Genomic DNA, 106,412 nt, shown 5'->3' with positions numbered 1-106,412 from the left:
TTAGGTGTGGTAATAATACTCTGGGGTTTTTTTGTTCTGTTTTGTTTTTCTACTCCTTCTTCTTTAGGAATAGTTCCTCGGTATTGCAGGTTCGGTTCCAGATCACTGCAATAAAGCAAATATTGCAATAAAGTGAGTCACACGAATTTTTTCGGTTTCCTAATGCATATAAATGTTATGTTGACACTGTACTGTAGTCTATTAAGTGTGCAATACCATTATGTCTAAACAATGTACATATCTTAATTTTAAAAGACTTTATTGCTAAAAAATGCTAAAGATCATCTGACAAAGCAAGGTGGCCACAAGCCTCCAATTTATAATAAAAAAGAAACACGATACCTGCAAAGCACAATAAAACGACGTATGCCTGTACTACAATTTTTACAGATGAAGTGATATGAGGTCTGAAGGAGGGAAGTGTGTGGGAGGAGAGATGACTCCAGGTTAGCCAAGAGCTGGAAACCGTGGCATCTAGGGGATGAGTATGTGGGGGTGGACATGCTATTCTGTCTTCCTTTGTGGGTGTTTAATTTTTCCATAATGGAATGTTGAAACACTGTCACTGTAAGAGCTCTGGCATCTGTTGTCTCATTTGAGTCTCACTTGGTGAAGGCGACATGTTCAGCCCCTTCCTACAGATGAGGAATGCCCCCCACCCTGCCCCGAGGGAGTCTCAGAGCCAGTAACACAGAATCAGCCTCAGCCCTGCTCCCGACTGGGAGGGGTGGATGCACTCTCAGCCTGAACCCTGAGCAGGGCAGAGACACCCCCAGGCCCCTCTGCGGAAGCACCGGAGGCTGCAGGGCTGCAGGCTCCACCGTCATGTACTAGCCTGGAGCAGCGGCCACCTCTCCTTTGCCTCCACCTCCACCCAACTCCCGCACAGGAGCTTAAAGGCTTCCAGTACCAGCCTGGACGGCGGCATCTTAACCCCTCTTCTGGCAAAGCCCTCCGGTGGGAGCCCCTCTCCGTCGCATCCTCTGACCGCAAAGCAGTTTACCGGGGGAGTGGGGCGCCCAGGACCTCCACGCCTGCAGACACGGCCCAACCACAAACCTGCATCCAGTCTGCAGTGCCACAAACCCTACAGAAAATAATCCCCAGTGTGTACAAAGACTTAACTTACGGGCTACTTAGCGCAGTGAGCTAACTGCAAAAATACTGGAAAAAACCCTAAATGTCCAGCAATAGGGTACAGAGAAAATCAACCAGGGTTCCTAGTATACCAAACGTTGGAGAGAGCCTGATATGTGTCTGAGAACTCCAGCAACCCCACTCCCAAAGCCTGGGGGCAAGCAGGACAGACACAGTAAGAAATGTTGTAATGCTTTTTTTTTTTTCTTGTCACATGTTGAAAAAAAAAACAACCCCAAAACAAGAAATCGTCTGGAAAGACATACACCAATACACTAATAGGTTACATTAATGGGTACAGATTCTGGCTTTTCTCCCCACTTTTTTTTTTTTTTTGCAGTACGCGAGCCTCTCACTGTTGTGGCCTCTCCCGTTGCGGAGCGCAGGCTCCAGACGCGCAGGCTCAGAGGTCATGGCTCACGGGCCTAGCCGCTCCGCGGCATGTGGGATCTTCCCGGACCGGGGCACGAACCCGTGTCCCCTGCATCGGCAGGCGGACTCCCAAGCACTGCGCCACCAGGGAAGCCCATCCCCACTTTACTGCTTAGGTTTTATGCTTTTTTAGTAATAAGTGTGAATTATTTGGGTAATTAACACAAAATTCAAGCCATTTGAAAATAAAAAATGAGCTGACCTTCTCCTCCTCCCCAGGAATGCTGCTCAGTCTTGGCCCAGGAGGCAGAAACTGCCTGGCTGTGGGACTTCTCAAGGCCACACGGCCTCTCTGAGCCTCAGCTTCCCCATCTGTCAGACACCAAATCCACCAAGTGAGCTCTTCCCACCTCCTCACAGAGGCTGTTCCCTCCTCTGTGAGATGGGTACAGTAAGGCACACCCACAAGGCCACATAAACACCACCTGCCTAGCCTCCCCTCCCCCACTGCCCATGGACTGGTGCCCTCATTTCCAGCCTTTGCTCATTCCTCTGCCTCTTGGGCACCTGGTGACTCTACACCCAGCGTGGTGGAGAACCAGGGGCATCAGAGGCCAAACGTGGAATGAAACAATCCCCACGACCACATCCCCAGATCTCCAGCTGCTCGAGGCTGACAGGCTAGCCCCTCCAGCCCTCTGACCACCCTTCAGGAAGGCGGTATAGCCCCGATTTACAGAGAAAGAACCAGAAACTCAGAGAAAAGAAATAACCACCCATCTACATATACCAAACCAAGATGAAGACTGCAGCCTGGGGGCCCTTCTGTGAGCTCCTCCTACACCCTCCTCGTGGGGTATCAGCAAACCACCTTGTACCCTTTCTGAAGAGCCAGGCGCACTGCTTAGGGCCACGGGCAGGACCGAGGGAAGACGAGGAACGTCGTAGGACACACCAGGCTGGAGGCACAAAACTTCCAGCACCTCCTCATCAAAGCGGCTGCAGCCCCCCAGCCCCTCTCCATACAGCTGGTAGGCGCTCAAGTGCAGGTTGAACAAAGGACGTGCGATGCTGCCCCCTCTGGCTGGAGGAGCAGGTGGGCGGAGGGGAGAACCCAAGGTGGGGCATCAGGAGGGAAGGGAAGCACCCAAGCCTTGGCCTGGCGCCCTGGGATCAGGTGTACAATGGCACTCTCCCAGAGGCGCAAACTCAGAGCCCCCGGAGATCAGACGGGACATCAACCAGTGATGCCGGCTGGCCGGCTGGCTGGCTGGGGACTAGGGTAAACTGGAGGCCCAAGCTCCGTGTAAAGAGAGGCTGCCACCGAGCTTCAGCCAGTAGCTGCCACAAAGGAATGTGGCCAGTGTTGCAAGCCTTCTGAGTTATCAAAGGAAATCAGAAATCTGGGTTTTTACAGAAACAGACTCACAGACATAGAAAACAAACTCAGGGTTACCAAAGAGGAAAGGGTGGGGTGGGGGGGTAGATAAACTAGGGGTATGCAACTAACAGATACACACTACTGCACATAAAATAAACAACGAGGATCTACTGCATAGCACAGGGAACTATATTCAATACTTTATAATCATCTATAATGAAAATAATCTGAAAAATATGTATTTTTAAAAATCATATATATATAATTACATATATATAACAATATATATACATTACATATATATAACTGAAAAAAAAGAAACTGGGTTTTTTTTTACATAAAATCTCATGGTTGCAGATGCTGGCAATGAATCCAAAATAAATTTCAAGCAGTTCTCCTATCAGTGCTCTGGACTCACTGCTGTGTGGCCCTGAGCAAAACACTTAACCTCTTTGGGCTTCAACTGTCATCTGTAAAGTGGAAAAATAACACAGGGTATTGTGACAATGAAGTAAGACAAAGACAAAGATGTATACTTTGTCCATATTAATGAGAACAAAAAGCAACACTAACAATAACAGCTAATGCTCAGGGAGTGCAAGGCACTGCTCTACGTAACATCAGTTAATGTCATTTCATTCATACTGTTAGGCATTTTTTTGAACTGTGCATTTGGAAACACTTTCAAACTTTCAGAAAAGTTAGATGAAAACTACAAAGAACTCTCCTATACTTTAATTCATATTTGCCTATTTGTACCATTTTGTCTCACTTTCTTTATTATCTGTCTATACATACGTTTCTCTTTAATATTTGAGAGCGGTTTGCTTATACCGTGAGCCTCTACCCCTAAATACTTCAGTGCACGTTTCTTAAGAACAAGGACCAATATAGTTATCAGGTCATTTAATATTGACACACTACTTTAATCTATAGTCCATATCCAGTTTCATCAGCTGTCCTAATAATGTCCTTTATGTAATTCTTTTCAGCCCAGGTTCACATAACTGCATTTGGTTGTCACGTCACTTTGGTCTCTTTTAATCTGGAACTGTTCCTGGCTTTTGAGATAAGCAGTCTTATTCTGTCTCCATTTTATAGATAAGAAACTGAAGCTCAGAGAGGTTGAAGCCCCTGCCCAAAGTCACACAGCTAGGAAATGTTGAGCTTGGACTCAAGCCCAAGAGGTTCCCTCCAGAGCCTGTGTTCTTGTCCTCCAGGCATAAAAGCTTGCAAATAGTAGCCTTTGTTGTTAATAACTGAAAACAGTGGTTCCCTCTGCAAACAGGTGGATGGCTGATCACAGCCACCTCACTCAGCAGGTGGTCATTAACTGAAGGGGTGGCCTCCTGTGCACACACTGGCTGGACCTCCTGCTGCCAGCTCCCCATACTTGGCAATGGCCCTGGCCCAAGGCCCACCACCCCACCCTGTGGGGCCCCGTTTAGCTCCCTCTATACAAGCTGGGCGGTGGAGAGCTGGAGGGGCCCACAGCTCCTACCTTGCTTTTTCCCCCCTCTTAAAGTGACAGTCCAGGTACAAATGCCCATGTGCCAAAATCAGAGCAAGGCAAATACCCCAGGGACAGAGCCTGAAGTCAAAAGGGCCCTCAGGCCATGTTCCTGACCCACAGAGCACCAGACTGAAGGGGACCCCTGAGGTCAGTTGTCCAAGAGGGGGCTGAGCACATCCTAAGACACATGACAGAGTTGCACTGGAGAGGAGGGTTTATAGGAAGAAGGAATAGCAAGAGGAAGGGCTGGAGGTGGGAGCGGAGCTCTCGCAGCAAGGACTCAGGACTCCAGGGCATCACGCAGCCTGTGTTGCGTGCAAAGAGGACCAGGAGGCTGTGGGCTGATCCCACAAACTCAGCTTCCTCAGGGAGGACCCACGTGGATGTGGACTTGTCCACTCTTCTCTGGCCAAAGTCCCTACCCCCAATTCCAACCTAGGCCGGGCAGCATCAGCGTAAAAAACCACTCTCTTTGGTTCCCAGATGGGTATGGCTCAGGGCCTGGAAGCTGCCACCAACCTTGCCTCCATCACCTCTAGCTCTTGCCCACCCACCAGCTAGGCCCCATCAGATAGCTCTCCAACAGCTGGTCGTGAGCCACAAATACCAGCAGACTCGCAGTGGGAGAGGCAACACTGTCAACAAGAAGTTTGCAACTTCTGCCTGAGCTCCAGGCCATTCTGTAGACTAATTTGTGCTGAAATATCTCATCCTGGGACCTTCCCTTTGGATGCCCTATTAAATTCGGAAGTTACGACCTCACCTGCAAACCCAATTCCAAGTTTCAGAAGCAGAACAGCTCTTGAAAATTTTCCAGAACAAACAAAAAACGGAATAGTTTTGCTTTTCTTCTTCATTGTAGACAATTTTGAAAATACAGAAGGCATGAAGAAATAAGAAAATGACCTATCGACAAACTCTCCCAAAGATATCACAATGAAGACCCCTCTGTCCATCCTTCTAGTGCACAGACCAGCCTGCCTACTCTGTGAGCCTCTCTCTACAGAGGTGTTTGGGGTCAAGGTGCAACCACTCTGTCGCCCCTATTGGCAGGGGGCAGGGACCACGCCTAACTCGCTTTTCTGCCTCCTACGAGGGCAGGCCAGTCGAAGCTCCCTTGCTGGAGTTAGCCACAGAGGCAATATAAGCCGTTATCCCCCCATTAGCAGTCCCTTTGAGCCCAGCTGCAGAGGAAGGGGATCCAAGAGGTGAGGTCAGCAGCAAAGTCCAGAGCATCTCCTGGTAAGCAGTAGGAACAGGAGGAAGAGAGGTGGGCAGGTAGGTGGGCAGGCAATGTGCTCTACCCTTGCGGGGGATTTAATGGGCTCACTTAAGACTGCCTGCTGGGATGGGATCAGGCTCCCAATGGGTACTTAGTCAGACTCCACCAGAACCAGGCCAAAACAGGAGGGGAAGACCAGAAGGCCAGGCCCTAGTCCCCACTCCAGGCCTAACTTGCTACAAGACCTTCAAGGACTTCAGCTTTCCCACCCATAAATGGTGCTCGTCATTCTGTTCCTAACAGGATCAAACGGTACAAGGGACATGCCATGGCTTTGTAAGCCATCTGGCCTCAGAAATTGGAACTCCCCCACCTCTTTCAGCCTTCCTCCATAAAAGGCCCAAGAGCAAGCAACGGCTCTCAAAAGCCCAAGGGCATCAAGGGCTGAGGAAGAAGACCCAGCCTCTGAGGATCCCGAACATTCAGCACTGGGGGAGGCAGCTCCAAAGGTCACCCTGTGGACCCAACTCCATGCCCCAGACCCAGCTGGCCACCCCTGTGGGGCTTCCTCACTACACTGGGGATCTGCCCCTATAGCTCCAGGTCCACAGCGGGACACGCTCACCTCTCCTAGGAGGGCACCTGCCCACGTGTGAGAGTGGTGATTGATTGAATGCCAGAGACCCTCATCTCTGAGCCCAAAGCCCCAGCCTGCCAAGTGCCCTCAGCCTCACGCCCTTGAGACCATTGCAGTCCTGCTGGTCATTCGTTTCGTTCATTCATTCATTCATGCTTCTGTTGACCATCATCCTGGACCAGGTCTGAGGAGGCTTCAGCAAGCAATGAGGGCCCTGAACCTAAGGCCAGTCCAGATCTGGCCATTCCAGGTACAGCCTAACCACCAAGGGCACCAGTGGTCCTCACCTTAAAGGCTCCACTTCTAGTGAAAGGGCCCAAACTCTCATTTTCCAGCTCTGGCTCTGGGACTCAGAAAGAACACGAATTCTTCGGCTTTGAGGAAGGGGACCCGAGATATACACCAGGAGAGAGAACAACTCCAGCCCACACTGAGAAAGGCTCCATCATCTCACCCCCAACCAGGGATGGTTACCATGCCGTTCGCGTAAAAGGGTAGGTTTCGGGAGTGTCCCAGTGGGGACGCAAGCCAGAGCAAATGCCTCACCAGCTCTCCCATCTACACACCGTCCCCCTTAACTGGTGAGGCGTCCTGCTCACTGTGGCTGTGACTGGACTGCTTCCAACCCCAGGCCGTAGTCTTGCCCTTACCTGAGCCTTCTCCCTTTGAGTTATTTTTTACTTTAAACAGACCATATTGACCCTCCTGGGGCCCCTGCCTTGCCTGAGCCTGAGAAACCTGAAAAACCAGCCCCTCTTTTTACCATCATAAGCCAATGGGCGTTCCAACAGAGTGGTCGGAGCGTGCCAGACCCAGGGGGGACGCAGAGCCACGTCCCTCAGTGAGGTCTCAGTCTTGTCATCCGGAAAGTGGGGTTGGGCCCCAGTTCCTGCGCTGAGGTCCTATGTGGGAAACGTCTCCCCGCAATGCCTGAGCGAGGGGGCATCTGAGAAGACCCACCCCAAGCTTGGGCCAGAGAAAGCGCAAGGCCGGGAAACGGGGCGGGAAGGGTTCCGCGGGGCGGGAGAAAGGTGGCAGTCGGCCGACCCCCGCGCCTCTCCCCGGCTCCCGAGGCCCGGGAAGGCAGGCCGAGCGAGGGACCCGGCTGCAGCCGCCCACGCCCACCCCGCCGCTCGGGTGCTGCCTGGCGGGCGAAGCAACGAAGAAGCCGCAGACGCCCCCCCACGCCGAACGCCCTGCCACGCGGGGGTCCAAGGACCTGGCCGGCGGGCGCGTCCCCAGGCCCCGAGTCGCGGCGCGCGCCCCCTCGGTCCGGCCCGCCCGCCGGCCTTTCCCCGTCAGGGCCGTCCGGACCGCGCTCACCTGCCGCCCGCCGTCGTCGCCGACGCCGACGCCGCCGCCGCCGCCGCCGCCGCCGCCCCGCTCCTGAGCCGGCCGTCACCGCCGCCGCCGCCGCCGCCGCCGCCGCCGCCGCCGCCCGAGTGGGCGCGCCGCCGCGGGCGGGATCGGGCTGTGCGGGCGGGGGCGGCGGAGAGGCCGCAGGCGCCCCCCGCTGGCCGCCCGGCCCAGCCCGGAGCTCCGGGCCCCGGGCCCCGCGGCCGGGAGGGAGGGTGGCCCCAACGCCCCAGCCCCCATTCGGACGCCGCGTGCCGTCACCCTGCTCGGTTTTCACCAGAAACGCGGAAAACGCACAAGCATCCCACAGCCGCCACCCGCCTTCCCACGCGGGTGTGGGAGCGAGCGGCCAGGCACCCTCGGAACGTGAGCAGGAAACAAAACCTTTTCAAAACACATTCTCTTCCTCAAGGCCACGCACGTGTTTGGACGCGCCAGGTGCAGCCCCAACCCCAGAGGAAAACACTTTCTAGCAAATTCTTTCAGCTGTTTCTGCTCCAGATTCCCATCCCACCCCCACCAGTAACGCCGTTTCTAGACGGACCCATGGACTGTGGTCTAGTGCCCTCCTGCCAAGATGAGGGAAACTAGTCGAAACCTACTGTCTCACTCAGGCCTTAAACTCCTAGGGGTCCGGAGGCGGGAGCTGCCCCAGCACCCGCGAGATTCAGCCCTTTATTGACCTTCTTCTCGGGCACCAGGAAGACCAAGCTCGCTTCAGAAAGTAGTTGTCCTCAGGAAGCAGGTGCCGAACCTCGTCGTGATCCCACTCACCACTGCCTACAACCCGGGTGAGGCCCCAGAGCTGGCAGCAAAAAAATCTGTCCTGTTTCCGAGGAACCCAGGCTGGGAGAACAAGAAATCCCTCCTCTGAGTCACCACTGGGAGGGACAAAGGAGGAATACTGAAGGGGTAATCAAGAGGAGGAGGCGTTTAACTCATACACCTGCATGAGTTTCTCCCTTCCCACTTGTCCAGAGCGCCCTTATGCCCACCGTGGAATCCCGAGGCTCCCACTTTGCTGAGAGGAATCACGTGAGCATCTGTTGTACCCATTTCTCAGGTCCAACCTCAGAGGCCAGAGCCCCACAGGAAAGATTCCTGGGAATCTGCAGTTTAACGAGCCCCCAGGTGATCCTATGAGAAGCAGGTTCATGAACTCTGGTCTACTTGGGACCCTGTGGTGGAATCCTGGAGCAAGGTACCACAGCTTACTCCAGGGGGAAGAGACCCTGGATGTGTCACAACCTTGACCCTGCAGTAGGCCTAGAGCCCAGCCCAGAGCCCACCTACTTTGGAACTGTTATGAGGAATCAGATGGTGGGATGCTGGAAGGTGAACATCTGATTTCCATTCCAGATGGCAGGTGGGAAGATCCCAGCTGAAACGTCTGTCCTCAGCAGCAAGCCCTCCCTGGTTCCCTGGAGACTGGTCAGTCACCTCCTTGGGCTCCCACAGCCTCTGGGTGTCCAGACAGTGGCCCTTGGCCCTCTAGGCTGGAGTCCTGGTGCAGTCACTACTGCTCCCCGAGGGCTCAGAGGGGAGGGTCTTCCCAGCTGCTGGGACTTCCCCCCACAGGAAATGGGAAGCCCTGCAGTGCGCAAGATGGTGGGTACACCTCATGCTCAGCAGAGCTGACTTGGGAGCTGTGCCTGCCTACCTCCTGCAGCCCTTCCTCCTCAACCACCCAGGAAGTCAGGAAGCCCACCTGTTTAACCCCAAGGCCTCAAGAACAGTGCGTGTCTCAGCCCCGCAGCAGTGCGTTCTGCTGCGTGAGGTCAGCCCTGGAGAGTGAGGTGGAGCCCTGGGCACGGGATGGCCCAGTTGGGGCTTGCTCTCAGCTGTCTCCCTCCATTGGCCTCTCCACGCAGAGCGCTAGAAGCCTTCTGCCCTTCGTGATGTTGCGGGGCGGGGGCGGGGAGCTATGCTACGCTATGATTTCCCACCCTGTTGTGTGTGTCATCTTTATGCAACTCTGTGACCAACTCTCTTGACAGCGAACAGAAAAGCAGAGCCAGAGAAAGTGAGTTAAGCATGATGCCTGCAAAAGCGTTCGCCATGAACTGCCAGGGTAGCTCCATCACCCCATCAATGCTGTGGTCACCTCAGTGGCAGTCACCTCCTTGCATACTCAGTCCTCAGTCAGTGATTCTCAAACTATAGCCAGCATGAGAATCGCCCAGAGGCCTGGTGAAAACACACCCTGCCGGGCCCCACTTCGAGTTTCTGATGCAGCAGGTCTGGCAATGGCCACCAAGAGTTTAACGTTCTACCCAGCTCCCAGGTGATGCCAATGCTGCTGGCCCTCAGGCCAGCCTGTGTAGCAAGGCTCTGAGGCACTGGTCTCCAAATATGGTTGGATCCTATTCCCAGAGATTCTGATCCTGGGGTAGGTCTGCGAATATGCATTATTAAAAAGCCCATAGCGAGTTTAGTTCATGACAAAGATGGCACTTGAAATCAGAAAGGGAAGGAAGAGCTCCTTCAATCCATAGTGTTGAATTGGCTACCATTGAGGCAAAACTATTAGAAAGCACCTCAGTAACAACAACAGTCAACCAATAGAATCAGATCTTTGTGTATGAAAACAAACCTTATAAAAGAAGATATTTTAGTAATTTTGGAGTGGACAAGTCTGCATAGGATATCAAATCCACACTGAAGGGCTGCAGTTAAAAGTTGAACGTCTCTCTCCGGGTGAGGGGTCTCCAAATGTCCACATCGAGTATGTTTGTGATTTTAATTATCCACTGTGTTGAAAACCTCCAGAGCACGTTTGTCTGAAGAGTCCCTCATTAACTGCCCCAGGGACAAGAGTCCCCCATGGAGGGCCAGCATCTGCCGCTAGAAAACCGTCAGCATTTGTTGCCTGAATGAATTTCTGTGGTAGGCAACAGTTCAGGGGCCTTGATTCGCTTGTGTAGGGAGAAGATTCAAAAACCTAAAATAAATCACTACAATGCAAGCTATGATTTGCTTATCTCAGTAAACTCAACCCTTCTCTTTATCAGGCCAAGCAGGAGAGCATGCCAAGTTGGTGCTTTTGTCATTGCAGTCCTGGTACAACTTCTTCACTCGTCACTACGTGAAACCGCGTCAGCCTTCCCAGCCAGATGGTCCTTGTCACTTACCGCTAAGGAAGAAGGAGCTTTCTTCTTGCCCTCACTCCCCCGAGTAGCACTTGTCATGGACAGGTGTTCTGAGTACCTGTGGAATGGGCTATGCAGCTATCGATTTTTAATTAGAAAGGGGACGTGTACTTCACAGTAGAAAAACGAAACAGTCCAAAGGTAGGAAGGATTGGAAATCTGTCCTCTCCTTCATGCCACTCCCTGAGAGAATTGACTCTCAAGGCTTGGGTTATATTCTTTCTACACCCTTCTCCTTGGCAACCCAATTTTACGTTAGAAAACTCACCAGATTAAATCATTAGGCTGTATACCTTAAACTTATACAGTGCTGTAGGTCAGTTGTATCTCGATAAAATTGGGGGGGAACAATGGTCAGAAAAGATGGTGGACTGAACCCGTTATCTACTCCTGCTGCCTCCTTACATCCACTAAAACAGCAATGAAAGGATTTTTTAAGGCCCATAAAAATGAAGAGAATGAGAGGGGAAGTAAAGAGTACAAATTTGGAAGGTGGGAAGCAGATGGACCAGTGGTACTGACTTGGCAGACACAAGAAACTGAATCACCCACTGGCAGTTGGGAAAGACTCGATCCCAGTTATACTGGAGTAAGCTCCAAAGTCTCAGAAAGTGGAAGTGCTGGGTATCTCAGGAAGCAAGGCAGAGCTCAAGTAAAGAAGGTAGGTTGAAAACCTAAGAAGCAATTAAGAGTGCCAGTCTCTCCCCCACCCCTGACTACCACCACCCAGCTGAGTACCCCTCCCCAGGCAAGCAGAAATCTGCAGGGTTTTTCTCTAGAAAAGCTAAAATAGTCCCTGGCTTGGACCACACCAAGCCCAGCTGTGGGAAAAGAGAAATTTAAAGGGCATATTTATACAGGAAGCTGAGACATACCCCGCCCCAAGCCAGCCCTCTTCTCCACTCAGCTAGTCCCAGGGTGTTGGCAGCCAGACCACTACCCCCAGGCTGGAGGGATTCCCTGGGGAACCCCTGAAGATCCTCTCCTCACCCCCATCAAGCCTGATCACCCTGAGAGAAGCACATAGCTGGCTGCCACACTGAGTGCAGAGCTTCCCACGAGCTTGTTAGGCTCCATTCTTACACGTGTGCAGGCAAGCAGAAGACATCAGGAATCCGAGGAAAGCCTCAACCCGAGAAAACAGAGTCCAAGGCAGCAAGAGGGGGAAAAACGTTCACAGAGACTATACAGGCAAACAATAAGTGTATCATTAATATCTTCAGAGATTCAAAAAATACATTGTAACCATGAAAACAAATAGGGTACTATTTTTTGACAAGGAACGTCTGAGGAAAAAAAAAGAATCCTCAAATGAAAACATGACAGCAGAAATGAAAGGCCAACAGAAGCGTTGGAAGATAAGGTTGAATAAAAAGTCAGAGATGGAAAATAGGGAAGAAGAGATAAGAAAATGAGAGATCGATCCAGGAGACACAGTATCAGAATAACTGTGGAGTTCCTGAGAAAACAGAAGAAAGGAAGATAAGAATTCAAGATTTCCTAGTACTAAAGGTCACGCGGTGTCAGATCAGAAGGGCCCGTACTATCTAATGCCCCAGTACAAGTGACAAAAACAGAACCACCAAATCTCCATAGTAGTGAAATTTCAGACCACTGGGAACCAACGAGAAGTTCTTAAACGTTTCAAGAGAAAAAAACAAACAATAAAAGGTTACAACCAGCTTTTCTCACAACAACAGTGGGGAGTGATGAAGGAATGCTTTCAAATCCTGAGGGAAAAATGTTTTCTAACCTAGAATTCCATACCCAGCCAAACTATCAGTTGAGCATAAATGAAGAACAAAGACATTTTCAGATGTTTACTGTCTGTGCACCCTTTTCCAGGGTACTGGAATGTGTGCTAAGGAAAGGAGAGAGTTTATCAAAAAGAGGGAAATGGGATACAGAGAACAGGAGCTGCAACACAGGATACGTGATAGGCATGTCCAGGTGGAGGTTGGACAGACCAGGGTGACGTGTGCACAGGCACAGCAGGCCAGAAGCTCCAGGAAAGATGCACCTGAGCATTTAGAGAGGCTTAGAAAATTGGCAGAGTTTAGGGTGCATTAATGTGGAAAGCTGAGAACAAAAAAACTCCAGGAAAAACAAAACAACTGTGCAGAAAAGGGAGTCATATTATCATCCAGCTCAGTGGATAAGCACCAGCATCTACACAGTCACGATAATGCAACCACTGTATATTGTGCTAAGCAAAATTCAATATAACTGTGTTGGGAGGTTGGGGCACAGAAGTTTGGGGTTGGTGGGAAGTCAACACACAATTTCAAGAACAAAAAATCAAGAAGTGTATTAAAGGTATATTATTTAGAGACAAGGAGGTAAACACTCCACCCCCCAAAAAAGCGGGGAGGGAGAAAGCAGAGGGAGGGAATGGGAGACAACTTGTAACTATGGTTTTAAACTATAACACAACTCCTGCTCTGTCCCTATCCACCTGCTTTCACTTCCTTGGCAGGGCCCCCTCATGCCAGCCTGGCTGCCTTACGCACCCCTATCTCCATAGGCTGTTCTGTGTCACCTTTTCCCCTTCACTTGGGTCTTCCTGTGGAGATGTCTTGCCTCCTTATGTGAAAGCACTGTTTTCCTGAATTGGATTTTAGAAAACAAAGATGCATGATGTAATCACCTTTCGACTATTTGAGTGCTTGCACAAAACCACATTCCTAAAGATACCTGCCTGAGTGATTTAAGTACAAAAGTGGTTTGCAACCCACATGGGCAATAGCTCTTTTGAATATTGATTGACACACCATTTGATTGGGCCACTTGATACTTTTAACCCTCTCCTTTCCCCTTCATTTCATCTTGGCATTAAAACACTGACATTTTTATCTCTGATGGGTTTCTCTTCAACGTTTTAATCCTGTGTTTCAAATTGGAGTTAGTTACTCGCTTTAGAAACACACATATACACAAATTTATACTATTTACACCCAAATAGATTATTTCACATATTAATTTGGGTTGTTGATGAAAAAATTGAATAGTCAATCTAAGAAAGAAATGGTAAATTTACTTGGGCCAAACAGGATTATAACCCAGGAGACCAGGCCTCAGAGAGCTCTGAGAACTCTTCTGACGAGGTAAGTGGCGGAGTCCAGTAGAAGATTGGACTTTGGCAAAGGGCGTATGTGCAACCAAGCACACATCTTGGTAGACGGTCGCTGCTAGCCACAAGGAACAAACATCTTGGCTAACGGTTTTCTAAGTATGGGAAGATGCAAGAAACTGGGTTCGTAAAAACCTTCTCCTGAAAATAGCTATCTGAGGGCCAGTGTCTCAGTCTTCTCAGAGCACAAAGTGCTTCATCTGCTCTTCACGTTGAACTCCTTTCAGGGTGTCCTGGGGTCAGCAGCTGGATGGTAGGCAACATTCTTCATTTTACCATCCCTTGCCTTTTGGTGTTAATTTTGACCAAGTTTGGGGAGGCATTTCGTGACCAATTTGTCCCGTGATGCCAAGAATGTTCGTCCCCTGGTCAGGCAAGGATTTCGCTGATAGGCCCACTCAATTTGCTATTACTGGACTAGGCCCTGTTAACAGTAGCCCAAAAGCCTCTGGACCACCGGTCTTACTAGTCTGTTACGGTCCAGGAAAGTTCCCTCTTCCCACATCTAGAGTTACACTATTACAATCATTATCTTGCATATTTGATCAACTGTTTCAAGTTGCCTAACTAACCATCATTAATTTTCTCTGAGGCTAGTCACACATTGGTAATGCAAGAAACAGTAACCTTGTAAAATAGGCAGAATACAAGTAACGTTAGCTAGTAACATTAATAAGGTCGTAAGTAAGTATTTAAGAACTTCTATTAGGTGCAGCCCAGTATATCCCCAGGTCCTCTGAGCAGTCTGTTCTGCACCAATTGCTATCTTTCAGGGAAATGATATATTGGCATTGTACAGAAAGTTCACCAACGATGTCTGCATGTACAAGGTTATTATGACCCCTTACAGGATAGAGAAAGGAATGTTATCTTCTAAGGAGTTACATGGCTGGTACCAGAAGGAGAAAAATTGATCTTTACGGTTGAGTAGGTATCTCTGCCCTTGGGGAGGTCTCACTAATGCATAATGCAGACGCACAATGCACACCAGAGGGGAGGGAGGAGGCCCAAACAGGCAGAGAAAAATTTTATTTTTAAATTGTCTTGCCATAAAATATGAATTTTTATTGCATCGGCGTTTCTAAATGGTTTTCTTAGACAAGCAAGAAGTATACAGCATTCTCCTTATAAAGTGAAAAATGGTCGCAATTTAAAAGTCAAAGTTGTTGCGTTCCTAAGCTAACCTGGTAAATATAGAACATCTCATCACAGACTTAACTGAATGATAATGAACGCAGATTACAGCAAAAACTCTACAATTGGGCTTCCCTGGTGGCACAGTGGTTGAGTCCGCCTGCCGATGCAGAGGACGCGGGTTCGTGCCCAGGTCCGGAAAGATCCCACGTGCCGCGGAGCGGCTGGGCCCGTGAGCCACGGCTGCTGAGCCTGCGCGTCCGGAGCCTGTGCTCTGCAGCGGGAGAGGCCACAGCAGTGCGAGGCCCGCGTACCACAAAAAACAAAAACAAAATTCTACAATTGCAGCCTAAGAAAGTGATTTCAAGGAAAGCATCTCCTTAGAAAATGACAGCTCCTAAAGAGCAGGGAGACCACCATCTGGAATTTCCGACAGCTACTGTTCATCCATTTTCCAACCATTTTTTCCAGCAGATTTTCCCAATAAAATCCAAGGCAGTTTTCTGCCTACTCTTGACCCAAATAGCTGGATCCCTTTTCTTGCCAGAGTTCCCTCTCTTGGCTCACTGTATGACTCATTCTACTCTAAGACAGAGAACTTATTTTTAGAGAAAATTTTACGGTTGTTGCTGCTACAGTCACTGAATGGTCTTAAAAGATTAAGTTAGGGGACAGGTGGGGGGAAAATGATCAATAAAACTAATATTTTTTTATCAGCTTTGCCAAGGGCAATTTTTTATGTGGAAGTACAGAAAAAAAGTAGCAGGGTGTAGTTTCAGACGACCATGTTGCATTTATAACATTTAAATCCTAGTAAAGGGCTTCCCTGGTGGCGCAGTGGTTGAGAGTCCGCCTGCCCATGCAGGCGACACGGGTTCGTGCCCCGGTCCGGGAGGATCCCACGTGCCCAGGAGCGGCTGGGCCCGTGAGCCACAGCCGTTGAGCCTGCGCGTCCGGAGCCTGAGCTCTGCAGCGGGAGAGGCCACAACAGTGAGAGGCCCGTGTACCAAAAAAAAAAAAAAAAATCCTAGTAAAAATATCAAAAAGCAACTCATGAAAATTCACCTAAAACTAGGAGAATCTTTTTTTTTTTCTCAGTAAAAGTTCAGAAGAAAAAAGCCATCAAACAGCAACACTTTATAAAACCCCTATTCAAGTCAAGCTGAAAAGTACTGGACATTTCATAAGCGCTTATTAGCTTATAAGAGCCTTGGGGTATCTGACATGTGAATTTACCAAAGCTACTTGCAAGCAAACGTCAGCATATAAAAAGGAACCAAGTAGATCTGTATGTGCGCTGACACGGAAAGATCTCTCTATATGGTAGGAGATTTGCAGAATACTATAGAATGATACCACTTATGTAAAAGGGGAAATGACCCCTCTGAAATTATATTTGTGCAGATATGTCTATGTGTGAAAATGCATTTCTTTTTAAATCTTAAAAGTATACATCCCGAAATATTAAAGAAGCTGGCTCTAACATGAAGGGATTAAGAGGGTGAAGGGTAACTAACTCCTTTTATGTAGCTATTTACAAATTACATTTCTTCACAATGAACATACGTTCACGTATTTGTTGAGAAATTAAGTAAATTCACTGTGTCTGGGTGTCTGGACAAAAATCATCCTGTATATTCAATTTATTTTCTAATTTACTTTGAGAAATTTCTGGGGTGCTATTTCACAGGATTATACTTTATTGCTTTTTAAAAGAGAACATTTCCAGTAACTGGAGTGGGCAGTCTGGATTTACCAGCCAGTGGCCTACAGACTGCTGAGCTACTACTCTTCACCCAGAACCAAGCTTTGTAGTCATCCTGTAGCAAACTATTCAGGATTTTCCCCGCCACCACTCAGTTGCGTTCCAGGCAAGCACCACTGGTCCATGCCGTAGGACTGCCAGTTCTGCTCCCTGGGTGAGCATAATTCTGAACACATGCTTTAGTTGCACTTGATTATTAACCCTGCTTCTCTCTGTTCCTTGGAGAAACTAACATTTTCATTACTCTGTTGTAAGAGTCTGTGTAATGTGCTCCACTGAACAAATGGTATCTCAATGTCTTAGTACAGCAAGCGCAACCCCTTACGTTAAAGCAAAGAGTAAAACTGGGTTGGTGCTTGCAAATATCTAGATTTGAGGGAGTCCGTCCCCACAGTCTTGCAATGGCTATGGGGAGGCCAAAAGGATATCTTTGGCTAGGACATGGGCAAAAGAAAAAAAAAAAACAAAGCATCTTCGAGCATCTTCCTCTCCACTGCTGGCATTTACAAAAATGAAAACCCACAGAAATGCTATCTGTACAGATACAAGAAAACCTCTTACCAGTCTAAATTGGGCCGTCCTCAGAATTACAAGAGAATTTCTTTTTAAAGTAGCTATTCCAGTCTTACATAAAGGCTCATACCAGAGGTTATGAAGATAAATCAAAGTACAAAGCCTTTATTGAATTGCAGATCATGAATAATAAACCCGATGGTAAGCACTGGAGGCAGATGTGTGCAGAAATGCAGTTTATAAAATTTTTAAGGCAAACAGTTTGACATCTTTGAAGAAATCATTGGTAGCTTAAAAAAAAAAAAAAAAAAGCTTCCAGATGTACAATTCATTCAGAGCATTCAGGGTAACTGGTGCCCAGTGATATGACCTCAGGAAATGTCGAGATTTCATAAATCATTTGTATCAAATCTCTTTTTCTGGTAAATTCCTTTCTGCCTCTGCAGCGGTAACTAGACAAGATTGCAAAGCTTTCAAGATGATTCAAGCCTCCAGCACCTCACAGGAGTCCGCATTTCTTAGCACAGAAGGCAATGCTAATCAAAGAAGGAAATAAATAAAAGGTTATTAAAAACAAACACAGGTTCATCAAACTGCTAAATACATGTATCTATGTATATTCCACTCAAAAAAAAATGTTTATCTCAATAGTCCCTCACATTTCATATCCAGAAGCTACACTGGCTGCCACCTATCCTCTCGTCTTTTAACACCGTGCGATAAGACGGTGCTTTTTAGTAGTGTGTACAGTGTGAAGACTCTGATACTTGTAACAAGTCTTCGGATCTTTTAGGATTACAGGACTTTCAAAAGACTTCTTTAAAAAAAAAAGTGACTGGAAGTTTCAGTACGTAAAAATCAGAGGGAGGGGATCTTAAATTTCAGAGATTATGTTTAGGGACAAAGAGACATGCTGTGTGATAAGCCGCAACCAAATATAAAAGGTAATGTGAAATGATTTAGGGAGCAGCGATGGATTGCACAGAACCCAAGCGGAAAGCTGAAGATAAGTTTAAACTCAAAGAAAGTGGCTGATAACCAAAAATCTCATTCTCTTCGAAAAGTACGGCTGACTAATCCATAAGAGACAAGGACTAAATTCCACCAAGTTACTGGCTTTTACAGAATGCTTCTCCTGGGCCCCTTTCTTCTCCCCTCCCCACCCACCCCACCGGTGGGTAACGACCAGCTTGTTTTACTTCATAATCTCTCGTTACCACAGCATCTTTAAGATAAAACAACACTCCTAACAAATTCATCCAGACTGTTTCCTTAGTGGAGACCTTCCCTGTAATCAGGACACGTAGAAGCTGCTGCAACGAAAAGAAGCCATGGCTGTGTGGAACCAAGAGGACTTAAATTAAAATGCAAAATTAAGATGCTGTGCAAATACCAATCAACACGTTCGCTGAAATACACAAAATAAGAGAACACCTGACTTCCCTGTTAGCATCTGTTCTTATTGACATGGCTAACGTTGTCTCTCAGTAAATCCAGGAGATACCTCAAGTGTTTAGTCATCAAAGGGGATGCACCATCTATCTCCATCTCTCTGGTTCAGCCTCTTTCTAAAGTGTTACCTCCTTCAGGCTAGTAGACTATGGACTAGGCTAAACTTAAACTTAATAAGGCACATACTCAAGCAGAAAATATAAAGGCCAAATACTCAGAAAAAACAAACAAAAAAACCCCAACCTGACAGGAGGAAAACAAACATTAGCGCATTAGCGGTTTATGAGCTAAAAGCTGTCCTTAAGTAAATATTTAACTCTGGATATAAAACAGATCAGCAGACTTTATAAGCAATTCCTTTGGTTAATAATTTTGTCAGCATTCAATGTATACAGACGTTTAGTTCATTCTCTTTGAAGAAAAAAGGTTGCTTAAGGTGTAAAGTCAAGACAGCTCACGAGAAGATGGTCGAGAAAAAGGCTCCTGGGTGATGTAGGGTTTTCAAGTCATGCAAGTACTCTCCGGGGTAAAATCTGGCTTGTTTCTTAGTTATGGTAACTACCAAGTAGCATATTAAAATTCATTCTTTAACATTATTCCACCCATAAACGTCCTGACAAAACTGCAGGCAGTTAAGAGTCTTGAGGTTTAGAAACTGAGACAAGGTAAAGACACCACTTCCAAAGAATTACTTACACGTACCTTTGATCCCACTTCAATGCTACATCATCCTCTCTCTACACATTTCACTAGATGTCACTGATGAAAATTAGGATAAAGAGCAACTGTTAACTATAACTTTCCTACTCAGGTTTAATAGAGTCATTTATTGAATACTCCGCTCACAAAATACTTTACGAGAATGTTGCTTTCCACTAATTCAAACAGCTTAATGAGAGTAAGAACTGATGGATAAGCATAAACTCTTCTGATTATTAATTCTGACATTTTAATATTTATCACAGCAAAATTGGGAATAATTTTTATACTTTACCATTTAATGCCTGAAAAGTTAATTGAGAAGCAACCAACTTCCTAACAACATTCCAAGTTAGTGACTGAAACACTAAGAAATCAACAGCGTCTGATAACTGAGGGAACTGATTGGTTTCAAACTCTAGATGGATATTAAAGTTGAGAAGATACGTCATGAACAATAAAAATAGCAGCAAAACTTATCAATAATACCCATGGTGATTCCTAGGGATTTCTACAGAGCAACTTAAAAACCTACGTCCTAGTCATCGGGGAGGTCTTTGCAATGGATACACGTCACAGCCATAGGGTCCTGCAGCTCAGAGCAGCCATACTCTCTCGTGACCCACCTACAGTTCAGAACCCCCAAACACTAGGCCATAGCTTAAGGCAATGAAAAGAAAACACAAGGAGATTTAAGACTCCAGAGGAAAAAAGGCTATTAAAAATGCTCTCCCTGCCGCACGTGTTTTGCTCTGTGAAGACTGTATCCAGGAATGTCTGGAGGCAAAGCAAATGACCTAAATATTAAACCTAAATATTAATGAGAGGTTCAAAATGCAAGGAAATGTAAAACACTCAAAACAGGACAAAAATATAATATGATCAACTGGTGAAGACTGGAGGGCGACTACACGTAAAACCAGTGGATCCCACAGATCAAAGCTAGATTTGCAAGCCACGTGCAACATCTCCGAACAAATGAAAGACACTAAAAACTGGGCACCTTCACGGACACCTTAAAAATGGAGGAAAAAATGCATTTACCTTTATCATCAAAGCACAACCACTCAGGTTTTGTGCTGACACCTCTTTGACCCATCAGCATCTCTAAAAACCAGTATTTTGAAAAGTTTATTATGACTTTTTAAGGAGCTTCCACACCAGCCAGGTACACGTACGCCACTGCCAGAGAAATGTCACCACAGTGAGGCCGGATTTGTAAAAACCCCATTCTACAAGTACTAGCAAAGGAAGGTTATGACTCATGGATATGGATGGACTATAATATTTAAATGGCATGTTTCTGACATATTCACAAAATCTTTATAGGAACTATTTAAACTCAGAAAAGAAAAAAGACAGGAGTCAAATACAGAGATGAAATGTACAAAAACAAATGAGCAGGCAAACTAAAAGTTCTTGAAAGTATTTTACTTCAGGTTGAAAAATGAACAGCTTCCACACCGTTCATTGCAAGATACACAGTATTCACGAATACAATGCTGGTCATTTGAGGAAATGTACACACCTCAATTTCTCCTTCATGCTTTTCTTTTAGAAAGATACTGTTTACCAAAAAGAAACGTCAGCAGTACAGGAAAAACTATTTTCCCAATAAATTTACGAAAACCTAAGATTCCCAATGGAATCAAGATTATCTTCCCGCTACCACCACCTTAATATAATCACATGCTTATTGAAACACTAATATCTGCACCCTAAGAGTACATTTACTTTCAACAATGAGGGTGATTCTTTAAAAAAAAAAAACTTCAGTGTGGTAAATGTAACATGGATCTCTGCAAGTATTAAGTGTCTGAAATAGGCAGCTAATACTGGATTTAATATTATTTTATAAATAATTGTTCCCTTAGCAGTAAACATAAGTCTACACATTCACGATAGTCCTAGAAAATAAATACTGTGATTATGCACAACGTTATGACAAACTAGTTTCAAAAAACAGAAGCTCAACATCTTGATAAAAATTCTGACCAGAATAAAATGTGACTCTAAAATTTAAAACATTGTCAAAATAACATCACATTTAAAATCTTCCACGGTTTACACAAGTATTATGAACCTCCAGTTTTGGAACACACGTTTTTGTTGTGAATTAAAATACGAACTCATTGAAAACTGTTAATTTCAGTGATGACATCAGTTTTGGTCTTATTTTAGCATTATTTTCTTTATCAAAAGTTACACTAAATGTCCATCAATGGTCTGATTGGTCTTCAGTATTTCATAAACATATATAAAAGAAATTCCTAAAAGCCAATAGTACTTTATATGTATATATTTATAAAAGAATCTCATCTCAGAAATGGCTGTAATTACCAGAGCCAGACATAGTGATGCTGAACACAAAGAGTGTTCACCTTCAAAGAAAGCATTTTCAGAAATATCACTTACATTCTATTAAATACTTCCAACCGAGCTTCAAACTCAACGCGTGATGAATAACAGAATTATACATCTCATTTGCACTCAAAACTGACCATAACCAAAATTTACAGTATGACTGAAACAAGCCAATGTTTAAAAAAGTTTTAATTAAAGATAACAATTCCATGAAAGGAGAGGATAAAGAATGGGATGACAAGAAGTATTTGGTCTTAATAAGGCAATACAAAATAGATCCATTATCAAAGACCATTTAATTTTTAAAGATCAACAATACCAAAAGCATAAAGTGGAGTATAAGAAAATAGTTTTTTATCAGTATGATTTAATTAAAGCTGTTTACAGTTACTCTCTCCCACAGTAGTTAAGCATGAATTTAAAAAAGAATAAGAGATGAGAAAAACAAGCACACGCGGCACACGGGGTTAGAGGAGCCAGCATGCAACGCCTGTGGGACTCGAGGTCTCCTTGCAACAGGAATGGGACCAGACGTGGGTGGCCTTTTTTTTTTTTTCCTATTAGGAAGAAAAAAAAAAAAAAAAAAAAAAAGACTGCAAAGGAAACAAACACAAAGTCACGTAATTGCCCATTGCCCAAGACGACAGCACTATAGAAAACAGTTGCAAGTCAATTCTTAGAGATGACTAGAGATTTTTCAGTGTTTACACAAAAGTACATAGTACGTATTTTTTTTTTTTCTTTTTTTTTTTTACAAAATAAAGTAAACGTCATTTGCCACCATAACCTTTTCTTTAGAGAGGAAAATTTTTGCAGCAGGTCACAAGGGTTCTATTAAGTCATTTCAATGTTGAGGAAACAAATTGAGTAATAGAACTAATCACTTCCCTATAGATGGATGTTAAGATGACAATTCAGATTATTTTTCAAACTAATCCTGAGAAAAATCTGTTTACAATTTAAACAGTAATGTTATGTAAAAAGTATTAACAAATCCACTATTACAAATATCAATTTCCTATATGGTCATCTATATATACACACAATAAAATGGTAAATATATGCAAAAATATTAAAAAAAAAAAAACATGCACAGATCACTTTCCCCTTTGAAATCTGGACTTCCTATAAGATACCTGTGTTTTCCTTCCCCACCCTATCCTCTGAAATGGTTTCTTGTTTCTATCACCCTACCCACACTGAATACTATTCCCTATAACTCTGCATAAAGCCAATGAGAAATAGATTTATTTTACATTCAAGCTTTAAATCTTAAAATGACCCTGTTATAGCATATGACTTATCAAATGAGCAGCCTTTTTTTTCCCCCTTTTTTGCGTGCTTTTCGTTTTTGCAGTTGTCAGTCTTCATGATCCGTTCCGTGGCGAGCTGGGAAAAAACGCAGTTGCTAAATCAACGTCTGAACAGTGTAAGGCTCCCGAATGTTTCCCAGGAGTCCCTATCCAACTGTCCTGAGCATGAGATCATTGCACACAGAAGACAGTCCATCGTACAACGCCGACTATCTACAAAGGTCTGAGAGGGGGGCGTCCCTCTTGTGTTTCCTCTTTTTGCCATGGTAATACTGATTATTTGATTTGCCTTGATGTTGTTTGTTTGTCATCAAGGAACCATGGCTTGTTTGGGTTGTACCTTGGAAGCCTTTGCTGGAAGAACGAAAGAGCCTTGCTGATCCATGCTGCAGAGAAGGAAAGCGGTCAAAAAGACATCAGTATTGCAGATTCAACAGAGCACTGGCTAAGACCTACCTCGGGGAGCTTTCATAACTAGGAACACGCTGACTTATCTAGCAGGCAGAAAACGATGCTACAGGGGTTAACTCTCTTGGGCTCTAAAACTTTTAAATATCAAAAACCATAGACCACTTCTTCTGTTAAGAAGAAGCCCTGTCTTCTTAACAGAGTATATGCAATGTAAGGCTTTTCTTAAGGAGCCTATCGACCGATACACCACGTAACCAATGGCATTACTGGAAGAAGCTGTCAGACATGCAGGTGTGTTGCCAGGTCAGGGGTCATCACAGCTGGCCACTCCTTTCCTGCTATCACGTGTCACTTTAATTGCCATTTCTAAACGAGTCTGTGTTTGGTGCACATGACTACAGTAAAGTGGATTCTGTGAGTCAAGTCACACACGAGGTGACTGACATTAACAGTCAATCTGTACTGCCAAGGGGCCTTCCCCAGGGTCCCTGATGTACTGGGAGAGGGTGTGATGGCCTTAGGCCAGAGTCTAGTACGAAATGACTTCTTCCCCTCATTTTGATTCATTACTCACAAAGAATAAAATTTCAGGCAACTGAAAAACTTCCAACAGAGTGTCTCTGTGGCCTTTTTAAGTCAAAGCTAAAGCTAATCAGCTGGCCACGGCTGACTGCTGTCGATCATTTCAACACAGGCAACCAGGTATTGAACTTTAAAATAGAAAAGGATACATTATTCCCAGATGTGCGCAACACTGCAATGAGGTCACGCAAAAACTTCACGTGAGTTTACTTCAAGTACAGCTGAAACTTTTTATAACTTGAAGCAATTTTTTTTATGCTGAATCTGTAATCAGGTGGGTTGGCCGGGACATCTTATAAGGACCAGGTGCTAGATTCCCACAAAGGTTTATGTTACAATGGTGTCTCACAAAGATCCTCAGGACATCCTGTTACTAGAAGCACTGTCACGCTTTGGCACCTCTTAGAACAAAATATGTTTGCTTTTTAACCTAGAGCTTTCTTTAAACCCATAATGTGTATGAATACATATATATGTATATGCACGTACAAAACTCTAAATATTCTATACGGAATAGTAACAATCAAAAACACAAATTCCACACACCTGGGATTTGTTGGTGCTGTTGGATATGTTAGTGGTCTGGGTGCTCTGCATTTTCCCGCCTGCCTGAGAGGACTCCAAGGACACATCCTGCGACCCTACCCGGTTCCCAGCGGACGGGCGGCAGAGCAGCTGTTTCGGGGTTTTGCACGGTGTCGCGTCGGAATCCTAGCACAAGTCACATGAATTATAATGTGACACGGCAATGATTTAGACATTCAATATTAAGAAAGGAAAAGAACTTCAGCTAAGCACTCTCTGGACTAAGTCTAATAAATACTTGGGAGTTAAAGGAAGCACACTGAGGAATTTATAAAATTAACTGCTTAAGTTTTCTTCCAAACATTTAAAGTGGCTTATTCTATCAGAGGGTTTCTGTTCACTGTTAAATCCACTGCCCACGCCTGACCTTGTTAATCGGCCTTGAAGGAGCTCAGAGAGGTCCAAGTTTATTTGCATTTTTATTTACAGAAAATGAACCATGGTATAGTGGAAAGAGCAATGGTAAGGAGTGAGGACCTAGGTCCCGGTCCCTGATTCCATGTCTTCAACCAAATACAAAACAGTCACTTTACAAAGCTCAGTCTCTCAGAGTCTGCGATGACAAATCAGTGCTCCCTGCACCGAACACACCGAGTGGATCAGACTTCCCAGAGACACCAGTCTGAGCCCACCTGTTTCTGGGCTGCTGGGCCCATGACTGCTACTCTTTCCTCAGCTCTACCTTTCCCCTCACACTCTGCCCAGCATTTCAGAGACACATACTCTCAGTCCCTAAGGCGCCCTCTCGAGGCTTTATCTGCTTTTGCCCCTCTGTGTCTGTGACATCTAGCTCAGCATTCTGTCCTCCACAGCTCTGCTCTAGGAACCACAACTGCCCACAGGTAGATCCTGCATGTGAGCGTTTACGACTTCATTACGATAAACAGTCATCGTCGACAATGAAAAACTACGCCTCTTCCATATTTACAATTTTTTTTTTTTTTTTTGCAGTACGCGGGCCTCTCAGAGCGTTGTGGCCTCTCCCGTTGTGGAGCACAGGCTCCGGACGTGCAGGCTCAGCGGCCATGGCTCACGGGCCCAACCGCTCCGCGACATGTGGGATCTTCCGGGACCGGGGCACGAACCCGCATCCCCTGCATCGGCAGGCGGACTCTCAACCACTGCGCCACCAGAGAAGCCCTCCTCTTCCATATTTAGATTATTTTATGTTATACACTTAATGAAGCCAATAAAGCCCATTTTATTAATAGATCTTGATCTTAAGTAAACTCAGGATAAGACAGAAAGTAGGGCTTCCCTGGTGGCGCAGGGGTTGAGAGTCTGCCTGCCGATGCAGGGGACGTGGGTTCGTGCCCCGGTCCGGGAGGATCCCACATGCCGCGGAGTGGCTGGGCCTGTGAGCCATGGCCGCTGAGCCTGCGTGTCCGGAGCCTGTGCTCCCCAACGGGAGAGGCCACAACAGTGAGAGGCCCGCATAACGCCAAAAAAAAAAAAAAAAAAAAAAAAAAAAGACAAAGTAGATTAGGGATTTCCAGGGCACGGTGGGGGGGGAGAAGAAATTAGGGACTGCTAATAGGTTTGTTTTTGGGGTGATGGAAATGTCCTGGAATTAGATAGTGGTATAGCTGCACAATATCATAAATATGCTAAAAGAAAACCACTTAAGCTGTACATTTCTAAATGGTGAACAAGAGAGTATATATCCCATTTATATAAAATTTTGAAACAGACAAAACTAGTCTATGGTATTAGAAAATCGTAGTGGTGGTTACCTCTGAGGGTAAGATTGGGAATTTACTTGCAAACATCATGAGGGAACTCTTTGGGGTGATGGTAATAGTCTGTATCTTGCTAGGATTTGGGGTTACACATGTGTATGCATTTGTTAAAATTTAGTAAATGTATAATTAAGATTTCCTTATACGTTCATTTTATATCTAAAGAGAAAACTGGACAAACACTGAACTGTGGTTAATGACAAGCACACAACAGTACTTTGCGGGAAGTGTGCTAATGTCTGCAGTACTTTGAAATGTATCAAAGAATAAGATGAACTGGTGAATGAATGGCCAGCTCTGTGATAAACCAGTAAAATGTTAATGGTAGAATCTAGTGGTGGCGTATATGGATGTTCGCTAAAATCCTTTCACTTTTGGCTGTATGCTTGAAAATTTGAACACAATGTTGAGAGAAAGTATAATCATAGGGCTTCCCCGGTGGCGCAGTGGTTGAGAGTCTGCCTGCCGGTGCAGGGGACACGGGTTCGTGCCCCAGTCCAGGAGGATCCCACATGCCACGGAGCGGCTAGGCCCGTGAGCCATGGCCGCTGAGCCTGCGCGTCCGGAGCCTGTGCTCCGCAACGGGAGAGGGGACAACGGTGAGAGGCCCGCGTACCGCAAGAAAAAAAAAAAAAAAAAAAAGTACAATCATAAAGTTATTAAAATTTCCCAGGAACAAACAAGAAAATGAGCTAGCCTTGGCTCTCTAGATAGAGTTACCCCCAACAGAACTCCTAAGGGTCTAGGTTTAGAAAACAATGTCTTCATACTTACGACGTCACTAGAGCTGGACTGTGTAGCGGAAGAGGAAGACACTGGACCTGATGAAGAGTTTGAAGAGTGTTTACTAACAGATTCCGAAGTTTTACTTCTACATTTTCCAAGGGCTTCATTTTCTTCAGATAGATTATTATTACATTTATCTAACTGCTGAGTATCTACTATCAAGGTAACACCATTTCCTGAAAGAGTGGCAAAAGATTGGAAAACGTTTCTTCCCATTAAGCACACACAACACAGAAAAGCCTCTAATACTCAATCGATGAAAAACTCTTACCATTGCATGAAGGCTCAGGCCTATTCTGCAAGCCCCACTGCTTTGATATCCAGTCTCTATATGTGGCAACTTCATCTGTTACTCTAATTATTCTACCTAATATGCTGCAAGTGTTTAAAAAAAAAAAGAGGGGAGGTACATTAATTTGAAGATAAGAAGCCACAACCAATTTTGACCCAATGGGCTGATTTTAGTTAAACTTTTACCTCTCCGTTTCGTTGTTGGGATAGTACTTTGCTATTGGCGATACAGCATGACTCAGAACAACGTAGGCATAATCAAAGGCCTGTTTCACTTGCATGGCCCCATATGAACTCCTTCCAACATCATTACCTTTAAAAGAAATATATACATAAGATATTAAAACTTACCGTGGCTTAAAATGAACTAGATGTTTGTGAGCCCTCTTTTGGGAGAGGAAGGGCACTCACTGTCCTGCTAAGAGTGGCACTCAGAATCTGAGCTGCCAGTCGGTCCCACAGCTCCCCAGACTCTATAAACACGTGCATCACGCATAAATATGTTCTTATGTCATATAAATTGCCTAAATGTCTTCTGGCCCAACAGGACTATCCCATACACAGTCATGCAAGTAAAAGAAGTAACGGCCTGGTTTTCCCTAAGAGGGAAACCAAGCTAAATTATAAATACTTATTTTTTGCTTGGTAGGTATACAGACATCTCCTTCACTAAATTATGAGCTCCTAAAAAGCAAGGACCATCTTGCTGAAAAAAACCTTAGTGTCCTTTAGGTAGGGTAGGCTCCCAGTAAACATTTCCTCAATGAATAAACACAGAACTTTTTTTTTTATTGGCCGCACTGCACGGCATATGGAAATCCCAGTTCCCCGACCAGGGATCGAACCTGAGCCCCCTACATTGCAAGTGCAGAGTCTTAACCACTGGACCGCCGGGGGAGTCACCACACAGAACTATTAATGTTTATAAGATGGCTCATCAAGCCAGAAAAGGGCTCCTAGGTAACTACTCTATCTCTTAACTCCCTTTCCTTACTCATTTTCAAGGCCAATGCATTAAAAGCAAATGACTAAAAGCATTTCCATTGAAGTCTGATAACACGGAATCTAAATATTTTACAATTATATCAGGAAAAAATATTGCCCAGAAAAACTAGGATACAAGCAAGCAAACACAGCATCATGAAAGCACAGGAGGAATTCATTTTCTGCTCACTTTTAAGCCAACATAAAGCCGGAAAAAGCACAGGGAGACTATGCAAAATTAAAAAGAAGGGGTCCAAAGGGAAACTAAACTATCTCTTGGTACCCTTTCCCTCATGAATTCTGAGACATATGAGCGAGCTCACTCCCTCTAATGACCTCAAAATCCTCACTTAAAGCGCCGTTTGACAATTGGTTAGAATCAGGAGCAGTGAGGACGCAAGAAAGAAGAAAAATGGCACCAAACTGGAGATGCACAAACCCACCCGTATAGTTAATACCCATTCTCCTTTGCCTTTAAGAGTCGAATGGATTCCACTCCCAACTCAACTCATTTGGAAGTACGCAATGTGTTTTCCTGTTGTGTGTGTGTGTTTATGTTCATGTGTTTGCTTATAAAATATTTTGGGGGCTTCCCTGGTGGTGCAGTGGTTGAGAGTCCACCTGCCAATGCAGGGGACACAGGTTCATGCCCCGGCCCGGGAAGATCCCACATACCGCGGAGCGGCTGGGTCCGTGAGCCATGGCCGCTAAGCCTGCGGAGCCTGTGCTCCGCAACGGGAGAGACCACAACAGTGAGAGGCCCGCGTACCGCAAAATATATATATATATATTTTGAGGAAAAAAAAACGACTACAATTACAAGTTAATGCTTAATTTTTCATCTGAAGAGAGTTTAAAGTACAATATGATGACTGACAATGCCCTTTTCTTTCTTTTTCTTTTTTTTGCTGCACTGAGAGGCCTGCGGGATCTCAGTTCCCCCGACTAGGGATTGAACCCAGGCCCTCAGCAGTGAAAGCGTGGAGTGAGTCCTAACCACTGGACTGCCAGGGAATTCCCAATGCCTTTTTCTTTGAATGTCCGTAAATTTACCTAAATTCAATACCTGGTTGTAAAGGATCTTCAATATAAAGCATGGATGGCCTGTAGCCATCTAGCATATTTTTCTGTACTTCATCTTTGGCCACATAGGAACCACCATCCTTTATCCGGATGCCAGTCTTTAAATAATTGAAGTGTCGTCCATATAATTCAAAAAATTCTATTAAGAGAACACCATAGTTTGTATTGGGGATGCAAGCATCTTCCCTGGGATGTAACTAAAATGAGAAGAAAAAGAATTATATTGGACTTTCTCTAAATTCAAGGTGAGGATAATAAATTACATTCTAACTTCTATAAACAGTATTATTATAATTTTGCTTTAGCATAGCAGCCAATAGATCATGGAGTTGGAGCAGGCTAATCCTAATAGTACTTCTGTTATAGACAACCTAAATTAAAGCCCCATGGGCGGGGGGACCTGTGGTGGGGGGGGACAATTTATGAGGCTGAATTTTACAGCTGCCCCAGGATGCTGAGAGCGCGGGCTTGGCCCAGCATCAGGGAAGTCATTCTGACTCACCAGCGAGTCACGCAGTTGGCAACACTGCACCACATAAATACGCTCACTGACGAGAGTAAGACTTCCAACTCATCTTAACCAGACAGCAAATCTCAATTCCAGCTAAACTTACAAGAGTAGTTGCTTAGAAGGCATTCTTAATTTTGGCATTTGTGTTACTATTTACACCTATGGAAACCACACCATACTTTTGCATGCTAAAATTTGCAGTGAAAAGTCTCAAAAATACTAGAGCACACGGGATTAAAAATAAAAAAAAATTCTTCCCTAGGGATTTTAAAGTACTTATTTGCTAAATTATAAAAAGGTACCTAGTTTAAAGGGAGAAGTCGTAAGTAATCAAGGGAAACACTCTAATTAGAGCTTGATTTAAATTTTTTCCAAAATGATTCCCAACTGATTTATTTTAAAAAATGTTTAGTGTACACTAGTATGGTATAACTTACCTGAAGGAAACTCACTGCCATTAAAAAGAGACTATAAGAACCAATTCCACCTGTAAATACTTCATTAAGGTCCCTCTGTAATAAGAACTGTTTCAGTACTAAAACCAAGTATGGTAATACAGGATATTTCTGGAAAAGAAAATTGTATTTTCAGTGAATTCCTACATCAATAATAGCTCTAAGCATTAACAGCATATGTGGTCTCTAAGTATAAACTGGTCCTTACATTACAAACTTTGGTGGACATATGTAACATACTTAATTTTCTATCTTAAAAACAAGCTATAAAAAAGTAAGCTAAAAGCAATTAAGGATTGTCTCCTCACATCTAAAATCTAAAACATGTAGACGTAAATGACAGCACCCAAGCACTCACTACAGGACAGAAACGCTAGCAATACATATTTTGTGACACTCATTTATGACCATTACCGAATAATATTCAATTGTAAATAGGTAACAGAAACAGTACAGGACAATGTCTCAATTCTTTTTTTTGGCCACACCTCCCAGCTTGCAGGATCTTAGTTCCCCGACCAGGGATCGAATCCAGGCCCCATGTAGTGAAAGTGCAGAGTCCTAACCACAGGACCGCCAGGGAATTCCCACCTCTTAGAGCACTAAATCAGTGGGATTTTAAAGAATCACTTCTTGTAGGTGGCACTCCATAGGCAGACCAGGGTCCTTCAGATGATTCTGCAGAGCCCAGAAGCAGGAGCCATCCTGCCTGCTGTTCTCCATGCGGGCAGGTGAACACACAGACCCACCTTCTGTGCTTTACAAAGAAGGGTGAGAACATCCATGCTGGCAAATATGGACAGTGTGAGTCTGTCTTTCACTCGGGCACACACTCATTAAGTTCTCTCCACAAGCCAGGCCCTAGGCTAGGGACGCCGAGGGGAACAAAGCAAGCACAAACATCGAGAAAGAAGTCAACAGCCATTACCTAGGGGTGGTAGAATTACTAGTGATTTCCACTCTTTTCTTGACACTTACAATGAAAACAAACTGCTTCCATAAGAAAGAAAAATGTTTAAACTTTTGCAAATCATGTCAAAGTAAGCAAGCATGAGAAACAACAAAAATATGGAGAAATAATCATTTTTAAACACTACAGTTGAACTCAGAAATATAGTCTCTTTAAAGAACAACTAGGCAAATTTCCAACAGAATTTTTTCTGCATATATCCTCTGACCCAGAAATTCCACTTCCGGGAATCTTCCTACAATTTATTAGTGTAAAGAAAGATGTAGGCATGGAAGGATGTCCACCAAGCACTTTCTGTAACAGATAAAACCACTGGAAGCAACACCACGGAAGTGCTACACAAAGCACAATAATCCTGACAAGGGACAACCATGTAGTCAGTGAAAAGAATGAAGGAACCCTGAATGTGCTGATACAGAAAAACCCACCAAAATATTAAGTTAGAAAAAAAGTATTAGACATCTTGTATATAGCGTGCTATATTCCTTTCGTTAAAAATTTCAAGAAGAGGATAAAAAGCAAAGAAAAAAAGCTGATGAAGGCACATCCTATGAAGCTGGTCTAAGCATATAAGGTGTAAGGGTGACTCACTTTTCACTACCCTTTTATACTGGTAAGATTTTTTATCATACGTATTATTCTCAATTTTTTAAAAAGTTTCTTTCTGGTGAAAAGAAACTTTATACACACCCAATACCTCCAAAAGAGTGGGATTACAGATAATATTTCTTTTCTTTTTCTGCTTTTCTATACTCCGCTCATTTATATAAGAACATAATGTTTACCACAGGAGAGTTAAAATTTTTTCTGACATAAAAAGAAAAAGGTGAACCTGAAGAGCTGCTAAAAAACGAAAACATCGTGGGGGCTTCCCTCGTGGCACAGTGGTTAAGAATCCGCCTGCCAATGCAGGGGACACGGGTTTGAGCCCTGGTCCGGGAAGATCCCACATGCCACAGAGCAACTAAGCCCGTGCGCCACAACTACTGAGCCTGTGCTCTAGAGCCCGCGTGCTGCCACTACTGAGCCCATGTGACACCACTACTGAAGCCCGCGTGCTCTAGGGCCTGCACTCCGCAACAAGAGAAGCCACTGCAGTGAGAAGCCCGCGTACTGCAACGAAGAGTAGCCCCCGCTCTCAGCAGCTAGAGAAAACCGCGTGCAGCAGAGAAGACCCAATGCAGCCAAAAATTAAATAAATGAATAAAAGAAATAAAATTATTAAAAGAAAAACATTGTGAATGGAGAGAAATGATATTCTACATAAGCCAAAGCAGTTCACAGTTTTAGTTTTGGGAGAAAAAAGCTGATGGGTTTAAGCATGTGAAATGTTCTGAAGATGATGCTGACAAATTCTGCACTACCTGGGAAGAAAACAGAATAAGCAGAAGCAGACTTAAACCACTTCAAGATAAGATAAGGAAACCTGCAGGACCTATCTTACAGGTGACTTGGGGATTAAAATCTAGAAAAGGCTCCCTAGAGAGGGTCTTAATCTGAACTCTTGGAGAGAAGTTCTTCAAAAGCTTCCTCAACCCTTAATTCTTACTTGAGGTCACATTATAAATTACTGATTATTACAAGCAGATTCAAGGAAAGTAAAACCACTGCACAGAAAAGAAGCATTTGTCAGCGATACACATATAAAAATAGTTTAGCCAAGTATATCAGAACACCACCACAACAGAATCTCAAAACACAACTCCATTTCTAACACTTTCACTGAATAAACACTATAAATTCTCTGACCTTGGTAAAATCTTTGATGAGGTCAGCTGCTCTCACACCATTCTGTACATTAAAGCTGATATCAACTTTCACTTCGGTAAAAGAATCTGTTAATTTAATAATAGGTACCTAGAAAGAGAAGACAGGTAAAATTTAAATACTTTAACCAAATTAAATGACAAAATCAGGGGATGGAAGGTTATCAGACTTGAGGTCTTCACCTCCTCATGAGGACGTAAAAACACTGAGTATTCTGAACACTCCGTACCACAGTTGACTTGGCCTTCTAGATAGTTTACATTACACATTTAGCATTAACCTCATGCAATATATTTGTAGTTTCTACTAACTGAGAGTTTTGAAATCAGGTAACAAAAACTTTCTCAACATTAATATACTTTGGAGAACAGTTTCCAACTCAAGAAAATCAAGAATTATGAACGTCAGCCCAACAGCACCGAACCGTTTCCAATAAGAAAACTGCTAGATTCTTAAGTCACACACAGTAAGTCGCTGGCCTTTTTGGTCAGTTTTGCAAACAGCCCAAAAAACAACCTAACAAGAGAACTTAAAATGTAAGAATGATTCTCAAACGAAAAATGATAGGATGATTTATATGCGATATCAGGAATTCTTTAAAAAAAAAAAAAAAAAAGCTCTATTTCTACCATGTATTAGAAAACACAGGCCAGCAAACTTTGTGTACAGAACTGGATTTCCAAATTAACAGCTTTTAATAAAAAACAATACAAGTTGTTTTGCTCTAATAAAACCTAATATGCAAAAATCCAAACTTCTAAAATAGACATATTTATTTCTAAAATGAGCTTCTGTGAAAATTCTTTAACGTCCATTCCGTTAGTTAAAATATGACTTGATTTACAAAATTTCAATTAATACAATTCTTCAAGGATACAAAGTATGATAGAAAAGCAACAGCTGTGCAACTATAAACTGTATCAGATATCCACATTTTTACTTATGTTTTTTATATTAAAAAATCTCTACAGTATTATGCATGATAAATTGAATAATATTTTTTAAAGAAACGTACAACCAGAATAATTCATTTGTCTCACAAACACAACTTTTTATGTATAAGCACTGTGATCATGAACAAAAGGAAGGAATAACTCACTCACAATCCGACGGTGCTCACCCAAATTAAATTTTAATTTTACAAGTTTCATGCATAAGTAACCTCGAGGGTTTAAGAGGCAATGTTGAAGAACTTACAGTTGCTTTGTCTAGAACTTTCACTGAGTCCTCATCTGCAACCTTATGCTTCCGAAGAGCTTCTTCCAGGGTCCAGAGGGGTAGGTTCTCCCACTTCCCAAACACCACAAGGTCGATGTCACTGAACACAGAGCACACACAAGAGTTGTTTCAAGAAGTGAGAAACTGTACTTAATTTAACTCATTCAAGCTACAGACAGCAGGTTAGTACAATGGAACTCTATTTCTCACCCTGCCCAATGAAGACTAAATGTGTCGGTGAGGACTGTTTTTAGAGAGGAAGTGGAAACTGGTGGTTTTAACAACCTCCTCCTTCTCCTGGTCATTTCCCGGGGTGATTTTAAAAGAAGTAACACCTCAAAAACACCAGTTAACGTTTCCTGTTCATAAAGGCTTCTGGTACTAAAAAACTTAAGACTTTCCAAGTGAATGAGGTTAGCTGATTGTGACTTACATTATTAAGTATAAAAAGCAAGATGCAGGCAGTGTATCTAGTATGCTACCATTTGTGTACAAAAGGAAGAAACACACATTTCCTTTTGTATGCATAGAATATCTCTGGAAGGCTATGCAAAGAACTGGTAATAGCAGCTCCTCCAAGGAGAGAAACTGGGGGAGAGAGGTGGGATCCAGACTTTTCATTGTAATTATGTGTGTGCTCTTTTCAAATCTGAACTAGGTAAATGTAGTACTGTTCATAAAATTTAATTAAATTATTAGAAAGAGTGACTCAGGTTTTGCTGAGGCTCAGAACCTAAATAAGGAAAAATATGAATGGACTCAAAGTTGAATATTTTATGGCTTTTGTAGGCCTAAGACAGCAATGGGAAGAATGGAAATTGCTAGGATCCGTCCACTTTAACACATTTTAAGTTTGGGTAAAGTAGACTGAATCAAACTCAAATGAAAAACATGATGGATGCCTATAGTGCGCTCGAACGTTTGTTAAAAGGGTGAATCTCAGGTTGAGTGCTCTTACCACAATAAAAACAAAAACATCATAAATGTTTTTGCTTCGTAAAGACCACAGCATTTCAATTCTTAGAGGACGGGTACTCACTCCTCAAGGAAGTCTTACTCACCCCCAAAATCACCAACACACACACCCCACCCCCAGCTATATATGGGCCAAGACAGCCCTCATTTGAGAAGACCGAAACAAATAAGAGGCCTGAAAAGACCAAGACTTCCCTCAGAGAAGAGTCTGTACCCTGATTTTCTGAATCAGAACACTGGAACAGGAGCTAATAGTATGAGTTCTCAATAAAAAACGAGAGACCTGGCATTCCAGAGAATACAAAGTTCTAGAGCATAATCAGGTGTTTTACCACAATATGACATTAACATCTGTGTTAGTGGGTTAAGTTACAGGGTTGAACAGTTCTCTGCAGTGATATTCCACTTCAATATAATTCAAATAAAATACAGGTAAGTGAATTTTTGTTTCATAAACCTGCTTTGTTTCAACTCTTACACATTCAACAGTCAAAGCACATACACTCTAAAAATATGTACAATCTCTTATAAGTGCCATAAATGTACTAACCTAGTAGGTAAATACAGGCCAGTTTTAAAACTTCCAAATATCTGGACCTAAAAGAGAAAAAATTGTTATATTAAAATATCAGATGAAAAGCCACCAAGCTATGGAGAAATGCAGGGTTTTGCCACCCTCTACTGGTAATTTTTAGTACTACAAGAGCATTTTTTTTCTAACACCATGCTTTCATGGAGCGGGATCCCGTGGCTTACAGGCAGACATTCGGAATATAGCTTAAACTTATTAGGTTCAAATATCAAATATGTAGACTTAAATAGAATCCTCTCAAAAGTAATGTTCAGGTCACTAATGTTCCCTGATAATCTAGAGATATAATCACAAATCCTTAACTTCTGTTCTCTCAAAAGGAATCTTCGCATAGATTACTGCATTAGGGTCAGACTACTTCAGTTCCAGGACAAGTGCCAGCCTGTAGGCCATCTCCACAGAGAACACCAGGCACTGTCATTATAACGTCATGCTGTGGCATAAAATCAGGACATATCCTATCTCAAACCACAGAGGACAGTGGAAGACTCAGGCAAATATGTGCTTGCAAGTAATTGCAATAAAGGATGAACAATGAAAAAACTTCAACTTTTGAGGTGAGATGGACCCAGGAACCTAATCACAGCCTCGTGCGCCTCCTCTGCAAAAAAAATTGTGGATAAAATCCCCCACCTCAGAAGGAGGAGGACTGATTTAGATCAGGGTTTCTCAAATGCAGCACTGCTGGCATCCGGGGCAGATAATTCTTTGTGTTGAGGAGCTGTCCTGTGCAGCATGTGATGTTTAGCAACCTCCCTGGCCTCTGCTCACTAGATGCCAGGAGCACCTCACCAGTCACGATAATAAAAAGTGTCTCTGACATTGCCAGATGCCTCCTGGGGGAGAAACTTGTCCACGGTTGAAAGCTGTCAATCTAGATCGCATGGGAGGAACAACGTGGTATACAGTGGTTGCTCGATAAAATATTATTAGTGTCCTCCCCTCTTCCCTGTACCTACAGTATCTTATTTGAGGCTTCTTTGTTTTGCCAACTGGACCAGAAAAACTTCCCTGGCTTCACCTTTACCAGCCCATGACGGAGTCTAAAGAAAAGCTATACAACACAATGTACAACGGAATGGATTCTAATAAGTTACTTCTTCGAATGCACAAAATTGTACAACAGACCCTCAAAGGAGCCCTAAAAAGTGAGCGTCCACAATAAGAACCACAAATAAGCAGAGGAAATCTTGGGCAAAAGTTTTGTTCACTGGGTGGGAGCTATACTGGGAGGCAAGGAGTGATTAGAAAAAGAGAAGAAAACAGCAGTTTCAGGAAAGTAGAACACACGCCTGCATTAGCCTAGGAAAACGAATTTCAAATGACGTAAGAAATTCCTACTTGACATCTTCATTCAGCTGTACACAATTATGTAATGTTCATACTGACAGGCTGGAACAAAATAGTAACAGCGTTTTGATACATCACATCCAAATAACCCACTACTACAAGGAGGCTTTATTTGTCTTTCTTCTCTTTATAGTAATGATTCCTAAAAATAGTTTGCAGTTAGTAGCTGCTATTCAGTACTGCAAAGAAACAGTTTTAAGTAAGTCATCCAATTCAACGCAAATAATTAGGAAGCCCAAAATTCTAAAAGCTGAAGAAAATTCTTTGCTTTTAAAATTTCATTAGATCACAACTCTACAGATGCACATACACAGGGATATTACCACCTAAGCACCCTTCTACCCAGACAGGTACTCACGTCAGCACTGGGCCAGAGTTCCTTAATCACACTCTCGATCCTGTTTACCACCTCCATCCGCATCTTCTCCTCCTCTGGTCTTGGGGACATGTATTCATAAAAATCACTTATTTCTTCATGCAGACTGAAAAAAAAAAGCAGAAAAGTTAATATGAGCGGGGCCAGACTAATGAGAAATCACTAGCTTAAATAATCTTACCTAATTAAGTCTATAAGATAACTCAGCTGATGATTTTACATTCATAGATTTCTCACCTTAATTTTAAAGTTACAATTCATGCTAAAATGGGAACGTACAAAATTTAATCAAAATGCCAAAATAAATAAAACAAGAAATTCCGAGAAGCCTTAATAGAAGTGTACTAGCAGCTCTCACAGCACGTATTTATTTGCCTGTGCAGAATATTTGCTGGGTGCTGGTGATTTTTAAATTTCTTAAATTTCAAGTGTAAGGCCTGGCCTCTGCCTTTACACTTCTGATCCAGTAGGTATGAACACAAGAAGATACAGAATCTAGGTGACAAAGACAAGCTTCCTGGCAGTGCGGATGACCCTCTAACCCCTCTGTAATCCATTCCTCACAGGAGCAAAACAGCGTGTCTTTCATAATGTTTGCTTAGTGAATTAAGTGTCAAATGAATAGGTCAGCCAGTGAACATCAGCAAAGACCTGAAAAGAATGGCTGGCAGACAAGGCTCCACGAAGGAGCTAAGAAGACTTCCAGAGACCGAGAGGTACGAGGCACACTCAGGGAGCACCGAGCAAAGGGCACAGCCTGTGGCGGAGGGAGGAGTAAAGGGAGGAACAGCAGCTGAGAGGAAGGCAGCACCTGATGACAGCAGGCTTTGAACGAAAAGCTAAGAAGTTCAGACCTTCCCCGGTGGTAACGGGACTATTTAAATGCTTCTGAGAGGGACCCGGGAAAGACTGACTTAAAAAATGGAGCATTTTAAGAAGATTCATCTGGCAGTGGTGCAAACAATGGATTGGGAAAGAGACGAGACTGGAGGTGGAGGAATGGCTCATAAACTACTGCAACTGTAGAGGAACTAACTAGCTGAAGGCCTGGAGGATGGTGGAAGGAAAGAAATGGGCTCCAGAAGTGCCACACACACGGACACAATGGCTGGGCCGCAGGGCATGACCAGCAATGGAAAGACAGGAGTGAGGACACCTGCAAGGGCTGAGGCCTGAGCGGCTGGGGGCATCAATGAACAAGATGAAAGGAAAAACTAGGCTGGCGAAGGGGGCTGGGTGTAGTCAATTACTACTGCAGAAGAGAAGAAGACGAAAATAGCATTCCTTAACAAGCTGGCGCAACTGTGAAGAGCTACCTCTAGGAGGGAAAACTGAATATAAAACGCGAGGAAGTCTGCTGAACTTGTGTTGGACGCAGACAAGGTGGGAGGCCGGGCTCCAGGTAGCTGGAGGTAAGCCAGAGTGAGGTTGTGCTCGTGGGTCTCAGTCTAGCACCGCTGTGATGGACCAGGAAGCCAGGAGAAGGGCACTAGTTAAATCGCAACGGGTGTCAAGTGCCAGAGGGGAGCATGCTGGGGGGCAGTGGCAGGCAGTGCAGCCTCGAAGCAACAGAATCCAGAAGGAGGGGTGTGCCCGCAGCAGCAAGCCCATTCAGGTCCAGAGCGCGTACGGGATTCACAGGAAGCTAGAAACACCAGGAGATCCAAAACGGTTATAAAGAAAGGAAAGAAAAATGTCTAAGTCCCAACCTCCGCTGGCTATAACATTTAAAATGTGGCTGAGTAGGCAATCAACAGTTTCTGCCTCTTCTGATGTTTTATTTTTAGACAGAGTCAAAAACACTTGAGTTCCAGACTCAGGCTCGGCCTGAGGGCAGCTATGTTCTTTTTGAAAAGCAACTGGCACTTCCTGGCCTTGGTGTCCTCAGGCACGACCAAGGGGTTGGCCACAGGGAGCCTTTTCAGCCCCTTAGTTTCAAACCCTGGGCCATTTGGTAAGGAATGATTTATAGCAACGTTCTGCCTGTTCACTGTGCAATACCACAGAAAACTGGATTTGAAAACTCCAGGGAGTTCTGCAGGTGGAATCAAGTCTTCCTTGGTATGCTTCTAGGTACCCTAGGATCTTCTGATTTTTTTTAAGCTTCCCAGGTTTTAATATATTCTCTAAGGTTATCCCCTTTGGCTTCTTAAAGACAACAGCTAAAATGACTAGTCATTACAGAGTTTACAGCTTGCTTCACTCTTCTGCACTTTTGGCAGGGATGAGGGCCACAAATAAACAACAAAATAAACGGACTAAAAAAAAAATAAAAAAATAATAAACGGACTTCTTGTCTAACTGGATCATCTGCTATGTATCAGAGTTTATTTGTGGTTCGAAAGCATATCACTGTAGAATACTTCCATTTTAACCAATGGAAAAAACCTCCTAAATTTGACTGGTATCTATTCTACAAAGGCCCACTTACACATTTTCTAATTCAAATACAGGCAAAAAATATTTGGCCTGTCTTCCAGTTAATCTTCAAGTCATATGAAACTAAGTAAGAACACTACCGAGCGCCTATGTTCAGGGCATTACAAGGAAAAAGGCTAGTCACACATGATCCTTGCACTGGGTAGTTTCCATCTAATGACGAAAAGAAATACTCATTTGAAGTGGTTTTGTGATGTGTAATATATATATTCTGCACTGTTCCACCACAGGCAGGTTGCAGATAAACAGGAGTGCTTTCCAACGATGATAGCTTCGGGAAATGGAAAGGGGTTGCCTTGCAAGGTAGTAAGGTCCCCGTCACTACGAGTATAAATAAAAAAAACTAGATGACCATGAAGCAAACAAAGGTCTTATAAGAGATTTCTGAACTTGGTAAAAAGTGGAGAAGATTCTAAAATTCCTGTTTATCACTAGGCTTTTAGGTTTCTAACTAGCACATTAATTTGGAGACAAGATATTACAGTTTTACGTGACAAATCCTTAAATCAAGACTACCCTAAACTTTAAAAATCCATGGAACCATCTTCCCATTTAGGAAAATATGGTTCTACAGCTTATCTGTAGATTTGCATTTGCCATATTGGAAGGGGGAAAGAGGAATAAAGGAAAAAGGGAGGGCTATTAAAACAAAAATGTACTGGAACAGCAAGAACAAGAGAACCCATCTCAAGCCTGCCAGGGTCATCTCTTTACCCACACCAAACACAAACATCACTGCCTATATCTCGTCTATATTTAACTAGCTACCTGTAAAATGCTTAAAGAACTAAGTGAGAAATGTTGGTATATTTAGGAAATAAATTTCCAGTAAAGATTTTAAAATAATTCTGAGGGGCTCTATCCCTGTGGACTGCATAATTTTACTGGCATGGTGCCATGTATATCTAGGGGCTTCAAAAATCCTGAAGGAACTGAATCCCATTTTTGGAGTAACTACTGCATGCCTGGCACACTTCTGAGTGACATGATGACCTAATAAAGGCTGGAAACTAGAGAAACTTTGCAAGTTTGCTTTCACATATTAACGCAACTTTATGCCTCTGAAATCAATAACTCAGAGAAAACTTTAGTTTCTCCCACATCTGGGTCAAAACTCAATATGATTAATTAGTAAATATTGCTGTATGCTACATACGCAGCCTTATGGTTTCTCATCTTAAATTAATAAAATACAACTCTCCTGTGATCAAAATTCCTGAGTGATCAAAACACAGTGCCCTCTATCAGGATATCAATGTTTTCTTTTTATAAGATAAAGTGAGCATGAAAGCACATCCACTCCCTGTTTTTAAAGGAAAAGTACATAATATAAAAGCAATATGATAAAGTAGGTGCTAATATACAACTGGAGAGGATACCACCCCCCCAAAAAAACAGAATCAAAATTAATTTGCTGGGGTAAAATTTACATTAATCTCAAAATTAATGATAATACAAAAATTTAAAGTGACAAGGAAGAAATATCAACAAAAAATAGCCTCTGTATTTGAAAAAGTACAACCCCACAGATAATTTAGGTCAAAACAGAGACATGAAAAAAAAAAATTGCTTCTGCTCTGAGAAAAGTTCCACCAGGGAGAAATGTTAGCCTTTCAAAATGGCCCTCAAAGGCTCAGTTTCTCTGGCTATCGAAGGGAAGAACTGCTTCACACCCTTTCAGCTGGGTTGCCCAGGGTGGCGGTGTGAGTCTCTTAGGAGCTTCTGTACCCTCAAAACCAGAGGCAACATGGCAGTCTCCCTGATGCCTCTGGGCCAAGGCAGGCAGATCACCCACTGCTGGCCCTGCTGCTCAACACTGCCCCCTGCAGTTCAGCCAAAATCTGTTCAGGGGCTAACCCTGCTTCCGAGGGACACCTGCCCAGCTTGCAATGTGCCTGAGAACACTGCCACATCAAGGGCAAGCTTTCCAGTTTCCATAACTGAAGTCCTCATTAATTATAACTTCAGATTTACATGAAGGCATTGACAAAGTTCTATTCAATTACTCCCCCCCCAAATTTTAAGATTAATAATAACCAATTTTGACAAGGACATATGGAAAAGGCACTCACATGCTGTATGTAAAAATATAAATTACGACAACCTCTCCAGAGGTTGTTGTATTAATTAGTGATAAATAATGCTTATATAAATAATTTCTAAAATCCCATTATTTCATTAAAATCAGGATCTGGAAGAGTATCTTATCTGCAGTCCTATGTTTACTGCAGCATTATTCACAATAGCCAAGATATGGAAACAACCGAAATGTACATTGACAGATGAACAGATAAAGAAAACATGGTCTATATCTATAATGACATATTATTCAGCCTTAAAAAAGGAAATCTTGCCATTTGCAACATAGACAAACCTGAAGGACATTATGCTAAGTAAAATAAGCCACTCAGAGAAAGACACATACTGCATGATTCCACTTATAGGCAATATTTAAAACAAACTCACAGAAGCAGAGAACAGAATTGTGGATGCTAGGGGCTGGCATGGGGGTGTGGGTGGGGAGTTGTTCAATGGGTATAAAGTTTCAGTTAAACAAGATGAATAACTTCTACAGATATGCTGTACAACACAGTGTCTATAGTTAACAATACTGTGTTATGCACTTAAAAATTTGTTAAGAGGGTAGATCTCATGTTGCATTCTTACCACAAAACAAGTGAGGGGACACAAGGAAACTTTCGCAGGTGCTGGATATATCAATTACCTTGATTGCAGTAATGGTTTCATGGGGGGATGCATATGTCCAAACTCATCAAGTTGAATATCTGCGTGAAATATGTGCAGGTTTTTGTAAAGCTGTTTAAAAACAAATCCCCTTCTTTTCACCCTTCAGAAATATTTCCATGAGGGAACAAGGATATTCACCACAGCATGATTTAGGATACTAAATAACTGAGAAACAGCCTCGATGTCCATCAATGGGATCCAATTAAATAATCATAGGAGTACTCATTGACCTTCCCTTGAACTATAGCCAATAACCCATTAAAAAGAATGATGAAGAGCTAAATGAGCTGAGAGAGAAAGATCTAAGATTTGTTATGTTTAAAAGAAAGGATCCCTTTCATGTACATTAAAAAGACACACACAGGGACTTCCCCGGTGGTCCAGTGGGTAAGACGCCATGCTCCCAATGCAGGGGGCCCAGGTTCGATCCCTGGTCAGGGAAAGAGATCCCACATGCCGCAACGAAGATCCCGCGCGCCACAGCTAAGACCCGGCGCAGCCAAATAAATAAATAAAATAAATTTTAAAAAATAAAATAAAGTAATAAAAACACACACACAAAGAGAGAGAGTCACCATATGTTTCTATTTGCATTACAAGTTTTCTGGAAGGAGAACTGTTAACAGTGATGGCTGTGGGGACAGGGCATGGCAGGAGAAGTAGGGACACTTTAGTTTTTTATTTCATATCACTCTGTATAATCTTGTAATTTTTTTAAAACCACTAGTGCTTATTTGTTTGTCTGCTTTTCTAACAGGAATCATCATTATCTGTTGGGAGAGATTACAGGTCACTTGTCATCTTCTTTATATTTTCCATGTGAAAAATACACACGTGTGTGTATTTCCCCAAAGCTTCGCCCCCACAGAACACGGTCTATATACCATACTGTTTATGGTGACTAAACCTGGTGAGTGAATTTGGGGGTGGGAAGAGACTCACTTTTTTTAAAGTATACACTGATATATATATAGTCTATCATTTAAAATGCATACACGTTAATTACCATTGTATATTTTTATAACAAGGAAAAATATCATTAAAGAAAATTAACACTTAAAGGAAAAAGACTCAGCTTACTCTAATAATCGAGCTTTGCAGACCAAAAGGCTACACACCAGGCAGCTGGAAGACTTGAGCAGAGAGGGACCCCAAACCCGGGCACGCAGCAACTGACACATGACACAGTTGGGAAGTTACGGCATGCATGATGCAGTGAGTATAGTAGTAAGTTTCTGCTGCTGTCTGACTCACCCCTTCTAGGGACTTAAATGTGTGTGTATATGTAAGACAAATTTCTGGAAGAATACATAAAACTGCTCGCAGTGGTTTCCTCTGGGGGGAGGGGGTGGGACTGAGGTCTGAGGTATAGGGATTTATACAGCCTTTTGTACTGTTTGATTTTTTTCAAATGCAAGTAGGCACCAAGAGAAGTGAATAACAGCAAGCCCTGGGGCAATCCCTAGAGCAGTCTGAGTGACATCTTCAGGAGGCTCTAGAATTTGATTTTTACAAAGAAATTGTCACACACACACCCCCACACACCCACACACATGTCCTATATTTCCGGCTGCCGGCTAGACTCCTCTACCTATATGTCACCTCAAACTCATTCAAAATGAAATTCCTTGTCTTCTTCCAAAACCTAGCCTTCCTGCTTGCATTTTCTTCCCTGAGTTGTTTCCCCAAAATGGAAACCAAACTGGTCTCCCAGCCCCTAGCTTTTCCCTTCTCTGGGCCATCTTCCACGTGATCACCCTTCCTCAAGCTATCTGTGTCATTTCCTGATGCCTCTTCCCCCCCAGTACAGCCACAAAGAACTGTGCTGGTACACGCCAGGCCTCCTCAAGAGCCCCGCCCTTGTACAGGCAGGCCCTGTGCCTGGAACACCTTTTTACTCAGCCTTTGCGAGCTCCACTAGCACCTCCTCAGTCAAGTTCCCAGAAGCAGTGTCACTTCAGCTCCTCCGCAGCGCTCCTGCCCCTCTAGTCTTAGTCCTACCTCCGGCCCAGCAGTCAACCCAGCGAGTTCACAGCAGATGCCCTGCTCACAGGCCTCCCTGCTCCGACTCGACTCTCCGAGGCAGCTCTGTGTCCCCAGACCCAGGACACAGTACAGAAAAGCACTTCTTGAGGAAGGGACCCTCAGCTGACATATGTACATCTACCCACACCCACGTCCACATGTCATAAAACTTCATGTCAGGCATAGAAGATAAGAATTTTGATTTTAGGCGCTAAATATAGGAGTTCACACAAATAGGAAACACACTTACATACTAGAACACTTGAGAGAGAGTGCGAAAGGGATTTCCTGTCAGGAGACAGCGCAGGGCTTTAGGTCATGTCTCTTAGCCATTTGCCCCCAGACCTATCTGAAGAGGTGAGACATTCTTCCCTCAAAAAAGCATTAGGAAAAAGTTGTCTTCAAGTAGAAACAAATGCCAAAGGCATTTATAACCAGGGGAACATGAAGCTTCTTTCTTCACAGCTCTATCTCACCATAATTCACTTCCAATATTTTAAAATCAAATTGGCAGTCTTACACTCCAAATAGGGACAACTCAGTTGAGAATTTAACAGTGAGAAGACATGGTATTTGAGGGTCATGTTATCCACAAAAAACAAAACCAACGTAATAAAAACCAAATTTGACAGATTTTTGGCAGTAAAATTATATTTAAACACGGACATCAGGATCTGAGATTAAGAATACCAGCTTTTATTTTGGTTGTAATCAAGAGAAAAAACAATAATATATAAAAGCACTAAAGAGAAGCAATTTTTAAAACCCTGAAGTTATAATAAAAATAACTGAACCTGGGGCTTCCCTGGTGGTCCAGTGGTTAAGACTCCCCTGCCTCCAGTGCAGGGGACGCAGGTTTGATCCCTGGCTGGGGAACTAAGATCCCACGTGCCACGCACGTGGCGTGGGAAGGAAAGAAAGGAAAGAAAGGGAGGGAGGGAGGGAGAGGGAGAGGAAGAGGGAGGGAGGGAGAAAGAGAGAGAGAGAGAGAGAGAAAGGGAGAGAGAGAGAGAGAAAGGGAGAGAGAGAAAGAGAGAAAGAAAGAAAGAGAGAGAGAAAGAGGGAAAGAAAGAAAGAAAGGGAGAAAGAGAGAGAGAAAGAAAGAGAAAGAGAAAGAAAGAAAGAAAGGAAGGAAGAAAGGAGAAAGAGAGAAAGGAAGAAAGAAAGAAAGAAATGTGTCTCAAACTGGCCCTGTAGATACTTCTTCTAAGTCCATATGTTCTCTATAAGAATTTTTAAATTGTGTGTTTTCACTTCAATATTACTCTAATAAAATTAGCATGAGCTTGTTCTGGATCATCCAGATGCTTCTCTGGAAACAGAGAGCTGCCCAGGGATTCTCCAGCCCACATGTGCTGTTGTGTTTACCATCAAGCTAAGGCCAAAGAAGAGGATTTTAATTGGTCTGTACTAACAGTCAAGAACAGGGTAAGACCTGATACATGTATCACACATATATGCCAAGTAAAGGTCAAACGGCACCCCTGAACATTTCTACAGTTTTCAGAATCGAGAAAAATGATGAGAGAACTGAGTTGTCACATGGCAAGGTACCAAAGGCATTTCCAGTGCATTCCCAACACCACAGCAGGCAATATCATATTTACATTGAGAGTAGCAATATGATCTGCGTAAAACATCATCTGTCCCATAAATTAATTTTAATTTTATTGATTCTGTCATTTTATCTGTATTTACCTGGTTGTTTTGTTTTTGTAACCTTTTTTAAGCATAAGAAATTTATCTTTGTGTGCATTCTTACATTATAATAAAAATAACTCAAGCTAGGGTGCCAAGAGCAGTCGATGGAGAAAGGACAGTCTTTTCAAAAAATGGTGCTGGGGGGCTTCCCTGGTGGCGCAATGGTTGAGAGTCCGCCTGCCGATGCAGGGGACACGGGTTCGTGCCCCGGTCCGGGAAGATCCCACATGCCGCAGAGCGGCTAGGCCCATGAGCCATGGCCACTTAGCCTGTGCGTCTGGAGCCTGTGCTCCGCAACAGGAGAGGCCACAACAGTGAGAGGCCCGTGTACTGGAAAAAAAAAAAAAAAAAAAGAGAGTGAAAAGACAACCAACAGAATGGGAGAAAATATTTTCAAATCATCTATCTGATAAGGGATTAATATCCAAAATATACAAAGAACTCCTACAATTCAACAACAAAATCAAATCCCAATTCAAAAATGGACAAAGGACTTGAATGGACATTTCTCCAAAGAAGAACTATGGATAACCAATAAGCACATGAAAAGATACTCAACATCAATAGTCATTAGAGAAATGCAAATCAGTACCATCAGATTACTTCAACCCATTAGGATGGCTATTATCAAATAAACAGAAATTAACAAGTGTTGGTGAAATGTGGAAAAATCGGAACCCTCCTGCATTGCGGGTGGGAATATAAAATGATTAGCTCAGGTGGAAAACTGTGGCAGTTCCTTAAAAAGTAGAATTACCATATGATGCAGCAATTCCACTCCTAGGTATAAACCCAGAAGAACTGAAAGCAGAAACTCAAGATATTTATACACCAATGTTCATAGCATTATTCACAATAGCCAAAAGGTGGAAACAAACCAAATGTCCATCAACAGATGAGTGGATAAACAAAATGTGGAATATTAGTTGGCATTAAAAACGAAGGATAGGGCTTCCCTGGTGGCGCAGTGGTTGAGAGTCCGCCTGCCGATGCAGGGGACACAGGTTCGTGCCCCAGTCTGGGAAGATCCCACATGCCGCGGAGCGGCTGGGCCCGTGAGCCATGGCCGCTGAGCCTGCGCATCGGGAGCCTGTGCTCCACAAACGGGAGAGGCCACAAGAGTGAGAGGCCCGCGTACCGACAAAAATAAAATAAATAAATAAAAACGAAGGATATTTTGATATATGTCATAACGTGCATGTTAAGAACATTATGCTAAGTGAAACAATAAGTCAGACACAAAAGGACAAATATTGTATGTTTCCATTTATATGAAGTACCTAGAATAGGCAAATTCAGCGGGAAAGCAGAACAGAGGTTAGTTACCAGGGGCTGGAGGGGAGGGGGGAAAGGGGAGTGACAGTTTAATGGGTAGATAGTTTCTGCTTGGAATGACGAAAAATTCTGGAAACTGATAGTGGTGACGGTTGGACAGTGATGTGAATGTACTTAATGCCACTGAACTGTATACTTAACAATGGTAAATTTTATGTTATGTATATTTTATCACAATAAGAAAAACTTAAGCTAACACTGGATATCTGCCAAAAATATTTTATGAAGATCCTAATCTGAGAAACACTGCTACAGAGTTAGAATTAAAAATTAAACCATTTATGTAATGTTTAAAAATATAGACACCAATGGTATATATTGCTACGGATGTAAACACAGAAGCATAAAAACATCAGCGTTGCAAGAGCGGTTACCTCTGGGAAAGGAGGGAGGTAAATGGGAGGTATGCCAAACAGTGTTCAAGTGTACCTGAAAAGTTATATTCCTTATGTAAAGGAAAAAAAAGAAAAAAAAAATGGAAGAAAAGAAGGAAGGGAGGGAGAGAAAAAAGGGAAAAAGTCAAATTTGTTAAATCCAGATGGTGGGTACTCAGGGGTTCATTGCTATTCTGTATCCTCTACATATGTTTGAAATAATTAATCATAAAAATTTGAAATGACTAAGAATCAAAAGTTTACATAATAAGTAATTAAAACTTCCTTTAGCCATTCTACACAATGAATGAGCAGACAGCCCAGACACAGGCCACGTTCCCAATTTACCATCAAGAGCACCTTCTACTTCCCATCTTCCCCTCTCCCCATAGATCTAAGCTGCCATCAACAAGCAGTCAGAGTTGTCAATCAGCATTCACTAGCCAGACTTTTCTATCTCTCACTCCGAGACCATAATTGGTCTTACAATTTTTGCTTGCCTCCAAAATTGCAAGTTAAAAAAAACACTAATTCCCATTAGAATTAATGTAAAAACTGCAGCATTTCTACATACAATTAAATTCATACCAGGCTAGTAGTAATACAGTTACAATTGGTTCATAATTACTTACTGCAGGTAACTGAAAATTGTCAATAAAAGGCAAAAATTCCCAAATAAGCCAGAACTTGGAAGCAACTGCAACTTGGAGCTTTGCTACTTTGCCAGTTATATCAAAAGTGTACAAATAAGATCAGGGTAGAAATAACCCTAGAGCCATTCATAGTCATTCTTTCTCTCTCTCTCCCTCTCTCTCTCCCTCTCCCTCTCCCTCTCTCTCTCTCTCTCTCTCTCTCACACACACACACAACACACAATTAGATCTTTTTTTTTTCTTTTAGCCAAGACACTATTTCCATGTAAGTATGGGAGATGTAAAAGTACACCAGGCTCAAAATGACACTAAGAACCAAAAGAGGGAACACTCCTAGGTATCTATCCAAGGGAAATGAAAACGTATACCCACGCAAAAGCTGTTCATAACAGCATTATTCACAATAGCCAAAAAGTGGAAACAATCCAAGTGTCCATCAATTGATGAATGGATAAACAAAATGTGGACACAGTGAAATGTTATTCAGCCACATAAAGGCATGATACATACTACAACATGGATGAACCTTAAAAACACGCTAAGTGAAAGAAGGCACACACAAAAGGACACCTAAGCTATATAATTCCATTTACATGAAATGCCCAAAATAAGCAAATCCGTAGAGATAGAAAGTAACTGCTAGTGGATGTGAGGCTTGTTTTGGGGGTGATGAAAATATTCTAAAACTTATTCTGATGATAGCTGCACACCTCTGTGAATATACTAAAAGACATCTGAACTGTACATATCTCAGTGAGGCTATTATCAGGGAAAAGAGAAAAAACAAGGACAAGCTGCCATTACAGACCCCAAAAGATTCTGCCTCAACTTGTATGTTGCCACAAAGCAAAATAAGAGGAATAGGAGAGTCTATAAGTCAATAGAAAGAAGACTTGTATATCCAGGTGGTAAATGACTTAACACAAACCCAAAACAAAATAACTTGACATTTTACTTAGCACATGGACCAAGGTAACAGGCAAATTGTTAACGCTTTTTGAAATACTGAAAGACCCAAAAAGGACCTAGGGATCCCAGGGTCAACATGTATCTAAGGCATTCAGAACTTTTAACGCAACATCAATCTAATCCGAGAGTCCCAATAGCTTCTCTACATGTCATTAGAGAGTCCATGAATCTGCGCCTGCCCACCTCAGCTCCCTCCTGGGCACTGCTGGTTTCACAGGATAATCCTCAAGCATCCACAGAAGTCAAAAACGAAAAAACAAAAACAAAAACTCTTTTCACCATTAACTTCCCTAACAATGAGCATATATTATATGTCCTTAAGTTTACCATTACTTAGGGAGTCTTGTCTCATTTTATGGAAAGTTATATAAATCTGAATAAGTCTTTGACATTCTCCATTGGAAGACACAACCACCCATTTCTGGAACTGCTGAATCCCTCATGTAATTACCTCTTTCCTGGGCATATGATCTTCTGGTCAAGGACAAACTGCCAATGTTCTAATTCAGTGGTGCCAAGTTCATTATTACCTCACTTTCAGATAAGAAAGTGATACGCGTGAGAAAAATCAGAACATTAACACACTAGAAACTTCAAAGTAGAATAATAATACAGCCAACACATTTACACATACCTCAACAAACAAACACACACACCAACAAACCCATGAGGCAAAAATCTCACAACCACTATTCCATGACAAAAATAAGTAAACGGATAAAGCCCAAATCTACTTGGGGGTAGGGGGTGCAGGGTAGGAGCCTGGGAGCCTTCAGAAAAGCGGTAACAGTTTCCCTCATTCACCGTTAACCTTCACAGATGGAGAAACTGGCTCAAAAGTAAACAACACTTATAAGTATGTTTCTCATGCTTTATTCACAACAGAAAATGAAAAGCAACTTAGATGTCCAACAACAAGGGCGTGCTTTAGTAAACCCTGGTATATAGTTATGTAGGAAAATATGGTCTACCCTCTCCAAAAAACACTGCATCGTAGACTATATAAATACACGGAAAAGACCATGCAAAATGTAAACTAGGAGAAGCAATAAGATCTTTCAAGTAGAAGAAAATTGTATATTTTTAAATGGATCTTTTACAATGACACTTAAATAAGAGTTTATGGAGACTAATATTAGTTGATAATTTTTAATGAAGAGCTTCTTTGAAGTGGCACATTTGTTGTTATTGTACAGTCAAGTTGATCAAATATACAATACAAATTACTGAATATACAACGTAAAGTTTCTAACACTATTATGAAAGGCAAGCACCAAAGAAAATGCAGAACTCATCAAATTCTCTTGATATTTCTTGCTGTTTTGACACAATTATTCTGGCTACCATTATCTGTTAATCATCTTCACATCACTAACCTAATTCAGCGTTTTTTATAAACTATTTCCAAGTCAGCAGCCAGCACAATGGCACTGGGCATGAAGACATTCAGGGTCTGCGGAGCAAACCCAAAACACTCCTCAAATTTTTGACAATTATAAACAAAAAAATTGCTCTGCTACTTGTGTGTCTTCACTGAAATATTTGCAAATTCAATGAAGTCCAGAAAATTCTCCTGAGTTCCCCTCCTCAACACTTCTGCAGCATGACCTGGCTGGAGGACAATTTAGCATTTTGCCCCAGCAATCACAGCACATGTGCACACAGAGGCATCCACAAGAATGTTCACTGCAGCACTGGAATAGGAAACAGTGGAAACAACATTTGTGCTCACCAGGAGGAAAATGGCTTTAAAAATTATGGTACAACTACACAGTTGAATTCTACACAGCACGTGAACTGACACGAAAAAATTTCCAAGATACATTATTTGGAAAAAACCAAAATTTACAAAATAAAGTCCACCCAGTAGGAAAAGTTCTGGGAGGATCCACAGGACACTGGAAACAATCACTACCTCTGAAGAAGAGGCTGGAGCTAAGAATAAGAATGGTGGTCAAAGGAGACTCCTGACTTTTCTGTAACGTTTTGAGTTTTTACAAGGAGAATAAATTCATGCCTTATTTCCATAATTATAATTTAAGAAAAATCTCTGGATCATAACTTGCATGTGATTTATCTAATATTCCACTAAGGGAATTCAAATCTGTATGAACACAGGTGGTTTGGGTCTAACTGATAAAGGGCATTGAAGGTGCCCTGTCTTCACATTTAAATACAAAAACACACTTCCCTCTGTACCTCTCCAACAATGTAAATATGTTTCCTTCCTTAAAAACAACCCCAGACACCCTCCTCGCCAAAAAAAAAAAAAAAAAGGAAAAAAGCACTTTTAGTACGAGACCAAATTTTTAAAAAATCTTACACATAATCTCAAACTCCTTAATAAGCGTTTTTACTTTTCATCCAAAAAACGATAGTGTTACAAAGCCTTAGCCAAACTTCACCTCATTAAGATGACGTCTGCTGCCCACATAACTATTTTGAAGTTGTTTCATTCACTTGGTCTGGTTTCAATCAATACAGAAAAGTTAGTGGGAAGGCAAAGCTATTCCATTTTGAGCATAATTTCGGAGGACTTCCAGCATCTCATCTCCCGCCTCAACAAGGAACCCCTCTTATAGCAAGGGGGTCCAAGGGATTCTGATACTTAGCCGGATTTGGGAACCACGCTCTAAAAGTGGGTTTTAAGCAGTACCTCTCAACCCGTGCTGCATACGATTATTATTTTTTAAATATGACGTGAGAGCCACCACCCACTGCAGACCTATTAAATCAGAATCTCTGAGGAGTGGGTTCCCGTCATCAACTCTCTTTTTTAACTTCCTCAGATTGAGAACCCTGTGTTGAAGTAACTGGTTTAGGCGTTGCTCTTATCCAGCTCAGGAAGCAGAACACCATTATCTGCATGGGCCATAGGAAACGCAGTGGCAGCCAGCAGAGGAGCTGAAACACCAACCCCCAGTTTTATTTGAAATCACAGAGTTAGGCTAACAGGACCAGATTCTCTATAACTAAGATCCATTATAGACTAGGGCTAGTAAGAAGCCCTGGTTTCAACTAAAGATAAAGTCACTCCACTAACTTGAAACTTGGTAAAGTCATTTAACCTCTCTGAGGTTCAAATTATCAATTTTTTAAAGGACTGGAATAAATGACCTCCGAAGATCCTCTGATCTCAAACCCCATGATCATTCTACCATATGGCCACAAATCAATCAAGTCCATAAGCAGAGTGCCCTTAAATAAATGCATGAATATCTTCTGCGAGTATCAGATTCATCATACATATAATTTTATGCTAATCTACACAAAAATTCTATTCATCATCACACCATAAGAAATCCTAACTGAACCTAATTAGATTCTATCAGATCAATCACAAGTGAAAATTAAACTAGTCACATAAGTCTCAAAATAAATACAGGGACTTCCCTGGTGGCGCAGTGGATAAGACTCCACGCTCCCAATGCAGGGGGCCCAGGTTCAATCCCTGGTTGGGGAACTAGATCCCACATGCATGCTGCAACTAAGAGTTTGCATGCCACAACTAAGGAGCCCGTGAGCCACAACTAAGGAGCCCTGGAGCTGCAAGTAAGGAGCCTGCGAGCCACAACTAAGACCCAACGCAACCAAATAAATATTTCTTTAAAAATTAAACAAACAAATAAATAAATAAAACTATCAAAATAAACAATCTAATCCTACACCTAAAGCAACTAGAGAAAGAAGAACAAAAAAAAACCCAAGTCAGTAGAAGGAAAGAAATCATAAAGATCAGAGCAGAAATATATGAAATAGAAACGAAGAAAACAATAGCAAAGATCAATAAAACTAAAAGCTGGTTCTTTGAGAAGATAAACAAAAGTGATAAACCCTTAGCCAGACTCATCAAGAAAAAAGGGAGAGGACGCAAATAAGTAAAATTAGAAATGAAAAAAAAAAAGAAAAAAAGAAATGAAAAAGGTGAAATCACAACTGACGCTGCAGAATTACAAAGGAGTATAAGAGACTACTACAAACAACTATATGCCAATAAAATGGACAACCACGAAGAAATGGACAAATTCTTGGAACGGTACAGATTTCCAAGACTGAACCAGAAAGAAATAGAAAATATAAACAGACCCATCACAAACAATGAAATTGAAACTGTAATTAAAAATCTTCCAACAGCTTTTCGGCCGGAACCACCATCTTCCAGTAATTCGCCAAAATGATCAACACAAAGGGAAAGAGGAGGGGCACCCTCTACATGTTCTCCAGGCCCTTTAGAAAATATGGAGTTGTTCCGTTGGCCACATACATGCGAATCTACAAGAAAGGTGATACTGTAGATATCTGGACACTGTTCAAAAAGTTATACCCCAGGCTTCCCTGGTGGCACAGTGGTTGAGAGTCCACCTGCCGATGCAGGGACACGGGTTCGTGCCCCGGTTCGGGAGGATCCCACGTGCTTTGGAGCGGCTGGGCCCGTGATCCATGGCCGCTGAGCCTGCGTGTCCGGAGCCTGTGCTCTGCAACGGGAGAGGCCACAGAAGTGAGAGGCCCGCATACCGCAAAAAAAAAAAAAAAAAAAAAAAAAAAGGAATACCCCAGAAATGTTACCATGGCAAAACTGGGAGAGTCTACAATGTTACCCAGCATGCTGTTGGCATCATTGTAAACAAACAAGTTAAGGGCAAGATTCTTGCCAAGAGAATTAATGTGCGTATCGAGCATACTAAGCACTCTAAGAGCCGAGACAGCTTCCTGAAACGGGTGAAGGAAAATGATCAGAAAAAGAAGGAAGCCAAATAGAAAGGTACTTGGGGTCAACTGAAGCGCCAGCCTGCTCCACCCAGAGAAGCACACTTTGTGAGAACCAATGGAAAGGATCCTGAACTGTTAGAGCCCATTCCCTATGAATTCATGGCATGATGGGTGTAAAGAAAATTGAAGACCTGGACTGTATAAATGTTTCTCTTAATTGAGTAGAAGTGTGTGACCCCCCTCCTCCAAACAAATATTAAAGCACATTTTAACTGTGTCCAAATTCAGTGGGTGACATCTTTTTACGTTTCAAATTTAGGGGGTTTTCTTCCTGAAAGGTGTGAGGTAGTTTGTTGTGCAGTATACTCCACTAGTTAATAAACTGCTAGATATTACTTATAAAATATTTGTACTAGTTTGAAAATAGTCTCTAAATTCCTATGAACAAAGGATTTAAAATAAATGAATTAAAGGTTAAAAAAAAAAATCTTCCAACAAACAAAAGTCCAGGACCAGATGGCTTCACAGGTGAATTTTATCAAACATTTAGAGAAGAGCTAACACTGCTCCTTCTCAAACTCTTCCAAAAGATTGCTGAGGGGGGAACACTCCCAAATTCATTCTACGAAAACACCATCACCCTGATACCAAAACCAGAAAAAGATACCACAAAAAAAGAAAACTACAGGCCAATATCACTGATGAACATAGATGCAAAAATCCTCAACAAAATACTAGCAAACAGAATCCAACAGCACATTAAAAGGATCATATACCATGATCAAGTGGGATTTATCCCAGGGATGCAAAGGTTCTTCAATATACACAAATCAATCAATGTGATATACCATATTAATAAATTAAGAAATAAAAACCCTATGATCATCTCAATAGACACAGAAAAAGCTTTTGACAAAATTCAACACCCATTTATGATTAAAAACTCTCCAGAAAACGGGCATAGAGGGAACCTACCTCAACATAATAAAGGCCATATACGACAAACCCACAGCAAACATCATTCTCAATGGTGAAAAACTGAAAGCATTTCCTCTAAGATCAAGAACAAGACAAGGATGTCCACTCTCACCACTATTATTCAACATAGTTTTGGAAGTCCTAGACACGGCAATCAGAGAAGAAAAAGATATAAAAGGAATACAAATTGGAAAAGAAGAAGTAAAACTGTCACTGTTTGCAGATGACATGATACTATACATGGAGAATCCTAAAGATGCCACCAGAAAACTACTAGAGGTAATCAATGAATTTGGTAAAGTTGCAGGATACAAAATTAATGCACAGAAATCTCTGGCATTCCTATATACTAACAACACAAAATCAGAAAGAGAAATTAAGGAAACAATCCCATTTACCATCGCAACAAAAAGAATAAAATACCTAGGAATAAACCTATCTAAGGGGGCGAAAGACTTGTACTCAGAAAACTAAAACACTGATGAAAGAAATCAAAGATGACATAAACAGATGGAGAAATATACCATGTTCTTGGATTGGAAGAATCAACATTGTGAAAATGACTCTACTACCCAAAGAAATTTACAGATTCAATGCAATCCCTATCAAACTACCAATCACATTCTTCACAGAATTAGAACAAAAAATTTTACAATTCGTATGGAAACACAAAAGACCCTGAATACCCAAAGCAATCTTGAGAAAGAAAAACGGAGCTGGAGGAATCAGGCTCCCCGACTTCAAACTATACTACAAAGCTATAGTAATCAAGACAGTATGGTACTGGCACAAAAACAGAAATATAGATCAATGGAATAGGATAGAAAGCCCAGAGATAAACCCACACACATATGGTCACCTAATTTATGACAAAGAAGGCAAGAACATACAATGGAGAAAAGACAACCTCTTCAATATGTGGTGCTGGGAAAACTGGACAGCTACTTGTAAAAGAATGAAATTAGAACACTACCTAACACCATACACAAAAATAAACTCCAAATGGATTAAAGACCTAAGTGTAAGACCAGACACTATAAAACTCTTAGAGGAAAACATAGGAAAAACAATCTTTGACATAAATCACAGCAAGATTTTTTTTGACCCACCTCCTAGAGTAATGAAAATAAAAACAAACAAATGGGACCTAATTAAACTTAAAAGCTTTTGCACAGCAAAGGAAACCATAAACAAGACAAAAAGACAACCCTCAGAATGGGAGAAAATATTTGCAAAGGAAACAGACAAAGAATTAATCTCCAAAATATACAAACAGCTCATGGAGCTCAATATCTGTCATACAGAGTGAAGTCAGAAACAGAAAAACAAATACCATATGCTAATGCATATATATGGAATCTAAAGAAAAAAAAATGGTACTGGGCTTCCCTGGTGGCGCAGTGGTTGAGAATCCGCCTGCCGATGCAGGGGACACGAGTTTGTGCCCCGGTCCGGGAAGATCCCACATGCCGCGGAGCGGCTAGGCCCGTGAGCCATGGCCGCTGAGCCTGTGCGTCTGGAGCCTGTGCTCCGCAATGGGAGAGGCCACAACAGTGAGAGGCCCAAGTACCGTAAAAAAAAAAAAAAAAAAAAGGTACTGATGAACCTAGTGGCAGGGCAGGAATAAAGACACAGACATAAAGAATGGACTTGAGCACACGGGGCGGGGTGTGGGGGTAAGCTGGGGTGAAGTGAGAGTAGCATCGACGTATATATATACACTACCGAATGTAAAATAGTTAGCTAGTGGGAAGCAGCCGCATAGCACAGGGAGATCAGCTCGGTGCTTTGCAACAACCTAGAGGGGTGGGATAGGGAGGGTGGGGAGGAGGCTCAAGAGGGAGGGGATAGGGGGATATATGTATGCATATGGCTGATTCATTTTGTTGTACAACAGAAACTGACACAGTATTGTGAAGCAATTATACTCCAATAAAGATCTATTTAAAAAAATAATAAAAAGATATAAATAAATAAAACTATAAAAATAAATACATACATTTGGAATAAAGAAATTTTAAAAATAATTCAACCTTTTCTTTGTCAATGTTCTGATTAAAGGAAATTTTTTCCCATTTTTAAAAACTGTGGTTAAAACATGCATAAAATTTACCATTTTAACCATTTTTAAGTGTGCAGTTCTATGGCATTAAGACATACACATCTACTCAGCCATAAAAAGAAACGAAATTGATTTATTTGTAGTGAGGTGGATGGACCGAGAGACTGTCATACAGAGTGAAGTAAGTCAGAAAGAGAAAAACAAATACCGTATGCTAACACATATATATGGAATCTAAAAAAAAAAAAAAGGTCATGAAGAACCTAGAGGCAGGATGGGAATAAAGACGCAGACCTACTAGAAAATGGACTTGAGAACACGGGGAGGGGGAAGGGTAAGCTGGGACAAAGTGAGCGAGTGGCATGGACATATTTACACTACCGAACGTAAAATAGATAGCTAGTGGGAAGCAGCGGCATAGCAAAGGGAGATCAGCTCAGTGCTTTGTGACCACTTAGAGGGGCGGGATAGGGAGGGCGGGAGGGAGGGAGATGCAAGAGGGAAGAGTTATGGGGATATATGTATATGTATAGCTGATTCACTTTGTTATAAAGCAGAAACTAACACACCACTGTAAAGCAATTATACTCCAATAAAGACGCTAAAAAAACAAAAAAAGACATACACATCTTGTGAAACTATCACTACTATCCATCTATAGCACTTTTTTTTTTAAACCACTTTACTGAAGTATGACTGACACATAATATAACCATACTTGTAAAACTATCACCAACCATCAAGGCCAAAAACATATCCAGCACCTCCCAAAAGTTTCCTCCTGCCCCCTTTATTTACTTTTTTAATGTGTGTGGTAAGAATACGTAACAAAAGACATACCCTCTTAGCATATTATAGTATACAATATAGTACTATTAGTTATAGGCACCATGCTGTATAGATCTTCAAAACTTGTTTATGCATAACTGAAACTTTGCTTCAGAACTTGTTTTTTTTCTTTTTTTGTTTGCGTTCGGTCTTCATTGCTGTGTGCGGGCTTCCTCTAGTTGCGGTGAGCAGGGGCTACTCTTTGTTGCGGTGTGCAGGCTTCTCGTTGCGGTGGCTTCTCTTGTTGCAGAGCACGAACTCTAGGCGCACAGGCTTCAGTAGCTGTGGCTCACGGGCTCAGTAGTTGCAGCATGCAGGCCCTAAAGCACGCGGTCTTCCGTAGTTGCAGTGTGTGCTCCACAACTTTTTTTTTTTTTTTTTTTTTTTTGCGGTATGCGGGCCTCTCACTGCTGTGGCCTCTCCCGCTGCGGAGCACAGGCTCTGGACGCACAGGCTCAGCGACCATGGCTCACAGGCCAAGCCGCTCCGCGGCATGTGGGATCTTTCCGGACCGGGGCACGAACCCGTGTCCCCTGCATCGGCAGGCGGACTCTCAACCACTGCGCCGCCAGGGAAGCCCTCCACAACTTTTTAATCTTCCCCTAATGAAACTCTGTACCCATTAAACACTAACTCCCCATTCTCTTCTCCCCCGCCCCCAAACCCCTAGCAGTCACTGTTCTACTTTCTGTCTCTATGAATTTAACTACTCCCTAGGTATCTCATAGAAGTAGAATCTCATTCAATTCTGTCCTTTGTGACTGGCTTTTTTTTCACTTAGCACTTCCTTAAGTTTCACCCATGTCGTAGCATGTGTCAATTTCCTTCCCTTATAAAGCTGAATGATATTACATTGTGTGTATATTACAACATTTTGTTTACCCATTCATCCATCAATGAACACTTGGGTTGCTTCATTCTGATTTTTTTTTTTTAACTGTATGTTACTTTGAAGTCACATACAATAAAAATGAGAGAACCTTACATCATCACATTTCTTGGGGTGTGGGGGAAAGACCTGTAAGCAGATCACATTCTGGGCCATAAAACACACCTTAAAAAATTTTAAATCATACAAAGTATACTCTCAGACCTCAATGGAATTAAACGAGAAATCAGTAACTTAAAAATAGCTGGAAAATCCCAAATATAATATTTGAAGATTAAATATGCAATACTTGGAGACTAAATAATTGGGAAATTAAAACTTGGGTCAAAGAAGTTGTCTCAAGAGATAGTCCTAACTAAATGAAAGTGAAAATATAACTTATCAAAACTTGTAAAAAAAAAAAAAAAAAAAAAAAAACTTGTGACATGCAGGGAAAGCAGTACATAGAGTAAAATTTATACCACTGAATGCAAATATTAAAAAAGAAGAAAGGGATTCCCTGGTGGCGCAGTGATTGAGAGCCCCCCTGCCAATGCAGGGGACGTGGGTTCGAGCCCTGGTCCGGGAAGATCCCACATGCTGCGGAGCAGCTGGGCCCGTGCGCTACAACTGCTGAGCCTGCGCTCTGGAGCCTACAAGCCACAACTACTGAGCCCACATGCCACAACTACGGAAGCCTGCATGCCTAGAGCCTGTGCTCTGCAACAAGAGAAGCCACCACAATGAGAAGCCCGCGCACCACAACGAAGAGTAGCCCCTGCTTGCTGCAACCAGAGAAAGCCTGCGAGCACCAATGAAGACCCAGTGCAGCCAAAAATAAATAAAATTTATAAAAAAATAGAGAAAGAAAAGAAGAGAGATCTAAAATTCAATTATCTAAGTTTCTACCTTAGGAAACTAGAAGAAGGTGAACAAATTATGTTCAAAGTAAGGACGAGAAAAATAATTAAAATTTGAGCAGAAATCAGTGAAAAAAGAAATCTATAGAGAAAAATCAGTGAAACAAAAGCTGACTCTTTGGAAAGATCAATGAAATGGATAAACCTCTAGCCAAATTGAGAAAAAAGAAAGAAGACACTAATTACTAACATCAGAAATGAATGAAGGGCCATCACTACTGATCCTACGGATATCAACAGGAAGATAAAGAAATATTATGAACCCACAAATTGATAACCTAGATAAAATACACCAATTCCTTGAAAGAGACAATCTACCAGGATTTATACAAGAAGAAAAGAACAATCTGAATAGGCCTATGTCTATTAAGGAAACTGAATCAATAACTAATAACGCTCTTAAAATAAAAAGCAACAACCCCAGATGGGTTCACTAGGAAAATCTACCAAAGATCTAAGGAAGAAATTATCTTAATTTTCTACAATCTCTTCCAGAAAATAGAAGCAGAGGAAATCGTTTGTAATGTATTCTCTGAGACGATTACCCTAATCCCCAAACCAAAGACATTATAAGAAAAACTACAGACCAATCTCTCTGATGTATCTCTGAACACAGATGTAAAAATCTTGAACAAAATATTAGCAAACCAAAAAAAAAAAAAAAATTAGCAAACCAAATACAACAATGACAAAAAGAATTATACACCATGACCAAGTGGGATTTATTCCAGGTATGCAAGACTGAGTCAACATTCAAAAATAAATTTATGTAATCCATCACATCAACAGGCTAAAGAAGAAAAATCCTATAATCATATCAAATAGACAGAAAAAGCATTTGAAAAAAATCTAACACCCAATCAAAAACACTCAGGGGGCTTCCCTGGTGGCGCAGTGGTTGAGAGTCCACCTGCCGGTGCAGGGGACACGGGTTCGTGCCCCGGTCGGGGAAGATCCCACATGCTGCGGAGAGGCTGGGCCTGTGAGCCATGGCCACTGAGCCTGCACGTCCGGAGCCTGTGCTCCGCAGCGGGAGAGGCCCGCGTACTGCAAAAAAAAAAAAAAAGCACTCAGGAAGGGAATTTCATGGTGGTCCAATGGTTACGACTGCAGGGGGCACGGGTTCAATCCCTAGTTGGAGAACTAATGTTCCCCCATGCCTCGTGGTGCACCGCCCACCCCCCCAAAAAAAAAAAAAAAAAACCCTCAGGAAACCGGAAATAGAGGGGAAGTTACTCAACTTGATAAAGAACATATTACAAATATCTTACAGCTACTTAATGATGTAAATTAGATGCTTTCCCACTAAGATTAGGGACAAGGCAAGATGTCCACTCTCACCACTCCTAATCAGCATCATATTGGAAGTCCTAATGCAATAGAACAAAACAAGGAAATAAAAAGTGTACATATTGGAAAGGAAGAATAAAATTGCCTTTGTTTGCTACTGACATGATTATCTATGTAGAAAATCCCAAAGAAGTAACAAAAAAATTCCTGGAACTAATAAGCCATTATAGCCAGGTTACAGGATACAAAGTTAATAAACAAAAGTCAATTGCTTCCTTATATACCAGCAATAAACAAATGAAATATGAAATTTAAAATGCAATACCATTAAAAAAAGCCCAAAACAGAAATACTTAGGTATAAATGTAACAACATATGATCAAAATCTATATGAAGAAAACTACAAAACTACAAAGATCTTTGATGAAAGAAATCAAAGATCTATTCCATTTCTTTGCAACTTGATCTACAGATTCGATGAAATCCCAATCAAAATTCAGCAAGACATTTTGTACATATCAACAAACTGATTCTAAAATTTATATGGAAAGGCAAAAGATCCAGAATAGCCAAAATAATATAGAAGGAGAAGAACAAAGTCAGAGGAATGACAACACCTGACTTCAAGACTTACTATGATGCTAAAGTAATCAAGACAGTGTGGTACTGGCGAAAGGCTAGACATGGAACAGAATAGAAAGCCCAGGGCTTCCCTGGTGGCACAGTGGTTGGGAGTCTGCCTGCCGATGCAGGGGACAGGGGTTCGTGCCCCGGTCCGGGAGGATCCCACGTGCCACGGAGCGGCTGGGCCCGTGAGCCATGGCCGCTGAGCCTGCGTGTGCGGAGCCTGTGCTCTGCAACGAGAGAGGCTGCAACAGTGAGAGGCCCACGTACGGCAAAAGAAAAACAAACAAACAAACAAAAATAAAAACACAAAACTATAAAATTCCTAGAAGATAACTTGAGAAAAAATTTAGGTGACCTTGAGTTTGGCCATGACTTTTCAGACACAATACCAAAAGCACAGTCCATAAAAGAAAATTGCTAAATTGGACTTCACTAAAAGTAAAAACTTCTGCTCTGCAAAAGACACTGTCAAGAGAAGGAAAAGGCAAGCCATCGACTGGGAAAAATTTTTTTACAAAACACATATTTAAGGGACTTCCCTGGTGGTCCAGTGTTAAAGAATCCACCTTGCAATGCAGGGGATGCAGGTTCAATCCCTGGTCGAGGAACTAAGATCCCACATGCTGCAGGGCAACTAAGACTGCGCACCACAATTAATAAGCTCGCGCGCCTCAACTAGAGAGCCTGCGGGTCGCAAACTACAGAGTCCACGCGCCCTGGAGCCTGCCTGCGCACCACAACTAGAGAAGAGGAAACCCATACACCACAACTAGAGAGAAGCCCGAGTGTCACAACGAAGAGCCCGCGCGCCACAACGAAAGATCCCATATGCTTCAATGAAGATTCCACACGCCGCAACTAAGACCCGACGCAGCCAAAAATAAATAAAATAAATAAATAATTTTTTAAAAAATACATATTTAATAAAGGACTGGTATCCAAAATATTTAAAACTCAACAATAAGAAAATAACCTAACTGGGCTTCCCTGGTGTCGCAGTGGTTGAGATTCTGCCTGCCAATGCAGGGGACACGGGTTCGAGCCCTGGTCTGGGAAGATCCCACATGCCGCGGAGCAACTAAGCCCGTGCGCCACAACTACTGAGCCTGTGCGTCTGGAGCCCGTGCTCCGCAACAAGAGAAGTCGCGATAGTGAGAGGCCTGCGCACCACGATGAAGAGTGGCCCCCGCTTGCCCCAACTGGAGAAGGCCCTCGCGCAAAAATGAAGACCCAACACAGCAAAAATAAATTAATTAATTAATTTTAAAAAAAGAAGGAAATAACCTAACTTACAAATGAGCAAAACATGGAGTATCATCTATAAAAATATCAAATTCTATGCGGTACACCTGAAATTAATACAATACTGTAAGTCACCTATACTTCAGTTAGAAAAAAAAAAAAAGCAAAATACCTGAGGAGACACCTCACCAAAGAAAATACAGATGACAAGTATAAGAAAAGATACCTGACATCATATGTCATTAGGGAACTGCAAATTAAAACAATGATATACCACTATACACCTATTAGAATGGCCAAAATCCAAAACACTGACAACACCAAATGCTGGAGAGGATGTGGAGCAACAAGAACTCTCATTCATTGCTGGTGGGAATGCAAAATGGAACAGCCACTTTGGAAGACAGCTTGGTAGTTTCTTACAGAACTTAATATACTCTTACCATCCATCCAGGAATCTCACACTCCTTGGTATTAACCCAAAGGAGCTGAAAACTTATGTTCACACAAAAACCTGCGCACAGATGCTTATAACAGCTTTATTCAGAACTGCCCAAACCTGGAATGACCAAGATGTCCTTCAGCAGGTAATTGGATACATAAGCTGTGGTACATCCATACAATGGAGTACTATTCAGCAATAAAAATGAGCTATCAAGCCAGGAAAAGATACAGAGAAACCTTAAATGCATACTGCTAAGGGAAAGCGGACAATCTGAAATGGTCACATACTGTATGATTCCAACTATATAACATTCTGGAAAACACAAAACAATGGAGACAATAAAAAGATCAGTGGTTGCCAGGGGCTCAGGGGGAGAGAGAGATGAACAGGTAGAACACAGGATTTTTAGGGCAGTGAAACTATTCTGCGTGATATCATTCTGTATAATGATGGATACAAGTCATTATATACATTTGCCAAATCCACAGAATGTACAACACAAAGAGTGAAACCTAACAGTAAACTATGGACTTTAATTAGTCATAATGTATCAACATATGGCCCATCAATTGTAACAAATACAATAAATACAATATATTAATTATAGAGGAACTGGGGTGGGAGTGGGGAAGTGAGGGAGTATATGAGAACTCTGTACTTTCTGGTCAATTTTTCTGTAAACGTAAAACTGCTCAAGAAAAAATCATATACACACACATACACACATAAATATATACATAAAACACACACACACACACACACACACACGGCTCTTGGGGAAGGAAAGAGGAACCAGCTACTTCAGAACAGAAATGTCCATGAATATCTCCACTTTGCCCAGGTCTCACAGTTTTCCCTGCCTACTGACTCCCCAGAGGGGCGACCACAAACTCCTAAGGAAGCTGAAGCCAAACCATGATCTTGAGGCTCGATTCACGTCATCATCTTGGAGCCTTCCTTTACAGAGGTCATACTGCCCTTCCTTTACACACCTTGCTACATGGCTTTTATACGTAAATAGTAACCTTTAAAAAAAGTATTTGATTGGAGGTAAAGTGTTAAACATTTACTCCCGGTAGGAATCCTTCCTATAATGCTGTATGGGTTACAGCATTCTTTAGCCTAAGGTTAAAGAATATTAGCACAAGATGAAGAAACATAATCCAAGTTCAATTTAAAGGAAAAATAAATGTATTACTCTGGTTGTCAAGTTAAGGCTGTGAGAATTCTGTCTCCTGAGCAGAGGCTCACAGACCACTACATCCATCATGGTTTTCTTCAGCTACCACAAGCTGAAAGCAAAGGTCAGGTGTGCCTGTGGGCCAAGGGCTCCCCTGACAGTCCCAGCCACCGACCAAAGGTCACGTACAGTTCACTACTTCCTCTTCCACACACCAGGCACTAGTCGGCCCAAAGCCCACTTCAGCTTCCTGCAGCCCACCTTGCTTCTCTTTCCTGAGGGATGACAGCTCATTAACAGAGCTAGTTAAAAGTTATATCCCCTTTCTCACTCTTATCCTGTTTTCCCTATGGGAACCGTACCCTCAGGACAACCAAATGGTTGAGGAGGAAAAGTTTCTCCTTTTAGGAGTATTTCAGCTAATAAATGATAAAGGATCAAGAGAATAAGAAGATCCCACGTTTACAACTCTAATAATGAACTAATATTTATAGGCAATGATCATTAATGGCTACTAATATCACAAAAATAAAGACATTCAGATACTATATGTGTCCTGGGAAAAGTACACACCACCCTCTATGAAGTATTCTTGCAGAAAACAACAACAACAAATCTAAACAAGCCTCTAGATCTAATTACAAATTTATAGAAAATACAGGGGGACACAGAACATATTAAATTGACACCACAGGAATGCAATTAGCAAAACTCAGAAAGTAGAAAAATCTATAGGAAAAACACCCCAGCTTCTTCAACAAATAAATTAATGGGGGGAAAACAGACAGCAGACAAAGCTGTTGACTAAAAGATTAAAAAGGCATTTCAACCAACAGCAATGCAAGAAACTCATTTGGATTCTGATTTGAACAAACTGTTAAAAAAAAATTATGGCACAATTGGGGAAATATAAACATTGGGTATTTGAGGTAACTAAGGAATTATTGTTAACTTATTCAGGTGTAATAATAGTATCACGATTATGGTTTCTTTTTTTTTTTTTTTTTTTTGCGGTACGCGGGCCTCTCACTGTTGTGGCCTCTCCCGTTGCGGAGCACAGGCTCCGGACGCGCAGGCTCAGCGGCCACGGCTCACGGGCCCAGCCGCTCCGCGGCATGTGGGATCTTCCCAGACCGGGGCACGAACCCGCGTCCCCTGCATCGGCAGGCGGACACTCAACCACTGCGCCACCAGGGAAGCCCTATGGTTTCTTTTTAAGTCCTTATCTAGAGACGCATGCATACAGAAAGGTTTATATAAAATGATGCGACATCTGGAATTTGCTTCAAAATAATGTGGGGTGGAAATGGACTGGCATGCAAGTGAAATGAGTTTGGCCACGGGTTGATGATGACTGTTGAAGTTGTGTGATGAGTACATGGAAGTTCATTATCTATTCTGTGTACTTTCATACCGTTTGTGATTCTCCATAATAAAAATGTTTTAAAAAATGAAGTAGAGGGCTTCCCTGGTGGCGCAGTGGTTGAGAGTCCGTCTGCCGATGCAGGGGACACGGGTTCGTGCCCCGGTCCGGGAAGATCCCACATGCCGCGAAGCGGCTGGTCCCCTGAGCCACGGCTGCTGAGCCTGCGCGTCCGGAGCCTGTGGTCCGCAATGGGAGAGGCCACGGCAGTGAGAGGCCCGCGTACCGCAAAAAAAAAAAAATGAAGTACAGTAATTTCAGATCTCAAATTTCTCTAAGAAAGATAAACCATTATAGCCCATCATAGTAGATGCTGCTCCCCATCTATCTCGATTATGCTAAATACTACACAGTCAGCCCTCCGTACCCGTGGGTTTCACATCCAAACAATCAACCAACCACAGATCAAAATCTCAATCCGAGGTCGGTTGATTCCTCAGATGCAAACCCCACAGATACGGAGGGCCAACTGTATTCCTTGCACTGCACCATTTTATTTAAGGGATTTGAGCATCCCCGTGTTTTGGTATCCATCCTGGAACCAATCCCCTATGGATACCCAGGGACCACTGTATATCCAACCTATCCTTTTAGGGATTGTCATATGAAACCTGTATAACCAATTTTTCCTTTCCAACCCTCCACAACCTAACCAATCTTTCAAAACATTAGCAAAAAATCTCTACTCTTCTCAAAGTTTGCCCTTACCTCACTAGTCAAAAGCAACATCTCCACCTTATCCAGTTTATCCAACCAGACCATAATTTCTTAGAAGGCAGAGAATGTTTTACTGTCTTTACTTCCCACAAAAAGCCTAGTGCAGTGGCTTGCATACAGCAGTAGATTATCCAACCAAAAAACCGTGTGGATCATCCTGGTCTGTTTGGAGATGAGTCGCAAAATCAACAAGTAATAAAGAACGAAAAGCAGAGGACATGTTTACAAAATCTATATGTCATAAAGAATGGATGAACATATTGTGATAGATCCATACAATAAAAATGCTACTCGGCATTAAAAAGTAACAAAGAACACTATATTACACACAATATGCATGAATCTCCAAAACATCATGCTCAGAGAAGTCAGGCACAAAAGACTGCCCAGCATATAGAATTCCATTTATTCAAAACCCTAGAAAAGGCAAAAGTGGTTGCTCAGGGGAAGCGATGGGGTAAAGCAACTGACTGTAACGGGCATGAGGGTACTTTCTGAGTGATGGAAATGTTCTATATCTTCTTCCTACATTTTGATTGTTGTGGTCACACAACTGTATATATTTCCAAAAGTCACCTATCTGTACAATTTAAATGGGTGAATTTATTATATATAAATAATATCCTAATAAAAGCTATTTATAAATCATAAAATTAGAATTAAAAATTACATGTATTTGTAATAGGACAGAACAAGGGCTCTTATAAATAAGATCAACATCTCCAAGAAAAAGGAACGAAACTGGGTCATTTGCAGAGATGTGGATGGACCTAGAGTCTGTCATACAGAGTGAAGTAAGCCAGAAAGAGCAAAACAAAATCGTATATTAACACATATATGTGGAATCTAGAAAAATGGTACAAACACCCTATTTGTAGGGCAGGAATAGAGACGTAGACATAGAGAACGGATATGTGGACAGAGGGGAAAAGGGGTGGATGGAATGAATTGGGAGATTAGGTTTGACATAAAAACACTACCACATGTAAAACAGATAGCTAGTGGGAACCTGCTGTATAGCACAGGGAGCTCAGCTTGGTGCTCCATGACAACCTAGATGGGTGGGATGGAGCGGGGGGGGGGGGGGGGGGGGGCGGTGGCAGGGAGGTCCAAGAGGGAGAGGATATAGGCATACATATAGCTGATTCACTTCATTGTACAGCAGAAACTAACACAACATTGTAAAGCAATTATACTCCAATTAAAAAAAGACAGGCAAGGGAAATAAGAAATTGAAAAGAAAAATAGCCAATTAATGTGAAGGCATGTGCAAATGAAACCAGTAAAATACTATTTTTTACCTGTAAAATTGGCCAAAAATGTTTCCTTTTGTATTGGTATTTGCTTTTATTTGTAACATGTAGCATTGGTGAAGGTTTAGGGAAAATTCGGACTCTTGCACACTGCTAATGTAAGGGTAAACTGATCCAATCTTTCCACAGGAAAATTTGGCAAAAGCCTTAAAAGATATAAACATTCTCCAGTCTAAAACTTTATCCTCAAGAAATAACCATGTGGCAAGACAATTTATGGAGAAAGAATGATCTTTAATAAATGGTGCTGGAACAACCTCATATCCACAGGCAAAAGAATGAACTTAGACCTCTACCTCACACCATATTTTGAATTCAAAAGTGAATTCAAAATGGATCAAAGACCTAAATTTAAGAGCTAAAACTGTAAGACTCTTAAAAGGCAAAATAGGGGTCAATTTTTGTGATCTTGGCAATGGTTTCTTAGATATGACACCTAAAGCACAAGAAACAGAAAAAAAAATAATAGACAAATTGGAATTTATAAAATAGAACAAACAAATAAAACTTTGTGCCTCAAAGGACAATATCAAGATAATATAAAGACAATCCACAAAATGGGAGAAAATATCTGCAAAACATCTATCTGATAAGGGTCTACAATCCAGAATATATAAAGAACTCTTACCATAAACAATAAAAAGTCCACTAGAAAAAACTGGGCAAGCAACTTAAATAGACATTTCTCCAAAGAAGCTTTACACGCAGCCTACAAGCACATGAAAAGATGCTCAACACCCTTAGTCGTTAGGGAAATGCAATCAAAACCACAATGAAGGCTTCTTTGGTGGTGCAATGGTTGAGAATACGCCTGCCAGTGCAGGGGACATGGGTTCGAGCCCTGGTCGGAGAGGATCCTACATGCTGCGGAGCAACTAAGCCTGTGCGCCACAACTACTGAGCCTGTGCTCTGCAGCCCACGAGCCACAAGTACTGAGCCCGCGCGCCTAGAGACCGTGCTCCGCAACGAGAGGGCACTGCGATGAGAAGCCCACATGCACCACAACGAAGAGTAGCCCCCGCTTGCGCCAACTAGAGAAAGCTCGCGCACAGCAACAAATACCCAACGCAGCCAAAAATAAAATGAATTAAATAAATTTTAAAAAACATAGTGAGATACTACTTCACACTCCCTAGGATGGCTATAATCAAAAAGACAGATAATGAAAAGTATTGACAAGAACATGGAGAAACTGGAAACCTCAGACATTGCTGGTGGGAATGAAAAATATTATAGCCACTTTATATGACCCAGCAATTCCACTCCAAGTTATTTACCCAAGAAAAATGAAAACACATGTCCACAAAAAAATCTGTACATGAATGTTCTTATTTATAATAGCCAAAAAGTGGAAACAACCCAAATGTCCATCAACTAATAAATGGAAAAACAAAATGTGGTATATACATACACTGGAATATTTAGGCATAAAAAGGAATGAAGTACTGATACATGCTACAACACAAATGAACTCTGAAAACATGCTAAGTGAAAGAAGCCAGACACAAAAGGCCACATATTATATGATTCCATTCTTATGAAATTTCCAGAATCATAAATCCACAGAGACAAAAAGTCTGTATGAGGCTTCCGGGATCTGAAGGGGAAGGGGATAGTGGAGTGATAATGGGTACAGGGTTTCTTTCTGTGGTGATGAAAACGTTCTGGAATTAGATAGCTGTGATGGTTGCACAATCTTGTAATGGTCTAAAACCACTGAATTGTACACTTTAAAAGGGTGAATATGATAGCATATGAATTTTATCTCAGTAAAAATAAGTAGAAAAATAGAAGAAATAATCCTCACTGTGGCACCGGCTCAGCTAAAAACATGTCTTTTAAAAAACAAGACTGGGGGGCTTCCCTGGTGGCGCTGTGGTTGAGAGTCTGCCTGCCGATGCAGGGGACACGCGTTTGAGCCCTGGTCTGGGAGGATCCCACATGCCGCGGAGCAACTAAGCCCGTGCGCCACAACTACTGAGCCTGCGCGTCTGGAGCCTGTGCTCCGCAACAAGAGAAGCCGCGACAGTGAGAGGCCCGCGCACCGCGATGAAGAGTGGCCCCCGCTTGCCACAACTGGAGAAAGCCCTCGCACAGAAACGAGGACCCAACACAGCCATAAGTAAATAAATAAATAAAAATTAAAAAAAAAAAAAAAAAAAAAAACAAGACTGGGGCTTCCCTGGTGGCGCAGTGGTTGAAAGTCTGCCTGCCGATGCAGAAGACACGGGTTCGTGCCCTGGTCCGGGAAGATACTGGGAAGATCCCACATGCCACGGAGCAGCTGGGTCCATGAGCCATGGCCGCTGAGCCTGCACTCCGTAACGGGAGAGGCCACAACAGTGAGAGGCCTGCGTAACGCAAAAAAAAAAAAAAAAAAAAAAAAAAAAAAAAAAAAAAGATTGGAAACAAACTAAATGTTCAACTGGGGATTGGTGAAATAAATTAAGGTGCATTCAATCACTGGAATACCATGTCCACACACAGTAGGTACACAGAGTCATACTAAAGGTAGTGGGGTATTTTTAAATGCTGTAGAAATGTATTTCATATGCAAGATATTTGTCACATTAATACATTTTTTTAAGTCAAAAAAGTATGCCCACAATAGTCTGATACCCTTCTCCCAAAGTAGAAAACAATCTTAAGATAAAAACCAGTTCTAAGTTCTGGCCTCCAGATTGTGAGAGAATAAATTTCTATTATTCAAAAAAATTTTTTCTAGGGGCTTCCCTGGTGGCGCAGTGGTTGAGAGTCCGCCTGCCGATGCAGGGGACATGGGTTCGTGCCCCGGTCCGGGAAGATCCCACATGCCACCGAGCGGCTGGACCCGTGAGCCATGGCTGCTGAGCCTGCGCGTCCGGAGCCTGTGCTCCGCAACGGAAGAGGCCACAACACTGAGAGGCCTGTGTACTGCAAAAAAAAACAAACAAAAAAATTTTTCTTTAAATTGGAAAAAAATTTTAAGTATACCCATAGTGGAGTCCATATTGATAGACAGAAAAAATGAAATATAGTAAGTGTATATATTTAATAGTATATATTAAATATATATATTAATATTATAAATTCTATATTATAAAATTTATATTATATCATTATATTATTATATATTATATTATATTATTACACTATTATTTATTATATTATATTATTATTTTATATTATAAAATTATATTATAAAATTTTTTATTAAAATATATTATAAAATTATATTATAAAATTATATTATTAAAAGTATATTATAAAAATATATTATAAAATTTATATTATAAAATTTATATTGTAAAATTATAAATATTATAAATTAATATTATAAATAAAATTAATATTATAAAATTATAAAAAATATCTACACTAAAATATGCTAACAATAGTTATGTCCCGGTACTAGTATTATAGGGGCTATTTTTTCTTCCTTTGGTTTAGCTGTATTTTCTAATTTTTTGACAATTAGCACTTATTAGTAGTATATAAAACATATGTTGATTTTAAAAACAAGTATTCTGGGACTTCCCTGGTGGCGCAGTGGTTAAGAATCCACCTGCCAATGCAGGGGACACGGGATCAATCCCTGGTTGGGGAAGATCCCACATGCCACACAGAGCAACTGAGCCCACGTACCACAACTACTGAGCCTGTGTGCTGCAACTACTGAAGCCCGCGCACCTAGAGCCCAAGCTCCAGAACAAGAGAAGCCACTGCATTTCTCTAATGATTAATGATGTTGAGCATTCTTCATGTGTTTGTTGGCAATCTGTGTATCTTCTTTGGAGAAATGTCTATTTAGGTCTTCTGCCCATTTTTGGATTGGGTTGTTTGTTTTTTTTGTTATTGAGCTGCATGAGCTGCTTGTAAATTTTGGAGATTAATCCTTTGTCAGTTGCTTCATTTGCAAATATTTTCTCCCATTCTGAGGCTTGTCTTTTGGTCTTGTTTATGGTTTCCTTTGCTGTGCAAAAGCTTTGACGTTTCATTAGGTCCCATTTGTTTATTTTTGTTTTTATCTCCATTTCTCTAGGAGGTGGGTCAAAAAGGATCTTGCTGTGATTTATGTCATAGAGTGTTCTGCCTATGTTTTCCTCAAAGAGTTTGATAGTGCCTTGCCTTACATTTAGGTCTTTAATCCATTATTTTTGTGTATGGTGTTAGGGAGTGTTCTAATTTCATACTTTTACATGTACCTGTCCAGTTTTCCCAGCACCACTTATTGAGGAGGCTGTCTTTTCTCCACTGTATATTCTTGCCTCCTTTATCAAAGATAAGGAGACCATACGTGCGTGGGTTTACCCCTGGGCTCTCGATCCTGTTCCATTGATCTATATGTCTGTTTTTGTGCCACTACCATACTGTCTTGATTACTGTAGCTTTGTAGTATAGTCTGAAGTCAAGGAGCCTGATTCCTTCAGCTCCATTTTTCATTCTCAAGATTGCTTTGGCTATTCGGGGTCTTTTGTGTTTCCATACAAATTGTGAAATTTTTTGTACTAGTTCTGTGAAAAATGCCAGTGGTAGTTTGATAGGGATTGCATTGAATCTGTAGATTGCTTTGGGTGTAGAGTCATTTTCACAATGTTGATTCTTCCAATCCAAGAACATGGTATATCTCTCCATCTATCTGTATCATCTTTAATTTCTTTCATCAGTGTCTTATAATTTTCTGCATACAGGTCTTTTGTCTTCTTAGGTAGGCTTATTCCCAGATATTTTATTCTTTTTGTTGCAATGGTAAATGGGAACACTCTTGCACTGTTGGTGGGAATGTAAATTGATACAGCCACTATGGAGAACAGTGTGGAGATTCCTTAAAATACTAAAAATAGAACAACCATACGACCCAGCAATCCCACTACTGGGCATATACCCTGAGAAAACCATAATTCAAAAAGAGTCATGTACCAAAATGTTCATTGCAGCTCTATTTACAATCGCCAGGACATGGAAGCAACCTAAGTGTCCATCAACAGATGAATGGATAAAGAAGATGTGGCATGTATATACAATGGAATATTACTCAGCCATAGAAAGAAACGAAATTGAGTTATCTGTAGTGAGGTGGATGGACCTAGAGTCTGTCATACAGAGTGCAGTAAGTCAGAAAGAGAAAAACAAATACCGTATGCTAACACATATATATAGAATCTAAGAAAGAAAAAAAAAAAAGGTCATGAAGAACCTAGGGGTAAGATGGGAATAAAGACACAGACCTACTAGAGCATGGACTTGAGGATATGGGGAGGGGGAAGGGTAAGCTGTGACAAACTGAGAGAGTGGCATGGACATATATACACTACCAAACGTAAAATAGATAGCTAGTGGGAAGCAGCCGCATAGCACAGGGAGATCAGCTAGGTGGTTTGTGACCACCTAGAGGGGTGGGATAGGGAGGGTGGGAGGGAGGGAGATGCAAGAGAGAAGAGATATGGGAACATATGTATATGTATAACTGATTCACTTTGTTATAAAGCAGAAACTAACACGCCATTGTAATGCAATTATACTCCAATAAAGATGTTAAAAAAAAAACTGCAAAAAAAAAAAAAGAGAAGCCACCGTAATGAGAAGCCCTCGCACCGCGACGAAGAGTAGCCCCCCGCTCCCTGCAACTAGAGAAAGCCCGCGCACAGCAACGAAGACCCAACATGGCCAAAAAAAAAAAAAACACCAGAAAACAAGTATTCTAAGGAACAGTGGTATTAACACCTCAAACAAAGAAGAAAACCAAGGGTGAATAACTAAATTTAAGAATAAAGACATCAAATTTAAAACCTCATCACAGACCTAACACTTTATTAAATCCAAATTACTAGACGATAACTTTTAAAACTCCACAACTGGGCTTCCCGGGTGGCGCAGTGGTTGAGAGTCAGCCTGCCGATGCAGGTGACACAGGTTCGAGCCCTGGTCCGGGAAGAGCCCACATGTCGCGGAGCAACTAAGCCCGTGTGCCACAACTACTGAGCCTGCGTACTAGAGCCCACAAGCCACAACTACTGGGCCCACGTGCCACAACTACTGGAGCCCACGCGCCTAGAGCCCGTGCTCCGCAACAAGAGAAGCCACCGCAGTGAGAAGCCTGTGCACTGCAACGAAGAGTAGCCCCCGCTCGCCGCAACTAGAGAAAGCCCGCACACAACAACAAAGACCCAATGCAGCCAAAAATAAATTAATTAATTTAAAAAAAAAAAAAATACTCCACAACCACAATCCTAATGCATCCTTACTCTTGCTTTGGCAGAAATTTACAATACAATATATTTACAATTTATAGGGCTTCCCTGGTGGCGCAGTGGTTGAGAGTCCGCCTGCCGATGCAGGGGACACGGGTTCGTGCCCCGGTCCGGGAAGATCCCACATGCCGCCGAGCGGCTGGGCCCGTGAGCCATGGCCGCTGAGCCTGCGCGTCCGGAGCCTGTGCTCCGCAGCGGTAGAGGCCACAACAGTGAGAGACCCGCATACCGCAAAAAAAAAAAAAAAAAAAAAAAAGTACAATTTATAATACAAACTTGACAGTGCTAAAAGTTATGTTATTTTGACAAAATCAAAACAGTGACTAAAGGGGCTGGTAAGGGAAAGATAAGAGACCAGGTCCTAATTCTCAGTCCAGAAAATGGTTCCAATGAAACATGGTTTATTCTAGCATAGATATGAAGAAAATATATTTATTCTACACAGTCTGAAGGCACTGTTCAGATGTAAAAATACTGTAAAAAAAAACAAAAAAAACCTTACTACCACCAACAACAAAAAAAGTCACCACTAGGGACTTCCCTGGTGGCGCAGTAGTTAAGAATCCACCTGCCAATGCAGGGGACATGGGTTCGAGCCCTGGTCCAGGAAGATCCCACATGCCGCAGAGCAACTAACCCCGTGCACCACAACTACTGAGCTCGCGTGCCACAACTACCGAAGCCCTTGCGCCTAGAGCCCATGTCCTGCAACAAAGAGAAGCCACTGCAGTGAGGAGCCCGCACACTGCAACAGAGTAGCCCCTCTCACTGCTAGAGAAAGCCTGAGTGCAGCAACAAACACCCAAAACAGCCAAAAAATAAATTAATTAAAAAAAAAATCACCACTAACCATGGGGTTTACTCCCCAAAATATAACCAAGCCAACAGAAAATAAAGTTTATTCATAGCATATGAAAGGAAGGACTCTAAATTTTGAAATCAACTCTGAAGTTATCCTTTTATATGTTTTTAGAAAATGAAAATAAAGCTCTACTTCATACTAGTATCTAAGAAAAAGCAACATGTAAAGGAAACACTGTAAAGTAATTCAATGATAAAAGAGTTAAAATGATATTGCTAAGCATAAAATCAAAGCAAATCGAAAAGTAAGGCCCTTTTAAGTCAATTTTACTTACAGATTTTTAATTGCAGACATTCTCAATACTGCCAAGAAGTTTTTAAAATAAAACTTAAAATTAGGTGGAGTTATTTATGAGGTGGTTAATATGATAAAAGCATAATAAACTATTGCTATTCATATGAGAACAGCTAAAATAAAAAACAGTAATAATACCAAATGCTGGCGAGGATGCAGAGAAACCAGATCTCACATACGTTGCTGGTAGGAATGTAATGTGATACAGCGACTCTAGAAGAGAGTTTAGCAGTTTCATGTGCTTACCAAATGACTCAGCACTTTTGGGCATTTATTCCCCCCAAAGTGAAAACTTACATTCACATAAAAATGTGTACTACATGAATGTGTATAGCAGCTTTATTTGCAATAGCCAAAAACCATATAAACTCTTCCGGAATGTCCTTCGCCAGGTAAACTGTTAAACAAACTGTGGTACATGCAAATTTTGGAACACTACTCAGCACTAAAAAGGAAGGAACTATTAAACATGCAACAATTTGGAAAGAACTCAAAGGAGTTATGGTAAATGGAAAAAAGTCAAAGTAAAGTACTATATGATTCCATTTATATAACATTTTAGAAATGAAAAATTATTAACATGGAGAGCAGATCAGTGGTTGTTCGAGGTTAGAGATGAGGATGTGTGTGCGTGAAAATAAACGGATGGCATGAGGGATCTTTGAGGTGATGGTATAGTTCTGCATCTTAAAGACGGTGGCGGTGGTTACACAAATCTACACATGTAAAATTGCACAGAACTAAACACACACACACTACACAAATGAGTGCACGTAAGACTGGTGAAATCTGAATAAGGCTATGGATTATAACAGTGTTGATTGCCTGGTTTTGATATTAAACTATAGTTATGTAAGATGTTACCACTGCACGAAACTATGTGAAGGGAACATGGGATCTTTCTGTACTATTTTTTGCAACTTTCTGTGAATCTATATTTCAAAATAAAAAGTTTTAAAAAATTAGATGGGGCTATGCATGAGAAGGTTAATGTAAGAAATACAAAAGGTTTAACACAGCATATGGAACATGGTAAAAAGGCTCCATGAGCACTTTTATTTTATAGAGCACTTTTAATAAAGCAACTAATTTGAAAACACAGGTTTCTGTATACTATTCAAACTATTTCAGCAGAAAGCATGACTTGAGCTAGAATTCCAGAGTTCAGTTACCAGATGCTACATGAAATCTCTTATGCACATGGCAAGATTTTTTTCCATACTCTGAAACCCTTCAAGTGATTAAGGAGCCAGTACACAACAAAAACAGCTCCACATTCAGCTTTTTCCCAAAATCTTTAACTCAAATTTCTACATAACCCAAAGCCCTTAGTATTAAAAAAAAAGTCTCTAATATCATTAAGTAACTTACAGGATGGAAATAAATTAACACCTGCTGTTTGGGTTCAAATTAATGAAAAGCCTAGTTCAAGGGCATCCTCAACTTCGATAAATATTCTCTTAGAAAAAAATAATTTCCTGTCATGGTAAAAATGAATTTAAAGTCTTTTTGGTGTTCTGTAGCAGCTGAGTCCCTAACAAATATTCAGAGGGTTAGGCCATCCTCTGAATCCCTGAAGTAGGCTGAGCTGTCCAGCCAGTTCTGTAGGAAAGAGTCAAAATAGCAGTCTCAGACCAGCTGCTGGGAACTGGACCCTAATTCTTCAAATGAGCATCCTCTTAGGCCTACAGCCCCTTCAAGACTACTCCATACCTATGTGTGTATAAATGATTAACATATACAGTCTCCAGTGCAGTGGGTGTGATCCTGAAATAGTTTCCTCCACTAAATTTTACTCTAAAGGACAAAAAGAAAGCTGAGTAAAATCATACAACACCTTGCTTTTCTACTTTCCATAGAAAAGTGGCTTAAATTTTTCTCAGGTATAAGAATACCTAACCACAACTGTCTGACCAGTCCAATACCAGCAAGGGAGCCCTTGAAATTTTCTCCCCATGGACCCTTCTGGACTCCTAACACTAGGATTTACTGGTAGCGGTTTCACGGAAGAAGTTGTGATGTAAGGCCATCTACCACCCCAGGACCAGAACTGCTGTAACACACACTCCCTCCTCCTCCCTACCTTAGACTTTCCTAGTATCCCTTTCCCATGCTTCCTTTCCAGAAAAAAACTAAACCTTCTGTGTGACCCCACGGTAGATTCCTAAAAGCTCTAGTAATGGCTTCTCTCTGCCTTTCGGCACCTAAAAACTTAATGGGTGTTGAAGAAAATTCCACACGCTAAAATGCCAATGATTCTGACGGTGTGACAGTGTTCACTGTCACAGATTTTAGACAGAAGATGAGTTGTGGCATGGAAGCAGCTTAGTTGAACACAGTATACTAGATTTGAAATTCTCAAATATGAATTATGTTGTTAGTGTAGAATCTACACTGCAGAAAACCTAATGTCTTCTTGAAAGCACATTTAAGCACCCAAATGCAGTAAAATTCAATAACCTGAAGGTCCTAGTTCAGTGAAGAATTACTGCGGGCTACATTTGCAAATGCACAGAAATTATACTTAGAGCAAACCCTTGGAATAAGGCCTCTGAATTCTTTCATGTTAATCTTCCTGATCGCTTTGGAGCCCAGCACTAACACCAATCCCACTGATCAAATTGCATAGAAACAGTCAGAAAGAGGCCATAAGGCCAGGGCCAAAGAATAGCGTTAACATCTCGGACTTACTACGATACAGTGTACAACACACATAAGAAAGGACATTGCCCCACTGCAGTAAAGATGACTGTATCTCAGCCCCAAAATTTCATCTCCCTGCTAGACAGTTCTATCTAAACAGCACCATACCTTTTGCTCCAAACCAACAGTCATAACCCTTATTTTCAACAATAACACGAACATTACTCTAGTCACTCAAATTCAAAGCTGTTATTAAATCCATGAAGGGAGTCAGAATCTTTTCCATTCTTACCTTGTGGTACCTTTCACATTCACTCCTTCCCATTCTCATACGCATCATCCCAGTTCAAGAAATTATTCCTTCAACCCAAGTTTCCCACCAGGGACTTCTTGATGTCCCACAGTCAAATTCATACTCTAAAACGTTGTTTTGAACAAGTCATCCAAGCCTTGAAAAAATATCTACAGAGTTGGCAGTGCAGCCAACACAAGCCTATCCTCATGAGCTTGGACAAGCGCCAAGCACCTTCCACAAGAAGTTTCTGGACACCTGGACGCAAGACCAAGGACTCTGAATCTGCCAAAGTTTCCCATGTTTGCTACCTTTTGGCACCTCCTCTTTCTCCATTATGATCAACAATTAAATCTCTGAAAAGCAAAGGGCTTAAAGTTCATTTTCACGGACAACCAGAAGCGGCAGGCGGACTCGTCCTATATCATAGCCAGCGCTGAAAGGGGATGAATTCCAAGAAACAGAATAAGTGAAAGCAACTTTATAAAGAAAAAAAGAAGGCTTCCCTGGTGGCGCAGTGGTTGAGAGTCCGCCTGCCGATGCAGGGGACACGGGTTCGTGCCCCGGTCCGGGAGGATCCCACATGCCGCGGAGCGGCTGAGCCCGTGAGCCATGGCCGCTGAGCCTGCGCGTCCGGAGCCTGTGCTCCGCAACGGGAGAGGCCACAACAATGAGAGGCCTGCGTACCGCAAAAAAAAAAAAAAAAAAAGATTCTAACCTAAATAATCCAAACTATAGAGAAACTCATAGTCACAAAGAATATTGAACAATGTATTGAAATATAAAATGTTTAAAACAGGGACGAGTTTAAGTAAAATATGATGTAACCACTAGACAGAATAATACACAGCTATTAAAATCATTAAGTAAAAAAGAATAAGTCTATGGGCTTCGCTGGTGGCGCAGTGTGCGCCGAGAGTCCGCCTGCCGATGCAGGAGACGCGGGTTCGTGCCCCGGTCCGGGAAGATCCCACGTGCCGCGGAGCAGCTGGGCCCGTGAGCCATGGCCGCTGAGCCTGCGCGTCCGGAGCCTGTGCTCCACAACGGGAGAGGCCACAACAGTGAGAGGCCCGTGTACCGCAAAAAAAAAGAAAAGAAAAGCAAACAAACTCCCTGGATCTGGGGTACACAGAGAAGGCTGAGATGGTAAGCCGAGGTGAGTTTTAATTTTGAAAAAGGACCATGAAAACTTCGGGATGAAATTCAAACATCTTACTCTACATTTAAGAAATTTCCATCTTACCTCAATTTAAAAAAAAGAAAGAAATTTCATCTTAACTAGTGACCTAGTGGGTAAGAGAAAACATATACATAAAAGGAAAATCAAACATAAGCAAGCTATACCAAGAGCGTGAAACAAGTACTACAAGATTTCAGAGGAAGAACCAAAAAAATCATGAACCTGGGCAACAAAGTCAGGATTTTGAACTGGATCTTGGAGTGTTCAGGGAATAAGTCAACCAGTCTGGCCAAAACAAAGAACACAGAGAGATCAAACATGTGAGACAGAGTGTGTGTACAGCTGTCCCACAGTTCCAGTCCACTGTTCATGTGCTTTTTCTTCCTCTCCCTATCTGGACAGTCATGTCAGTTCAGAGGCCAGGGACCACCACGATTTGTTAATCTGTTAGCTAAATGTCAGTCATCCCAAGAACTCAGAATAGTTTTACCGTATTTAATCTCAGAATAGCGTAACATTGAGGTGCACTCTGAAATCAGATTTTTTAAAATACCTGTATTAAAAAAAGCAAAACTTTTGAAAAAGTCAAGAAACAAGGATCCATAAATCACAACAAGAATTTTTAAGCACCCAGACACTTTTACAAAAACACTCTTAGGAACCGCTTAATAATATTTTAAAAATTTAACTGCTGACATCCTCTAAAGAAGGAGGCAAAAGAATGGAAAGTCTGATGAAGCGATAAGCGGTTTTAAGACAGGTTTACAATCAGTTTTTAAACAGTAATCCCTCTGGGAAATGGAAATTCCTCTCCTTAATCCCTTTGAGGACAATATAATATTTGAATCAGGACCAAGAACATCTTGCTTCTACCTAAGTTCAAATGTGAGCCTTTTACAGTATCCTCAACATTAAATAGCAAGTGAAAGAGAGAATTTCTAATCTATCAAAAAGAGAGGCAGCCAGCATTTTGGATTTATAATGTATCATTGCTACATACATATGCAGAAGCTTCAGTAAAACGAAACTAGGGAACTTCAAGATTTTCGTTTACAGTGATTACTTAACTGGAGCTTATTCCTGTGAAATGAAACTACCAGAATCCCTCAGTATCAATTTGCTTGTCACTAAACCACAGGTTTATGCTTCATCTTGGAAATGCTAACAGGATGGAACCATGAGCCTTTTATTAAAACGAGATGACCATGGAGAGCGCCCTTGAAGCTTAGCAACAGAGGACTAAACCCAAAAAGGTTCCCCTCTGGAAAGTGAGGACAGGTTTGATATGTACCCCAATGCCAGTCCTAAAATGCTTGACTACATTTTCCATAAAAGGTGGGAGTTGTAATAGTAGCATACAGCAGACACCAGCCCACTAGAAGCAGATGGAACCCACCAACTCATTTTACCCAGACCTTCAAAAAGGTACACAGAACTCTCTCTGCTTGCCAAAGCAGGGCAGATCTGAATGGAAGAATCTAGGAAAAGGTTTCACAAGGGACTACTAATGGTGATTTCATTTGCCTACTGTAGCCCACAATGTAAAACAGGATCTGAAAAATGAAAAGCAATTTTAAAGTTCATTCTCCATACTCAAGCTAAACACACACACACACACACACACACACACACACACGGCCCAAAAGCTTTATTTTACAAAAATTTTTAAAAAGGACTGTATAATCAATTCCAGCACAGGGGCTCTTCCAGAAGGGAAATCTAGCTGGAAACAGTCCCTGTTTATGTACATAATTCACTAGGGGTCAGGTAAGATTCCATTTTGTAACAGCTGAACTTTAAACAGAAAGTCATTAGTGGTGCAACATTCATTCATTAGCATAAAGTTACCCCCTAGAATGAAAAGCACTGGCTGTCTCTGCCAGGATGACAACTTTACAGAGAGAAACTGGGGCCAAGGACCATGAACTCCTAGAAAGTTCTATCCGCCTGAGAAGAAGAGCTCACCATCTCCATCAGCCTAAACTTAACTGTCACCCCATTCCTCACTCCCCACAAAGCAAGGCATCGCTAATATAGGAAAGTTTTAAAAATAAAAAATAAAGAGATGGGCCAAGGGTCAATAGCAGGCAAAGCCTTTCAGGGCTGACACGGATTCCTGTTTGGGATTGGGGGAGGGGGAGGAGCTTTCTGGATGTTTCTATTCTTGGCAAGAAAAGCACCTCCAAGTCCTGTACCGTCAAAAGGCACTAACACAGGAACGTTCTCAGGGAATGAATGATTTGCCTGTGCTAAGCGACTTCATTTTGGGGTGTGATGATGGGGTGCAGGGTGGGGAGGGCTAGAGGGCTGGAGAGGGAATAGAGGGAAGGTGTCTTTGACTAGGGGGGATGGGAGGAAAGAGTGGATGGATAACGGGGGGGTCCAGGGAAGGTGTGGAGGGTTAAAAAGGAGGATGTGGATGACTAAGGGAGGTGAGGGGAGGGTGTGGATGGCTGAGGGGATGTCCAGAAAAGGCGTGGAGCTGAGGGGGAGGGGGGAAAGCTGTGGACCGCTAACCAAGGTTGGGAGAAGGTATGGATGGCGGAGGGATGGAGCGATGGCCATCAGCCCCCTGAGGACCAGTAACGAAGGTAGGCAGAGGGGGGTGGCCTCACCCAGGCTCCCCCACAATCCCCCTTCTGTGGTTGTGTGCCCGGCTGCGCGTGTGCAGGGCAGGCGCCAGCCGCAGGGCCACCACTCACCCACGACTCCCTGTTGTAGTTCCTCCGCTTCCACGGGGTCCCGCTGTACAAGCCCCCGCTTGCCGTCGGCCCCGGCCGCCCCCCGCGGCCCGCCCTCCGCTGGGCTGCAGCAGGCTGTAGTTGAGTCCGTAGGTGCTGGCCTTATTGTCGCGCTTCCTCTTGTTGCTGCTGCCCGAAGCTGGGTCGGCGGGTTCCGCGGCGGGGACGGCGGCCGAGGAGTGCGGGGACGAGGACGCCAAGGGGACGGGGACGCCGAGGGGCCCGGCGGCAGCCCGGCGGGCCCAGGCCGCGGGCTGGTGGTGGTGGTTGTTGTTGTTGGTCGTCTCCAGGGGCAGGAAGTCCCGCTGCTCTGCCGGCAGCGCGTGGCCGCCCAGCAGGCGCTCCCCGGAACGGTACATGCCGGCCGGGGCCGGGGCCGGGGCCGCGCCGCCCGGCTGCCGGTGCTGCTGCCGCTCCCGCCGGTGGCCGTGCTGCTGCCGCCGCCGCCGCCAGCCGCTCGCGCCGCCGCTGCTGTGACCAGTGGTGGTTGAAGTAGAGGTTCCTCAGTCCCTGGGTCGGTCTCCCAGATCTGCATCCACAGACTGTTGGACGGTCCGAGCTGGCTCTGGCTGGAAACCAGGCGATCCTCGGATCCATCAAACGGCGGCGGGCCGCTGCCCCCGCCCCTCCTGGCTGCCCGCAGGGCCGCCGCCGCCGCCGCCGCGCCTCAGGCGCAACGCCCGGCCTCGGCGGCTGCTGCTGCTGTTGCTGTTGCTGCTGCTGCTGCTGCTGCTGCTGCTGCTGCTGCTGCTGCTTCCCGGCCCGCCGCGGGCGGCGCGGTCGCGCTGTGAGCCCGGCCGGCGCCGGCGGCGTCGCTCCCGCCCTCCGGGGGCTCCGCGGGCCCTCCCCCCCTCCCTCCGCCCCTCTGCCGAGCCCCTGTCACCGGGGTCCCCGTGGCAAATGGCGGCTGCAGCGGCGGCTCTGGAGAAGGGTGATCGTCGGCGGCGGCAGCGGCAGCGACGGCGGCGGGACGCGCCTGCTCCGTAGCGTCCTTGCTCCTCCGGCCCCGGGGCGGGGCCTCTGCCGGGTCCGCCCCTCGCGCCCCGCCCCCGCCCCGCCCCCACAGCGCGCGCCCGCGCCGCCGGTCCAGCCCCAGAGGCCGCGCGGTGCGTCACAGAGGCCGCGGGAATGTGTGTCTGGGGCTGAAACCGCCCTGCCCAACCCGTCCCGGCGCCGGCTAGGGGAAAGGGTAGCACGTACCTGGGCGTCCAGGCGCCCCTGATGCGCGTGCCGCCTCCGATCCCAGTTTCCCGGTCCCTGAGGCTGGGTGGGGCCGGACGGAGGTCCGCCGCCCCCTCCGCAGGGAATGGATTGTGGGCGGTGCCGCCCCGCCCACTGTCCCCTCCCCCAGTCTGCAGCAACGGGACCCCCTGGGCTTCTCCGACCCCTCCGAGATCTCCGCTCTAAGCAGTGTTCCAGAGGGAGGAAAATGCGCCCCCTCGCCACCCGAGCATGTGTCCCGGACCCTGCCTGGACGCAGGCTGCCGGGCCATCCCACTACTCCCTGCGCCCGCTCTGCCGCGCCCTGGCTGGGGTTGGGAGCCGCAGGCCTTGGCGGAGGGTCCCCCCACACGACCCCGAGACTGGAGAAACCTGTGCCCACCTACAGGGCTGGACGCGCTTCTTCGTAGAGTGCGTAAACCATGGGCTCAAAACCACCGTCACACACCCCAAACCGACTTTATGCAGACTTGCACACAGAAACACGCGCAGACGCACCGGCAGGGAGACAGACACAAGGTGTTCAGCGTGTAAAGAAACTTCACTTGCCCTAAGGTGCACCAGCAACCATGAAAAACCCTTCTTAGTTCAGAATGAAAGAAAACCCAAAACCTTTTAAGCCTAATTTGAGGACCATATTGTTGGCATCAGCAGAGATTTTCCACAAAGTGGTTATTTGCATATCTTCCCAATTCCTGTGGGGAAAAGACAGGGATTTTAAGTGTTTTAAATCATCAAGAGAAAAACGGAAAATAAGTTAGTACGTTTCATGTGTGCCCTTTAAGTTTGGTCCAAAGTCCAGAATGAGCCCTAACGCCTGATTTTGGCCTATTTTGGAACTCAATTTCCTGGAAAGGTTTTTTTGGCAAAGATGAAAAATTAACAAATTACGAAGCATTGCTCTACCTTTTTTCTTGCTCAGAGAATAACATGGCATAAATATGGAAAACACACCGAAACCCTAAAGAATTTTGGTTCGTTCTATTTGTTTGTTGTTGCTTTACTATAAATCAGTATTAAAAGTTTTCTCAGAATGAAATTTGCTATGTCCTGAGAATTACATAGCCAGGAAAATGAGTAGTGATATTTTTATGCTCTTCACACTGGCAAATTAAAAATAAAGCATTGTATAGAAAAAAGTTTCTTTTCATGACTTCAAATTTGTTTTAACATTCAAGTGAGAAAATGCAAAGCCAAAAAAAAGTAAACATTACTAAGATCCCACCATGTAGAAATAACTACCATGAAGACTTTGATAAACACTCTTCGAAAAATCTCTCCATGCATATATATGTTTCAAGACAGTCTTTCTTATTTTTACTTATTTCCTTATTTATTTTAAATCTTATTCAGTCTTTTAAAATAGTTTTTCAGATGTCCAAGAACACATTAAATGATATTTAAACCAAAAAAAAAAAAAAAAATAGTATTCAGAATTAGCAATAGTACACTCCGGAAATTAACATTTGTTATTTTTGAATGCTTGTTTCTTCAGGCGAACCTTCAGAACTACTAAAGTATTACCAAAATGATCATATGAGTTAATATACATAAAAGTAGTTTGTAAAATGTGGGCTGTAAGGCAAGACATCACTGTTCTTGTTCACCTGCAGGTAACGCTGACTGGTTAGCCGTGTCACATGTCCATGTTTCAAGGCATTCATTCAGTAAATCTTGGTTGAATGTTTAGCATCCTTGCAGAGCTGAGCTAATTGTTTTAGAGAAGATAAATAAGCAACCAGGGCCTTTGGCTGCCTTCCATGAATTTACTGTCTGATTAGGGAGGCAAAAAAAGGTAAATATTTAAAGTCAAATTAAAATTCATTCAGTTAATTCAACAAACATGTCTTGAGGAATTATTATGTGCCAAAGTCTGGGGATATAGCAATGAACAATACTGGCGATGTCCCTGCCAAGCATATAAGGTCAGACAGTGGCTAAGTGCTGTGAAGAGAAAGAAAGCAAGCTAAAAGGATAGTGACGGTGTGCTATTTTTAGATGGGCTAATCAGGGAAGGCTGCTCTGAGGAAGTGATATTTGATCAGGGACTTAAGTGGGGGAATGGACCATGACCATCTAGGGAATGACACATCAGACAGAGGGAATAGCAAGTGCAAATCAGCAAGTGCAAAGGCCCTGAGGCAGGAATTTACTTTGTGTGCAGGATGATAAGGCAATGTAAATGAGTGTTGAATGTGTATAGAATCATAAAGTATCTCTTCTGGAAGTTTCCTCAAAACCCATCCAGTCTAAAACAATAGGGAATTTTAAATACACAAAAATATATTCACTTTCCACAACAAATCTCAATGTTTTGTCTCAAAGTAATCTACTACTGCGACCAAAGAGAAAGACTACACTAATTGCAATAATAAATTTTGATTACTCAACCTTTTCATTTTGCTATTTAGAACATTACATTCTTTAAAACCACCTTCATTAAACTGATGAGCCAAAAAACACAGCTATCAAAAACCCAGACATTGAGGACTTCCCCAGTGGCGCAGTGGTTGGAACTCCATGCTCCCTATGCAGGGGCCCCAGGTTTGATCCCCAGCCAGGGAACTAGATCCCACATGCATGCCACAACTAAGAGTCCACATGCCACAACTAAGGAGCCCACCTGCTGCAACGAAGACCCTATGTAACCAAATAAATTAATTAATTAAAAAAAAACTCACCAGACATTATCCTGCATAATATAACGTCCTATTCATTCTCAGCATTCTTACTCTTAGGGGGGAAAATACTGGGCTGATGGTCTCAACTTGCAAGATTTACAGAAACATCAAGATTCTGCAGAGTAAAAATTGAGTAGATAAATGAAAAGCAAGTTGCCCAAGAATCAGGCAAATTTAAGTACAATTTTGTTGATTTATTAACTTGAATAAAACAGAAGGGGAATTGCACATACATACTACTACATGGTGTTATTAATAATTGTCATTGTAATTAAATCTTAGTGTGTGATTATATTACTCCAGAGTTCACAAAACCATGAATAATAGTCACATAGTTATAGTTATTAGTATCTTCTGTGTTTAGCAAATGAAGTATTTGCCCAGGTATTAATAATCTTGGGCTTAGGTACCATTTACAACTTTCCCTTTTTTGCACAGAATATACACCATTGTACCATGTTTGTTTCCTCCTTTGTGAGTACAAAGAGGATTCCAAGTAGGGAATTGCATTTCAATGAGACTTCAAAATAACATGCAATGTGGAAGCCTGTATCTTGTTCTGTGCAATGGAAGTTTCTCCCATTCCTAACTTTTAGAAAAAATATTGCTCAAATTGTGTGCATTCTGGGATCTTTGGAGTGAGAGTATCTATGTGTGTATGCATATGTGTGTGTGTTTACACATGTGTGTGTTTAAAGTCTTTATACTGTAATTTCTATACCATAAAATTCACTCATTTTAAGCGTACAATTTAATAACTTTTACTAAATTTACAGAGTTGTGCAGCCATCACCACAATCCAGTTTTGGAGTCGTATGGGTTCAGGGCCTGAATAGGACAAAAGGCAGAGGAAGGAGGAATTCACCCTGTTTTTCACACCTTGCTGATTCAGCTGAGACATCTCATCTCATCTCATCGTTTCCAGCTTGGACTGGGATTTATATCATTAGCGTCCCTGGTTCTCAGGCATTCAGACTTGGACTGAATTACACCACTGGTTTTCCTGGGTCTCCAGCTTGCAGACAGGAGATCATGAGACTTCTCAGCCTTCACAACTGCATAAGCCAATTCCTCATAATAAATCTCCATATAAATCTCTATATATGGATATATATTACATATATAACAAAGTCAAATAATAGATAATATATACATCCTCCCGGTTGTTTCCCTGGAGAACCCTGACTAATATAGGTCATTGGTGCTAGGAAGTGGAGGTGCTGCTCTAACAAATACCTAAAAATGTGGAAGCAGCTTTGGATCTGGGAAATGGGTAGAGACTGGGGAAGTTTGGAGGCACACGGTAGAAAAGTTTATACTGCCATGAAAGGCCCTTTAAAGGTAATTTTTTTTTGGCCGCATTGCTTGCAGGCTCTTAGTTCCCTGACCAGGGATTGAACCCAGGCCCTTGGCAATGAGAGCGCAGTGTCCTAACCACTGGACTTCCAGGGAATTCCCCCTTTAAAGGTCATTCTGATGAGAGGTCAAAGAAAAGAGATCTGTAGAGAAAGACTCAGTTTTCTTTGGGGATACCTAAGTAGTCATATACGGTATGTTGGTAGAAATATGAATGGTAAATGCCATTCTGGTGAGGTCTCGGATGGAAATGAGGAACATGTTATTGGAAACTGGTGGGAAGGCAATCCTTGTTATAAAGTGGTAAAGAACTTGGCTGAATTGTGTTTGTGTTCCAGTGTTTTGTGGAAGATAGAACATGCAAGCAATGAAATTGGGTATTTAACTGAAGCGATTGCTAAAATAAAGTGTCGAAGGTGTGGCTTGGCTCTTCCTGGCTGCTTATAGTAAAATTCAAGAAGAGAGAGATGACTTAAAGACAGACGGTTAAGCAAAAGGGAAGTAGAACTTAATGATTTGGAAAATTCTCAGCCTATCCATATTGCAGAAAATGAGAACACTAAGGATATGGCCAAGTGACCATTTGGGGCATCAGGAAATGAGTAAGGATATGGCTGACACCCCGGGAGGAAAACTGCCAATTTAAACCGAAGGAGAAGAAAATAGGAAGGAATGAAGGAAGGCTGTCAAACTTTGTGGATTTTACAGGATGAGACCGTAGAGCTATTTGGTGAGATCATGTGCTATTCTTCAAGACGAGAGAAGAGTGACCCCAAAGGCGATTCAGAGATCATCAGGGCTGCCTCCTTGGTTTCAGAAAATAAGACCATTGCCTTGCTTCTACCAGGCTAGACAGCCTCTGCCCAGAGCCGGATGGGCAGGGCTGCCCAGAGCTGTGGGGATGGGGCTTCCTAGCAGAGTCCTGGGGGCCGACTCTTGCCTAGTAGGGCTCTGGAGGCAGCACCTCCACCCCAGTGGAGGTGGGGCCACTGCCCCAGTGGGTCAGAAAGGTGGGATTTCTGCCCTAGTGGGCCTGGAGGGGAGAGCATGGAACCAAAGAGGGTTATTCTGGAGCTTTAAGATCTCATGGAGTTTGGCTTGCTGGGTTCTGGACTTGCTTGGAACCCATCACCCTTGCCTTCTTCCCTGTTTCTCCCTTTTAGAATGGGAATGTCTGTCCTATGCTTGTCCCATCATTGTATTTTAGAAACACATAATTGGTTTGGTTTTACAAGTTCACAGCTAGAAAGGAATCAACCTCAGGATGAATCATACCTTAGGTCTCATCCATACCTGATCTGGATAATATTTAGATGAGACTTTGGACTTTAGACTTTAGAGTTGATGCTGGAATGAGTTAACACTTTGAGCAGATGTATTTTGTGTGTGAGAAGGACATGAATGTGGGGGATCCAGGGAAGAATATTATGGATTGAATGTTTATGTTCTCCCAGCCCCTACTCCCTGATGTGATGGTATAGGAGTATGGGGTTGGGGGGTGGGGGGGAGTTGAGTATACAATTAGGAATAGATGAGATCATGAGGGTGGAGCCCTCACGAATGGGATTGGTGCCCTTAAAGAGTCATGAGAGAACTAGCTTCCTCCCTCTGTTTTCCACCATATGAAGATACATTGAGAAATTGGCAGTCTGCAACCTGGAAAAGGGTCCTCACCAGAACCTGACCATGCTGGAACCCCAACCTTAGGCTTTCAGTCTCCAGAACTGCAGGAAATAAATTTCTGTTGCTTATAAGCCACCTTGTGGTTTTCTGTGGCATTCTGTTATAGCAGCCTGGACTAAGACACTTGTTCATGAAAGTAGTTTCCAAAGCCCCTGTGGAGAATCCAGTTTTACTCTTGCTGTTGTTCTACTTTGATAGTCACCTTCTGCTTTATGCCCATCAGATTAAGTGTGGTCTTCCCTGCAACAAAACCATTCCTACTACCTTCAGACAACCTCCGGACCTGCCCTATTTTACCTCCAGGACACACTGAAAGTCCATTCACTTCCGTCTCCTCCCACCCTATTCTGCTGAGCCCGGGCCACCAACACTCCTTGGCTGGGCTGCCACAATACCATTCCAATTGTTGTCTCAGAGCATCCACACTTTAACTTCTCAATCCAACATGTCACAGCAACCAGAGTGAACTTTTAAAAATATGAAGTTGAGGGCTTCCCTGGTGGCGCAGTGGTTGAGAGTCCACCTGCCGATGCAGGGGACACGGGTTTGTGTCCCGGTCCGGGAAGATCCCACATGCCGTGGAGCGGCTGGGTCCGTGAGCCATGGCCGCTGAGCCTGCGCGTCCGGAGCCTGTGCTCCGCAGTGGAAGAGGCCGCAGCGGTGAGAGGCCCACGTACGGAAAAAAAAAAAAAAAAAAAAAAAAAGAAGTTGACTATATGCTTTGCCTTCAAGTGTATAATAAAATCAAACTCTAGATTTTTTCTGTCCAAACCCATTCCTCCCACTGTCTTCTGCATCTCAGTAAATGGTGACACCATTCTTCAAGTGGCTCAGGCCCAAATCCTTGCCATCACCCTTAACCTTTCTCTTTCCTTCCCACCGCCCATCAATTCCACCCTCAGTGCTGCAGGCTCCACCTCAGACTAGATCCGCCTACTTTCCAGGAAACACACCAGCGCCACTTCCATCCAAACCATCATTGTTTCCTGCTGAGATGATTAAAACAGCTTGCAAACTGGTCTCCTTGCTTCCACCGACGCCTCCCTTCAGTCTGTTCTCACCCCAGGAACCATGTGATCTTTTGCAAAGGTAAGCCAAACGACGTTTCTCCTCTACCCCCAATTTTCCAATAGCTCTGCATCCTGCTCAGAGATCCTTAAACCCACAAGGTCCTATCCCATCTGACCCCATCTCCTCTCTGGGCTTGTGTCCTTCCGCCTGAGCGATGGCTTGCAGCAACACCAGTCTGCCGACTTACAGAACTCTCCAACAAGTCCACAAGGTAGGGCCTGTGCACTTGCTGCCTCAGGCTGGAGCCCACTTCTATTAGCTCTCTGTGCAGCTTCCTCACTTCCTTCAGGTCTCTGCTCCCATGTTGCTGCCCCTGAGAGGCCTGCCCTGACTACACCCTTCACTTCTGTTCCATTTAGCCAGATTTATTGTTCTGCTTTAGCATTTATTTGCAGCCTTTATCTGTCTATTCCTTTGTTGTCTGTCTTCCCCTACTATAATGTAAGCTCCATGACCACAGGGGCTTGGTTCGTGAGGCGACAGACTCTAAGACGCATGCCCCCACCCACGATCCCCACTTACTGGTGTTTAATTCCTTCCTCTTCCATGCGGATGGGACCTGTGATTTGTTTCTTTTATATATATATATATATATATATATTTATTTATTTATTTATTTATTTATTTATTTAGGCTGCGCCAGGTCTTAGTTGCAACATGCAGGATCTTTGTTGTGGCATGTTTTTTAGTTGAGGCATGTGGGATCTTTAGTTGTGGCATGCTGACTCTTAGTTGCAGTATGCAGGCTTCTTAGTTGCGGCACACGGAGTGTTAGTTGCAGCACGCGAACTCGTAGTTGCGGCATGCGTGTGGGATCTAGTTCCCCAACAAGGGCTCGAACCCGGGCCCGAACCCGGGCCCCCTGCCTTGGGAGCACGGCTTCTTACCCACTGGACAACCAGGGAAGTCCCATGTGACTTGTTTCTAACCAACAGAATGTGACAAAGTGATGGGCTGTCATTCCCGTGATTATGTTACATAATATAAGACTGTCTTGCTAGTGGATCCACTCTCACTCTCCTGCTGGCCTTGAAGAAGCAAGCTGCCATTTGTGAACTGTTTGAGGGTGGCAACTGGGAACTTAACACCTCTGACCAACAGCCAGTTGAAAACCTGAAGCTCTCAGTCCAGGCACCAAAAGGAAATGATTCTACCAACAACTGGAGCGAGCTTGGAAGCAGATGAAGAATCCAACTGAGCCTTCAGAGGAGAACACAGCCTTGCGGACATGTTGATTGCAGCCTGCCCAGAGCCTGAAGCAGGAAACTCAACTAAGTAGTGCCCAGACTCTTGATGCACTGAAACGGAGAGACAATAAACGTCTGTTGTTCTTAGCTACTGAATTTGTGGTAATTTGTTATTCAGCAGTAGAAAACCAACATAGTTTTTTTTCTTCATTGTTCTATCCCGAGTACTTAGAACAGGATCCAGCATATATTAGGTGCCCAATAAATGTCTGTTGAATTACTATATTATTATGCAAAAACAAAACAGAGAAAACAAAGCAGACAATTGTGTTATAATATGCTATCACTTGTGTGTGTATGTGTGTACCGGCATAAATTTCTCTAGAGGGGTCTACAAGAAACTGACAAAAGTCTGGGGAGGAAAACAAAAGTATTAGAAATCCATGAAGGAGGGAGACTTTCATTTCATTTATACCCTTTTGAACTGTTTGAAAAATAGTTTTATGCTATAAATGTATTACTTAAACACATACACAACAGAACAAAATAGCCCCCGTGACTTCAGATTTGAATGTTTTCTAAAGTAAAATCACTTCTTCAGCACTTACTCCTTTAGGCAGTGCTCTGCCTGCCCCATCCAAGCAACACCCTAGTCTATTATTCTTCCACCCAATCCCCCTCCAGGATGTTTCGTGGCAAGCATCTTCAACAAAAGAATTGCTACGGGGACTTCCCTGGTGGCTCAGTGGCTAAGAGTCCATGCTCCCAATGCAGGGGGGCAGGGTTCGATCCCTCGTCAGGGAACTAAGACCCCACGTGCCACAACTAAGAGATCGCATGCTGCAATTAAAGATCCTGCATGCTGCTATCAAAGATCCCACATGCCGCAATCAAAGATCCTGCATGCTGCAATGAAGATCCCACCCGTGGCAATATGCCGCAACTAAGACCCGTTGCAGCCAAATAAATTAATAAATATTTTTTAAAAAGAATTGCCACAGACAGAACTAAATATATTTTGGACTTGCACATCATGCTTTGACTGCCTCACAAAGAAGCAGAAAGGCAAATTTTGTTTCCAGACATGTGTAAGCTAAGCCACCAGGGCCTTTTCTACAGTCAAATGCGAGTCAAAATGTGCCGTTTTTCCCTTATTGTTATCATGTATCCAGTCTAAAAGGCATCTCATTCAAGAAAATTTTGAATAACTTAAGCTATAGAGTTATGCTGGAGTTTGGGGCTGGTCTGATAAGCTTTGAAAAATGTGGCCAAAATAATGGGAGGGGGGCAATTTCCATATTGGTTTGGCAGAAGGGAAAAAAAGCCAACTGAAATTTGCAGGTTGAAGACAAATGGACTCGTTGCATAGCAAGGAAAACCGAGTCAGAGGGTATAGCGTAGAGCTCTGAGAGGCCACACACCATGTGCCACAAATAGAAATTGCCAAGGTTACCACTTACCAAAACAAACAAACAAACAAACAAAAAACAAACACACACACCCGCCCCCGTAGACATCATGCCAGTGGAATAGTTTCAAATCTGTAGCCCCGATCTGTTTTAAAACTAGCCCATATAACAAATTTAAGATATACTGAAAGCCATTTCTTAGTGCTCTAGAAAATATTTGACATAATTATTCACTCTCAGTAATTAGCAAGGTACTATGACCACAGCAACACAAGGTTACTGACCTTGTTCAAAGTTCTAGAACTGAATCAAGAAAACACACAATCATGAGTGGTCAATGATTAATCAACATCTGTGAATTAACAGCTAAAAAACAGTGAGTAATAAGATATCATGGCTATCCAGCTTCTCAAATCGTAATTCACTTCGTGCGAGGGTATATATGTGTAAAATACTTCAGTTTTTCATAGGTTGGCTTGATTGTTCCATCTGTTCAAGCCACGAAATTTGCCAGTGTGGCTACAAGGTCATGACTTTGAATGCTATGAAGATCAAAAGTTGTGCTCAGCCTCTTGGCCAAAATAACATCCTTCCCAAGAAACATTTGGATACTTAACTAATTGGTATTTTTGCCATTCATTCATACATACATACATTTACTCGTTTCATCAACATTTAACACTGGGGTACATAGAGGCATAAGTCAGGGGCATCATTCATAATCCAGTGGTCCATGGGTGTGTGGGTGTGTTTTCTAATCAGTATATGTCATTGTAGCCCAAACTTTTTTATTTGGCTGGAATGCAAGCACCTGGAGGACAGGCATAGGGGATGTATAATTCAAACGGGGCACCTGGGAGCCCCTGGAGCAGAGTGTCCTGGTGACACATCCTTGTACTCCCAAGAAGAAAGAAGAATGATCAGTAAGGAGCTAGCTCAACATATCTCAAAGAAAAAAAATTGCACGTCTCCCTCATTCCTACGTCTATCAGTCTGTGGACACATGTAATAACAACTTCTGTTCTAAAACTGTTCAAATACATTTCACATGGCAATCAGGCAGTCGAGAAAATTTGACTCTAGTGGAAACTTACATTCATCTATAATATTATATGACCTATAGCTCATTTTTCCAAATCACAGTGAATTAAATATCTTACTACCAAATATGAGAGACCCTCCCAATAATGTTCTCTTACCTTTATTTCTTTTATAGCCATTTCAACTCATGAATTATTAAAGAAGCAAGAGGAAATGGAAAGTGAATAAGAAAATTACTTGAAACGTCCCTGTGGAGTTGGACGAGCTTTCACGTAATACAACATGATGGGCTTCCAGGGATGGAGAGGGAGGATAAAGGATTCACTCTAAAAGTCACACACTCATTTGGAAAAAAATCTTAATTCCAAGAAAACATTAAGTTACATACATACATTTTTTGTGTCTCTCAAATTGACAAAGATTAAACAGTGTGATTATACCCAGTGCCGGTGAGGATACAGGGGAAATAAGCTTTGTTTACTGTGTGTGGAAGGGTCAAGTGGAGCAAAACTTCAGAGGATTATTTTGGTCCATCTATCAAATTAAAAATGTGTATGTCCTTTGTCCCAGTGTTTTAGTCTACTCGGGCTGCCATAACAGAATATCACAGACTGGGTGGCTGGCTGAAACAACAGAAATTTATTTTCTCTCAGTTCTGGAGGCTGGAAGTCCAAGATCAAGGTGCTGATGGGGTTGGATTCTGGTGAGAACTCTCTTTTTAGCTCGTAGGTGACATTTTTCCCCTGTGTTTAAATGTGCACACAGAGGAAAGCGATCTCTGGACTCTCTTCCTCTCCTTAAAAGAACACAAGTTCTGTTGGATCAGGGCCCCACACTGATGACTTCATTTAACCTTAATTACCTCCCTAAAGACCCTCTCTCCAAACACACATTGAGGGTTCGGATTTCAAGATGTGAATTTGGCAGGGGGCAGGAGTTAGGGTCACAGTATAGTCCATAACACTCAGCAAATCCAGTTTTGGAGATTTATCCGACATATGTGTTTGCATTGTGCACAAAGATCTTTAAATAACAATATTTAAAACTGTATTGTCAGGCTTCCCTGGTGGCACAGTGGTTAAGAATCTGCCTGTCATTGCAGGGGACATGGGTTCGAGCCCTGGTCTGGGAAGATCCCACATGCCATGGAGCAACTAAGCCCGTGCGCCACAACTACTGAGCCCGCGTGCCACAACTACTGAAGCCCGCATGCCTAGAGCCCATGATCTGCAACACGAGAAGCCACCGCAACCACCGCAACTAGAAGCCCACGCACCACGACGAATAGTAGCCCCCACTCGCCGAAAGTACAGAAAGCCCAAGCACAGCAACGAAGACCCAATGCAGCCAAAAATAAATAAATAAAATTTTAAAAAAACACAAAAACTGTACTGTCTGCTGGAGTCAAAAACTGTAAATAACCTAAGCATCCATCAGGAGAGGGCTAGTCAAACGAATTAAGGTACATTCAGTCAATAAAATACTGCTATGCAACTGTTAAAATGAATGAGCCAGCGTTAAACACGGTGACATGGAGAACTCACTAAACTATATCATTAAGTGGAAACGGCACGGTGCAGAGCAGTGTATAGAATATGATCCAATTTCTGTAAAAAGAAAAAACAATTAAGCACCAATATTTTCTGGAAGGATTTACAAGAAACTATTGGCAGTCATTACCACTAAAGAGTGAACTTGGAGCATGAGGAGGAAGAATTTGTTCCTTATACCCTTCCATACTGTTTGTGCTTTGCCCACCCTCACTGCCAGGTGAAGGCATGTTACTCTTTTTTTAAGGTAAAAAGTTCACGTAGAAAAACATTCACCATTTTAACCATCTAAAAGCGTACAATTCAACAGCACTTAGTGCCTTCACAATGTTACGCAACCATCACTTCTCTCTGGTTCCAAACATTTCCATCACCCCAAATGAGCAATCGCTCTCCCTTCTCCACCCAGCCCCTAGCAACCACGAATCTGCTTTGCATCATAGTGTGGCCTTTCTGCCTGGCTTCCTTCACTTAGGATAGTGTTTTCAAGGTGCATCCATACCGTAGGACGTATCATTCCTTTTTACGGCTGAACAATATTTCATTGTATGAATATCCTACAGGAAGATTTTCTGTTCATTCGCAGTGGGCATTTGTATTGTTTCCAACTTTTAGCTACTGTGAACAGTGCTGCTATGAACATTTGTTTACATGTTTTTATTTGAATACCTCTTTTCAGTTCTTTTGGGTACATACCTGGGAGTGGAATCGCTGGGTCATATGGTAATTCTATGTTTTAACTTTCTGAGGATGAATATTCCTTTTCATTGTATTTTAATATTTAGTTACACGCCATAAATGAGAATGTATGTGACAGGATCTTGAAAGATCTTTCAGTCTGGTCTCTCTTTGACAACGGATATTATTTATCGTAGTTAAAGCAGTAATGTGGGTTTAGCATTATATTTTGTCTTAGGGTCTATTAGATATCCTGTATAAAATGGAAAGTCTAACGTTCTTGCTGCTGAATTGAACTGAAACAGTGCATCTCAGAAGGATACAAGTATTCTTCTGTAATATGAATATCCTTAGACAAGATGCCATGCAATAAACAGTCATTATTCTAATTTTAGAAATATTGTTTGTTTATTTGTTTATTCAAAAAAATAACTATTGCCTACTTCACTCCCATTAGGAGGGCTACTATCAAAACATAAAAAGTAGCAAGTATTGTCAAAGATGTGGAGAAACTGCAACCTCACACTATTGGGGGGACGTAAAATGGTACAGCTGCTGGGGAAAACATCATGGTGCTTCCTCAAAAAATTAAAAACAGAACCACCACACCACACAGCAATTCCACTTCTGGGTGTATACCCAAAAGAGCCTGCCTGTAGCAACCAAAAGGGCCCGCACGCAGCCACGAAGATTCTGTGTGCTGCAACTAAGACCCGGCGCAGCCAAATAAATATTAAAAAAAAAAAGAATTGAAATCAGAGACTTGAGCAGATACATATACACTCATGTTTATAGTAGCATTTTTCACAATAGCCAAGAGGTGAAAGCAACCCAAGTGTCCATCAACAGATAAATGGATTTAAAAACATGTGTTGCATGCTCAGACATGGATGATCCTTCAATACATAATGTTAAGTGAAATAAGTCAGTCACGAAACAACGGATATCATATGGTTCCACTTATATGGAGGGCCCTAGAGTAGTCAGATTCATAGAGACAGAAAGTAGAATGATGGTTGTCAGGGGCTGTGGGGTGAGGGGAGTTACTGTTTAATGGTAGAGTTTTGGCTGAGGAAAATGAAGAACATTCTGCAGGTGCACGGCTGCACAGCAGTGTGAGTGTCCTTAATGCCACGGAACTGCACACTTAAAAGGGTGAAAGTGGCAAATTTACGTCATATTTAAAAAATATATTTATGTATATTTTGCCACAAAAAAAGAAGAGCAACATACGCACACATATGCACATGAATAAAAATAACTACTGAGCTCCTGCTAAGGACACTGAAGGTACCTATAGCAGTGAACATAACGTAGAAAACGTAGCCCTTGATTTGATAGAACGTACTGTCTAGTAGGGGAGACAATACAAAATTTTAAAATTCAATACACACACTCATACTCTTAGACACATACATATGTATCTTTATAAAAACATATTATTTGTCTTAAAAATATAGATGTGTATTTTGTAATGTAACTTTCTTTTCACTTAGCAACCTTAGAGATCTCTCGGTGTTAATACATGTAGATCTACTTTCCTCCTTTTTCTTTTTTTTCTTTGCGGTACGCGGGCCTCTCACTGTTGTGGCCTCTCCCGTTGCGGAGCACAGGCTCCGGACGCGCAGGCTCAGCGGCCATGGCTCACGGGCCCAGCCGCTCCGCGGCATGTGGGATCCTCCCAGACCGGGGCACGAACCCGTGTCCCCTGCATCGGCAGGCAGACTCTCAACCACTGCGCCACCAGGGAAGCCCCTACTTTGCTCCTTTTTAAACTCCATACGGAATTTAGCCACACCTCTACAGATGGGCATTAGGTAGTTTGCAATCTATTGCTATCATAAACACTGCTGTACGGAAGATCTTCATAGGAGTCTATGCAGTTCTGTATCTTAAAATGCATGTCTTTTAATAATGACTTTATTTTTATTTTTCTAAATTAATCCCCAGACCTATCCAAGTAATCATCAAGGTGATTCCCCTTCACAGATGCAGAAATGAGGCACAGTTTAGATAAGCAAGTTCTTATATTTTTTATACCTGTCATCTCTCCTGGATTAAAACACTGTTTTTCAAACTAGGTGTATTGCTCTGATTTTCCAGTATCTCATTTCATCTCATTCCTGTTAGACAAGAACTTATCAATTGGCTTTCCAAGTGCAATTTCATGTGTAGTTCAGCAAGTATTTCCATCCACACACTCATAGGTTAGATCTCAAAAATCAGCTTTGAAGTTAGTTGTTCAGACCTCAGAATCCACCAGCAATTATGAGTTTCAGGATGAAAGATTTCCCTCTTGAATTTGTTTCCCACGTAATTGGCAATGACATGACAAACATGGGGCGTGCCATCATATTTTCCCACTAGTATTTTTTAACACATTTTTTTCAAATAGCTATATTATTCTGATCCTAAGTAGATCAAAATATAATTCAATCGATCATCAAATCCATTTCTGTTAAACAGATAAGTGAGCTGGCGTAAGCAGTTTTTGATATCTGCAGAAGGAAATTAGTTCGATAAACGGAAATGAGAATTATCTTCTATCCCAGGGCAGGAAATCTCAGATGATCGCCCTGCACGTTGACTAGAGCCACTCCATGGATATGGCTAACGCACAAAACTCTTGCACACCCAGAATGGAAATGTATGAACTTACGAATTTTACACACATATAGTTTTGCCCCCTAAAACACAACTTAAATATGTCTTGTGTTGCTTTGGGTTCTCCGAGAAGCAGGCACTGAGCCAGGGTTTCAAGTGCAAACAGTTTACGTGGGAGGTGATCCCAGGAGACCCCAGTGGGAAGAAGGAAAGCCAGATGGGGAAGGGAGGCAGTGATGAAGGGTTTGTTTTAGTCTTAGTTACCAGTGTGAGTAACTAAGACTTAATCCTGCTGGATCATGCGGGCACCTCAGAGCCACACCCCATCCAGGGGACAAGTGTGCTGGGTAGTTATTACACCTCTGCCTGCCAGTCGTTGATGGAAGGAATGGGAAGGGGGAGGTTTCATCCATTCCTTGTCATGCTGGGGCAAAGAAACACCTGGGGGCCAAAGAAAGTCCTCAGGCAAGGAAACGTAGGGGCTGGCAGCAGGAAATTACGCAGGTGTGCGCCAAGGGGCAAGGATGAGGGCAGATCTGTAGGATAGCATCTGACACATCTGTCTTCCTAAAACTTCTAAGCAGGATTAGTTGCCTCTTTCCCCCTGTTTCTTCCAGAATTTATTTGGCTGCCCATGTCATTACAAATCGCAGAGACTCACAGGCCTCTCATTCTCTGCAGGGACACTGCAAGCCCCCGGAAGGCAGGTACAGCGACTTCCTCGCCTTCCAGCGCTAGCAGGAAAGGGCAAGTTGAGCGCTAGGTAACACGCGGCTTCCAGATCCCTGTTCTTTCTAAAGCCCTCTTTAAAGCAATGCAAAAACCTAGAACACAGGAGGTTTCTCCAGTTTCTGGTTGCTATTCTTTCCAAATGTAAAGAGAAGAAATCTGGGCCGATTTATGGAATTAAAAATATAATGTTCTAAATAAAAGTATATATCAAATGGTGATAAGTACTAAAGAAGAAATATACAGCAGAGTAAGGGTGTATAGTGTGTGCTATTTTATTTTATTTTATTTTATTTATTTGGCTGTGCTGTGTGGCTTGCAGGATCTTAGTTCCCCAACTAGGGATTGAACCAGGGCCCCAGCAGTGAAAGTACCGAGTTCTAACCACTGGACCACCAGGGAATTCCCAAGGGTGTGTTATTTTAGATGAGGGGTGTGGGAAGGGACATCATAATATATGTTATACATAATATATATAATACATTATATATACATATAAGTGTGTGCATATACATATATATATATATATACTTCTTTTCCTTTAGTAATTCAAGTCCTAGGATCTTGTGCATAGATATTCACATAAGTACTAGAATACTCACTTCAGCATTGTCTGTAGCAGCTAAAGACTGGAAACAGTCTAGGTACCTATCTAGGTAAGAAACATTTGTATAGCTTTTAATACGTGTTAGGCACTGTTCTGCGTTTTACAAATATTAACTCACTTAACCCTCAACGACAAACCTATTAAGGGTCTAATGTCATTATTCCCTTTTTCAGATGAGAAAACTGAGGCATGCAAATTAAGTCACTTGTCCAACTTAACACAATGAGGAAGTGGTAGAATCGGGATTCAAACCCAGGCGATCTGGCTCCAGACTCTAATCTCTTGACCTGGATGCAATGCTGCCTCCCTCTCTAAGGGGAGATTAATTAAATCATGCTTCCAGCCTTTTAATGGTATTCTATGGAGCTACTAATAAAAAGGGGGGGGTGGGGGGCAGTTCTATAAAAGTTGATATGGAAATATCTTGAAGATATTAACTAACAACATGAAGATACTGAATAGTATGAAGAGTACACTAAGATTTTTATACAAAACAGGGGCAGGGGCCTTCCCTGGTGGCGCAGTGGTTGAGAGTCCACCTGCCGATGCAGGGGTCACGGGTTCGTGCCCCGGTCCGGGAAGATCCCACGTGCCGCGGAGCGGCTGGGCCCGTGAGCCATGGCCGCTGAGCCTGCGCGTCCGGAGCCTGTGCTCTGCAACGGGAGAGGCCACAACAGTGAGAGGCCCGCGTACCACAAAAACAACAACAACAACAACAAAAAAAAAACTGGGGCAGAACACATGTATGAGCTTTATCATGCAAAGAGCATTTCTAGAAGGATGCATGTAAAACCGGAAGGGGTATGTTTTTTGGGGAGAGGAACTGGGAAATAGAAAAAGTTTTCAAGGACTTTTCTGGCATTGTTTAATTGCTTATCATACACATGTAATACCTCTTGAATATAATTTTTAAAAATTGAGGAAATTCCCTGGCAGTCTAGTGGTTAGAACTCGGCGCTCTCATTGCTGTGGCCCAGGTTCAATCCCTGGTCAGAGAACTAAGATCCTGCAAGCCGCGCAGCACGGCCAAAAAATAAAAATAAAAAATTTTTTAAAATTAAAATAAATAAATAATTGAAAGGAAATGTAACCTCTTTCAATAGAGCAATGGGAAATGTCATCTTCTGAATTTTTCAGAACTTATTTTACTTTATACTTTAAGGTCAAAGTGAAAGACCAAAGGTGAAAACTTCCTTATCTTTCATACGGTTTAAAAATTTTTTGGTGGCTTATCAGTTTTACTTTTATCAAATTGTGAAACACATTAAATTCATGTGTAAATTTTAATGAAAATAATTGCACGATACGGAGTTATTTCCTTTGAGTGTGAAATGTTTTTAAAATGGCCATGGGACTTCCCTGGTGGTGCAGTTGTTAAGAATCCACCTGCCAATGCAGGGGACACGGGTTTGAGCCTGGTCCAGGAAAATCCCACATGTCGCGGAGCAACTAAGCCCGTGCACCACAACTACTGAGCCTGCACACTAGAGCCCATGCTCCGCAACAAAGAGAAGCCACCGCAATGAGAAGCCTGCGCACCGCAACGAAGAGTAGGCCGTGCTCACCACAACTAGAGAAAGCCTGCACACAGCAGTGAAGACCCAACGCAGCCAAAAATTAAAAAAGAAAAAGAAATGGCCATGATTTTAAACTTCTTTTCTGACTAATCTTTGAAATAAAAAAGGAAAAGGAGGCGACTATTTCTAACACCTTTGTGAAATCATTTCAGCTCCATGTTCTGTACCTATTCCACTCTCTGTAATTTAAAATCTCATGGCCCTAAAAACAAATCCATTATTCCTTTAATTCAATAGCATTCAGTCTAAAAACAAAAACTTCATTTCTTCCTATTTTACTTGAATTACTTTAATTATCTTTATGTTAAATAAACTCAGGAAATTGGTTCCTACAAATGAGAGTAGGAAAGCATTTTTCCTGGTTTCATTCATACTAAATGAAAGCAATTGAAGACTATAACTTCTTTATTCAAAAAGAATTTGTTTTTTTTCATGGACAGGCATACATTCCTGAAAATGTTAAAAGTTTAGGGTTAACTGTGTTGTCATAATTAGGATTCCTATATGAGATTAGGGAGGATAAAAATATATTTAAGGGCTTCCCTGGTGGCGCAGTGGTTGAGAGTCTGCCTGCCGATGCAGGAGACACAGGTTCGTGCCCCGGTCCGGGAAGATCCCACATGCCGCGGAGTGGCTGGGCCCGTGAGCCATGGCCGCTGAGCCTGCGCGTCCGGAGCCTGTGTTCCGCAACGGGAGAAGCCACAACAGTGGGAGGCCCGTGTACCGCTAAAAAAAAGAAAAGGAAAGAAAAGAAAAGAATATGTATATATATATTTAAGCAAAACTGGAAATCATTTGTTTGTAATTTCTCACTCTGCCTAGAAAAAAATGACTCAAGTTAATTCTGTTCATTAAAATAAGGGGACCAAAATAGTTTCAATTGCAGATATAAATTTCTCTAATACGGCAAAGTTTGAGAATCTTCCACTATATGAAGAAATAACATTTTTTTGGTTAGACAGTAAGACTAAGGTGAACTATTAACTCAAAGACAGGATAAGATGAAAAGAGTGTGCACTAAGACTTTGAAACTCTCAATGTTTGTTACCAACAGAAGCAGTAAACAGGTTTTGAGGTTTGGGGAGGAAAAAAGCAACTTCTTTAAAAGGTAAATTAAGATTTCTTAGTTAGGGACTTCCCTGGTGGCTCAGTGGTTAAGAATCCGCCTGCCAATGCAGGGGACACGGGTTCAAGCCCTGGTCCAGGAAGATCCCACATGCCGCGGCTCAACTGAGCCCGTGTGCCACAACTACTGAGCCTGCGCTCTAGAGCCCACGAGCCACAACTGCTGAGCCCTCGTGCCACAACTACTGAAGCCCATGTGCCTAGAGCCCATGCTCTGCAACAACAGAAGCCACTGCAATGAGAAGCCCAGGTGCCGCAACGAAGAGTAGCCCCCGCTCGCCGCAACTAGAGAAAGCTCTCGCGCAGCAACGAAGACATAATGCAGCCAAAAATAAATAAATTAAAATAAAATTTTCCTAGGTAAATGCTTCCTCAACTCAAACTACAGGTACTTTCCTCCTAACCTGAGTCTTGCTTCCCATCTCCAATAGACAAATAGACCACTATTCAATTAGTTCCATAAGCTGGAAGCCAGGATGATCCTGGGATTTTCTTTTGCTCTATCGTCCATATCCAATACATCACCAATTCATTCATTTATAGTAAATGAACACATGTGACTCCTTTCTTCAGCTACTGCCTTGTCTCCTTTTTCCCTTCACAAACCTCTCTGAAGACTGGTCTCCGCACTAGCTTCATTTCCTCCCCTCTCACATTCCACCAACTCCCTCCAGGCTGACGTCTGACCTGATCACTCCATGGAAGGAGCCCTTGCTACCGACACCGGTGACATCCGAGTCACTAAACTGGTGGCCGTTTTTCATCTCTCCTCTTCCTGGACCTGAATCACATTCCACGATCTTGGCCCCTTCCTCCTGAAAGCATTCCCTAGTGCCCCTGTCTTTGCACTCTTCTGGTTTTTCTCCTACCTCTCGGGTTGCTCTTGTGTATCCAGGTAAGCCTCCACTGACCTCGCTGACTAGAGCAAGTCTCTCTTATGGCCTCATAACAACCTGTACTCTCTGTTTGTAGCACTTCTCACCTTTGTCATTTACGTTGACTATGTCTGTCTCCTGTGAGTCCACAAGCTCTATAAAGACATTTTCCTTACCTTGGTGTCTTCAGAAGCTGCGTGCTTGGTACACAGGCAAGTGCTAGCATTCTGATGAAGAATGAACTGCTACAAAGGAAGGGTATATAGTACAAGATGCTATGAGTGGCTAGAACACTAACTCCTGACCTTGTCTGGAGGATTAGAGAAAGTTTCCCTGCGAAATTGCTATTTGAGCTGAGTTTTGAGGGATGAATAGGAGTTCCCTAAATTAAGTGGGAAAAGAAGCCAGATGGTGGGTTTGCGTACACATGTGACACAGAGGAGCATGGTGCATTCAAACAACTGAATAAAGGACAGAATGGCTGAAACTTAGTGAGGCAGATAGCAGGAGGAACCAGGGGTCAAGCAGGGGGTTATGGTTAGGAAGACCATTTAATTTAATGTCTAAACTGGAGAACTTTTTTCCCCCTAATTAAAAAACATTATTTTTCTAAGTTTTAATTTTGATATAATTTCAAACTTAACAAAAAGTACAAGAATAGTTCAGAGAAGTCCCATGTACCCTTTACCCAATTCACTAGTTCTTTACATTTTGCCCCATTTGCTTTATTTATTTCTACATTTATATAGAGATGAATTTTTGTTCTGAATCATTTAAGTCAGAGACCTCCTGCTCCTTTACTCCTAAATGTGTCAATGTGTATTTCCTAAGAACAAGGACATTCCCTTTCATAAACACAGTAATCAAATCAGGACATTTAACAGTGATAAAATACTACCATCTAGTCCACATTACAAATTCAACTTGGTCAGTTGTCTCAGTTATGTCCATTAGAGCTGCTTGTATCCTGGTCCCAGACCCAATCCTGGATCTTACACTGTCTCATTAGTTTCCAGAGCACTTCTGATAGTCAAATAGAGTGGTGTTAATAATTATGCTGGACTCTCAGGCAAACCTGGACATGTAATCACGCTTCTTGCAGGGGATAGCAAGGATTTTAAACTTTATCTTATCGGTGATGGGAAACATTGAAGAATTAGAGCAAAAAGCAAGGAAGCAACGTAAGTTATTTCACGTTTCAAAAAGACTACTCTCACTCCAATGTGGAGAAAAGATAACAATGGGGGCAGTATTTGTTTAATAAAACACTAAATGTTGAATGAATAAAGAAATCTGTTAATAGACAATTACATCTAGCTCATCATTAGAGAAATGCAAACCACAATGAGGTACCACCTCACACTAGTCAGAATGGCCATCATTAAAAAGTCTACATGGGGGGGCTTCCCTGGTGGCGCAGTGGTTGAGAGTCCGCCTGCCGATGCAGGGGACGCGGGTTTGTGCCCCGGTCCGGGAAGATCCCACATGCCGCCATGGCCGCTGAGCCTGCGCGTCCGGAGCCTGTGCTCCGCAATGGGAGAGGCCACAACAGTGAGAGGCCCGCGTACCGCAAAAAAAAAAAAAAAAAAAAAAAAAGTCTACATGGGGGACCTTCCTGGTGGTCCAGTGGTTAAGAATTCGCCTTCCAATGCAGGGGACACGGGTTCGATCCCTGGTCGGGGACATAAGATCCCACATGTCACAAGGCACAGCCAAAAAAATAAAATAAAATTAAAAATTAAAAAATGTCTACAAATAACAAATGCTGCAGAGGACGCGGAGAAAAGGGAAACCTCCTATGCTGTTGGTGGGAATGTAAATTGGTGTAGCCACTACAGAAAACAGTATGAAGTTTCCTTAAAAAGCTAAAAATAGAGTTACCATATGATTCAGCAATCCCACTCCTGGGCATATATCCAGACAAAACTATAATTCAAAAAGATACATGCACCCCTACGTTCATAACAGCACTATTTACAACAGTCAAGACATGGAAACAACCTAAATGTCTATCGACAGATGAATGGATAAAGATGATGTGGTACATATACAACAGAATACTACTCAGCATAAAAAAGAATGATGCTATTTGCAGCAACATGGACGGACCTAGAGA

The 106,412-nt window shown here is 42.5% G+C and overlaps 1 protein-coding gene, 1 long non-coding RNA gene and 1 pseudogene across 3 annotated transcripts in view; 1 reads left to right on the top strand and 2 right to left on the bottom strand.

The window, feature by feature from the left end:
- LOC116743474 overlaps positions 1 to 7,639 on the bottom strand; it is a 7,752-nt gene extending 113 nt beyond the window's left edge. The window contains exons 1-3 of the long non-coding RNA XR_004346786.1: positions 7,586 to 7,639; positions 1,772 to 1,881; positions 1 to 105 (exon numbers count right to left, since the gene is read on the bottom strand). The exon at positions 1 to 105 is cut by the window's left edge and continues 113 nt beyond it. This is a non-coding gene — a long non-coding RNA (uncharacterized LOC116743474). The remainder of the gene's footprint in view (positions 106 to 1,771; positions 1,882 to 7,585) is intronic.
- A 13,231-nt stretch (positions 7,640 to 20,870) lies between these two features.
- TENT4B (terminal nucleotidyltransferase 4B) lies at positions 20,871 to 83,664 on the bottom strand. 2 transcript variants are annotated; one of them, XM_032613949.1, is made up of 12 exons: positions 82,864 to 83,664; positions 37,795 to 37,919; positions 36,045 to 36,091; positions 34,499 to 34,619; positions 33,284 to 33,391; positions 30,547 to 30,675; positions 29,582 to 29,795; positions 27,718 to 27,844; positions 27,512 to 27,615; positions 27,229 to 27,416; positions 24,677 to 24,841; positions 20,871 to 23,523 (listed from the first exon to the last, which is right to left on the bottom strand). In XM_032613949.1, the coding sequence occupies exons 1-12, from the start codon at positions 83,435 to 83,437 to the stop codon at positions 23,347 to 23,349; spliced, it is 2,079 nt and encodes a 692-aa protein (XP_032469840.1). In that variant the 5' UTR covers positions 83,438 to 83,664; the 3' UTR covers positions 20,871 to 23,346. The 2 variants fall into 2 exon arrangements, with proteins under 2 accessions (XP_032469840.1, XP_032469841.1); XM_032613950.1 differs by having other exon boundaries at positions 27,229 to 27,275.
- LOC116744351 lies at positions 54,228 to 54,934 on the top strand (annotated as a pseudogene).
- Positions 83,665 to 106,412: the final 22,748 nt, after the last annotated feature.

This window comes from Phocoena sinus, chromosome 19 (genome assembly GCF_008692025.1).
Source record: "Phocoena sinus isolate mPhoSin1 chromosome 19, mPhoSin1.pri, whole genome shotgun sequence".
In the NCBI taxonomy this organism is placed as follows: domain Eukaryota; kingdom Metazoa; phylum Chordata; class Mammalia; order Artiodactyla; family Phocoenidae; genus Phocoena; species Phocoena sinus.
Note: the sequence above shows the minus strand (reverse complement) of the source record. Positions and strands in the feature narration are given on the sequence as shown.

Bases quoted from the DNA above. Each gene is read 5' to 3' on its own strand.
- TENT4B (XM_032613949.1), bottom strand. From the start codon at position 83,437: ATGCAGATCTGGGAGACCGACCCAGGGACTGAGGAACCTCTACTTCAA. The intron at 37,920-82,863 runs GTGAGTGGTGGC...TTTTTTTTTTCA, and splicing joins ACTACAACAGGGAGTCGTGG to GTCTGCATGAAGAAATAAGT. The intron at 27,616-27,717 runs GTAAAAGTTTAA...AAACACTTGCAG, and splicing joins CCCAACAACGAAACGGAGAG to CATATTAGGTAGAATAATTA.